Source organism: Pogona vitticeps, chromosome 2 (assembly GCF_051106095.1).
Source record: "Pogona vitticeps strain Pit_001003342236 chromosome 2, PviZW2.1, whole genome shotgun sequence".
Taxonomy (NCBI): domain Eukaryota; kingdom Metazoa; phylum Chordata; class Lepidosauria; order Squamata; family Agamidae; genus Pogona; species Pogona vitticeps.
This window is the reverse complement of record NC_135784.1, coordinates 181935446-182053670: the sequence shown is the minus strand read 5'-3', so window position 1 is coordinate 182053670 and position 118225 is coordinate 181935446. Positions and strand designations below refer to the sequence as shown.

The following is a 118225-nucleotide window of genomic DNA, read 5'->3' as shown; positions in this document are numbered from 1 at the left end:
GAGAGCATTTGTCATGATTACTTTCCTAACTTTCAGTCTTTCTGCTTAAAAGCCTGTTTGCTTGCTTGCTTGCTTGCTTGCTTGTGGTTGTTTTGTTTTGTTTTGTTTCATGATTTTCTGTCCACCACAAATTATCCTCCCAAGGTTATTTGTAATAGTTATAAAAAACAAACAAACAAAAAACAAAAACAAAACACACAGAAACATTAGCATTGAAATATTAGAACAATACAAGAAGGTCACGTAGAACAAAAATACAATAACATTACAAAAGCAGATAGATCAATAAACCAGATACTGTACGTAGATTAAAAGAACAACAAAATACAGAAGCTAAAACAACATCACAAATTGGACTAAAGACAACGGGAATTTAAAAGCCATGGAACCTGGCTGAAGGCTGATAGTGGGAGGGATGTATTTTCTTGAGGCAGGTCTTCTAAAGAGGCCAACACAGAAAACTTCCTGGTCTCAGTATAAAAGCTCTTTATCATATTCAGCAGGGCTATAGCAAAAGGAAAGGGGTGGATTCTTCCGGTTGTTGTGTGGCCCTGGATCACTGAATGGCTGACACGGGGGAAAAACTGAAGAGTGATGAGAGAAAACATTGCAATTCTGGCAAAACCTTTCCACCACAGTTGACACTGCCGGCTCTCCTGTGAATATAGCTCTAGGACCAGGAGAGACGGGCAATGCTTCCAGCTCCTTTGTATCCCAAAATCCAGAAGCCTAATTTTGTAGGATGGAACATGGTAGTGATCTCAGGGAGGAAAATATTCCTTACCTTCTTCACAGCCCTGATAATAGCGTAGGAAGAAAGTCCCCATTTTCAGGACCCTATGTGCCCTTCCCTCCAAAAAAAAAGAAAGAAAAGAAAAAAGAAAGAAAGAAAGAAAAAAGTAGGCTTAGCTTTGCCTTTCACCCTAACATGAGGTGTTGACCGCATTGGTCAAAATCATGTTGCTTAACAAGAGCCAGATCGGAATTTTTGGCCCCTTCCTCCCTGCTAAATGTGTGCCTGCCTTAAACCAGCATCATCCATGCCCACAAGAGTGGCAGTGGGGACAGTTTGTTTCCTGTTGAAGAAAGGGATGGAAATTACACTTCGATTTACCCTAAGCAAAAGAATTTCAGCGAGCGAGGGATAACATTGTCATAACTTGAAGGAAGGGGTTGAGGGAGGCTTTCATTCTCTTTCCCCCACCTGCCAAATGGTAATTGAGCCACAGGAGAGAGCTGACCAGAGATCTTGATAACCTTTGATGGAAAGGGGGTTGTGGTCCGAAATACTATGACGCCTGGGGTGATCAGGTGGTCCAGGTAGATGATCTTAGGAAGCAATGCTTCATCAAGTACTGACATCCCAAACTGTTTAGGGCCTTATAAGTTAATATTAGCACTTTTCATTGGGCACAGAAGGAGACAGGAAGCCTTTCTGACAGGAAGCATATCAGAATTGGGGAAATCTGGTCATATTATGGAGAAACTCCCAAAAATCAACCTGGCAGCCACATTTTGCACCTGCTGCAGCTTCTGTATGGCCTTCAAAGGCAGCCCCACGTACAGAGCATTCCAGTAATGGATCCTCGAGATTATCTGTGCTTGAACAAGCGTGGTCAGGGAGGGATTTCCTGCCATGGTCAGTCTCAACTGTTTACCCAAGATGGGAAAAAGTATCTCTTGCCCAAAGCCAGCCAACTTATTTTGGCATGTGAACTGGGAAGCCTTACTATTTTATTTATTTATTTATTTTATTTCTATCCCGCCTATCTGGTCATACTAGACCACTCTAGGCGGCTTACAATCAGAGCAACAATAAAATTATTAAAAACATTACAGATAAACAGAAATAGAAATCAAAAATACAAAAGAAAAATCTTCAGGGGTTATCTGTTGGGAAGGCCTGCCTATACATCAGTGTTTTTAATTGTTTCTTAAAAATGCCCAGCGAGGGAGCCACGCGAATCTCAGGAGGTAAGTTGTTCCCATCCCTAACCATTAAAAGAATAATAAAATAATTTAACCCATCCAAAAATTATACTCCAGATTTTCTAGAAAGTGCCCCTTTCATCCTAGCTAATGGCAGACAAGCCCTGGGAATGCCCAAATGGTTTATTGTGCTACAGTCCTGGGATTAGGGCTAGTAGAAAATACGTATTTACTATTCGTTTGTTATGTGACATCCCAACTTCCCTCCAATGAGTTCAAGACAGTGATCCTTATTCTGCCCCCTGCTATATTCTAACCACAATCCTATGAGGTAGGCCAGGCCAACAGAGTGTGACTGTCCTAGGATCACTTAGCGAGTTTCATGACTCAGTGGGGCTTCGAAACCTGGTCTTTTAAATTCCAGTCCAAACCTCAAGGCCATTACATCAGTCAGGATCTTTTATCAATGGGAAATGTATCTTGCAGTTGTCAGCCTTAGTCCCTTGGATGAGCGTTATGGACAGAAGACAACGACCAGGATCAAAGGTTTATGGTGGAAATTGTTGCCGAGCAGAACAATGTTAAACAGAAGTTAAATCTGATCATGCATTAAAATTTTTTATAGCTCAATCATACACTGGTCATACTTTGGGCACATCATGAGAACACAGGACTAGCTGGGTGAAATAGTAATGTTAAGGAAGGGTTGAAGGCAGTAGGAAAGGAGGAATGCCAAATAAGAGATGGACTGACTGCATAAAGGAAACCCTAGCCTCAACTTTGCAAGAGCTGAGCAGGACTGTTACTGATTGGATATTCTTGTGGTCACTTATTCATAAGGTGGTTGTGAGTCAAAAGCAACTTGAAATCCTATTGGTGCAGCTCAGTGTGCGCAAGGCTGATTATGGGATCGGCTGTGCCCTTTTATCACTAATTATACGTTTGTGATTTTTCTCCTTCCCCACCCCCGTCCCCCTCGCCAGGTTCCAAAGTTCCAAAGGGATTTCTTTCCTCCTGAGAGAGCCTTTGGGGGGGGGGGCTCAGGAATTGGAGGGCAGGGACAGACTTGCCTTTAATGCCCCAACATTGCCAACATGTGGCCCAGCCCCAGAATGAGGAACAGCAGCAGTGATTTTCAGATTTTAAATGACAACCCCCTGCCCCCCCCCCATCCTGAGGCCACAAAGATATTGCCAAGACAAAAGGGATCCATAGGGATCTTGGAACCTGGGGTGTCTGTGTGTGTGTGTGTGTGTGTGTGTGTGTGAGAGAGAGAGAGAGAGAGAGAATTTTAATTAGCAATAACAAGTGATGGCTGATGACATCATCAGCCTGCACATGCAGAGCAGTGCTGACCGGATTTCAGCCACTGACTTCAATAGGACTTCCTTCCAGTTCAATGTGGAAAGGATTGCAACTTTCATGCACTCAGCATTTTCTGTAAAATAAAGATTTAATGACATTTTTCTGAAGCCCATCATTGTAAAATGTCCACCAAGCAGTTTCTCAGCAGTTAAAAAAAACAACAACATATGCCACCTGCCCACGGATTCAGTGCCTTCCAGGGAAATTGGCGTGCATTCCCATCAGCCAACACAACAAAGGCAGGCCTATTCAATTGAACAAAATGGTTGCTATAAACGTTGCTCCCTCTCTGCCTTCATTGGTTGGCCCTTGCTGATGTGAATAGAGGAAAACACAGGCAGACCAAAACGGGAGGAGAGGCCATTAAAATGTGAGATTCCAAAGTGCTGTGAGAGAGATACAGTACAATGCTCAGACTGCAGCCTGACTTTATAGGAACTGTCCAATAATTGCTTATCATGACAAATATAAAACTTATTTCTGTACAACAATAGGCGACAGACTTGTCTTTTCAGCCTTCTGTTCTTCTGTGAGATAGCCATTTCAATGTCCCAACAGGGGGAAGAATCACATTTTTCCTTTAGCAGAGTGTCTTGCTTTGACAGAAGTACCGCCTTAAAGGAAAGCATATGGGTTCTACAGAACAGAGGTGTTTTTAATTTGTTATTTTTTACACTGTAAAACCAATAGCCTGGACTGGCCCGAAGAGGGACATTGATAGAGCCGCAAACTATTTTCTGTGCTGGGTGAAATATGGGTAGAAATTCCTCTTCAAAATCCTTTGTCTTCATCATTTTTTAAGTTTATCCCACCCTGACAAAAGTTGTTATGATGGGCCATTAGAAAACTACAGTGACAGCAGTTAGGATGTCAGAACCCAACCCTTTTTTTTTTTCAACCACAATGGCCAAGCTGATGTGCACAAAAAATTCCCTGCTTTAAAACTTACATGACCTGACATGAAAGGAAAGGGTGGTTGGGAGGGAGGAGAAAATAAGCAGACATCAGTGGTAACTAGAGATGGGCACAAACCTCAGATCAGAAGTTCATGCTGGTTCATACACACGGCACCACAGGTGGGAGGTTGGGAAAGGGAATGACACGAACCTCCAAACTGAGGTTTGTGCCCATCTCTAGTAGTAAGTATTTTTCTTTGGCAGGGGGAAGGAAACAAATTCTCCCAGCTGCTCCTTTCTTCTTGGGAGGCAATTGGAAAGAAATGCATGCCCTTTACTAGAAGGATTCACATTGACAAGTGATGGTAAGCCATTCACCTGTGATTTCCCCTTAAAAGGAGATTGTTGCCAGCTTTACCAGGGCTATTAAGGCAGTCTCTGGCTCCACTAACCTGGAGTACAATCTTCCATTCTTAATTTAGGTTTGAATTTTAAAAAACAGCTTGTGCACTTTCAGTGTGAACAATTCCTAGCTCTACCAGACAAGTGGCATTCTTTGTTCCTTAAGTAATTAAAGTTTTTAACTTATTTGCTTTGTGGCAAAATAAGGATAAAAACAAACAAACAAAGCAGGAAAGCATGAGAAAGTTACAAATAGGACATAATGTTATCTGGGTGGGACTCCTATAAAGTTCTGGGAATAAAACAGGACAACATTTCACAGGGAGGGAAGGGGATGAGAGATAAGGAAGCAAAAGGAGTGATGGTGGGAAATTCACACAGATCCTGGGCTTAGGGAGAAAGGTATGCTGTGTCGGTTGAGTGGGGGAACTTGGGTAAAAGAGCCATGGTAGCATTTATTATTATTATTATTATTATTATTATTATTATTATTATTATTATTATTATTATTATTATTATTATTATTATTATTATTATTATTATTATTATTATCATCATCATCATCATCATCATTATTATTATTATTATTATTATTATTATTATTATTATTATTATTATTATTATTATTATTATTATTATTATTATTATTATTATTATTATTAATTATAGAACACAGGTTCCAGGCCTGAGGAGCCGGCAATACAAAATTCAACACAAGAGAATCAACAGTGGCAGGAGAAGCTGCCTTCTCTCCCGTAGAACCTGCGAGAGTGTCTGACAACAATTTCCATCACCTCAGCTTGGATGGGGATGATGGGAGCTGCATTTCAGCACATCTGGAAAGCACCACATTGAGGAAGAGAACATCAGATGCCCCTTTATGCAGATGACTGAAGCCAACACCTTGGAACATATTCCCTTGCTCTTCTGACCTCTACTGATTTTTTACTGTTACCCTTTATTCCTTTTACTGTTCACAGTCGTTCTTCACAATACCACCACCCTCCCTTCTGTTTTGCTCTTGCCTCAAACATAAGCCCTAAAGGACGGCATGTGAGATGTAACCGCACACCCAAGATTCTTAAAGCCCATGAATGTTTTACTGGTGAATTCTGTGTTTCATTCTATATTTAATCCCACTGCCCATATGCCTGAAGAAATTGGCTTGATCCATCAAAGCTCACATTAAAATACTGTACTGTACACAGTAATGGTCTTTAAGGTGCCACATGTTCTTGTCCTCGTATTGTTTTCTTTCTTTGGATTTTTGCCTGATGTGACCTCTGCTGGTCATTCTCAGTATGACAAGCTTTGCAGACCTTCGTCAACAGCCAGTCCACCTCTCAACATACACCACAGAACTTAGATACCCCAAAACAAACATTTAATCCCATGAAGAAATGGGAAAATAAATTCAGATGTATGAGAAAGCCCACTAATATACTTTTCATTATTAAGAAATATTGAACACATTGAACAAAGTTAAAGCACCCAGTACCCCTTAACCGTTCTTCAGAAGCTGCTTACAAATCTTTACAACCTGGGCTATGAATTTCACAACTTATTATGTTTTTTTTTCTTGACGGCAGCTTCCAGAGGTGACCGTTCAGTCTGGGAGTGACTGCCAATGTTTTGAATCACGGCAGCTCTCAGCTTTCCTAGTTTGTTTTCTGCACCAAGCCTTTTAAGAGCTTGGAAAGAAAGGTTCCATTTTCAGGGGGGGATTATAAATTCTAGAAGCTGGCTGGATAGCTCAGTGATTTAGTTATCTGACGGCAATTCCAGAGACTGGGAGTTTGATACCCCACAGTGTCTCCTGTGAGTAGAACCAGCCTGTGTGGCCTTGGGCAAGCTGCACAGATCCAGGGCATCCCCAGAGGAAAGGAACAGTAAACTGCCTCTGAGTATTCTCTACCTGGAAAGCCCTGAAAAAGATCACCATAAGTCAGAATTTACTTGACGGCACGGCGGCACACGCAGACATATCCCAAACTCCTCCAGCCATCATAGCTGCTGGTCATCCTGGAAGATATTGCCCAAAACCTAACTTTCCCATGTTCCCCACCCTTTGCTGGTGGAATTGAGAGGGTTGCTTTCTGGTGGTTTGTCTTCGTAAAAGCATTTGTTCCCTCCCATATCTTAGTAAAGAATCGTCATCGTTGTTGCTTAGTCGTTTAGTCGTGTCCGACTCCTCATGACCCCATGGGCCAGAGCGCTCCAGCCCCTCCTGTCTTCCACTGCCTCCCGGAGTTGTGTCAAATTCATGTTGGTTGCTTTGATGACACTGTCCCAATAACTTGACTTTTTGTTGTTGTTTGAAGACTGTCCACAGTCTTCCTGTTGTTACTGAGTCATAGCACACCAAGCTATGTCAAATATTGTTTTCCCTTTGAGCATAAGCGGAGTGCCTTTTTGTCACCTCTAACTGAAGCCCCTCTTCTTTAATGAGATATGATCATTAAAAAATATTAGAAAGTACAGAAATGGATAGATTAACTAAGAGGCTAAAGGGACAAAAAGAATCATCTTTTTATCTAAGCTGGAATTTATTTTATAATTGGTGGAAAGTTAAAACTCTGTAATAAAGGAACAGAAAATGAATTTTAAAAGGGGATGTCATGAATAGGATCCCACCAGAAGAATTAATCAAATGTACAAGATTGCTTTTATGTTGAGCCTTAGTCCTTTTTCTTTTTTGTATTTAGATTATTTCTGTTTATAGTCCAATGATTAGGGATTTCTACACTTTATGATTATTGTTTAAAAGTGTATTGTTCTACATATCTATGTTTCTAAATCTTCTGTTGGAAAATTTTTAAAAAATAAAATTACTAACTGAAGCCAACCCTTGCAAACGAAGGCCTATATGTCTTCGCTTCTTTTCTGTGTATCACCCAAGTACGGAACAGTGGCCTTTTAACGAAAATGTCATATGGCTTGAGAAAGGCAGCTTCTCCCATTGTGGGAATTTTATGAACCGTATGTTCTTTTCATCCTTCCAGATTCTGGAGTTTTTATACCCTTCTAGAAGTAGCAAACAGGCTACTATACACCCACATCTTAGATTTAGATGGGGAGAGAAGCAAAACATGGAATGATATCATTAGCACAACCCACTGGATATTCCTGCAGAGGTCCTTTTTTTATTATAGTCACAATAGTACTGTGGTTAGATAAGGAAGAAAAAAACTTTGCATAATCTTAGAAGCACTGTTCTCTGAGCAACTACAGTAGGGTAAATGTCCCAGCTGATACAATGTAAAGGAGATAGATGATGTCTGTTCAAAATGCAGGTTCCAGAGATGGGTCCTGGGTTAGCTAAAGCTCATTTGTGGATTCTTTCCCACCCAAGACCAGGTTGGATGAGTAGAGTCAGGAGTAAGGGGAGGACAACAGACTGGTGGTGAAAGCATTTTAATATTTCCACTCCACATGAAAGTGTCCAACAGACTTTAAAAGTCTGTTGTCCTCCCCTCACTGATTTTCAGGCTGGTTTTCAGACCTGGATTCCTAGCTCCCTTTTCTACATCCAAGTATGCCACACTGAAGGCAACAAAACATGAAGTCAACAACGTTTTTGTAAGAACAATGCAAAAGTTAAGCAAATGGGAAAGTTAAACATTGCATTGTCATTTGGAAATATTGGAAAAGCCACTTTTTTGGAGTACAGTGCCCAGAAGTATGCAGCCAAACAGGCCACCGAGAATTCTGGGAATTGCTGTCCAGAAAAGTGACTCTTCAAACTCTGGGTTTGTTCTTTCACATTCTTTAGAGGATCGAACAGGTACCTTCTTTTGCTTGATTCATTCTGGCCAAACTCACAACCACTTTGTATATTTTTGTTTTGTGATACCGGAACAGCTGCCGCCGAAAGGTTAAGGCAGAGTCAACCTGACCTTCTTGGGGGAAAGCTGTTCCATGTTCTGCCTTTCATTTTGTTCCAGGTGGCCCTGGCCAACAGACAAGGTGTGGCCTCGCCCCGTTGGATGCACTTACGTGCCAGGTGCTGTGCTTCAGACACACTTGTTTTGGCTTCCTGGCTCAGGAGATACAAAGGACTGTCTGAAGAAGGGATTAATGGCTTTGGGCTTCTCATCCAGCAAACATCTTTGCATTTGAACAAAGAGTCAAGAGTTTAAACTAGGTGGGCATGCTAATTGAGCGCTTTGTTTCCTGTGCCTAATAAAGCAACCCTTATATTTCTGGATCTGTTAGGATAAAAAAGGTAAAGATTCCCCTTGACAATTTTTGTCCAGTCGTGTCCGACTCTGGGGGGCGGTGCTCATCCCCGTTTCCAAGCCACAGAGCCAGCGTTTTGTCCGAAGACAATCTTCCTTGGCCACATGGCCAGTGCGACTAGACACGGAACGCTGTTACCTTCCCACCGAGATGGTCCCTATTTATCTACTTGCATTTGCATGCTTTCGAACCGCTAGGTTGGCGGGAGCTGGGACAAGCGATGGCCGCTCACTCCGTCGCATGGATTCAATCTTATGACTGCTGGTCTTCTGACCCTGCAGCACAGGCTTCTGCGGTTTAGCCTGCAGCGCCACCACGTCCTGTTAGGATACTTTAATTGTATTTCAGGGTTTTCAGAGGCCACACCTGCTTGGAGATTTGTGAGGATGAGAGTAACCCCAGGGATACTCTCCAGGGTGTACCGTCCGACTCCCATACCAACAGAGCAGAAGAAGAGACAGAGATCATTGGAAAAGTGTTAAAGCAACTGAAAATAAGTACAGAAGCACTAGGGGGCACTAATTTGGTGGGAAAAGGGGAGGGTAGAAAGGAGGGGAAGAAGGAGGTGGGGAGCAGTCTGAAAAAGGAAGAGAGAGAGAGGTGTGTTAGGCTGAGGAGGATATTACAGAAAAAAAGAGAAGACTTAGTAGATTTGATACAAGAAGATCCTGGACAGGAGAATAGGTAGAGTTTTGAGTACCCAGAGAATATGCTGAGAAAGAATGAAGAAGACAAACCTATAGAAAGCCACCCTATTGGGGCGAGACGGAGGAAAGGAAAAGGAAGAAAGAATAGAAAGCTTGGCTAAAGAGGGAAGACCAAGCAAGAGAACAGAGGAGATTGTATGGCGCCAACTGGGAGATCCCATAGGCTCAGTCCTTTCAGACCCCCCCACTGAGTCAGAGCAGGGGGAAGAAAACCTGGGAGCCCCAGGCGGGCTGGGTACACCATCCACAGCCATAGCCCTGGCAGACAAGACGCCAGACACCTCGGACACTGGGCAGAAATGGACACCTAGAGTTAAGAGTTCATCTCCTCTTTGGTTGCAAGGAGAGTTACCTTGTTTGACGGACGTTAAGAAGTACGACTTGTTAAAAGCGGAACCGAATAATGTGAACATGTTTGAGACTGATAACTTGTCAGATAATAAACCTGTTTTGTGGGGAGATTTCAGGCTACCGTCGCCTCCTTTACAGACAAATGTATCGAAAGGAGTCAAGGACTTTAACCCTGATCACATGATTCTAGTCCAGAAAAATCTAGAATCATCCTTCCCCCCCAAAAAAAATCAGCTGGGGGATCCTAGTCCCTGACAGTCAAGTTTCTCAAGTTCTATAATAGACAGTGTACTTTCCTGCTCTTTGGTTAATCTCCAGGGGCTACCATATTCTCTCAACTCTCCTACACCTTGCACAAACGCCAGTTCATCTTCCCCAAGGCTCACAACTCCTTACGTACAAACCTTGCATACTGTATGTAATGCTTGCTAAAAGAGAGGTGTCCTTTGAGGGTTTTCTTTTTGGATTCGGAGAGCTGTAGTCCACAAACCCGCACATTCTGACACCGATCCTTTGCTCACCTGGAGCAAGGCCTCTCTTGGGCTGGAACACCAAGCCTTCCGCCTGGGTAATTGCTGGAGAATTCTGGGAGATGGAATATAAGATATAAATAAATCAGAATAGCTGATCCCTACTTGCTAAATCATGCCAACGCATATGGGCGAGACTGTTTCGAGAGCAATGTACCTGTCAGCCCTTACTAAGGAATTGCCACACTCTGCAGGGAACCCCATGCTAAGTGACACCAACAGGGCAGCTGGAGACCAGGAAATGCATCATGTTCTAAAATCTACTGCCTGAAGCAAAACCAGAGCTAGGCTGGGGTGCCTGACTGAAACAAAACAATCGCATTTTCTGGATCACCTGTTTGCAACTGATCGCATTCTTTTCTTCACAAAAACCAGCCAAGGTGTATGCTTTGGAAAAGGATGTGCGAGTCTTAGGGTTTCAAAGTTTCAAAGTTGTCACCTCAGTGGCACTTTCTCCGTTGAATACCTGTCCAGGATACAGTATTTGCTCTGATTTCATTTAGAAGCAAAGCAAATCATGTACGTTGTTTTCATTGGGGGAACCCACATGAGGAGAGATGAGTTAATGACCTCCATTGTGACCCAGCTCCAAATCAGGTCTCCTGGTAGATGCTGCTGGGAAACAGAGACATAGCCAGCTGCAAGCAAAGCTGTTAAAATATTCCTGAAATCACATTTGCTTTGGCTCCAAGGCAGGAATTCCAAGCTGGGATCCATCTTATAATGAAAACTTGCTTTGCACGTGTCGCAGAATGACTTCCTTGGTACTTCACTTGGTAAGTGAGGGAATCAGAGTCTCACAAACCTCCATAAATGAGTCCTCCATGAATATTTTCTGAATGCAGAAAATAACCCAAACAGGGAATGAGACAGTCTACAGCCTCTAGATGCCAGGTTACTCCACACATACCCCTTAGAAGGGATTTCAAGATAACATATGGAAATATAATAATAATGGCATCCTTACCGAATCAGAAATGGTGTCATCTATGTACTCCTATTTCCATTCTCTGCTGCTACAGATCAGCCCAATACATTAGGAAGTATTCTTCTACAAACCTTTTTAAAATGAACGGGAGCTATGAAGCCTTCCTATATCCAATTCTAAATGTTTTTTTAGGACTGTAAAATTGAAGCACATTGATCAAGCTGATGAACTGACAAGACAAAAAGGAATAAGTGAAGCTGTGAATTTACAGGACGTTAACTGTTTATTTCACAAGGTTTGATTTCATTCTGATATGTTAATGTAACGGGGGAAAACATTATGGTCTTTCTTTCCAATAATGGGTAGTTAACTTTTGTTTATTAAATAATTGTCATTTGTCTGAAAAAGTAATCCATAACAAAAGCTATAGCAACAAACAATTTTTATTTAAAATCAGTGACGTTATCAATTTAAAAAGTACATGATTAACCAATTAAAAAAGAAATCCTGCTAAATATTTTGATGCTAAGATTCCACAGTGGAACATATCAAATACTAATAAAGAAGAGAGAGTTCTCTGAATCATGTGCAAAGTGGTTTTCCTCCACTACATAGCATTTTCAGGAAGGATTGTCAGGCTTCCAGGCAAGTCTCATTGGGCTACAGAGATGAAGCGCTGGTCAAGCTGAGAAGGCAGTGAAAGGAGCAGTGAGGACATGAAAACTGTGATAACCAGATCTGTATCTTTCTTCCACCCCAGTTATTCATCCCCCCCCCCTTCTTGCCTACCTTTCCAGTGGGTTAGACTGTCTGTTACAGAGAGAGGTCAGAGCTTAGAAACTATACTCTTGATTTTGGGCCTTTTTCCCCAGATTGGCCAGGTTGGCTGAAGGGTTTTGAGAGGTTGTAATCCAAAAATATTATTCAGTCCTGGTTTTAACATTGGCAAGTATCTGCTCACTCACCTAATGCCTTTCAACCTAACAGAACGGGAAATTAAGTGAGGAAAGAGAGTTACAGGAACCAGAAGGATATGACCTTCTTCATTGACCAGTACAAGGAAGCTTGGGCTAGTTAAACTCAGTGGGAAGAGATGACTGAGCAGTACTGGCATCTCTCTCTCTCTCTCTTAAGCTGACATAGGTTGTTAGTTTTCCAAGAACTAGTCTGGGGATCCTTAGAAGCTTATCAGATCAGCGATGGCCAGGGCCAGCCCTCATGTTAGGCAAAATGGAGCAACTGCCTCAGATGGCAGGTTCTGGAGGCAGGGGAAAACAACAGCTGCCTCCAACTGTTCCCCACTGAAGGAGGCTAGGGCTGTATGTGTACTACATGACCCACCCTACACTCTACCCTGAGGTCTAGCATCCAGGTCAGTCCTATTCCTCTTTTACTGGCATTCCTATTCAGTGGAATGGAGGTTGGAGGCAGGCGCCCTCTTGTCCTTTGCCTCAGGCCACAAAACATCTTGGAGCGATGGCAGACTAGAGTGCCCACAACCCATCTTCCCCTACGAAGTGTTGGTAAGATTCAGGCCCATACAAACTAATTGTATGGCATAAATGCCTTGCCCCTACCTGCCCTCACTGCCCCCCAAAAAAACTCTGAAATGCACAGGGGTTTCTTTGACAGAGGAGTTCACACACATACACACACACACAAAAGGCGGGTCCCTGAAGGAAGAACATCTGAAAGCTACTGGGCCAGGGTCATTATGGTGACAGGTAGGGGTGCTAAAGGTGGGCAAACAGCACAAAAAGTGACCCTACAGAGTCAAATTTGCTACCAGTATAAACAAAGTGGGCTCTGACCACTGCAGGGGAAGAGAGAGAGGATAATAATCTCCATGATTGCCAGCCTCCTTTAGATTTTTCTTCCCCCGTTCTCTAGTTCAGTTCATCTTGATCAGGATCTGTTCAGAGAAAAGCTTTTTGAGCTGAGCCACTTCCGCAGAAAGAGAGGCAAGCTGGCTTCGCAGGGTGCTGTTTTCTGTCTGGTACGATGACCCTTGGGGGGCTGGCAGCTGGGCTCCGGGGGCCTCCATTTCACAGCAGCTCTCAAAGGCCATCACCCCCACAGAGGCTCCCATGTTCCTCTGCTCCTCCCGCACGGCCGGCCCTCTCCAGGGTCCTGTGGGTGAAGAGGGTAGATACGGTCCGGCTGGCTCCCTCACCATCTCCTCTGACCCACCAGCCATTTTGAAGCGCAGCTTGTGTGGGAGGCCTTTGATGTTCTCCCCAGAGTCGTAACAGCCAGCTCGGCCCACGTCGGCTCCGTCACTGGGGATGTCGGGCACCAAGCAGTGCCTGTCCTGAGCGATGCCCTCCTCCGCTCTGCTGTCGCGCTCCTCAAAAAAGACCGGGCTTCCCATATTGGAGCTTCCTGGGGTGGAGAACCCAGAATCCTCAGAGCTGGTGGCTGGCTCTGGCCTAAAGGGACAAGCGTAACGTGAAGGGTCAGGAGCCACCGGGTACTGCTGAGGTGTGCCGGTTGGACGGTGGAGTTCAGGAGCAGGGGCGAGAGCCACCACCGGCCGGGAAGACTCTGTGGGGTCCCGAATCAAGCCAAAGCGGAATTTGAGGGCCAGGAGCTCTGCCTTGAGGCGGGCGTTCTCCTCCAGCAGTGCCAGTACCCGCCCCTCCAAGGCCAGGTCGCTGACCCGCCGTTTCTCCCGCGAGCGCTTGGCGGCCTCGTTGTTCTTCTTCCTTTTGTCCCAGTAGCCGTCATCTTTCTTCTCATCTGGAGTGAACTCCCGCTTGCGTCGGGCCGTGGCCAAGGGTCCCCCTTGCTCCCTTTGGTGTGTTACTGGGCCGCTTCCCGTCCTGAGTACAGAATGACTCAACAGCCCATTGGCTGAGAGAAGCGAGACGGTTTCTTCAGCAAAACAAGACACCGCCGTGCGCAGCTCACAGACCTGTCCACAGGAAGGGGTGTGTGGCATCTCTGGGTGAGGCTGGGCTGGAGGGTCTTCCAGAGGCAAGTCCATTTCCCCAAAGCCTGTGAGGGCAGAAAGAAAAGACAGCACGTTACTACACACGAGGCAGGGGCCAAAATTTAGATGGTGCCAAAATCTATAGGGTGAATCTACCAACATCTCCTAGCCTATTCATGCAGCTTGCTTTTTATTTCAGGGTGCACCACATTCTGCTTCTCCTTGTTCTTGGTGAGGGCCTCTTAAGGGAAGAAGAGGCACGAAACAGTGCCATTTGTCTCAGATACCAAAATTTCTAGTTACTGCGCCAGTAAAAGCTGGTTCACAGATATACTGTAATGTGCTCATCTGTAGATGAGCTGCAAAGACAATGAAAAAGACATGTACACACATAGCCTGACACCTGGTGGCCAAGTGAAGGATTGCAGTCAGAGAACACAATAAGGTAAGGTACTGTACTTGTAGGCCAGGGGTGGGCAATTAATTTCTATAGGGGGGGCCACATGAAAAATCTGAACTGTGTTCGGGGGCCGAACCAACTTTACTTAAATATAAAATGAAACAGTGATGTTAAGATTGTTTTTATTTTAAACTTGTTAATCTTCACAAATACTAAAGAATTTTTTTGCGGTAATGTTGAAGATAAGCAACTGATCAACTTTAGACAAAAAGCTATAAATGGTTTTGACGTTCAAAACTGTCTGCGGGCCGGACAGGAGCCGTTCCTGGGCCGTACGGGCAAAGTGCCTCGGGCCGCACTTTGCCCAGGTCTGTTGTAGGCAGAACCTTTGCTGGCTCATTAACAAGCATCTTGCCAGGGCACAGCTAGAGTAGAAGCAGCCATATTTAGCAAAATCCATTATGTTTAGAAATGATTAGCATATCATCAGCTGTAGACATTCCTCTCTCTGGTTTGTCTCTTTCCCCACAGATGGGAAGAACTCAGCATTTTTGTTTAGTTTTTAGCTTCTCCAGTTTGCTGGGAGCAAAACAAACCCGAGAAGAAGAAACATTGCCTACATTCAGAAGACCCGCGGTGAAAATACATAGAGCAAAACTGCAGGCAGGAGCAACTGGGCAGGAGGTACCAAGAGCTTGGCTGTAACTGAGTAGCCAGGAGTTCCTGCGACACTCTGGTTTAGTATGTTATGTGGCTGAAGTCCATTAAGGGCCACTTCCGCTCTCTAGTACCAAAGCAGCTCATGTCCTTTTCCAGCCTTTGCAGGAGCTGGCACATTATTGAACCACCCCAGAGTGCTAGAGCACTCTCTGGCCATTTATAACATAACTGAGCAACGAACACTTTGCTGCCCCCCCCCCAGTGAGTTTTATCAGTCTCAGAAGGATGGAGGGCTTGGTCAGCCATGAGCCAGCTACGGTACCTGAACCTATTGAGATTGAACTCAGAACTCAGTAGAGGCTTGACTGCAGTACTGCAGTTTAATCACTGCGCCATGCGACTCATAAGACGAAGACATTATGAGAATTGTCAGATTCCCAGCTCTTTATGTGCAGGTACAGCTGGCTGGATAGCTCTGTGAGATGAGTACCTGGCTGCAGAACCAGAGGTTGGGAATTTGGCTTCCTACTGTGCCTTCTGGGAGAAAAGCCAGCCTTGTATGGCCTTTTGGGCAAAGCTGCACAGTCCCAGGACGCCCCCCAGAAGAAGAGAGTGAGAAACTACTTCTGAGTACTCCCTCCCTAGAAAACCTGGAAAGGGTTGCCATAAGTCAGAACTGACTTGACAGCACACTATAATACTAATTATTATTATAATTATAATTATAATTATGATGATGATGATGCACAAGTACAACCACACCACGCCACAGTATTCCAGGCCTTCTGCTGGTACCCTTGAATGCAAAAGGTATCATTGCTACAAAGCTGCCTTCCACAAACATGGCCACGCATGTACAAGACAGAACCAAAGAGGTTGCAGATGCTAACAGGTCTTGCTGTTGCTGTGTTCCATCAAGTCAAAACTGACCCAGAGCGACCCTGACAGGGCTTTCAAGGTAAGTGAGATATTTAAAGAGTCGTTTTTCCATTTCCACTCCCCCAGTGAACTTCCATGGCTGAATGGAAATTTGAACCCAGGTCTTCAGAGTCCTAGTTTGTCACTCTATCCATGACACCACACGGGGAATCCTAACATTTATAAGTCATCCCTAAAGCTGTTTTTAGCTGGTGATTCCAAACCCGTTCACCCTTATGATAGTTGTGTAATGAGACAGGTTGCTATTTATGAATCACTTCATAGACAGGCAGTGGAGAGCCTTGATAAGCAAAGATTTAAATGTGAATCTCCGTATGCAGGATAAATTAACCGGTAATTAGAGGGGTACAGATTTTGGAGCACAACTCTGGAAAAAGTCTGTGGGTTTGTGATCCAAAAACACAAATATGCACACCTCTGTTGGCAATATTTTACAGAGGCGGCTCCCTGATGGCAAGACTGAGCTACAAAATAGTTTGAGCCATGAGCCCAACCATCTGCATTAGGAGGAGAAAGAGATCAGTCTGGCTTATCATGATATTCTAAGAATATTGCAGCAATGACCTAAAACAGCTCTTAGTGAAAGAAGTGCCAAAGCAGGACTGCAGTTGAACACGAAGAAGACAAAAAACATAACTACAGAAGAACTACACAATTTTAATGTTGGTAATAAAGAAATTGAAAGATTTTGTATACTTTGGTTCAATCATGAAGCAATTTAAAAAGATCATCAGATGGAAGGATGTGTCATTGGAAATCAAGGCCAAGATAATCCACAGTATTGTACAGTATTCCCAATTGCTATGTATGAGAGTGAAAGCTGGACATTAAAGGAAGCTGACGGGGGGAAAAATTGATTAATTTGAAATACTGTGCTGGAGGAGAGCTTTTTAGCTACCCTGGACTGCCAGAAAGACAAATAAGTGGGTCCTAGAGCAAGTCAAGCCTGAATTATCTCTGGAGGCAAACATAATGAAACTGAGGCTGTCCTACTTTGGGGACCTTATGAGAAAATAAGATTCTCTGGAAAAGACAATAACGCTGAGAAAAGTGGAAGGCAGCAAGAAATGAGGAAGATCAAATATGAAATGGATTGACTCTCTAAAGCAGTGGTCCCCAACTGTGGGCCTCCAGATGTTCTTGGACTACAACTCCCAGAAGCCTTCACCACTGCCTTTGCTGCCCAGGATTTCTGGGAGTTGAAGTCCAAGAACATCTGGAGGCCCAAGGTTGGGGGACCACTGCTCTAAAGGAAGCCACAGGATTGAGTTTACAAGAGCTAAGCAGGCCTATTGAGGACAGGACATTTTGGAGATCACAAATTCATAGAGTTACCATATGTCAAAGGTGACTTGACAGCACATAACAACACTTTGGACATATTAAAAAGCTATAGGAATGCTGGGGCCGTCACAAGACATGGTAACGTCTAAAGACAGTACAGCAAACAGCTCCCACCACATCCCCGGTCAATGTACAAAATACCAAAGCCTAGTCAAGTATTTGGGCTCCTAAGCTAGTTATCAGGCGTTGAATTCCTCCTTAGAGGAGAGCTAGCCTGTGAGGCCTTGGGCCAACTGCACAGTGCCAGGGCACCAGCAGAAGAAGAAAGGAAGGGTAAACCATCTCTGAGCACTTTCTGCCTAGAAAACCCTGGGAAGGGTCAACTTAAGTCAGAATAGATTTGACAGCAACTAAGTATAGATGGCATACCCTAGAGCAGGGGTCATCAACCCCCGGTCCATGGCCCGGTGCCGGTCCGTGGGTTAGCTGGAACTGGGCCGCAGACACAGATCTCCACCCCCCCACACCGTGGGGCAGCCAGCCTGGGAAGCACCCCGATGCACGGCTTTGCTTCTTTGCTTGCTGGCTTGCTCGCTCCCCACCCTCCCTAACAAGCCAGCAAAGAGTCATGGAGCACACACACCCCAAACGGTCCGCGGACCAAAAAAGGTTGGGGACTGCTGCCCTAGAGCAGTGGTCCCCAACCTTGGGCCTCCAGATGTTCTTGGACTACAACTCCCAGAAGCCTACACCACCACCTCTTCTGGCCAGGATTTCTGGGATTTGAAGTCCAAAAACATCTGGAGGCCCAAGGTTGAGGACCACTGCCCTAGAGTGTCTCTACTCCGATCTGCAACTAAAAGCACACTAACAATCGATTAAATGACTCGGACTATGTTGATCTTTCACAGGACTGGCTCTGTCAACAGACAGAGTGAAGCTGTTGTCTCAGGAAGGGAGGAGCAATATTTAATACTTCTACTTTTAGGCATGAAAATGTTTCAGGCCAGCAATGACTGCGTACAACCTTCCCGAACCCTGAGGGGGGGGGTGTCCCTTGCTTGGCAGGGCAGCTTTGATGACCCTGCTATGAAAAGGTAGACTTTTAAAGCAGAGAGACAGACCCTGACAGACACACCCAAACATCTGAACCTGAAGAAAGGCACTGCGTTATTTCTTTATTTCTACAGCAACGCAAAGTGTCCTTGGCTGTGGTACAAAATTCGCCCTGAAGACTTGTTCTAAGCACAAACAGGTTTACATGAAAATTGGTACCCTCACGCCCTGTTCTTTACTCCACAGTCCCCTGAGTCGGTAGGTTGGACGCTCCCCCACGCCATCCCTGCACTTTGTCCAGGGATTGCCCCACCCACCCTCCCATTCTCTGAGGGAAGTAAACACCGAGAAAAATTAAATTTGCTTACATGCGTATGCTATTCAAAACCCTACCCCTCTGATAGCTTGGGAGCCCTGCTAGAGAAAAGCCAAAGATTAACTAATGCCGACTGATAGCAATACCAATTCCAATAATGTTTTGAAAGGAAATGGCACGAATTCACAGAAAAAACCTCAGCCTTGCAACACCCTGAAAAACAAACAGATCTATTATGGCCTAGGGTTTTCCAGGAACAGAGTACAATTTCATCAGACCCACAGTGTTATCTTCAAGCGGCAAAGGGTGGGTGTTTGTATATATTACTCTCTCGCAACAGACACAGAGAGTCAGATAATTATTAAACATAAAAGGTGCAATCTGTCACAGTTATGAGTAAAGATTAAATGTATATACTATAAAACGAGAACAGCATTGCTCCATTAAACAACACCTGCAAAAATCTCGGCAGGGGCTTTTCATTTGCTGGTTAGGAACGGACTGAAAGTTACGAATTTTCATAAGAGAAGCAGCAGGATTTCAGCCGATTAGACACTGCTCTGCACCTGGATACCTCATGAGAGGTGACTGGCCAGTTTTAAAATCTAACCAATTGATTACCGTCATAATTTGTTCTCCAACTTTTTTTTACTACCATATTTTATTTTATTTCTTACTCTTTGTATATGGGGGAGGGGTGGTACAAATGTAACATCAGTATGGGGTCAACTCCACCCCTGAAAGAATGGCTGCACAGCATGGGGGACTCCTGGATTATAAGGAGACCCAAACGGCTTTGATGGAGAGGCCTGCCTATGTCCAGTTTTGGCTGGTATACAAGCTGCAGATATTCTTGGATCACGACCCTCTTGCCCAGGTAGTTTGTCCTCTGTTACAGTAATTGCCCAGATAGACTACTGCAACACATATTACATGGGGCTCTCCTTGATAGTGATGCAACAGGGTGCATCTTCGACACTGGCCTGGGATCAGCATAACAGGATCATACTGCATGGATCCTGAAAACATCCTACTGGATGCTGATGATGAAAGAGGCCCCATTCAAAGTGCTGGTGTTAATTTATGAAACCTTACATGGTGTAGTAACGGAGTACTGTACTGTACTTCAAAGGTTGCCACCTTAAGTCCCAGCTGCCCAAGGATGACCTATACAAAATAGGCTCATGATGCCCCCGGGGTGGTGGAGCTAACATACACAGCAGGGCTGAGGGATTTGAAAAAGTGATTTTCTGATTTAATCTTACCTTTCCTCCATAATCATATCCCCTCCACCTTCTTTTCCCAACAAATTATGCTGAGGAAGAGAAAGGCTCAAGGTCATCCAAGGAGCTTCTTGACGAGGTCACTCCAATTCCAAACCCTATCCCAGTGGTTCCCAACCTTGGATCTCCAGATGTTCTCGGACTCAAACTCCCAGAACCCTTCTCCACCAGCTGTGCTGGGCCAAGATTTCTGCGAGCTGTCTGTCGTTCAAGAACACCTGGGGACCCCAGGCTGGGAACCACTGCCCCAGCCCCTTCGCATCAGAGCCCCTCTTCTGAGTATGGACCAGACACACTAGGGGGATCGATGTGGCAGACGTGCTACTAATTCCGTTGGTTTCAGGTTAGGATTATCGTAGATTTTCACAGGTCATAGTCCACCTCCAGCCTGACCCCAGTAGAGGCCTTAATCTCCTCCTGGCTCCCAAGTGTGAGCCAGTGAACTCGAGTCACTTCTTTCTCCCTTCTCTGTTCTAGGTACTGCTGTTAAGTAGGTCACTCCACCACCACCACTGTTCCCTCCTACCCCAAAGGCCTCCGGTTATGTTGCCTTGTTTGCCGGGAACATTCCAGACCAAGAACAGGACGGGATGTGCCGTCCTGCAGAAGGAGGCAGGCTGGAAGAAAAAACAAAACACTCTTTACTAAATCAAAGGTGGGCAGTGCTCAGCCATTTACACACACACACCCTCATGCTTAGTAAAAGTATAAGAAAGGTACCCGGGAGAGAAAAGAGACTAGCTTTCTGGCCAGAACAGAAGTTTCAGTTTTCCAAGATGCTCACCCATCTAACCCCATCCTCTCTAGGTTTTTGTGTGGACAGCTGAAAGATGTTTGATCCATAGCTTTCAACAGCTGAAAGCACGGCCAAGTCACCCAGATTTGTGTCATGCATATCAGCCTGTCAGGGTGGCACTGAGAGGAGGATTCTGTTTATGGTACAACGTGTCTGGCAGGAGAAAAAGAGAGCAAGAGAAAGAGAAGCAACAGCAAATGAAAAGAGAAGAAAATGTCTTCCTTTTCCAGCTAGCTTTTGCTGAAGCACTTGAGGGCATGGACTTGTTCATCTCCGCGCAGCACTCTAAAACAAACTTCAGATAAAACTCCCAAGAAACCCGTTCTGTAAACGTTCGTCCTGCCCTGAAAAAGCTTTTATCGCTCTGAGAAATAGGAAGCACAAAAACATTTCCACTGGACTGGGAACAGTGGGAAAGGCACACCCCGAGATTCTGATCTAAATCACATCCTACAAAAGGTGAGGCCAGGAATTTTAGAGCAAAGATGAAATACCAAATCCATGTTTTAGGTCTCTGATGTGGAAAGAGCAGAACATCTACACTGCTGCCAGTTTCCTACAAAGATCTGCATGTATTATTGTTTTAACTTCTCTGTGTGTGCGTGTGATGGGTCTTGCATTGTGCTGTGTACACACACACACACACACACACACACACACACACACACACACACACACACACAGAGAGAGAGAGAGAGAGAGAGAGAGAGAGAGAGAGAGCGAGCGCAATGCAAGACCCATGGCGGGGATTTTAGCTGCACACTGTACACAGGCGCACTTGTTGCACTGCATGTTGCTCCTACCACCGTGGTGTAATGGATAAAGGGTCAAACGAGGACTCAGGAGACCTGAGTTCAAATTCCTGCTGGAGCAAGGAAACTCACTTGGCGATACACGCTGCAAACCACTCCTAGAATAGCTCACATGCTTCAACATCTTTACAAAAGATTTGGTAGTGCAAAACAACATCAATAAGGTTGCTTGGGCAGTCACAAATAGATGTACAGTACTACAAAAATCAGAGCCAGGTAAATCCTTTTGTGAGGACCCTTCCACTATACACTCCACACACACGTGTATCTCGCACACCTCCATTACAAGTGGCCTCCTCAGCCCAAATGATTACCACAACATGCAACTCTAATCACACTATACTCTGGAACTGGCTGCTCAAAATTTCCAAGGGGAGGATGCTTTTTAAAAGCTCAGGTGGGTGGGAGGACACCAGGCATTACGTTTTGTGCCAGCAGCTCCACATTATAAGCAACAAGGGATAACCTGGGGGGGGGGGATAACTGCCTCCAGTAAACCTCGTCTTCAGCAAAATAATACTACAATTTTAAAAGACAACAATGACTAAAATGCACGATGTGTTAAAAAAGGAGACGCACCTGAACTTAATTCTGCAACAAAACCATCACATGTTCTGATTTGATCTGAGAAGCCCCACATCCCGGGGGAGGGGGGGGCAGCAAATTGTGGCTAGTCGCTCGGTGACCAGGAGGAAGGGCGCTCTGCACATGCTCAAAGGCCCCTTGCCTGCCGAAATCGGCAGCCACGGCGGGCACCGTGTCCCAAGCCTTGCGGAGAAAGACGTCCTCTACTATCCCACCCCTACGTTAACGTATCCAGAGTGGGGTGGGGGGGCAGAGTTAAGGAAGGGGGGCGCAGGGATCTTTCATGCCCCCCTCCCCGGGCTGCAACCAGGGCTTCCCACTCACCCCTCCCCATCTCACCTCGTCCCAACTGGGAGGGAGAACTAGGTAGCGCCCGTCGAGGCGAGCGACGCCGCTGGGCCTTCGCCCCGGTCCTCGCCTAGCCCTTTCGGTCGCCCGTCAGCTCCCAGCCTCGGTTGGCGGGAAAGTCCCGCTCCGGCCTCGCTCGCTCGCTCCCTCTCGCTCTCTCCGCGGCCGGCAGCAGCAGCGGCCCCCGAGAGGCGCCTCCTCCGACGGTGCGTCAGGACCGCCCTCGCCCGAACCCGGTTCAGCCGAGGACGCCGCCTTACCCGAGATCACCCCGGCGGGCCACGCCAGCCTGGCGAGAGAGAGAGAGAGAGAGAGAGGCGGGCAGGCGGGCGGGCGGGCGGCGGGAGGAAACAAGGGAGTCGGCGGTCTCGGTGTCAGGCCAGTCCAAGCAAGGCCGACGGTAGCCTGGCGTGAGTCTTCCGCGGGTAGGAAGCGCCAGCCGAAACTGGGGGTGCGCTCCCGAGAGCGGCTGGCGAAAGGGGGGAGGGTCTCTGCCCCGAAGCGCGTTCCCATGTGAAATTCAGCAGGAGCAGGAGCGTTGAGAATTATGTTATGTTTCTGGATGTAAGCAGAGTTAGGAAATATACAGTTGCAATGACACTGTAACACTGAGAGAGTAAAAATCAGCAGAGTCTATTTAGAAATATACAGAGAGCTTAGATTTCAGACATGAAACTGCCAGCATAACATGATGCAGAATAAATCATCTGATTTACAGCCGATAACTTGTCCCCCTAACACCTCTTTTATACATCTAGGGACCAATCACAATGTTCATTACATCATTGCACATTACAAAAGATTACATCATTTTCACCAGCCGCACAATAGTAAGTCTTCAACCTTGATACACACCTGAATCCACTTTGTACATGACTCAGATAATATCAGCCATTCTACATTCATTAGACGACACTATATTTAATACATTTATAGATTTAAAAATCTCAACAAGGACACCGAGGAACTTTGGCTTCCCACATGTAGCCTCAAAGTCCCGGCACCTGGCCATCGTTCCCAGGATTGTGGGGTTTGTAGTTCAAAAGATAAGCAGGGCCAAAATCGCTCTTCCCTGCTGGGAGTCAGAATTTTTTATCCCACTCCCCACTTCCTTATTGGAAGCGGTGTGTGGGGGGGAATTGAGGCAGGCTGGGGTCTCTGAGGCTGTCTAGGGAGCTCACAGCAGCAGAGATGAGATTTGAAGACACCTCAAACATTGGCATTTGCACTTGCTACTCTCCACCAGGAAAATTCCTTGCGGGGTGTGTGTGGCCATGGTAAACCACATATCTTGAACACCTTACAAGGGTTGCCAGAGGCCAGGAGCAAATTGACAGCACATAACAACAATGAGGTAGAACAATAAGGGGCCCTGGGAACTTTCCTTCTGACTTTTAGCCCTGGAGGGAACATATAACAAGCCAAGTACTCTTTTGTGCAAAGATGGACATGATAAAGGACAAAGATTATAGGGACCTAACAGAACTAGAAGACATCAAGAAAAGGTGACAAGAATACACAGAGGCATTATACCAGAAAGATCTGGATGTCCAAGACAACCCAGATAGTGTGATTGCTGACCTTGAGCCGGACATCCTGGAGAGTGAAGTCAAGTGGGCCTTCGAAAGTATGGCTAACAACAAGGCCAGTGGAGGTGATGGCATTCCAGTTGAACTATTTAAAATCTTTAAAAAATGATGCTGTTAAGGTGCTACAGTCAATATGCCAGCAAGTTTGGAAAACTCAGCACTGGCTGAGGATTGGAAAAGATCAGTCTACATCCCAATCCCAAAGAAGGGCAGTGCCAAAGAATGCTCCAACTACCGTACAGTTGCACTCATTTCCCACACTAGCAAGGTTATGCTCAAAATCCTACAAGGTAGGCTTCAGCAGTATGTGGACCGAGAACTCCCAGAAGTACAAGCTGGATTCCGAAGGGGCAGAGGAACCAGAGACCAAATTGCTAACATGCACTGGATTATAGAGAAAGCCAGAGAGTTCCAGAAAAAACATCTACTTCTGCTCATTGACTATGCAAAAGCTGTAGTATGGACAACAGCAAATGAAGGCAAGTTCTTAAAAAAATGGGAGTGCCTGACCACCTTATCTGTCTCCTGAGAAATCTATATGTGGGACAGGAAGCCACAGTTAGAACTGGATATGGAACAACTGATTGGTTCAAAATTGGGAAAGGAGTACAACAAGGCTGTATATTGTCCCCCTGCTTATTTAACTTATACGCAGAATACATCATGCAAAAGGCTGGACTGGAGGAATCCCAAACCGGAGTGGATTGCTGGAGGAAAGATCAACAACCTCTGATATGCAGATGATACCACTCTGATGGCAGAAAGTGAGGAGGAATTAAAGAATCTCTTAATGAGGGTGAAAAAGGCGAGCGCAAAAAATGGTCTGAAGCTCAACATCAAAAAAACTAAGATCATGGCCACTGGTCCCATCACCTCCTGGGAAATAGAAGGGGGAGATATGGAGGCAGTGACAGATTTTACCTCCTTGGGCTCCATGATCACTGCAGATGGTGAGAGCAGCCACTAAATTAAAAGACACCTGCTTCTTGGGAGGAAAGCAATGACAAACCTAGACAGCATCTTAAAAAGCAGAGAATCACCTTGCTGACAAAGCTCCAGTCAAAGCTATGGTTTTTCCAGTAGCGATGTATGGAAGTGAGAGCTGGACCATAAAGTAGGCTGATCAAAGAATTGATGCTTTTGAATTGTTGTGCTGGAGGAGACTCTTCAGAGTCCCCTGGATTGCAAGGAGAACAAACCTATCAATTCTGAAGGAAATCAACCCTGAGTGCTCACTGGAAGGACAGATCCTGAAGCTGAGGCTCCAGTACTTTGGCCATCTCATGAGAAGAGAAGACTCCTTGGAAAAAACCTTGATGTTGGGAAAGTGTGAAGGCAGGAGGAGAAGGGGACGACCGAGGATGAGATGGTTGGACAGTGTCATCGAAGCAACCAACATGAATTTGACCAAACTCCGGGAGGCAGTGGAGGACAGGGGGGCCTGGCGTGCTCTGGTCCATGGGGTCACGAAGAATCGGACAGGACTTAACGACTAAACAACAACAAGGTTTTATAGACATGCTTGAGCAGAAAGGGCAGCAAGCAAGAATGGCTCTGTCAGAAGTGCAGCATGTCCTAGTGGCCGTCAAAAGTGCTCTGACTACTCGCCAACAGCTTCCTGGATTTTTCCTGGTGATGTCGTGTGTTTGGGTGGACAGGAAAATTTTGCAGAGCTACTGTTTGGAGGGACATGTCTGGGGACATGGTGTGTTTTTGTTACGGTCCCAGCCATCCAGCCATTCTCCTTTTTCTTCAGGGCTCTAGCTTGGCATTTGCTTTATCTTTCATGTTCAAAAGCTCAGATTGTGAAACTCAGCATTGCACTTGTCACAGAAGCGGTGGCGTGTGCAGGAGAAAGCTAGTGGGGCGCAGCAGGGAGAGTGTTGGCCTCGAAGTTGGCCACACAGTGAGGGTGTCCTGCACTCTGTGAGTGGCGATGGGCAGTCAGTCACTCCCTGGTGTACCTCAGAAAGTTCAAAACTCTGCTCAGCCATGGATGCTTACTGGGATGTGGAACTGGTAAAACTACTCCTTAAACCTGGATGAAACAGATTACTATCTAGTTCAATTTTAATCCAGCTTCAGGCCTGTTTGTAGGGCAGAGATGACTCTGGTCACCTTGGTGAACAACCTACGCAAGGGGAATGTATACTTGTTGGTTTCTCTCAAGGTCCTGTTTTGTCTCCTATGCTATTAACATCTGCATGAAACCACTGGGAGACTGTTGTCTGGTCTGCAGATCACACCCAACTCTGTCTTTCTTTTCCAATTAAATCTGAGGAAGCTGTTTTAGATCAGTGTCTGACGCCAGTAATTAATGTACAATATTGGACACAATCGCATGATTGTATTATCTTCTGTGGGACGGTCCCAGTACCTCTTGTGGGATGGTATTCCACAGTTAGGGCACCAGGCAGGACAACTGAATTGTGGATCAAGACCAGCCTGACACCTCTTGCTGCCTCCCTCCTCTTTTTCCATATAATGACTAGTCTGGTATTTGAATACTGAGCATGGGATAGCATCCTTCAGCACACCTGAAAGGAGCAGGACATGGCATGTTGTACCCCCAGGACATTGCTCAGCAGAGGTATAGGAGGCACACAAATAACAGTCAGGTGTGCCCCTGCTGCCCCCTAGGGTCTTCATTGCTGTGCCTCTGTCCAATAAAGCAGTGGTCCCCCAACCTTGGGCCTCCAGATGTTCTTGGACTTCAACTCCCAGAAATCCTGCTCAGCAGAGGTGGTGGTGAAGGCTTCTGGTGGTTGCAATCCAAGAACATCTGGAGGCCCAAGGTTGGGGACCACTGCAATAAAGCATTGGTTCTCAACCTTGGGTAACCCAAGTGTTCTTGGACTGCAACTCCCAGAAACCTTCACCACAAGCTATGCTGGTCAAGGATTTTGGGAGCTGCAGTCCAAAAACACCTGGTTTACCCAAGGTTGGGAACCATTGTTCTAGAGTTTGGGGGCATAGTGTGAACCAAAATCTTGCACATGTTAGATGTTGTAGGTTTTACAGTTTGGTATATCAGAGTTCAGCTGATCTGAGAATTAGTTCACACCCATGAACAAGCTACATTTCTCACTCAAATTCATGAGGAATGGGGTGGGGGAGAAGAGTGCCCCTATCCTTTTGCAAGATGCTCTAAATTAGCATTTTTACAGAGTCCCTGCATTTATGACAACATAGTTTGAGCATTTTATGCCCATTATTTTGTGCCAAGCGTGGGCATTCTGTGTATCTCCAGGTGTTCTGAGCACTGTTCCTTCCTTTGCCAAGCTGCTTACAAAGCTCTTCAGGATTGTAATATAGGCAAGGGCTCAATTGTTGCAGACCTAGTTCATTTTATTGCTTTGACTAGGAATTCTTGCATTTGCCATTCTATGTGTATGGCTGTGCCTGTGTTCTTGTTCATTTTGCTGTCTGCTCTACTACAGCAATAAATATTGCTGTACCCTATTGTAGCAAAAAAAAAAAACAACAAAGAGGAGGAAAGGCATTTGTGGCACCTTTGAGGGACTAATTTATTTTAGCATGAGATTTTGTGGTTTACAACCCACTTCTTCATTCATCTGAAGTTACATCTACAGTGCAGTGATACAGATACCAGAAGAAACAACCTTCACAAACACAGTTGAGACTGAAATGGGCTATGCCTTGTCATATCATTTCTTTTTTGGAGATTTGGGGCCTATACGATTTGGTATTCCAGCCACAGCCATTCTGGCTCAACCTTGTGACAGAGATGTTCCCCTCCAGCCACTGATTCTTTTCCACGTCTGCAATGTTTTACCTCCGTTCACTCCCTTGGCTGTATTGTTCCTCTCCATCCTCCACTTGGCCAACTCTGGCTGGCTTCTAGTTGGGTAATCATTTACTCTGACCTTCTAGGAAAGTCTTGGGACAGAGGAGGTACAATGAGGAGCAAAGTGCAACGAGGGAGGCAAAACAAAATAAGGCAGGCTGAGGGCAGCGTTTACCGCACTTTACCTCAGGTGGCCCATTTTATGAGATGTGAGAATTGCACATAAGGCACTGCACCATGTCTAACAGTTCATAATACTAGAAACCTTCTGTCTTATCGCCTACCCACTACCTTGGAAATAAGACATTTTACAGTGTCTTTACAGCTTTACAATATTTGGTTTTATCATATGATTCATATGTATGGGCAGGCACAGCCCAGAACAGCCCATAATCACAATTACTGTGACAAACAATAGCATTCAACTGGAGGACAGCAGGTGCACACCTTTCCGTCTCCAAACCCACAGGATGTCCCATAGGCCCGAGTTGGCATTTTAATTTGACACTGTTGGTTTGAGAACCTGTGTTCCTCCGAATTACAAGCAAGAGTTTGGTTCCACCTCTTAAGTGCGTAAATAGTCCCTAAATCAGATGAGATAAAGACAAACTGGGATTTTGCCAGGAGGGAGGTAATGCGAAAAGGGATGGGCAAAAAGGCCATTGCCCGGTGTAGGTGTGTTTGATTTAAGCCACCTTTGCTTCCACACCCAGTCTTCCGTGCACATACGGCAGAGATTATACAAGCCACTCACTAATGTTATGTAAGGGACTGGCATCAAGCCAGGGGCATCTTGGTACTCAGCCCAGATCCCTTTACATCAGCCAGGCAGGATCAACAAACACAGCAGGGGTGGCTAAGTGGGAGGAACCAGACAGACTAGAGCCAATATATAAACGTGTATGTTATCTTTGTCCTGCTCTAATATTTCCAAAGGTATCGTGTCATCAGCCTATGGGGTTTCATGTGCTGCAGCTGAGGGATTTGCACTCATCGAACCCCAGGACTTCTCTTCTTCCTCCTGCCTCCTTATGACCGTGGTAACCCAAGCTCATTCCAGGAAATCCTAACAGATTCGCAGCTTTGAACTCCATGACCACTCTGCCCCCAGAAGAACCATGTGTGGACTTGAGATGCACTTGACACATGTCTGCAAGGCAGGGAGCGTAAGGGGCGGAGTGCATAACATTTTGGATACATAATTGGAGAGTGGAGACTTGGAAGATTTGCTATTGAACTATTATCTTCCAGAGTCCTCCTCCGATAGCCATGATGGCTAGGCATTCTGGAAAATGTAATTCAAATGAATGAACATTTCCAAGCTCTGGGGTGAAGTATAATTAAGGATGAAGTACTAATCTGGTCAATATAATCTCACCTCCTTCGAGCCTTTGTTGAATGGTGCAAGTGAATGGGCTGTTTTTTGGGTCCCTTGCTGGGAGAAATGTGGCATATAAATAAAACTAATAATAATAATGGGGGAAGCGGCCACAATTCACCAAGAGGTTAATACGCTAGTCCATCTCCTATGGAAGTGCACCAGAACTGTCCAGCAACATTTCCGCAGGATCACTTCCTGCTGGATTGTGCCCATATGAACTTTAGGACAAGCAGTGTTTTTATATATTAAAAATGTCTGAAGCCAGCCCTGGAAGAACAAGAGGGAAAGGCACTCAGAAACAGCAAAGAGAGAAGGAAGGAGAACAAGAAAGGAGGAGAACATAAACACGCTAGAGAAGGAAAGGAAAAGCAGGGAGGGTTGTATGTGTGGCCAGCTGGGGTCTCAGGAGTATATTGGTTGTGTAACATGCATCAGCACAGAACATGATCTTCTCAGATGGTTATTTATAGCCCTTGCTGATGTTCACTGCCTCCCCAACCCCACTCCTCCTGCACTGGGATTAGCTGCTCATGGCAGGCACAGCTGGGGAGGAGGGGACTGGGTTTATTTGGTTTCTAGCTGCACGTCTTGGAAATGTGGGCTGGATGGTGGGAGAGGGAATTAATGGTTTACTGTACTTGGTGTTGAGGATGTAGGCCTGCTGCAATTTTATCAGCATTGATTGAAGCAGCCTTTAACAGCTGGGCAACGTGTCAATCCACTCCTGGTGTTCTTATGGGCTGACGTTAATGGCTGCTTTATTGGCTGCATATTCGTTTCTTGAGTTATCACGCCCTGCTCAGAGAACTCGCTTTATCAGGTGGTCTAAAGGTATAATAAATTAAAAAGTAAATTAATTAAACTTTCCTCAGCACTACAGCTTCATGCAAATAAAAGCTTTATTTGTTTATGTTATATATTTCATCGATTTATACATGACTGTTTACATGCCACCAAGGTCTTCATCATAATAAAGGAGGTAACAACTGTAAAATCCGAGATAAACAATAACACCACAGCATCATCTAGATAAACAGAATATGTATTAAAACCTTCGAACAATGTCACACAGTGTTTTTGTTTTGTAGATGTTAAATACTGTAAGGGAAAGCAGCAGCTACCGAACTAAATAAACAACACCGCTTTCTGGAATCTGCCTGCCAGACAATAGTAAAGGGCTGAGAGCTCTCCAGATCTTTGGCACCATTTCCAGTCAACTCAGACAAGACAAGCAATGGTCCAGGATGGTGGGGAGATGTGTGCTAATGACAACAGGAGGTTCGAGATACCTCATCCTTGCAGTAATAGAATGATTCTCTTCCAGGAGTGGCCTCAGACATTTTCAGAGCATACCAGGGGTCATTGTAAACTTTGCATATTCCGGGGTGGGATATTTTCAAATAAGTATTTGTAAGTATTAATTGAAGCAGCTTTGTAAACATGTGTAAGATCGGAGGTGAGAGTAAAGTCCCTCTCACAGGAGTGCCGTCCCTCCCGCCTACTGCCGGCAAAGAAAAACAGACCCTGCCAATTCCCCCTCCCAGGAAGATAAAACTGTCTGGATCAGACCAGGGGAAGATGGAGGAGAAATTCAAAAGAGTTAATGGTCAAAGACAGTGGTTCTTAACCTTTTTGAAAGAAACGCCCCCTTGAGCCATTGAGGAAGTTATCATTGCCCCCCTCCCCGCAGTGATGATATATTTATTTATTTATTTATTTATTTATTTATTTATTTATTTGTTTGTTTGTTTGTTTGTTTGTTTGTTTGTTTGTTTAAGACACTTGAATCCAATGACCCCTGAAAACAAAATTAAATTCCAAGAAAATGAAATGCCCCCAAAAAAGTAACATTTTAATGATTTAGTTGCAAGTGAATTTTAGGACGCAAAAAGAAATATAAAAAGGGCATAAAAACAAATGCAGGAACTAAAAATTTCAAGACAAAAAGTCTGAAACTAAATTAAGATTGGAGGAAAATATATATTCATGCACACTGTAAAAAGGCTGCAGCCATGTTCACAGGTTTGGCTTGCTCCAGCACCCCCCTACCGCCCCCTTCTGCTCCAGCGCCCCCACACCGCCCCTTTTCGTTCCACTGCCCCCCTGAAAAATGAAATCGCCCCCTGGGGGGCATTATCACCCACGTTAAGAACCACTGGTCAAAGAGACTGGGACTGTTTTGGTGGGAACTGAGCAAAAGCCGGAGTTAGAAGTAGAGGGAGGAGAAGGGGAGTTACCGCCAGGCTGGGAATGGATATGGCTAGAAGATCCATGGACTGACAAGGTGGAGAAGCTACGGATCCCCAAAGAGGAGGCTGAAAAAGAGACTAAGGAGTGGAGAAGAAAATAAAGAGAGGAGAAGGAGAATGTTGAGAGGGAAAGGAGAGAAAGAAGAGAAAGGAAGGTGTGGGAGTTGCAGACAAAGGGGCGTTCGAAGAACCCTGGCAGGCGGGCTCCCCTTCCAGAGAACCGGTCTGGTTGGATGACCGGGATGAAGACACCGTCCCCTTACTGAAAGGGGAGCATGGACAGTTACTAGACCCAAATTTAGCCCTGGACTGGCCGGGACCCTGGAACGTTTCAGGGAGAAACCCCTTCAAGGTTGACAAATGGAAGCCTCAGTCTGACCTGTTGTCAGAGGGGACAAAAGGTTGGAACCCGTTTGCTGACACTGGTTTCCTGTTAAACAACGCAATAAATGTTACACCAATTTCTAAACCTCACAAGTCTAATGATTTATTTGAAGCAAAACTGGAGCCTGAACTCGAACCCTCACAGCATGAAAGTGCTCAGTTTTATGGGGCAGTGTATAAGTCAAAACAACAGCAGCAGCATCACATGGTCCCTGTATGCCCTTCACTCTCTCAAGGATTTGCAGCAGTTTCAAGGGTGAAGGAGAGGGTCTCCTGGGAAAATTCCACAGAGGTTAGAGTTAAACTCCCCTCTCCTCACAGTGGAGTTCCAAATATAAATTTATTCTGTCCTATAATTCTTGAAATATCATGGCAGATTCTATTCACAAAAGTCCCACCACATGTCTGACTTAGCTATTGTGGTGTGTCTTTCTACTTGACTCCATTTTTATAAGTGTTTTTATTGCATAATCTCAATTCTTTGTATAGCTGATGCAGGGGATGATTGCCACCGTCACCTCCCTGCCTCCCCATCCTCTGACACTGAGAAGTCCAGCAATTAGGTACTGAGAAGGTCTTGGAGGGCAATGTTATATAGCGATGCATTTTAGACGGCTACCCAAAGACCTCTGAAAGTTTCTTTTCAAAATGAATTTGTTACAAAGGCTCCCAAAAGTAGTTTACAGAAGCAATTTTAAAAGTCACTCCTTCTGTTCATAGGATTCATAAGTAACTAAGCCAGTTATATAACAAAAATGTAACAAAATACTGTAGAAAGTATTGTGGCATTTTAAAGGCTAACAAATTTGTTTCTCTGTGAGCTTTTGTGAACTACAATCTGCTTCCTTAGATCTGTGTGCAAGGAAATTGACTGTGAATCCACAAAAGTTCATAAAGAAATGCATCCGTTAATCTTTTAGGTGCCACAATATTTTTGTTTTCATTTTTCTTCTGTCTTTGCTATAAATGCTAAAACAGATTAACACACCTTCCTTTTGGAACATTATTCTTTGAGTTACATATTTAGTTTTGCTTGTTTTTGACCATCAGAATGGTGCTGGGAAAAAAACACATATGGAAATAGTGAAGCTAGACTCTCCTTGTGACTATGAAGAATTTCTTTAAAAAAACACAGCACTTCAAATGGTTACAGGTTGACTGCAGAAGGAATGTTAGTCCTTTTTATATTACAATTGTAACAGCAATGCCCCTCTTACTTCAGAAGAGAATGGATAGAAATAACTAATGATCTACTGTATAATGAACTACTCCCAAGCTTTAAGATAGCATGGACGTTTGTTCCCAACTTAACAATTTCCCCTTGAAACAGTGAGCCAGTTAATTCATTTATGTGTTTAAAGAACTGCACAAATTAGGAAATTTGCAGTGCTAGTGAAATACGTAATTTATTTTCTCTTTCTCCACGACATCATATCCACAGTTTCACCATCAGGATTCCACAGGATGATGTGCAACGAGTCTTTCACTTAAGGGTTCTTATGATACATAAACTTCCCTCTATCATTAATTTCCTCTATACAGATACAAACATTTATGCAATTGTTCTAGTGCTGTGCAGGGACATCCTCTAGAGGGCACACGGCACACACACACACACCACGGAAGTTGTTTTCCCAACACCGAAAGGAATCAGAAAGACCCAAATGTCTGGGGTGTCCATGTGGGCAGGACACATCTGTCTCCTCCAGAATCCTGAATTAATTTACTGATTTTAATGTTCACAAATGACTAGTCTAGAAGGATCTCTCGAGGTTGCTCTTATGTAAGCCGCCCAGAGACCTTTGGGTAGTGTGCGCAGCATATAAGTTAAATAAATAAATAAATAAATAAATAAATAAATAAATAAATAAATAAATAAATAAATAAATAAATAAATAAATAAATAAATAAATATCTTATGTACATTTCTACAAGGTTTGGATACCCTAGAAATACACTGAAAATACATGAGAGAGTGCAAGTTATTCCAACATTGTGAAGGAGCCCAGTTTTATTATACCCATTTTTGTTGTAAACATTGACAAAGATGCCATGGCAGTTCAATATTTTCTCTCTCTCTGTGCGTGCGCATGCGTGTGCACACATGTGTGTATATGTGTTTGGCAGGGAAATACAGGGTTGTATGAACTGAGGATGTTTGTTGCTAGTGGAAGGATTTATTCTAGACACTAGATCTATTTATTGGGAACTAACAGAGAAGTAAAGCTACCATGCATATATTGGAATACCTGATGCTTCTTGGTTTCTATTTTACGGCTGCCAAATATCACATTCTGAAAGTTTCTCTCCCACTGTTCATAAGCTTCTAAATGCCAATAAAGTCATGAGCATATGCACACAGGAGAGGCATGCATGTGTTATAGTGGCATGTACTGTGTGCATGCATTACATTCAGAAACCACTGTTGAACTGTGAGATAATGCTTGCATATGTCAAGAAGTTTGTGATTTGGCTTCCGCCTTAATTCTCTGGAATTTTAACCCACTGAGCTGTACACGGCTCCTGCTGTCTTCTACGGGCCAACAGAATGGGCTGCAGTTGGGAAAGCTTTTGAGATGGTAGCAAAACTTTCATTTTCATTCCAGTTATTGTGTTCACTGGAAAGGCTCTACTTAAACTAAGCTCCCAAATGTAGCACTTTACATTTTATCATAAAAGTGAATGGCTTCTATTGACTTCTTGGAGAGAAAGAAAATAATGGGGATGTAGTCAAGGAAACCACTGGAGCAAGACAAAACATCTGCTGAGCAAGAACAGCTGGGCCTGTACTGGCGGAGACTCCTAGAGAGTATATAGAAAGCAAAAGTAGCAGTTGGGCATAAGGGGAAAAATTCCAAATTATATAATATAATTATATAATACTGTAATACTCTTTTTTAGGGCAATTAAAAGGGTAGCAAAATATGGGCAAGCTTTTGAGAACTCCAAATCTTTTGCTCAAGAAGGATGTTTAAGAGAGCAGAGTGAAGGAGGTGAGGGGAGAAAGCTGACTTGACAACTTGTGTTATCCCTGATGTCTTGAATGGTATGAAGGAGATGCAGTTTGCAGACAAATGAGGCAAGCAACTTCACTAAAGCTTTGTGAGTTGGGGGGCAGTAATTTCTTTCTTTCTTTCTTTCTTTCTTTCTTTCTTTCTTTCTTTCTTTCAAACTCACTAGGGCTGAAGTTCACTTTTCAGATTTGCTGGCAGCCCAATAACCATGCTCACTAGTATGCATATCTTATTCAGTGATTATATGTGCCAACCCACAGAAGGAGAACACAGGCCATTCCATATCCTACTGGGAAGAATTTGCACAGCACTTTGCAGACAAAATTGCCCAAACCTGCTCTGACCTGGATGATGTAGTTGATGCAGGTCCTTCAAATGGAACTTTGGCCACCACTTGTCCTGTTTGAGTGGATGAGTTTTAGTTCTTCAGCCTGAAGACGTGAACAGAACACTTGAAGAGGTGAAGGCTGCCTCCTGTCTGCTGGACCCTTGCCCTTCCTGGCTTACAAAAACCAGAAGCAGGATCCTCCTATAGCAGAGCAGGATACCAGTGTGCTTAAAGGAGGTTATAGTAAGACCATTGCTGAAAAAGTCCTCCTTGAATCTCATGGTATCGGATCATTACAGGCCAGTCTCCAACTATTTGGTATGGGAGCAAAGTATTAGAAGATGTGGAGACTTCTCAGCTCCAAGAGTTCCAGGGTGAGTCAGATTACCTAGATCCATTTCGATCTGGCTTCAGGCCTGGTTATGAGAGACAGAGACTGTTTTGGTAACCTTTGTGGATAATGTACACCAGGAACAGGAGTAATGTTCTTCTGTTAGTTCTGCTCAGTTTTTTAGTGGCTTTCCATATCACTCACCATGGTATTCTTCTGCATCATCTATCTGGGAGGGACTTGGAGCCATCAGCCCTGGTTCTTCCTGGAGGGAAGAACTCAGAAGGTGGAGATGGAAGACTCCTGTTGAACTCCCTTGTTGTTGGTCTGTTTTGTTTTGTCCCCTATGCTACAGTATTTGACATATATAATACAAAACCTGAATCCACGGGATGAGTATCCCCGTTTTCACTTATTCACAGTTTGAAAATATTAAAAATATTAAAAGAAAAAAAAATCCCCCCAAAATATTTTCACATGTATTACCAGGACCGGCCGCTAGAAGGTGGCAGAGACCATATTATGAATAAAGTACTGTACAGTATAGTAGTTGTTAGTGAAGAATGGTCTCTGATACCCTCCAGTGGCCAGTTCAGATAATGCATGTAAAAATGTTTTTTGGGATTTTTTACTTTTTACTGGATTTTTTAGGTAGGTAGGTAGGTAGGTAGGTAGGTAGGTAGGTAGGTAGGCAGGCAGGCAGGCAGGCAGGCAGGCAGGCAGGCAGGCAGGTAGGTAGGTAGGTAGGTAGGTAGGTAGGTAGGTAGATGACAGACAGACAGACAGACAGACAGACAGACAGACAGACAGACAGACAGACAGACAGATAGATAGATAGATAGATAGATAGATAGATAGATAGATAGATAGATAGATAGATAGATAGATAGATAGATAGATAGATAGATAGATAGATAGATAGATAGATAGATAGATAAATAGATAGACAGATAGATAGATAGATAGATAGATAGATAGATAGATAGATTAATGTAATGTGTTGTTTGTGGGGCTGCCTTTGGAAAATGTTCAGAAACTTCAGTGGACCCAAAATGCCATAGCCAGATTGTTAATTGGGACTAGGAAAGTGTGATGGCAAGAGGAGAAGGGGACGACCGAGGATGAGATGGCTGGACAGTGTCTGCGAAGCAACCAACATGAATTTGACACAACTCCGGGAGGCAGTAGAAGATAGGAGGGCCTGGCGTGCTCTGGTCCATGGGGTCACGAAGAGTCAGACACGACTAAACGACTAAACGAACGAACGAACGAAGTTACAGGGATCACATAACCCCCTTGTTACAGCAACTCCACTGGCTGCCGGTCCATTTATAGGCATATTTCAAACTGCTGGCTTTGATTTATAAAGCCCTAAACAGCTTGGTCCAAGGCACTTGGAAGAACACATTGTCATTTAGGAGCCTGCTCAATTTTTGAAATAATCAAGGGAAGCCTTTCCCTCAGTCCCATCACCCTCTCAGGCACATAAGAAAAGACCTCTATGGTGGTCCCAAGCTATGGAAATCCCTCTCGTGGAAAGCCAGCCTGTCCTTCTGCAAGCAGGCAAAGACTTTTCAGTCTGGCTTTTTCTCAGTCACTGGCTGCCTAAGAGTTGGACTGCTGGTGTCTTGTTGTTTCTTCGTTTGATATTTTGTTTTGTTGTTAGTTTCTCCTCCCCTTCCAATTTTTATAGCTTGTTTTGTAAAGCACCTTGGGTCCTCTTGAGAAGAAAGTTGGGGCATAAATATTTTAAACAAGAATAGTAATATATACTGTAAAGGTTGCTACAATGGGGTTTGCTGAAAAATAGGTTTAATTTTTTTAAAAAATTCCAATTAAAAATTTTTTCATGTCTTCTACTGGCTACGTTTTTTCCCTTAATAATGTTTATTTGGAGAGGTTTTGGGGGCCTAGGAGTGTTGAAGGTTGTTTAAAAGACGGCAAAAATATCTCATGCCCCCTAGAGACAATCAGGTAGAGTGAGTAGAGTACACACTTTTAGGGAAAGATGCTCCAACAAGTGGCAAGGTTCCAAACCGCGGAGGGCTTTGTAGGTAGGAACCAACACCTTGAATCTGTGCTTGTACAACACAGGTTGCCAGTGCACATGAGCCAGGACCAGGGAAATGTAACTGAAGTTATTCACATTTGTCACTGGCCTGGCTGCCACATTCTACGCCCATTGAAGTTTCTGGGTCAGCTTCAAGAGAAGCCCCATATAGAGAGTCTTGCAGTAGCCAATCCTTGAGATTGGCAGTGCACGCACCAACATCTTCAGGTGACCCCTGTCCAGGTAAGGGCACAGTTGGGTGATCAGCCTCAACTGGTTAAAGGCAACCTGGTCACTGTGAAAACCTGAGATTCCCATGGAAGGGCTGGGTCCAGGAAAACACCCAGGTTACATACTCAATCCCAAGGGACCATTACCATCCCACATGGGGAGATGACCCTCTAACCTATATGTTCCCACCCTAGAATAAGGCTCTCCAGTTTATCCAGGTTGTGTTTCACCGTTTTAGCTGTTGTCCATTCCAGAACCAAGACCAGGCAGTTCTCAGGAACCTGGACAACATTCACTGCAGAAAATATAAAAGAGAATGTGTCATCAGCATACAGTACTGATGGGTCAATGGAGAGGATACACCAGAGATCCCAATCTGATCAGCTAAACTGACTGTGGAGTTCAGATCTTGCCAGACGGTCTCAATTTTAGATTTGAAAAAGATTACAAAGTGATCCCCAGTGAAGTTGCCAGGATTAAGCTGTTGTTGATCAGGGTTCATGAGGCTGCAAAACACCCAGAAAAGTTTCAGTTGTTGGTTCGTAGCCTCCCCAGTTATTTTAACATTAAAAGCCTCTCCTTCTCTCTTTCTCTTTCTCTCTCTCTCTCTCTCTCTCTTGCCAGTCCTAGGGCATTGGCATATCTGCTGGTCAAACTCCTAAATGCAGCTAAATTATTATTTGATGGAGCTTTCCTCCACCACCTCTCTAGCTGTCTCCTCGTTGACTTCATAGAATGCATCTCCTCTGTGAACCAGGGGAAGGGATGTAACAGTACTCAGGAGCAATCGTGTCAACTGCCTGGCCCTCCTCATTGAATCACCTGTTGACCTGAGCTTCAACAGCCTTGCCAACCAGATCAGTCAAATACCCTCTACAGGTATTTGCGAAGGCTTTCACGGCCGGGATCTAATGGTTGTTGTGGGTTTTTCGGGCTCTTTGGCCATGTCCTGAAGGTTGTTCTTCCTGGCCAGCCACAGAGACTGGTGAAACGTCAGGAAGAACAACCTTCAGAACACAGCCAAAGAGCCCGAAAAACCCACAACAACCCTCCAAAAGCTTCCTGAAACCTGTATGGATTGAGAAGTCTCTCAGCGTGGACCATTTTCATTGGTCCGATCTCCCTGCAGAGAGGGGTCACCACAGCCAGGTTAAGTCTTCTGGCACAGTCTTGTATTAGTAGAAAACATCTTCAAAGCATGTCACAAGATCACATGAAAGTAAGTGGTTTGTCTGGTTATCTTTCATTCCACAAATCTCTCCTGTACTTAATGCAAACCAGCTGTTAACCTTTCATCACACTCCAGTGCTGTATGCAACAGCAAGGATTAGTTATTGCTGCTCTGTACTACTTTTGAACTGAACTTATTAGCAGGCAGAACAGATGGGAACTGCTTACACAGTTAAGGTTTGCAAAATAATTATGTACTGTATATGTCAGAGGTTCATTAATAATATATAGAAAGGATATTGTGAGGAGGGCATTTCCACATTTTTGTGATATAGAAGTGTGAATATGAATAAATATCAATTATTTCTACATTGAAGTTAAAAGAGATGTGTTTGAGAAAAGAAAGAACAAGTATTAATGAAGGCAAACTGTTTAACAGCAAAACAGTGATAGGAAGTTGGAGTGCATGTTTTAAGTACTTGAAGGGAAGCCTGCTACATGGAAGGGATTACTATGTGAAGAGAATTTCTCTCCGATATGCAGATGATGCCACTCTGATAGCACAAAGTGAGGAGGAATTAAAGAACCTCTTAATGAGGGTGAAAAAGGAGAGCGCAAAAATTGTCTGAAGCTCAACATAAAAAAATAACTAAGATCATGGCCACTGGTCCAATCACCTCCTGGCAAATAGAAGGGGAAGATATGGAGGAAGTGACAGATTTTACTTCCTTGGGCTCCGTGATCACTGCAGATGTTGACAGCAGTCACAAAATTAAAAGACGCCTGCTTCTTGGGAGGAAAGCGATGACAAACCTAGACAGCATCTTAAAAAGCAGAGACATCACCTTGCCAACAAAGGTCCACATAGTCAAAGCTATGGTTTTTCCAGTAGTGATGTATGGAAGTGAGAACTGAACCATAAAGAAGGCTGGCCGCTGAAGAATTAATGCTTTTGAATTGTGGTGCTGGAGGAGACTCTTGAGAGTCCCCTGGACTGCAAGGAGAACAACCCTATCCATTTTGAAGTAAATCAACCCTGAGTGCTCACTGGAAGGACAGATCCTGAAGCTGAGGATCCAATACTTTGGCCATCTCATGAGAAGGGAAGACTCTCTGGAAAAGACCCTGATGTTGGGAAAGTGTGAGGGCAAGAGGAGAAGGGGACGACAAAGGATGAGATGGTTGAACAGTGTCATCGAAGCTACCAACATGATTTTGACCCAACTCCGGGAGGCAGTGGAAGACAGGAGGGCCTGGCGTGCTCTGGTTCATGGGGTCACGAAGAGTCGGACACAATTAAATAACTAAACAACAACAACAAAAGAGAGGTAGTTCTGGAGCCTAAAGGCAAATACTATTAACATATTCACAGTTTGTAACAATGCACATTTATATCCTGTGGACAATATGTGTGTGCACACCTTTGCGAGTCCTTGTCAAGAACTCCACTCTTTGTGTTTGTTTGTCTTTTCCTGTGCCATTTGAGTGTGAAGGCCAGGTTAGACATGATGTAGGAACATGATGCTCAGGCCTAATGGGACATTCTCTAGTGTGGTATCCATAGATGTCAAGTTGCACACCAAGGCCTCCAGTGCTAGTAACAATGATGATGATAGAACTGCAGAGCTGGACAGGACCCTGTGAATCATAGAGTCCAGCTCCTGTCAAGGAGGCACAATGGGGAATCAAACTCCCAGCCTCTGGCTCAGCAGCCAGATACCTAAACCACTGAACTATCCAGCAGTTCCATTCATTGGTTCGAACATTGTTTTGTATGATGGGTTGACAGCACACAACAACACAAAGGGCCTGGGTAATCATTAATCCTATTATACAGATGACAGCTTTCTATCTCTAGGTGTCTAATGAAGAAAAGAGTCAGTGTGGTGTGTGGTGGATCAAGTTACAGAGTAGGACTCAGGAGGCCTGGGTTCAAATCCCTTCTCAGTCCTGGAAAGTCACTGGGGGTGTGAAACTGGTAAAACCACTCTTTGAATATCTCACCTTGAAAGCCCTATAAGGGTCACTATAAGTCAGTTCTGACTTGACAATACATAGCAACACCAATATTTGAAGGGCTATCTGATCCAAGCCCATTAAAGATAAAGCATAGTAGCAAAGCAACCATGCTGAAGTTGTCCAGTAACAGTTAGCACATGGAGAGCCAACTTAGCAGGCACTAAGATCACTGGGCACAATTTTCCCCCACCCCTGTGGCGAAATGTGTTTCTATTTTATTTATACTGACCATTTCCCAATTTGTGCCTATACCATAAATTAGTGTGCACACAGTGTCCTCTTTTCTTAGTTGTGATGATGCAAGCAAATGTGAAGGACAGTGCCTGCAGAGCAAGTGGGCAAGGTGGGCAATTGGTGGTGAGGAAGAGAGTGGGCAGCAAGTAAAGGCATTAGTCACTGGGAATAGCGGGAGAGCAGTATAAGTTCCTTCCTTCCTTCCTTCCTTTCTTTGGTGGTGTTGGAGTGTGTATGTATTTCTTGCACATTTTAATGCATGTTTTGCCTGTGTAGGATTACCTGTGTGGGAGCATCACTGTGGGTATGTTGTTGTGCTTTGTACAGACAAATACCATTTGGGGCTTAAGATAGATTCATTCCCTTATATTCAATTACTTGGGCAGATTTATCTGACCTTTGTGACTGTGCGCTATAGCAGCCATTCTGTCACAAGAGGTATTTCACAACCACCTATGCCATAATAGCAGTTTCGGAATATTGTAGGCTGCGCCCAATGTGGCAATGGCATGTACCTCTGTGCCAAGAGCTTTTGTTAAAACAGTAAGAGGAGGATGACAGAATGTGTGCAAATCGAACTGTGTGATGGTGATGCTTATTATTTATGAGTTGTTTCCGGAGTCTATTCTGATTAATATGCAGAAAGCAATACTTTTATTAGAACATTTTTGAAAAGTAAAAAAAGCAGGTCAAATTATTTACTGGTCTAATAAAAGTATCTCTTTCCCCTGCATATATATTACGTAAGGGCCAATTCGGCTACGATTTATGATTTACTCCAGAATAAAAGGAGGAATTGTATACGTGGCACGTCAGCTTGTATCAGTGAAGCTGCCCTTCTCTTTGAGACGATGACGACCTGCTGAGTCACGTAAGTTGCGGTGTTACCACGGCAACACCACCCCGGAGGCCACGGAAAGGGGCCGTGGTGGCCTCTAAGCTGAACCATAAACATAGTAAGGCAAAAGACGACGCGGCTCATCTTCCGTTACAAAAGTAAAGGCATTGTTGTCCCCGACTGCGTTGTAACGGAGAGCTATATTGCCCCAGTGTTTAGTTTATCGACGGTGGACGTTTAGAATGGGGGAAACCGGGAATGAGGACATGGAATGAGGATTATGGCAGGCCCCTGTCAGGAGTTACTCCTCCACCCTCGTGTCTACCTCTTCGTTTTTATGGTTCCTCAGTACCATCACTTTACTAATCTCGGCTGACGCGAGAAGGGCCGCACAGCCACGTGACCTCAGGGGGCGGGGCGGGCCGTGCTCTGGCTCTGCCCACAACCTGGTTCAGCCCCTCAGGGAAGGGGGAGGGAGACAGAAAGGCAGACAGGGAGGGCGCGTGGGTGGCTGGCTGGCCTCCCTCAGCCGACCATGACGCCCAGCGGCAATCTGATGGGGACAGCCGAAGACCTTGCTGATCAGGTAACATGGTGACCACGAGCACCCAGTTCCCCCCCTTTCTAGCGTGGCGTGATTTGGCCCGGCGCGCTCGGTTGAATGAGGCGCGTGTTGGGACCGTACCATCCGGCGTGAGGCGAAGGGGGGGTTGGCGGGGAAGAGACGATCTCGCCTACTCTACCTCCCTCTGCCTCCCTCACACTCTCGCGCGCGGGAAGAGAGGCGGGCGGTTGAAAAGGGGGGGGGAAGCGAGTGGGTCGTGAAAGCTTTTCGTTTTAGGTCGGTGTGGCTTTTCTCTGCCTGGGTAGAGAGCGGAAGGAAGCTGCCACCCTTCCTTGTGGGTCTCTTGCCTGCTTTTTTTTTTTTTTGAAGGAACCCGAAGGCGCCTCCCCAAACGGCAACGAATTAATTTATCATCTGCCTTGAATACAATAAAAATAGGAATTGGGGCTTCTTTGAATTAACACGCGAGGAAGGAGAGGAGAGGAAGAGTTGGGGAAGGGCGAAATTAAACATATCGTTTTGGCATCACTGAGTGGTGCTTACCGTGTAATGTTGACTGATATTCGTGTATTGCATTTTTAATTTTTTAAAAACCTGTAATTTACTGTGTTTCTAGCGTCACTTGTTTCAACATTGTGAACTTCCTTGGCTCCCCTCACTAGGAGAAAGGAGGTCTAAAACAGGATAAATAAATATTGCAGCAGTGAGGAGCCTGGGGGCTCACCAGGTGTTTGTTGGACCTCAACTCCCATCAGTCCTAGACAGCATAGGCAGTTAGGGATTCATGGGACCATGGTCTCTCTAGTACAAGCCCCTAAAAGATATTTGTATGGCAGACCACTACTGTGTTACCATTCATTTTCCCCATATTTGAGGTGAGAACAGAGAGGATGGCTGAGAGAATAAATAGCTTGCCTAAGGTTACTCAATTGGTTGATGTCACAGGTGAGATTTGAACCTGAGGCTTCCGGGTTTATACCTCCTTCACTCTTCTAGCCACAATGGTGACATGTTGGGAGCTTTTGGAGGTCTAGCCTGATCATTTGTGGTAGAGAAATCAACTTCTCTTACTTTCTGGAGAAGAATTTCTGTGAGTGATGCAATATTCTCCTTCTCCTAAACATCCAGTTCCAGTGTTCAGTCAGTGTCACCAAACTTCCTTGCTTTATTTACACAGAGATAGTCACGTGTTAAGTTTGAAATAACTGCCATCCTCTGGTTCTGTAGCCAGTCAATTGGACAGGGGCATGTGGACTGGTGTGTTGGCTAGGGCTGATGTGAATTGCAGTCCCACAATATTTGATGGACCATACATTCTGTATCCTCAACTCAAAACCTTTAGTTCTTCTGAAGCACATGGAATACCATCTTTTAATTTTTGTTTACAGTCTCAGTTTGCTACTTTTTAAATGACCCTTGTGGTTAACGATCCCAGTGGTTGTGCTGCACCAGTAGTGTGAATCCTGGTTCCTTTAGTGGTACAGGATCCACCTGTATGGAATATTGCAGCACCACAGAGCAAAATGTGAGTTGGTTCCAATACTTGAAGCATAGTAGATAATTCCTTTTATCACATTATTCTCAATATTTGTCCAGAGGAAAAGTATCCATTGCATTTTCCCCCAGGTGCAATCACAGTGGGTTTAAGAGGATAAAGTAGGATAAAGAGGATAAAGTAGTGGATGTGAGTAGTGATTATGTTAGATGATGATAGTTCTTTCAGAATAATTTGGAATGAAAGGATGTGATTTTTATACATGCAGTCTTTCCATATAAGTGATTTATCAGATCTTTGCCACCAGGTATATGGGTTTTTAAAACTCATCACAGATCTTCTTTGTAGATGTATACATCATCATAAAATACTTTCACAGGAAGAGGTTTGTTCCCTTAATCTTTTTTTTTGTCAAAGATAGCTAATTGCATGATCTGGAAATCAGATCTGTTTAGTTGGCAAGATGAACAAAACATGATGCTTCTTCCTTTGGTTATCTTCTGGTTACTTCTGCTTTTCTTGTCTTTTGACAATCAGTACAATTAGGAAAAAAATGTAGTGCTGGTCTGGAAGAATCAACATTTGTGCAACACCTTTTGGGAGTCCCCAAACAAAATGTACTGAAAACGTTTTTCTTAGCCTTAGGAAATAGGAATATTTACCATTGGTGATGTGTACTTCCATTGTTGCAAGTTACTTGGGGAACAGGAGGCAAAACTGACTTGCATTTTCTGTTTCAATTGTATTAAGAATTTTTAAGCTGTACTGAAAATTGTGAGTGTAGAGCTTTAATTTCTGAATTATTGTGAGTGTAGAGCTTTAATTTCTGAATTAAAGAAATCTTTGTCAGTTTATTTATTTATTGGGCTTTTAGATTTATTTATTTATTTATTTAAAACCTCTCCTTAAAATGACCCAAGGCAGTTTACATCCTTGAAAGACAGTACAGTATTTAAAGCTGAAAACCCTGAGTTTACAATGGTGGTTTACATCAACAGTCCCCAACCTTTTTGGGACCGTGGACCAGTTGGGGGTGGGCGGGCTCCGTGCACGGTGGGGCGTGTCATGCTCATGCACATGTGCACGAGTGCAACACTCCCCTCTGCAAGCGCGACACGCCCACTGTGCGGGAGGGCGGAGATCCGTCTCCGTGGCCCAGTTCCAGGAAGCCCACGGACTGGCACTGGGCCGCAAACCAGGGGTTGGGGACCCCTGGTTTACATCATTAAAATAAAATATTTAAAGCTAAGAACAATGACTATAATCAGGCAGCTTGCATCATTAAAAGATACCATTAAAGCCAAAACAAGAAGTATGCACTGTCACTGCTGAGAAGAGGGCAAGGAAATAGGCCTATGTATCTTCCTGTAAGCATGCCTTCTCTTCCCATGTGAGTTTTCACAAATCTCAGTTGTAGTTATGTAAGACAGTGGTTCTTAACGTGGGCGATAATGCCCCCCAGGGGGCGATTTCATTTTTCAGGGGCGCGGTAGAACGAAAAGGGGCGGCATGGGGGCGCTGGAGCAGAAGGGGGGCGGTAGGGGGGCACTGGAGCGAGCCAAACCTGTGAAGATGGCTGCAGCCAGGGTGCTGGCAGTGGATCCGGTGGTGCCGCCGCCAGACGATCCCACTCTTTCTGCCTGCCACGTCTCGCCTTTCTCCCTTAGGGGAGCACTGAATGTGGATCAGGTGGAAGGAAAGGGTCTTTTGGGTCCCCGTCCTCGCCCAGTGAAGCTCTGCCTCGCACCCAGGTGGGGAGGGAGAGACGAGCCCCATTTGTATGTCTTGCCTTCCCACCCACCTTCCTGCCCGTTGCAAGGGAAGCGCGGAGAGAAACGGGACGGTTTGGGGTGGCGCAGCATCTCTTTGGGTGGGATCGCAAATGCACTGCAGTAAGTCAGCCGCTCCTCTTTCTCCCTGAATTTAAGGAACTGAATTCAATCATTGAATTTAAGTGTCTTACATAGATAGATAGATAGATAGATAGATAGATAGATAGATAGATAGATAGATAGATAGATAGATAGATAGATAGATAGATAGATAGATAGATAGATAGATAGATAGATAGATAGATAGATAAATAAATAAATAAATAAATAAATAAATAAATAAATAGGATATCATAGCCGCGGGGAGGGGGGCGATGATAACTTCCTCAATGGCTCAAGGGGGCGTTTCTTTAAAAAAGGTTAAGAACCACTGATGTAAGAGACCACGTTAATGAACCTTGGAAAAGAAGCAAGAGGGTAGGCAGGTGAGGAGTCGTAAAAATGTAAGCCCGGTAATAACCCAGGGATACACATAGACAAGATAAGAAATATTCCAGATGATCTTAACATACAGCGGGGTCTCTACTTAAGAACTTAATCCGTATTGGAAGGTGGTTCTCAAGTTGAAAAGTTCTTATGTTGAATCTGCATTTCCCATAGGAATGCATTGAAAACCATTTAATCCGTATCTGCTCTTTTCCGTCCATAGAAACTACAGTGGAACCTCTACTTAAGAACTTAATCCGTTTTGGAATGGTGTTCTTAAGTTGAAATGTTCTTAAGTTGAAGCAAAATTTCCCATAGGAATGGACTGAAAACCAATTAATCCGTTCTGGCTGGTTTTTTTGTTATGTAGAGGTGCGTTCGTACATTAACCAAAGCTGGTTAATACGTACTCTACCACTATGGGGAGAATTTTTTTTAACCTAAGATGACCTAAGGTTAAAAAAAAAGAGCAGGAAAGGTTTTTTTCCCTGTTCTTATCTTGGATTTCTGTTCTCAAGTAGAAGCAAAATTTAGCAAATGGAGCTGTTCTTAAGTTGGATTGTTCTTAAGTAGGGACGTTCTTAAGTAGAGACCCCACTGTACTGGAGAACTGGGCCAAAACAAGTAACATGAAAAAATGCTAAGTTCCATATTCAGGCAGGAAAATGGAATGCACAAATATAGGATGAGTGACAGCTGGCTTGACAATAGTCTGTGGGTCTTAGTAGACCGGAAACTATTAGATTCTGGTCTATTAAGAGGATCTATGGGTCTTAGTAGACCAGAAACTAAACATGAATCAGCAGGGTGATGGCGGGGGGAGTAGTGCAATAATAGGTTGCACCAACTGAAGTATAGTATCCAGATCAAGAGAAGTACAGTAGTAGCACCACAATAGTACCAATTAGTAGTTTTGTCAGATCTTATCTGAAATACTGTGTTCATTTTGGACACCATAGTTTAAGAATTGTTTGTTTGTTTGTTTATACCCTGCCTATCTGGTCAATATGACCACTCTAGGCGGCTTCCAAACAACAACATATATATACAGTGTGTGTGTGTGTGTGTGTGTGTGTGTGTGTGTGTGTGTGTGTGTGTGTGTGTGTGTGTGTGTATAGAGAGAGAGAGAGAGAATAAAAATATCAACAATATACAATAAACGATGTACAACAGACATAAACAATAAGCGGTTCTTCAAGATGGCAATATGGCAGAAATAGTTGAAGAAAAAAGGTTAAGTGTTATCTATAGTTGGAAGGTGACTAAAATGGTAAATGGTCTGGAAACCAAACCCATAACTGTTTTGAGGGAGTTGGGAATACTTAGTCTGGAAAAAGGGCGTGGTGGCACTGCAGAAGCCTGTGCTACAGGGTCAGAAGACCTGCAGTCGTAAGATTGAATCCAAGCGACAGAGTGAGCTCCTGTCGCTTTGTCCCAGCTCCTAGCCAACCTAGCAGTTTGAAAGCATGTAAAATGCGAGTAGATAAATAGGTACCCCCACGGTGGGAAGGTAAAACGGCGTTCCCTAGTCATACTGGCCACGTAACAACGGAAACTGTCTTCGGACAAGCGCTGGCTCTATGGCTTGAGAAATGGGATGAGCACCGCCCCCTAGAGTTGGACACGACTGGACTAAAAATGTCAAGGGGAACCTTTACCTTTACTTAGTCTGGGAAAAAGGGAATAAGAGGTGATATGATAGCTATCAAGCAAATATTTGAATAGCTGTCACATGGAGGAGAGAGGAAGCTTGTTTTCTGCAGTTTGAGAGAGCTAAGATCCAAAGTAAATGATTCAAACAACACAAATGAAGATTTCAACAAAATATTAGGAACATTTTCCTTACAGTATAAGATGTTCTACAATGGAGTGAATTACCTCAGAAAGTGGTAGACTATTCCTTCACTGGTTGTGTTTAAAGAGCATTTGGGTGAGCATTTTTCAGAGGTTCTTAAGCTTTCTTGCCTTGGCAGGGGGTTGGACTCGGTGACCTTTCCAACTCTGTAATTTCTATGGTTCCTCTCTGAATTAAGACTTCTCAAGGAAACCCTTGACTTATGGAACAAATAGTCTTGAAAGGTGATATATACTTTCCTTGTTTTGGATGTACTTTTAAGACAATCAACTTTACTGTAATCTAGTTGTTTTACTGGTTTGAGATGCTCATAGCAATATGCCAAAATAAATTTCTTAGAGTCAAAAAGTGATAGCAGCAACAAGGAAGGACAGCATTATAAAGGTGTGGATGTGCAATATAAGGGGCTTAGTGATAATATCGGGATATCGAATTAAACATAATATAATGAGAGGGAAGGGGCCCGATCTACTGCTTAAATATTGTTTTACACACAGACATCCTTTCTTCAGAAGCCAAGACAATAATTTAAAGTAGAACTGGTAAGAACAAGAAACAGAATATTCTCCTGTCCTACCCCCCCAGAAGGAGTTGTATGATTGGTAGGTTTCTGTTGGAAAAGTCCATTGTTTTTGCTAACACTTCTATTAGTACCACATGGCTAAATAAAGTTCTGTAATGTTGCACTACCATAACCATTGGCTTCATTTATCCTAAACATTCATGCACTGATTTAGCAAGTTGTGGGCCAGGCTATAAGATTCCAACCCTCATAACACCACGCACACTTCCAAGGTGATGTTTTACATATTTTTAAGGCTGAACATCCATAGAAAGAAAAATACAGTTGTTTTTTCCCCAGATCACACATAAATGCCTTCGGTTTTATAAACAATAAGATGATTTAAGCCAAGGAATGGAAAATGAATGGCCCTCTAGTTGTTGCTGAATAGAGATGTAAAATTTCTGAAAATTTTGAAGTCATATACAGTGGTGCCTCGCTTAACGGCGATAATCTGTTCCAGGAAAATTGCCGTTAAGTGAAAACATCGTAAAACGAAAATGAAAAGCCCATTGAAACGCATTGAAAACCTTTCAATGCATTCCAGTGCGCTTAAAACTCACCCTCCAGCGGAGATCCTCCATACGGCAGCCATTTTCGCTGCCTGTACAGCGAGGAATTTGTCCCTAAACACATCAGGGAGCCATTTTAGTTACCCGGTGGCCATTTTGAAACTGCTGATCAGCTGTTTAAAAATCATCGTTTTGCGAAGAATCGGTTCCCGAAGCAGGGAACTGATCATTGCAAAGCGAAATTCCCCATTTAGACCATCGTTTTGCGATCGCAATTGCGATTGCAAAAAGATCATTGTAAAGCGGATTCGTCGTAATGTGGGGCAATCATAAAGCGAGGCACCACTGTAAAATGGCGTTGAGGGGAAAAAACCTGTTTTCCCCCCAAATGTTTCTGTTTTTTTTCCAGGCCTTCCCATCTCTATTGCTGAATGATACTGTTTCTAACCTATGGCCATGCTGGCCTAATTTGATGGAATTTTGAGTCCAAAAATATCTGGGATGCCATTGATGTCCCAGCCTACATATAAGCCTGTCTTGCAAGAGATGTGCCTGAAACTGTAGGAGGCAAAACAACATCAGTTACCTCTATTTCTGCAGCATTCTCTAATTTGAAGTACAGTACTAGCAGCATACCGCAGTTTGGTGCCATCTGCACAGTCAATGAGTATCCACTCCACGCCCTCATTCAAGTTAATTATAAAGACGTTGAATGACACTGAGTCCAGGACAGAACCCAGCATTTATTTCCAAGATGATGAGGAACAGTGGGTAAGGCTGCCTTTGGGTATGGCATGTCGATCAGCTACACATTCCCCTAACAGTAACATTGTCTAGCCCACGTTTTACCAGCTTGGCACAAGAATGTAGTGAGAAACCTTGACAAAAGCCTTGCTGAATTCAAGACACATTATATATTCACAGCATCCCCCTCATCTAGCAAACATTTAGTTCTATAAAAAGAGGTAATGTTGGTCTGTTATGACTTCTCCCTTAGAAAACAATGCAAGGTCTTACTGTTAGCAATTTATTTATTTTATTTATTTATTTATTTGATTTATATCCCGCTCATCTGGTAAATCTATACCACTCTGAGCGGCTAACAGGAACATATATACAATTATAATAAAATAAATTAAAAATCAATTAACAGAAAATGACAAAAATCATAATTGCTGTGTTCTTTTCTAAATGCTTCTAAACCAACTTATGAAGGTCCGGTTGGCCTCCCTTCTGTAAGTCCAAATAAACGATGTGACGGTTTTAATTCAAAATCTGGACAATCCTTTATTTTCTTAACTGGTGAAAAAACATCTTTGAACGAGGTTTGCTTCAACTTCTCTTGCGATGCCAACGGGGCATGCAAGGGTGTCCATAACTCTGTTTCAAACGGGTTTAACGACTTCATGTCCCAAGGTCCCCCTGACACGGGCTCCTCATACTCCCCTTCCAAGTCCCCCATGTCCTCTTTCAGTAGCGGGGAGGTTTCATCGTCATCTGCCACTCTCCATATCGGATCTCTCTCTCTCCGACAAGTGTCTCCCAGGGTCTGGGTAACCCGCTTTCCTCTTCATCTCCTCTGCCCGCCATGCTCTTGTTTCCTCCGCTTCTCTGGCCACAGCCTCTCTTTCAGCTTTCAGATGTCTCCGCCATTCCTTGGCTTCAGATTCCCCCCAATAAGAAGAGCGTTGAGGAAGACCCTTCATCCTCCGATAATCTGCCTCTTCTTTACCTCTTTGGAGGCTCTACCCGAGGACGGCACTCCGATGAGTGCTTCTACCCTCTCGTCAGGTTTACCACACAACTACTGTATTGAGTTATCTATTCTAGAATCTTTCCTGGTATTGATGTCAAACTGACAGGTTGATAGCTTTCCACATTGTTTTGTCCTCCTTTCCGAAGACCAGGGCAGCATTCTTCCGCCGGCCTTCAGAAACCTCACTTGTTCTCCAGGAATTCTCAAAGGTGCTAAGTAGAGGCTCTGAGGTTCTATCTGCAGGTTACTTTAGTACCATTGGACACAATTCCTCTGGCCTTGTAATGTAAATTTGTTTGAAGTAGCTTCTTCTTTGCTTACCTTGGATAGCATCCCCCTCACTCCTTCCCTTAATCTGTTCACAGTATGTTGAGCACTGTTTTCTTTTATTTATTTATTATTTATTTGCAGTGGTGCCTCACATAGCGACTTTAATCGGTGCAGCAAAAATCGCTGCTAAGCGATTTCGTCGCTATGCAATTTTAAAAAGCCCATAGGAATGCATTGAAACCCCTTCAATGCGTTCCTATGGGCTTAAAGCTGACCTTTAAGCGAAGATCCTCCATACGGCGGCCATTTTCACTGCCCAGTAAGCGAGGAATCCGTCCCTAAACACAGCGGGTGGCCATTTTTTTAACCCGGCGGCCATTTTGGAACCGCCAATCAGCTGTTTTAAAATCGTCGCTTTGCGATGATTGGTAAGCGAAACAGGGAACTGATCATGGCAAAGCGAAAAAACCCCATTCAGACCATCGCAAAGCGATTGCAAAATCTTCATCGCTATGCGATTTCGTCGTTAAACGGGGCGCCCGTTAAGCGAGGCACCACTGTATTTAACTTATATGCCGCCCACACTACCCGAAGGTCTCTGGGCGGCTTACAGCATTTAAAGTACAATAAAAAGGCAAAATAAAAGGGCAAAATAATTAAATGCAATTAAAATATATATTCTAAAAATTGCCATCAGACCCACAGCTGATATTATTTCAGTTAAAAGCTTTCTGGAACAGGAAGGTTTTGACCTGGCGCCGAAATGTCAGCAGCGTCAGCGCCAGACGAATCTCAGTCGGGAGGTCATTCCATAGTTTGGGGGCAGCTGCCAAAAAGGCCCTTTCACTACAAGCCCTCCCCCTTATCTCCTTGAGGCTCTTTCAAAAGGGCCCTCTGGTTAGAACTTAACTGCCAGGTAGGTTCATATGGAAGGAGGTGGTTCTTCAGGTATCCAGGGCCCAAGCCGTTTAGGGCTTTATACATCAAAACAAGCACTTTGAATTGGGCTCGGGCAGCAACTGGTAACCAATGTAACTTAAACAGAATCAGCTTGATATGTTCCCTAGTGGCCCCACCACTCACCACCTGCACAACTCGATTCTGGACCAGCTGCAGTCGCCAGACCGTCTTCAAAGGCAGCCCCATGTAGAGCGTATGTGATATGCAGTATCTATGTGATATGTTACCAGTGCGTGTGTGCATGGCACTCCGCTCGTCCAAGTAGGGCCACAGCTGGTATAATTTCCGCAGGTGAAGGAAGGTGCCTCTGACCACCGAGTCCACCTGGGCTTCCAGTGTTAGACTGGGGTCCAGGAGCACCCCCAAGCTGTAGACCCTGTTCCTTAGGGGGAGTGTAGCCCCATTCAGGGCAGGGAAATGGCCCTCCAACCTGTCCGGTGAATCACCCACTAACAGCACTTCTATCTTGTCTGGATTGAGTTTCAATTTATTAACCCTCATCCAGTCCATTATCAGGTCCAGACACGGGTCCAGCACAGAAACCGCCTCACCTGGATTGGTGGAAAATGAGAGGTAGAGCTGAGTATCGTCAGCATATTGCTGACTTCTCAGCCCAAACCTCCTGATGACCTCTCCAAGCGGTTTCATGTAGATGTTAAACAGCATGGGGGACAGTATTGAGCCCTGAGGAACCCCATGACATAAACGCCATGGGGCAGAGCAACTGTCCCCCAGCACCACCCTCTGGACATGGTCAGCTAGGAAGGAGCGGAACCACTGTAAAACAGTGCCCCCAACTTCCAACCCAGCCAGCCTATCCAGAAGGACACCATGGTTGATGGTGTCAAAAGCCGCTGAGAGGTCCAGGAGTATCAACAGGGTCACACTCCCCCTGTCTCTCTCCCGGCAAAGGTCATCATACAGGGCGACCAAGGCAGTCTCTGTACCAAAACCCGGCCTGAAACCCGATTGAAATGGATCCAGAAAATCCGTTTCATCCAGCACTGCCTGGAGTTGCCCAGCCACAACCCAACACTTTGCCCAAATAAGGGAGGTTTGCTACTGGTCGGTAGTTAACCACTAGCCTAGGGTCCAGGTTAGGCTTTTTAATGAATGAACAAATTACCGCCTCTTTCAAGGTGGTAGAGACCACTCCATCTCTCAAAGAGGCATTCACGGCCTCATGGACCCAGGTGTGAACCCCCCCCCCCGGCAGATCTTCCAATTAGCCAAGATGGGCAAGGGTCGAGCGGAGTGGTGGTAGAATGGACAGATCAAAACACCCTGTCCACATCCTCAGGTCTCAACAATTGAAACTCATCCATTAATACTTGACCTAAGCACGGTACACTGGACACATCCTCTGATTCTGCAGTAACTGTGGAGTCAAACCCACTGGGAATCTGAGTGATTTTTCTCTCAAAATGGATGGCAAACTCATCACAGCAAGCTGATGAGCAGTCCGGGACCTCCACCGGATTTCCTGGTTGAAGAAGATCCTGGACCACCCGAAAGAGCTCTGCTGGACGACATTCTGAGGAAGCGATACGGCTGGAAAAATATTGCCGTTTCGCCAGCCGTATTGCCACAAAATAGGCCCAGTAATGGGCTCTAAGTCGTGTTCGATTGGACTCCCAGCGGGATTTCTTCCACCTGCGCTCCAGCCGTCTCCCCTCTCGTTTCATTGCCCGCAGTTCAGAAGTATACCAAGGGGCTGTCTGGGCTCTGCGTGCAGGGAGAGGGTGCTTAGGCGCAATCGTATCAACTACCCGGTCATCTCCCTATTACATAGGGTGACCTGAGCTTCAACAGGAGCGCCGACCATATCAGATGGTTAATCTCCCAGAGCACTCAGGAATCCATCTGGATCCATTAGTCTCTGAGGGCAGATCATCTTAATAGATCCCCAACCCTTGCAGAGGGGAGAAGAAGCTAATAGAATAAACTTGACCAGGAAGTGGTCTGACCATGCTGGACCGAGTACCCAGGCGGACACAGCTGGGTCTTTTAGAGAGAAGACAGAAGCAGTGCAGGAGTTTTGCTATTCTGCTGTCTCTTTTGTTTACTAGTGTTTCTCCATCCTCCACATGCAGTGAGCCCACTACTTCCTTGTTCTTTTCTTGCTCCAAGCACAGCTGAAAAACAATTCTAGCTATTTTTAATCTCGCTTGCTAGCCTGAGCTCATTCTGCAAGTTAGTCTCCTGACTTTCTTCCTACAAATATTGACTATTCAGTTATACTCTTTCTTGGTTTTTTGCCCCTCCTTCTGCTTCCAGTATATGCTCGTTATAAGTCTTAGCTTATCTAAAAGCTCCTTGTGCAGCCATCCTCTTTAGATGTCTCTTATTTTTCTTTCTAGTTGGAATTGTTTTTGGTTGTTCTTTCAATATCTCACTTTTAAGAAATCACCATACTTCCTTCTCTTTATTTCTGACGTGAGATCCTTGATCACTCAGTATTTCTTTGAACTTATTGAAATTGCTTTTCCTAAACTCCAGAATGTACATTATGTCAGTTTTAGCTTTCCTTTTGCTCAGAATCCCAAGAGGGCATGATCACTTTCACCCCAAGATGCCACAATTTCCACTTTTTTGGCCAGTTCTTCCTTGTTGGTAAGGTCCAGATGTAGAACAACTTTTCTTTTGTTCCATCTTCTGGAAGATGAGGTTCCTGGCTACCCACATGAAGAATTTGCTGGACCTTCCTTTTTTTTTTTTTTTTTTACTTTCCACAGATACCAAGGTTGTTGACCTCTCCCATTACTACCTACATATACCTGTCTTCTACAACTGTTTGATGATCTGATGTAGGAATGTGTCATTCAAAGTCTGTAGCAGACCCCTCCCCCCACAATGGTGTCGCCGTTGTTTTTTCCTTTGCTGGTGTGTAATTCAGTAGCTGGAGTGGAGAATGACAAGCTACTGGTTTCTGTGTCTTAAGAGGGACAGCTACCAGAGATCTTAATTTCTGTTAACCAAGGCATTTTGCATATATAGTTTACACTGTACAGTACTGTGATTATGCCGTAAAGAACATTGTACGTACTATGGTTTCATGTGTTATGAATAGCTGTTGAATAGCACTGAGATACGTAATGGTGAACATAAGAGGAGCTGTCTCAGATCCAAGCAAAGGGCTATCTGATCCAGCATTCTCTTCTCCAAGTGGTCTGCCAGGCCTGCGGGAAGCTCACAACAAGTATTGGGGAGTGCATTGATATTAGAAGTCATATACAGTTGGCTTGTGTGACTGGTAGCGCTTGATAACGTCTCTCCGTGAATGATGAAGGTACAATCCTTGGTATGAAAGGTGTCATCTCTGCAAAGCAGATAAAGACAGCATCCAGGCACATGTCTTTCTTCGTGTCCACAACAGTGTGGCTAGGGACAGTGAGCTTGGAAAATGTTGTGGATGGTTGAAATTAAGTGCAGTACCCTGTTCATTATCTAGGTAGCTATTCTGTCACCCCATCTTAAGGAACTGGCCTAGAGTGGGCATAAACCTTCTTAAGAGGCATTGGAGCAGGAGGAAAGAGGGTCGCTGGCAGGTTAATTTATGTCTTGCAACACAAAGGATTTAGCCTGCTTTTCATTGAAAAAGTAGCTTCTATACTACTGTTCTGTCTCCTATTATCACAAGGCAGTATAAGGAATCGTAACGACACGTAGGGTCCTAGTACCTTTTTAATTTTCATCTGAAGATCTAAGGCTGACCTATAGAACCATCCTGCTTCTGATTAGAACACCAGGTTATAACATCAAGCCTCTGATTTTTGCATCTATAAAATGGGTATCTATACATACCTGTCACTGCTGACCAAACCTGGCACTAAGGTTAGGCATATTTAGAGATGGTACAGTGGTTGAACTGTAGTATTGGACAAGCTTCTGCTTATGATCTGAGTTCGATCCTGAGGGGCTCAGGTTGAGTCAGCCTTCTGAGGTCTGTAAAGTCAGCACCCAGCTCGCAGGGGGGCAAAGTGTTCTTTGCTTAATCATGTTGTAAACCACCCAGAAAGTGCTCTAGCACTATGGGGTGTTATATAAGTCAAAACAACTACAAAAACATTTTGGCATCCATTTCTGGCACTGCCATCTAATGCGGTCCTCTTTTCTTTGCAGTTCTTGCGTGTGACAAAGCACTACCTACCTCATCTGGCTCACCTCTGTCTCATTAGCACATTCCTGGAGGATGGCATCAGGATGTGGTTCCAATGGAACGAACAACGGGACTACATCAACATCTCCTGGGGGAGCGGCGTACTCTTAGCAACTCTGTTCGTGTTAATCAACATGTGTGGGCAGCTGGGTAAGGGCTTTCCTTTTGGCGGTTGAGGAGAGGAGAACTAACAAGATACAGTGTCCTCCACAGGTCTTGCTGCAAAAGTTAGAGTGATACATGCTTTAGCCGTCTTTTTAGGACTAGCACAGAAAAACATGGCCTTGCCCTGGAGGGCATGTTGCAGAATGTGGGCTGGACTCTCCTCTCCTTTGTCAAGGGAGTTCTGGCAGCTGCCTGTGCAGAACCACCACTGCACAACTGAACTTTTCGCTAGTTTATCAAGCAGTAGCATCTCTAAGAAGAGAGCTTCTGTGATGGCCAGTTGAACTTAGACAGAGGAGTGCCTTTGCACTCAGATCTAAACTCCTAAGCATGGGATAATCTCAGCTGGAAAATACCTGTTCCCTAGATGGATTTACTCTCTTTTCAGGCTGAAACCTAAAGATTTGTTAATCCATTTCAGAAGACTGAAAATATTCACACACCTGCATTATAAAAGTATTTATTTAAAATATTTTTACCCTGCCTTTCTCCTTAAAACAACCCGAGGTGACTTACATAATTAGAATACAATATTTAAAGTTAAAAACAGTAAGTACCATATTTGCTGGCGTATAAGACGACTTTTTGGGCCCAAAAAACATGCCTCCAAATGGGGGGGGGTCGTCTTATACGCCGGGTGCACTTCAGTTGGGCCAGGAAGGAGCCGTCTCCGTTGAGTGAGTGACGTAGGGCCGCGCCGGTTGGGGAGGAAGGCAGGCAGGCGGTCAGTCCGGACGGAGGGAGGAAAGCAGAGCCGGCCATGCCTGAGCGGCCAGAGCCCGCCGCCAGAGAGCCGCTTCCCCTCCTCCTCCGCTGCCGCTGCCCGGCCAGCCACTTCCCCTCCTTCTCGCCCTTCTCGGGCCCGCCCGCCCGCTTCCCCTCCCTCTCGCCACTGAGCCAGCTGCCCACTCACCCGCCTGCCTCCTCTGCTGCTGCCACCTGCCCGGCCACTTCCCCTCCTCCTCGCCCTCCTCGGGCCTTGTCGCTGGCCATGAACTTCCAGGGCGGGCCCGGGCAGAGCCCCGGGCAGCCGCCACCGGCGCTGCAGCAGAGCCGTATGTAAGCAATCCCCCAACTCCAAGGAGATTAAGGGGAAGCCGGAGAAGGAGAGATTCCAGAAAATTAGTCAGTCCTTATGAGCTAAGACGAGCCCTAGATCTCAGCCAGGCCCTGCACTAATTTTCCTTCCTCAAGTCCATCCCCTTTGTTAAGTAAAAACAGGAAACACAGACAATCCATGAGTTTACACTCAGGCAAATCTGGGCTCTATATGGTAGCAAATACACATGGCCAATTAGATAGGTTAGTCTGTTCAAGAAACCAATGCATGCAATTCCAAAAACATTACTGCTTTATTAAGACATATGGTTCAGAAAAGAATTCAGATTATAGTAAAGCATTTCAGTTAGAAACATTTTCATATCAAGGCTGACAAATCACCCCCACTACTCCAGCTATAAAAATAAAACAAGAAATGCATTCTAAACTAGGATATGCATAAGCGTAGTCATTCTTACGTATCCTGAGACTTCACAGTCCATAGTCCAACAGGTAAGGTAAAATCCAGTTGTAATCCATTAGTCCATGTTGGCAAAAAGGCTCCATTCAAAAGTTATAATCCATTTTGGGAAAAAGCACATGTCTGTCCTTTCTCAATCAAACTCCATCTTTTTTTTCCCACTTCTCCCAACTTCCTTCTTCTTCCCAGGATGCCTCATAAGGAACACCCCCTCCTGGGTCTTGTTGTCCCGCCTAACTTTCTCATGGGAGCTTGAGTCGTTATCATGTTTTGTGGCAGATTTATTATGACTACCAGGAATGTAACTCTCTGGCTCTCCTTAGCAACTAGATAACCAGAGAACGAAGCTTCTCTGAAACAGCATGTAAAATTTTCCTACCACAGACACAGACATTAAATCAAGATGGATGCTATTGGGACAATCTTAGGACTACATATCCCATTCTAATACACATAAAAACACAAATCATCACACCGTACACTCTATATTTTTAGTGGAAATGTTGGGGGGGTCGTCTTATACGCCAGCAAATACGGTATTCAAATATTTAAAAGGATCAAACAAATACTGTACTACACTAAAAATGGTAAACAAAAGCAGCACCAAAACCACATTCAAATGGTAACACACAACCATTCATTTAACACACACACACACAAACACACACACATACACACACAGAGAGAGAGAGAGAGCAGCCAGTCACTCAGGAAAGTTTGCCTGAAGAGAAAGGTCTTTGCCTACTTGTAGAAGGACATTAAAGATGAGGCCACCCTAGTCTCCAGTGGAAGAGAGTTCCAAAGTCTGGAAGCAGCAACATTGAAGGCCCTCTCTCGTGTCCCCACCAAATGCATCTTCTATGATTTATTTGTTCAGTGTGTGTTAGTTTAGTGCTCAGTTTATTGTTGATAAAACATAATTTTTAAAAAAGTATCAAAGCAAGTGACAGCACTTTGTCAAAAGTAAGAATAGTTTTCAGTTTTGCAGCAAAGAGCATTAAATGTCATGCAACTTAGAACAGTTTACATCTTTGAAACTAGTATATCCCTCCAAATGTTTAATTTCTTCAAAGTCTAATAAAATGGAAACACTGCAAGGCAGGTTCTATGACTTCTCATTCTTGTAGTAACATATATATATGTGCATATACAGTGGTGCCTCGCTTAACGAGCGCACCGTATAACGACGAAATCGCATAGCGATCCGTTTTTTCGGATCGCTAATGCGATCGCTCAACGTTTTTTTAATAGGGCAAAATTCGCTTTGCGAAGACTGGTAAGCGTTTCGCTTACCGATCTTCGCAAAACGAAGCCCGACGATCAGCTGTTTGGCGGCCAAAATGGCTGCCGGAAGCCCGGAAATGGCCCAAAATCGCCGCGCGCAGCGTTTTTGCGCCCTCGTTAAGCGAGGCGAGGGCGCGAAAATGGCTGCCGGCCATTAAGAAGCATCGCTGAATGGTGAGTATTCGGCCCATTTGGAACGCATTAAACCATGTTTAATGCGTTCCAATGGAATTCCCTGCCCCGTTCAACGATGCTTCAGCATAGCGAAGGTTAATCCGGAACGGATTAACCTTGCTGTGCGAGGCACCACTGTATATGTAAGTAAATGTGTCAGCCAGTCTGGGACTAAAATTGTATTTTAAGTGAGGATCCAGGGAAAAAAGCGTTCAAGCTTATAGTAGCTGTAGACATGTGTATCATTGTGCTGGAAAATAGTCCTATACTTTGGTTTGTTTTTTGTTTTTTTCTGGTTTATCAGCCAATTTGCTAGCTTATCAATCACTTATCACCAATTCAAAATCAAAAGGCTTTATTGAAATGAAAAATTACTAAGGGTAAAATACAGGTACATGCAAGTAGAAGTCCAGAAGAAAGAGCTTTATCCAACTGTGTGAAAATGAGAGATGTGTGTTTTTGGTGTCATATGCAGCTACTGGAATATGAACATAAAATCTCAAAACAAACAAAACCTCCCACTGACTTAATGCATCCCAAGGAACAGTAATTGCAGTAGGAAGCTGTCTGTGCTCCAAAATCTCCGCTCCAGTTAAAGCGCTGGCCTTAGTAATTCATAGCTCTTAATAAATCTGTTGAATATTAACCGGCTTCTATATTTTTCCTGTTGCATTTGTTTGACCATTAAAGTGCCCTTTCCTCCTCTGTTTTAGCTGGCTGTGTCCTTGTCCTAGCCAGGAAATTTGTTCCTTACGCATGCTTTGGCCTTTTTGGAATCATTTTCATGCAGGTGAGTTGGAATGTTGAAGGAAGGTGCATACCTGTGTGCCGTCATGAGAAAGATAGGCTGAGACTCGTTCAGTAGGTCCTGGGATCGTGAGCAAGTGGTTCTGAAGTGTTCCTTCCATTTCTGGATAACTTGCTCAACATACCTTTTTGGGTGAAAAGAGAACTTTGGCATCAGAAAGGCTAGTAGATTTGTTGGAGCAGAGGCATTTATGGGTAAGAGCAGTCTTCCCAGTTTAGGAGTTCCTGGATGGGTAGCAGGACAATTCCCAACCTGCCCAGCTAGCATGTCGAGTAGAAAGACAAGAAGAGATCATTTTTTTCTTTTCTTGTACATATTTGAACTCAGCCTGAAATTGGGAAACTCCTTTTGCTGCATTTTACATGTTGTTCTTTGGCACCATTGTTCAGACTTGCCGAAATAAGAATAACTATCCCCTTGCCAAAGTGGGCTCTAGTCCAGGAAAGCTTCTACCATAATCAATCTCCAAGACTCTTTTGTTGTTCTTTCTGCAGCAGACTTAACACAGCATCTCCTCTGGAATTCATTATACACTAACAGTAATTTATTCTGCAATGATGTTGTGTTTACCCCAAAGTAAAGGGTGTAGAAGTATGTCAGAGAGTCTAATATGCAGAGAGAGAGAGAAAAAAAAATTGTCCTGGTTCAAAGGCGGTTCAAAGGTGTTCATAATGATTACCAAGAAAGTACCTTCTATCTCAGAAACACTGACGGTAGCAGAAGCCATAATCAATGACAGTTGTCTTCATTTCTTTTCTAGACAATTGCCTACAGTATTTTATGGGATCTGAAATTTTTAATGAGGTGAGTGAAACCTTTAAAACATGATGTATGTTAACTTGCGAAAAGGCATAGGGGCAGGATTTGAATATAAGTATTGTGGGAGAGGGCTATCCAAGTTGGAGAGCTTACTGGTGTGCACGAGAAGAGCCCATGTCTCAGGCTGATAGTGGTAAGATTACTCAGGATGGGAGACAGGGACCATGATCTCATGTAGGTCCAGCTTCAGGATTGTAGGTCAGTGACAACACACTTGGCAACCTGGCACACTCTGATAATGCCCTGGGCCTGTCTGCCTCAGAATCCCCCTCCCCCATTGCAGGCGATCCTCATTGTAGGCATCTGGTTATGCTACATCTCAGGGTCCTTTACTTTGGGCACAACCAGTTCCTGCAGAATGAAAAGAAAAAAAAATCCACTCGCAATTATTATATGAAGATGAAAAGCACATGAAGTTTGCAGGTTGTTTTCTTTTTCCTGCCTCTTCTTAGGCTTATGGGGGAGCAAGAGGCAGTGATAGATATAATATGCCTTCCTTTCTAGAAGTTGGAGGTGCGTCATATTCTCTAGTAATCCAAAATATACATTTTGTGTAAATATTTAAATCCAAAGGTAAATAATTTTAGATACTATATTTATTCTTAGTAAATTGAAATCCAAAACTTTTTGAAAGATAATTTAATGCTTCAGGCCTCCATAGAAATTTCCTAGTTGCATAGGTTACAGAGGCTCCAGAAGCAAAACATACATTTTTAATATTGTATCTGCGGCTTAGAGGCTGATACTTTAATCATTATTGTCCTCAAGCATAAACTGAGAGAACCAATTGAAGAATCTGGAGTCCTTTGCTTTTGGGTGGGAAAAAAAACCATCAGTGCCCTTATGATTTGGACAGTCTTACTGGCAATATCTTACTAGTTCTAGAGGCAGGGCTTTCAGAGAGCCTGTCATCTTCTTCAGTGATTCAAATAAGTGCTTACAAGATGTTAAGCAAGCAGTAGACATGGAAGGCAAAAAGACTGGGTACAGTCGCAGGTTTCTGTCTGCTATATTGTCTAAGCTCTTTATATACGCTTCCCCCCTTCCTTGTAGGAATTTGGCTCTTGGGGGTGGACTGCTTCTGCTCCTTGCAGAATCTCGTTCTGAGGGGAAGTCCATGTTTGCTGGAGTCCCAACAGTGGATTACACCTCACCTCGGCAATACATGCAGCTTGGTGGCCGGTTGCTCCTTGTTCTCATGTTCATGACACTGTTGCACTTTGAACTTGGCGCCTTCGCTGTGAGTGTCCTCTCCATTTATTGTCTGTCTAACAGTTTGTATGTTTTAACTGGAAAACAAGCATGTGCACCAACTTTGGCAAGCTCATGTTAAGCTTATCGCAGGATAGCAGTGATAATAAATAGGCCAATCCGTTGAAGTTTGACAAAGCTTCCTGTCCTGTAAAGCAGAGGTCATCCACCCCCGGTCCGCGACCCAGTGCCAGTCTGTGGTCTGATCCGGACCGCGCCGCAAACAGACCTCCTGCCTCCCCTGCACGCACCCCCCCACAGCTGTTTTGTGCACATGGGCGCTTGTCAGCGCCAGCGTGAGCACTCCCCCACCCCTTCGCACATGCACAGGGGCGCCTGCACACCCACCTGCGTGCTCCCCCACTGTTTTGTGCATGCACCCGCATGAAGGGGTGCGTGGGGGCAGGCGGCCCTGCACATGCGCGAAGGGGTGGGGGAGCATTCACACCGGCGCAGGCAGGCGGGTGCTCCCCCACCTCTGCGCATGCACCCAAGAGCACGTGCGCACCTGTGCACATCTGCGGGGGGCCTGCCTTTCTCAGAGGCTCAGCCGGTCTGCAGTCCCAAAAAGGTTGGGACTGCTGCTGTAAAGCAGAGATACTACTTCTCTCGGGTGTTAGTTCAGGCTCATGCAGCCGTGGTGCTTGAAAAAGTAGAAAATCTGCTCTACTGTACTTCGGGCTTCCCTCATTTCATTCCTATTTTGGAGTCTTCTGCTAGCTGTCCCTTTCATCTGTTCTCATGACCATTTATTCTTTCTTTCTGAGGGTCATATTGTAAAAGGAAATCAATTAAACAAACTAAAAAAAGGCAGTTGCACTTCAAAGCAGCTTTATTAGTGAAATCTGTCATCTGTGTTTGCACAAGGGGAAACCTTTTAATAAATTATAGATATAGTAGAACTCCCATATTTGCTGGTGATTGATTCCAGGGTTAAAAACCACAGTTAATAGCATACATAGCTATACATGGTAAAGGTAAAAAGAAAAAAAATTCACATGCATTATTAAAGGGCACCAGAGACCATGCTAGGTATTCTTTACTAGCAAGTATTCATAACACAATCTCCTTCTAGTGGCTGGTTCTGGTAATAGTGGCGAAAACATTTTTTTCCGGATTGTAAAATTATTTTCAGACCATTTAATATTTTAAATTTTTTCAAACATGGATAAGTGAATCAGTGGATACCGATCCCATGAATAAGGAGGTCCTATTGTAATTATTTTAATAATGTTTACCTATAATTTATTAATAGGTTTCCCCTTACAATGTGTATTCTGCAGAAATAACATGTAGACACACACTTTGGTATTGGAGCAGAATTCCACATTTTAGGATCCTTTTCATTATCAGAAAAGAAGGTTGCTAGTCCTTATGGCCATGAACATGGGCTGTAGGGCATCTGGGCAAAACCTTGTGAAATCTGAGAAGCCTCAGGCAAGAGTGAGCATGCTGTCAGAATGTTCAGAGACATTGTTGCCTATTCAAAGCAGTAGCAGCACACTGAAATAAGTCACGGCAGGTAAGTACCTGCACATTTCTGTGATACATAAAGGCAACTTCAGTGCAGGTCATATCTTGCATATTTAAGGTCTCTGGCTAATCTCATATGAATTTTAAGCATGGAGGAACTCCATTGCTGAGGAGAGAATTGCAGTGAATTGCTGTATCCATAGCCACAGAGGCTGATACTTTAATTTTCTTTTTTGCTCCCAGATCTTCCAGGACATCTTTGGCATGGTGCTCATCATTTTGGTAGCGATTGGCTTTAAAACCAAGCTTGCTGCTCTTACACTGGTCATCTGGCTTTTCATCATCAACCTGATCCAGAATGCCTTCTGGAGCATCCCCACCTACAGGCCCCTTCATGACTTCCTCAAATACGACTTTTTCCAGACCATGTCTGTCATAGGTGGCCTGCTGCTGGTCGTAGCTTTGGGACCTGGAGGGGTTTCCATGGATGAACACAAGAAGAAGTGGTGAAGATGGACTGTGAACAGGGCTTGGAGCAGGGCGGGAAAGGTGGGGTGGGGTGACGATAAATTACAGCTTTTACAAACCTGTGTAGAATTTTATTCTCTGAGTGATCCTCTTGAGATTTATCATGGTTCACGGTTGCCTTATCAGGGTGGGAGAGCCTTTGCTTCCTATCCTGTTTGAGACATGTAAATTAAAGTTGAATTATATATATATGTATGAATGTACATATGACTTAGTGAATTTTCACACCTATCTTTTGAGACTCTCTGGGATACTGGGAATTTTTATCTTCTCACACAAGGGGCCAGGACAGAAGCAATGGCACAATAAGAAGGATCTCTTAAGGACTGATCTTCCCATCAGAATGAGGCAGGCCAACTTGCATTCTTAATTCTTGTACTAAAGAGAAAATATCTTTCTGGAGGTGCTTTGCCTTGTGTCTAGGAACTGAGATTTGTTTCTCCCTTCTCTTTCTTCCCCGGCCTCCTGCCCCACAAAGTCCTTAGGGTATACAGGATATAGGAACTGATAAATGTTTTGAAGAGGGTTTGCTAAATTACAAGCAAGATAATAAATATGACATCAGAAGAATTGAAAAACAATAATAAAAGAGCTCGTGAAACAATCATCAAGAAATGACATGAAAATGAGAGAACTATTTTAAAAGCCTGATTTTTAAAGGTCTTTTAAAAAGGATTTTTAAAAATTTATTTTAAAAATGTTAAGGAGCTAATAACGTGTACCGTCAGATTATCTTTCATTCCTGTGCATATTGTTGCAGGATAAGGTGGGCCTTTAGGGGCCGTGATCCCAGATCATGTAAGACATTTATTAGTAACTCACTGCAGCATTTTACCATATGTGCCGGCGTACAAGACGACTTTTTGGCCCTGAAAAACATGCCTCCAAGTGGGGGGGGGGAGGCGTCTTGTACGCTGGGTGCATGTCCAGCAAACCCTCCCTCTCTCCCAGTGAAGTCACTTACCTGGTAGTAAGACCCAGTAGAGCCCAGCTCCTAGCCTGGGAACAGCCTGACTCTAGCGCCAAACAGCTGACTTGGGAACAGCAGAGAGGAGGCAGCCATTTTGAGATGTAACCACATGGCTGCTGCCTCTCAAAATGGCTGCCGCCTTTCTGCTGTTCCTTCTTCCAGCAAACCCTGGCTCTCTCCGAAAAGGAACCAAAAGGGGCAAAAGGAACTCTCCCCATGGTGCAGCCAAAGCAGAATCACACATGCGGAAGAGGGGGTAGTCTTATACAGCAAGTATATAACAAACTCTCTCATTCTGAGTGGGAATGTTGGGGGGTGGTCTTATACGCCCAGTCACCTTATACACCGGCAAATACGGTAATAGTGATCGGAAACCAAGTGGAAACTAGCAAGTTCTTTCACCACCACCACCCAGTGCTATGTCTATACAAATGACTGCTGCAGTCAGTAACACATGAAACCTTCAAGTCTTAACTGTTTTTATTTCACATAAGTTTTTGTGGACTGCAGCCCACTTCGTTGGACTCACATGAAGAGACCAGAAGTCACAGAAGCTGTCTGCCCTCAAAAATTAATTCTAACAAGGAAGAAACACATAGGGTCTTCTAATAGCACTGTGTTGAAGATGAGAACAGAAATATGAAATATGTCCTGTCACAGGGGTACATCTGCACCCAGAGATCTTCTCTGTCATGGTTTGACTGTTTCTCCAGCCTTCAAAACTCATCTGTTGCATTTGATGCCCTTTCCCCTCCACTTTGAGGAGGTCGGCAGGGGTGCCTTTGGCAGGCTGTCTAATCCACACCCCAAGTGGGTGATGTTCTCTGTTTATTAGGGAAGACTCTGTAAAACAAGCCCAGGCTACAAAATGCAGCAAAACAAATTGATGGTGTCCTTGACCATTTTAAGAATAAAGGCAACAAGAAACAGTTCTCTTTGTCCCCCTCACCCCTCCAGTGATTAAGGCAGCCACCCTACACAATTATGTTAGTGTTTCATTACTTTGCACTTAAGTTTCAAAACACCCACGTCTTTATCCTTTCCTTTACTTCACAGAAGAAAGCTGTGCTCTGCCCCCTGCCCCCCTCCATTTTTAACATTTCTTTTGTTTTATTGTGAACTGTGGTATGATCTTTCTCACATATTCTTTGCTGCTTGCAAAATCTGAAACTAGTCCTGATGTTCTGCCAATTTATACTGGGCTGTTCAGAGGCAGCTGCCACAGCTGCAACAGAAGAGAAATCCATCTTCAAGTCATTAGCCAGTTGTAGAGGGTTGAGAGCAGGCCCAATTCATAAAATGGTCTCTCAGAATTTTACACAGCATGTGTTGGAGGTGAGATGTTGGGGAGCCGGAAAGTGTTTTGCTTAAGATTCTGTGAGGTGAGGTGGAATTCTTCAGCAGTCAAGACTGGGGAGAAAGTAGCCTTTGGCTCAATTAATAGAAATTGGCAATGAAGTGTCTGTTAGATGTTATCACCTCAAAGTATGTAGTTCTTAAGAGATTTTTTAAAAGAAAACATGGCCCTTAATGTATTTTTGTCAAAAGGAGGAGTATAGAAGGAGTGGAAAAACATGGGAGGGCTACAAATGTAAGATGTTGCAAGTAACCCTTGTAAAACTTAATTTGTGAGGCAGGATGATTGCACAATGAGAGCCTCATCTGAGTTCCTGACTCAGGCCTGAACATATCTTCATAATGTCACATACTTCTGCCTCTTTGGGATTCTGTCAACATCATGACAGGCTGGTTTTTAATCTCCTAAAAAAAAGTGACTGCTTACCCAAGAACACAGTTAAGGACATATCCTTAATGGCTGCTGTACCTATTCTAACATTTGTTTGTCTGTGACGGGGTTGAAGTCGGAACTGATTCAAATGTTAAAAAAAACAACCCATGGGATAGTCGACATGGCATTTTGTCATTTCAAATTCTTAACGTCTTATGACTGCAGGAAGTCAATGAATGCATATAAGCGGTGGAAGTAAAGCATCCTCGTTAATTACTTACAGAGAACTGGAGCCTAAAGCAGGAGCTCTTTGAAAGCCGTTGTAAACATTGCACTTACAAGAGTTCTAAAGGGTGTTCATTCCCCGACATTTCTGTTTTGACATTATTTTATAACATTTGAAGCAATAAATGGTTTAAGCTATATTGCGTACTTCCTAATATGGAAAGTCTTCTACACAGCGAAAAACAGCACAGAGACATCTGCCTCTTAGATGTGCTAACTTCCATTAAGTTATTACACAGGAAAGAATATTCAAGTATTCATGCATGCACTACCTCACAGGATTGTTCTGTGTGTTTTTCTGAATATCTCAGTATGAAGGAAGTGTGTTGGGATTTTTATATCGATAATGGGAGATGAATTTGTTTTCGTTAACCTAATGAACTTCTCACACTCCTATCTAGTCCAGGGTTCATCCCAGCCAGGAATGCTGCTATTTCTTTGTTACATCATTATAATGGGATGATCCAAACTGTAACAGATTCTTTCCAATGCTACCTATGGTACATTTTTTTTAAAATTTCCAGTCTGAAATTTAATTATAAATTCCCACAAAGCCCCCCCCCCAAAAGGTAGTTTATTTTACATTTAACATTAGGAGCTTTCATAAGTGAAACATTAAAAACTAAAATAAATATTTTGGACAATGTTCAAAACAAATTGTGAAATCAAATCGACACAAAGCAGACTTCTACTGTCCACGGGACAAAGGGGGAAGGGAATCCTATCAATATATAGGAAACGATGACTTATTTATTTTTCTGAAATGTTCATTATATTTCTTCCATGCTGAATACAAAATAGCCAAAAGACGTTTACATGGCACTTTTGTTGATCGCTCAGTGAGTTAGGCACCTGGCTGAAGAGCCAGAGGTTGAAAGTTCAATCCTCCACTGTGCCTCTTGGGAGATGAGCGAACCTAAAATCATAATCAGCTTTGTGAATACGGAAGAAAAGTACAATACATTAAGGAGTTTGCACACCTAATTGCTTTGTACAAGAACTTTTGTAAATGCAAAGTGAAAGGAAAAAAGGCTTTGGTCCCCTGTACATAAACCAGAAACAGCTGATAATACTTTTATTGGACCACTAAAATATTAGAAACAGGCAAACTTTTGAGTTCAGCAGAGCCCTTCATCAAGCTAAGCACTGCAGAGCTTCATGGAGTAAAGGGAGAAGCATAATAGTCCAAACACTTATACTGACCAGATGTTGTCTCAAGATATCTAATAATGTAGAAAGGAAGTAAAAGGCAGGTCCATGAAATTAAGAATGGATCTTCATTATTTCATATGATTTTTAAAGGATCCATAAAAATCATGGATCCAAGGCACAGATCTTCATGATTTCATATGATTTGTATGTGAGATCCTCCCTAAATTACTGTCAGATCATAGATTCCATTTGCACTCTACAGATTACACCACAGAAATCATTGGTCCTTGAGTGCCTGGCTTTGGATTGGTGTAAAAATTTGGTTTTGAGGCACAGATCCTCATGGATCCACATATTCTTTCTGTAAGATCCTCTCCAAACCACTGTCCAATTATAGGCCTCATCTGCACCCACAGACTACAATACAAAAATCATGGGTCCTTCAGTGCATGGCTTTGCTGAGGTGTAAAAATGGCAATCCAAGCCATGGATCCTCATGGATTGACATGATTTGTATGTACCCTGTTTCCCCGAAATTAAGACCTAATCTGAAAATAAGTCCTACAATGATTCTTCAGGGTGCTCGTAATATAAGCCCTACCCCAAAAATAAGCCCCAGTTAAGGGAAACACCGCCCTCCACCCTTGTGCCCCAACCAGAAGATGACATGACTGTATTTGAATAAATGTAAATTATTGTACATGAAAAAAAAAAACATCCTCTGAAAATATGCCCTAATGTTTGGAGCAAAAATTAATATAAGACTCTCTCTTGCTTTCCGGGAATCAGGGTAGGCTGTGCCCCCAAACCACTGCCAAATAATGAGTCCCATTTGTACCCACAGACGACAACATAGAGGCCATGGGTCCTTCAGAGCCTGCCACTGCAGTGGCACTAAAACATCCTCATGGACCCACAGGATTATGATGTAAGATTATGCCCAAACCACTGTCCAATCATAGGCCCCATCTGCGCCCACAGATTACAACACAGAAATTATGGGTCCAGTGCACAGCTTTGGGGAGGGAGGAGAACATTAATCCGAGCCATGGATCCTCATGGATTCACATGATTTCTATGTGGCTTCTGCCCCAAACCAGATCCTGTTCCTCTGCATTGATCATGGGTATTGTGTGTTTTTTTGGCAATTATGTTTCTGTAGCACATCTCAGGCTGACCTAAAAAGTCTCACAAAGAACAAGATGGAGTTGCCTCCCATCCCATGTCCAAAGACTGACTGGAAAGACAGTTGCATCTTTCTTCAAGACTAGACCACAATGCAGGTGGGTCAGGCCTGATCAAGGCTGTTCAACACTGGCCACAGAAATTAGGGGGCTTCTTTTAAAAAACAAGTCACACTCCTTCCTATAATTAATATTGCCTAATGCATGGTATGTAATGTGGGAGATCCAGATATGAGATGCAGAAAAGGGGGGGGGGAGTTTCCACCCTTCACACAGAGAAAAGAGACCTGGGGTTCCTGGAGGCTGGTTGCCCAGGAGACCATCTCTGGCCTTTGGCTCTCATGGTGGAAAAAAGAAGGGGAGCCTCCCTCAACCCAGCCCAGCTATCCAGGATGGACCCCTGCTGACCAGGGAACCTTCGTTCTGCCAGATGCAGGGGGGGGGAATTAACTTCCCAGGTGGGCTAGTAGTGAATGGGAAAAAGGAGAGCAACATGGCCCAGGATGCTGAGAAGGGAAGCCAAGAGGAAGTGGTGTTTTGTGCTTGTGAGAAGTGAACATGATCCTTAGGCTGCCTCTAGGCACAGGAGCCGGGCCAGGAAAGCATTTGGCAGCCCGGCCTACATTGGCTCCACTGAGCCTTGTGAACACTTAGACTAGTTTTCATTCAAAAATGGGTGGTTGCTCTGCTGGATTCCGGAGCCTGCTGTGTTTACGTGGTTGCCGCAGCAACACAATTCCAAGCCAGCCCGAGGCCACTGGTCATTCCTGCTCTGGACCAGGTCAGGGACAGAAGCAGCTCCAGTGCTCTCCCACTTGATGGCTTTTGGTGGGGCAAGACTTTGGCTTCCACCAAGCTCTCCAGCATCATCAGCACATCCACCATGGGGCTGAGATCCATGTCCGGAGGGCTCAGAGTAAGTATAACCAGGAGGGTTTATGGGGCAGAGTGGAGAGCAAGGGGCCCCCTCTTTTTGCCCTCCAGCCAGCAGAGAGTAGGCTGACCAGAGGAGGAGGAGAGGGGACTCACGTTCCAGCCATTTCTGGTGTGGATTTGTCAGCTCTTCAGAGGTTTTAGGGGATCTGGTCCCCAACCTACATAGCATAAAAATCATTGCCACTGGAGTCCTTCAGAAGTGGGGAAAACATTTTTTAACCCACCCACCCCCGCGAAAGAGAAGGTAGACCAATGATGAAACTTGAGGAAAGAGAAGACAGAAACTAGTAAAAATAGAAAAGGGACAATAAGCATAATATATAAGATTTCAATACAGGCAGGGCATAAAACAACAGCTTCTTCGTGGCCTCTGTGAATGCACACTAATGGGTTAAATCTGCACTTGTGCAGAGGCCTCGGAATATTCTAGAGCTTAAAGTAATACTTTTGGCTCCGCCCCCCAGGACCTCATGGTCCGCCCGTCCTAACAGTTACCTCAGTTCCATTTTTTCCGCTGCTGCAGTTAGGTCTCCTGGCTAGAGCTCCGTGAAATTATTGGAAATTCTTGGAAAATATTTGGCTCCTGTTCGATTCTTCATTAAGGAAAGTACAAAGACTTTATTATTTAGGAGGGGAGGTGTGCGTTTTGGCCCTTTGCGAGGGTTTTCTCTCTTTCCCCCTCCCTTCCCCCCTTCCTCCCCCCCTTGGACTGTTCCCAGGCCTCCAAGGCTTCCTCATCTCCCAGGGTTACTTTTAAAAGCTGCATTGCCTTGGAGAGTCGCACAAAAATCTTTGTGTATGCATCGAAGCGGCCTCTGCGTCCGCAGAACCCGACCCTTTACCTCATATATAACCTAGGGAAAAGAGTAAAGCCTCTAAAACTAAGGCCAAACCCTTAGTTTTATAACCACCAACCCCTCATTCTTCGGCTATTCCTAGCCTGCCACCACAGGCTTCCCTGTCCTTGCCTGTCCTCACTCCTCAGTCTCCTGTTGAGTTTCTTTCCTAGGGCTCTTCGCCTCCATCTTCACCGCCGTCGTCGGTCCCGCTTCCTCCTACTCCGGAATTATCCCTGCAACATCCTCTCCGAAAAAAAGAAGGTGAAAGCGAAGCATTTGGCACCATCTTTAGAGATTCCCGGTCTCCGAGCCACTCGGGACCGAAGGTCTCACCCCACGGGGCTTGACATCTTCGCCCCAATAAAGCGAAGAAGCATGCGCCTAAAGAGGACTTGCGAAAAACAAGAAGGCGAAAACGAAGCATTTCGCGCCATCTTTTAGAGATTCCCGGTCTCCGAGCCACTCGGGACCGAAGGTCTCACCCCACGGGGCTCGACATCTTCGCCCCAATGAAGCTAAAGAGCATGCGCCTAAAGAGGACTTGCAACCGCTCAAGCTCTCTAAGAGCTATTTGAGACGTTGGAGGCAGCAAATGCAAAAGCTGTATTATCCGCGTCTGCTATACAGCCTTGCTGCGGAAACTTCATCCTCCGAGTCCTCCTCGTCCTCATCGGAATCCTCCAATGAGAGTTCGACATCGTCGGTACCATCCTTCCCTGATATCAGGAGGAAGAGGCATCAATCGGTACCGAGGGAACCTCCGTTACTGGAGATGCCCAAACATCGATGGACCTCCCAGGTCCCGATACTCCCGCGGGCTCCGGTACCGAAGAAAGAGATCGTCTCCTGATACCAAAAGACATAAGAAGAGATGGTACCATGAAGCCTCCCTGGTACAGGAGGTTAAAACATGCTGGTACCATGCCGTGGTACCAAGCGGAAGGCTAAAACATGCTGGTACCAGGGGATTAAAACATGCTGGTACCATGCCTTGGTACCAAGCGGAAGGTTAAAATAGGCTGGTACCAGGAGGTTAAAACATGCTGGTACCATGCCTTAGTACCAAGCGGAAGGCTAAAACTTGCTCGTACCAGGGGATTAAAACATGCTGGTGCCATGCCTTGGTACCAAGGGGAAGGTTAAAACATGCTGGTACCAGGAGGTCAAAACATGCTGGTACCATGCCTTGGTACCAAGCGGAAGGCTAAAACTTGCTGGTACCAGGGGATTAAAACATGCTGGTACCATGCCTTGGTACCAAGCGTAAGGCTAAAACTTGCTGGTACCAGGAGGTTAAAACATGCTGGTACCATGCCACGGTACCAAGCGGAAAAACATGCTGGTACCATGCCTTGGTACCAAGCGGAAGGCTAAAACATGCTGGTACCAGGGGATTAAAACATGCTGGTACCATGCCTTGGTACCAAGCGGAAGGTTAAAATAGGCTGGTACCAGGAGGTTAAAACATGTTGGTACCATGCCTTAGTACCAAGCGGAAGGCTAAAACTTGCTCGTACCAGGGGATTAAAACATGCTGGTGCCATGCCTTGGTACCAAGGGGAAGGTTAAAACATGCTGGTACCAGGAGGTCAAAACATGCTGGTACCATGCCTTGGTACCAAGCGGAAGGCTAAAACTTGCTGGTACCAGGGGATTAAAACATGCTGGTACCATGCCTTGGTACCAAGCGTAAGGCTAAAACTTGCTGGTACCAGGAGGTTAAAACATGCTGGTACCATGCCACGGTACCAAGCGGAAGACTAAAACAATATATGCCCATAAGAAATGCCTGGTACTGAGGAAGTATTCTTAAGGAAGATACTGAATACTGATGATATGAGGAAGGATACTGAAAAAGAAACCAGAAGTCCTTTTTCACTTCTGATGCTCCACTTTCTTCTACTTCCCATGACTCTGACTCTGAATCTTCCGACTCCATGGCACCAGACCACTCCTAACCTGACCCTGCCAGACTCTGATATTTGTGATGGCTTTCCTCCATCCCTCATTTCCGAATTTCATTCATGTTCTAACATGATACAGAGAATCGATAAGGCTCTTGATTTAACAGTACATCAACTTCAAACAGAGTCTGATAAGGTTTATGCAGATATTGATGAGGAATCAGTGCCTTCCCTGTGCTTGTCCCTTATCCCATCTTTATTCTGCTTGCTTCAGTAGACCTGGGAAAAGCCCTTCTCTGTCCCTAAAATGTCCAGGCTTGTAGAAAATCTGTACAAGACCTATGGTACCAATACAGATTTTTAACTAGACATCCTCCTCCTTATGTGGATGTGGACGCCACACAAGCCAGATCACGCTCGAGATCTACTACCACACCGAGCAGCGAGGAGGTTAGAAAGCTCATCTACATGGCAGCTATGGGCGCCTACCATATCAACCTCTCTAACTGTGCACTACCCTCTCTTCAGGCAACCCCAGCAGCATTTAATCTGAAAGGGCTTGCTCTCCATTAAGACGCCATGTCCCTCACTCAGCAAGAGAGTGTGATAGCGCATCACATTATTGAGGCCACCTCCAAACAACTCATGACTGGGGTAACCTTGCAAAGACACGATTGGCTAAGGTCAGCCAACATTTCTGATTATGTCAGATTTGGAATAGGGGACTTGCTCTTTGATGGCTCTAGGTTATTCGATCCCTAGATGGCCTTCAAAGAATGAGGAAAACAGCATGGTCGTACAACGTTCAGCCTTATAGATCTCAAAAATTCCCATTGATGCATCAGTACTCTTATAGTGTATACAGACCTTATACTTCTCAACGAAGATATCTCCCTCAACAGTTGGCTCAGTACCACAATCCAATCAACGCGACCTTCCCCACCATTCCTATAGGAAGTTGACAAAAAAATCCAACAGACACTGTGACTCCCTCCCGCTTACCACCGCTCGATTCTGCGTCACATGTTCAGTATGCTTGCTCCCTTCTTTCTGCATGGACCCACATCACCTCGGATGCCTGGGCTCTTTTCATTGTCACCTATGGGTACACCATAGAGTTTTGGGATACACCGGCTCAGCGGGTGATTTACACTCACTCTTCTACCACTCTATGAGACAAGGTAAAGATCCTTTTTGGAAAATCAGACATATCTCCTGCCACTCCAGGTGGGGGCAGATCACTACGCCCCATTTTAGACCTAAAGGACCTGATTTTTCTTCATCAGCCAGCGCCGTTTTTGCATGGTGACCTTGGAACATATCCTTCCACTAATTCGACAAGGAGACTGGTTTACTTTGATAGACTTGAGTGACGCCTGCTCCCACATCTCCATCAGAAGTGATCATTGCGAATACCTCCATTCTCTCTAGGAAGGCCCATTTTAGAGTTCAGCGCCTTGCCATTCAGCTCTCGACGGCGCCTCGAGTATTCACATAGGGGCCGTATTGGAATCTTGGCCGGCAAGAGCTTTTCCTTTCCCAGAATGGCATGGTCTAAATTTGTTCCCTGATATGTCGCTCCCCTCCGTTGTCTTCGATCACAGCCCATCAGGCCCAAAATCTTCGGGGACTCATGATTTCCACCACATCTGTCATAAAGCCCGCGAGGCTCAAGAGGCAGTCCCTACAGGCCTGGCATCTGCCCTGTTTAACCCCATGAAAAATACGCCCTACATATGCCTCCAGATTACTCATGAGCTTGCACACCAACCCTGCTGGTAATCAACCCAGAAGACTTGGCCCTGGAAAGACTGTTTGCTCCACTCCTACCTACCTCGAGAATCACGACAGACTCCAGTCTGGTCAGATGGGGACCCCACTGTACCAGTCTTCATATCTACGACACCTGGTCAGTGAAGTAAAACTTTCTCTTTTTAAAAAAATCTGGAATTGCTGGCCATCTTCAAAGCATTTCAGGCGCTCCTAACTCTCAACCTAGGCATGGCTGTCCAAGTTACTACGGATAATGCGACAGCAATGTACTACATCAACAAACAGGGAGGCACCCATTCTCTTCCTCTACTGTACCTGACTGTTCAGTTTTGGGAGTAGTGTCTAGAATTCCACATCTTTCTGTCTGCTGTGCACATCTCCGCCCAGGACTTCACATGGGCAGACCATCTGAGCAGGCGAACATACCAAATACACGAGTGATCTCTGGACCATTGCACATTCATCAGAATCTGCAAGAGATTTTTTTTTGTTCCTCCCTGCCATAGATGCCCTTGCAATTGAGGTGAACAGCTAGTGTGCCATCTATCTTTCACGGCCTGGACTAGGGGTAAACTCCCATGGTGCCCTGGAAGGGCTGCTTCATGTACATGTTCCCTCCAATACCTCTCCTACTGTGCATAATAGTGAAGGTATGACATGACAATGCCACCGTGATCCTCATAGCTCCATACTGACCCATACGGCTGTGGTTCACAACACTGCTGACAATGTCGTCAGGCTCCCTGAGACCCCCGTCTATTCCTCATCTTCTGACCCAGAATCAAGGGAAAACGTACCGTCCAGGTCTACAAGCTCTTCACCTCATGGCATGGAGAATTCCTCCTCAATAAACTCCATATTATCACACTCCAGGAAGCCCTCTACCAATCAATTCTATTTCTGCAATTGGCTGGCATTTACCAAAATTACTACTCGCTACCCTAAATGAAGAGGTTTTCCCGTGGTACGGCAAACCTTTACCCTCCACAGGGCCAGTCTATACCACAGTGGACTCTTCACACTGTCCTGAGTGCCTCTCGCATTCATCGTTTGAGCCACTGACCACAATTGCTGGACATTTGTTGACTTTCAAGGTTATTTCTTAGTTGCAGTTACTTCCAGTAGCACTTCAGGTGGATCATCCCTTCCTACTTTGCCACCTGGACAAAGTTATATTGTTCCCAGATGTCTCCTTCATACCTAAAGTTTCTACTGAGTTTCATATCAGTCTGCCCACTTTCTTTCCTAACTGCCTACAGATGTAGAGAGGTCTCTTCACCTGCTAGATGTTCGCAGAGCATTATCGTTCTATGTTTGCAGGACTGTTTTTCCCCCCGCAAGTCTAATCGCCTGCACCCGGTGAATGCTCACTTTACCGGAACTTTGGCTACTTCTACAGCTTTTCCTCAAGGGTGTCCTGCTGTCAGACACCTGCACAGGTGACATTTGGCCCACTCCGTCAGCCTTCATCTTTCACTATTGCCTGAATCTGCGGGCCAAGGAGGATGTCATTTTTGGACGCGCGGTCCTGTCTGCTGTTTTGCTGTGACGTCCCTCCTCCTATCAGAGGCAAGCTTGCTAATCACCCATTAGTGTACATTCACAGAGGCCACGAAGAAGAAAGAAAGGTTACTTACCTGTAACTCTGGTTCTTCGAGTGGTCCTCTGTGAATTCACACGGCCCGCCCATCCTCCCCACTTTCCGTCACGGCTGTCTCACCTTAGAGCAGCAGCGGAATTTGGGGAACTGAGGTAACTGTTAGGACGGGCGGACCATGAGGTCCTGGGGGGCGGAGCCAAAAGTGTTACTTTAAGCTCTAGAATATTCCGAGGCCTCTGCACAAGTGCAGATTTAACCCATTAGTGTGAATTCACAGAGGACCACTCGAAGAACCAGAGTTACAGGTAAGTAACCTTTCTTTTAAAAGAAATGTGGCAAGCAGATTTGGCTAAGGAAATTAAGGGAGAAGACTGGAATGAAATATGAAATAAAATAATAATGAAAAATATATCTGTAAGTGTTAAAGAAAATTGTTATAAAGTTGTATGGAGATGGTAACTCACACCAGTGAAACTAAATTTATTAAACGAAACTATATTGTTTATGCTGGGGATGCAAAAAAGAAAAGGGTATGTATTTACATATGTGGTGTACTTGTGAAATAAGGAAGAAAGAATGGTCAATGATCTTTAAAGAGATTACTGAAATAATGAGAATTAATGTACAAATGTCCCCAATGATAGCTTTGTTGAACATGAGTAATAATAATCAATTAAAGGGATAAGAAAAGGAACTTATTATTATGGTAACTGCAGCAAGGCTGATATTTGCAAATAACTGGAAAAATTAAAACCAATTTGATATGGAGGAATGGCACAAAGAAATGTGGAATATAGCCATTAATGACAAATTAACCTATGTGACAAAGATTATAAAAGAAATTTCAAATATTAATTATTTTAAAGAAATACGGAATTTATGGTTGGTATATGTGTTTGAGAAAGGGAAAGAGCATACCCCTGGAGATAAATCACTGTATTTCTAGAAAGAAATTGGGCGTTAACAGCTCTGCCTCTCACAATGTTCATTTTTTGCTCTTCTTTCTCTCTTCCAGCGTGTGAGGAGGGGGTGTCTGTGTTCCCGCCGTGTAGGCACCCCAACAGAGGAAGCCCCTGCTCCTGAACCGGCCAGGCAGGACCCCAAAAAGCCAATGCGCTGCTGCCACAGACATTTCCGACAGCCAAGCAAAACCCAGGTCCCTGCCCTCAAGAAGCCTCCAGTCTAAACCCACAGCATTTCCAATCTACAGAGAAAAGGGAGGGAGAGGACACAAGGGTAGGAAGTGACAAACGGAATGAAAAAGTGGGACCGTTCATACTTCCTTCGCCTTTCAGGGGATGCGGAGGACTTGGGGGTGATGAAGGAGAAGGTGGGGTGGGGGGAACTCCAGGCACACAGAGAACCCTAAGCAGATCCTATCTGGCCCTGCTGTCTTTAGGCTGTTGGGAGTTCTCTTCCCCCAAAGCAACTTCTCCCAGCTCTGAGAGTGACTCAAGATGGCTGGGCTGTTGTGGGTCTCCTCTCATCAGCTCTACAGAGACATGAACTGGTGCTCCTTTGGCACCCGAGTTCCAAGTAAGCCCTGAAGCTCTTCCAGATTGTGGCCAGTCCACTGTGGCTCATTCCAGCGAAGCATCTCTCCCCTGAAGAAGGAGGTTTTAGGACAGAAAATATGTTCAGGATCACCCGTGCTTTCTTGGGAAGCTCTCCAGTTGGCTGCCGGGTGACATGAGGAACTGAAGGGGGGCTGTGAACATTCACCTTTCGCTGTGTCTGTCTGGGGGTCGTGGTGGAGGACTTTAGTCTTGGATTGCCTACTTCAGATTGGCAGCAGTTCTCCAAAATGTCCCCTCTGCAATCTTTCAGAAATGGAGATCCCAGGTTCAGGAAATCTCTCCTTTATTCCTAAAGGTGATTGTGCCCTACCTATAGAGCTCATAAAAGTTACTTTTTTGGATTACAGTTCCCCAGCCTCATTGTCAGTCTGGTTTCGGAATGCTAGGAATCATTGTCCAAAAAAGAGAGTAACTTTTAGAAGCTGTAGGTATGTAGTGATCATTTCTGTCAGTTGATTCCTGGAGCTCAGTGCTTATGAATTGCTGGAGAGCAAAGAATGGGAGGTAGTGGTGGACTGCATGGCCTGCTTGAGGCTTTCATGGAGAACGTCTGGAAACAAGAGTCAGGGCTAGTTGGTGGAGCCCTGGTTTCATCCCGTGATGCTCTTATGCCTTCAGTTTCTGACCTGTTGTGTCTTCTCATCTCAGTCTCACTGAACAACAACAGGAGCACAAGCAGGAACAGCCGCCACGTGAGACCAGTCTGGTGAAGTCTGCAGCATGCTGGGTAAGGAAGGAAATTATGATTTCTCTACCCTTTTCCTCCCATTCCACAGTCTGCTGCAAGATGGCCAACGTGGTCAGTGAGGTGGCCTGAAATACAAGGCTAAGCTACACATTATATACACAACAAAGCAAGAATTCCTCCTCCTAGGAAGAAACTATTGGGAGCTAGAATATTGCCACAGAGGGGTATCAACTGCCCACTGCTTCTCCCTCTAAGTCTTGTTTCCATCCAACACTGCAGGATTCTGAAGCCTGTTTCAAGCACGAAACATGCATATGGAGGGAGAGAAACTGGATGGTGGGTGGCCTTCTGCTGGAAAATAGGATTCTTGAGGGAAGATGAAAGCATCTTTCCCTTGTTCTTGTGGCTTCTCCACCCCATTTGCCCCATCACCTTTACACTTACTCCAAGCAGTATTATACAGAATGTACTGGAAGAGTCTTCCCAGATAATTCTCTGGATGTCCCTTGTCTGAAGAGGCCACCCTTGTTTTAAAGGGAGAACCAATTTTATCCAGAAAGAAAACATGGCTGGGGACACCTTTACGATTGAACAGACATGATTTCTCTTTAATTTACACAGGAATCAATGAACATGGAAGCCCCAGAGAGCAGACGGAGCAGCTTTGAGGACTTGGTTTCTGACTAGAGATCGCCATGAACCAAACTACGAACTAAAAATAACCACGAACCAGGCTGGTTTGTGGCTCAGTTTGTGCAAGTCATTTTGCCAAAATAAATCACCACACTTTTTTCACTCGGCGCTTTATTTTGCTTCAACTAAATGGATTGCCCCACTCCCACCCCCTTCCCGTTGCTCCTGTTGCCCTCCTAGCTGGTCCTACTGCCGCCGCCTCTACAAACTTCAAAGACAATGGGCTGGCTTCCCTTCCAGGAACCAGGCCTGCTGTCTCTGTACATGTGCATGTCTATCAGCCGAGAGGTGTGCACATGCGCAAAAACAGCCGGCCTGATTCCCAGAAGGGAAGCCAAGCTGCTGTCTCTGAAGATGGTGGGAGTGAAGGAGGAAGAGGTGGGGGGCAGGACCAGGTAGGCAGGCAATGTGGGCAGCAGGAAAGGGGGGCTGGCAGCAGAGGGAGTGGAGGCATTAGGTTCCCCCCTCCCCAGGCACGAACCGGAACAATGAACTGCAAAATGGTTCATTTTTCTGAGGTTCATGGGCAGCCTCTAAGGATCCCAATCCATCATTTTTCTGGTTCATGGCCATCTCTATTTCTGACTCTCCATCTGCTTCAGAAAGGTGAATCAGCTGAGGGGTAGGAAGGGTGGCCATAGTTTGGCCCATATAGGTAAAGGTTCCCCTTGACATTTAGTCCAGTCATGTCCGACTCTAAGGCGCAGTGCTCATCCCTGTTTCCAAGCCATAGAGCCAGCGTTTGTCCAAAGAGTTTCTGTGGTCACGTGGCCAGCGCGACTAGACACTGAATGCTGTTAGCTTCCCACCGAAGTGGTACCTATTTATCTACTTGCATTTTTACATGCTTTCAAACTGCTAGGTTGGCAGGAGCTGGAACAAGCGACGGGAGCTCACTCTGTCGTGTGGATTCGATCTTACAACTGCTGGTCTTCTGACCCTGCCTCACAGAGGCTTCTGAGATTTAACCCGCAGCACCACCATGTCCCCTAACTTGGCCCATATACACCTCCAGATTTCCCCTCAACCTCAGAGCTGGGACAATGGCTGGGATTCTACAGCAAGTGCCCAATGACTTCTGCCCACCTTTCTAGCTCCATCACTAGAAAAATAGGAGGCACTTGGTCAACCTGATCACAGCTAGCATGGCAGATGTCACATTTCATGGATATAAGGCAGCTCCTATATTCAGTCTACCTTTGGAATGAGGAGAGGGAAAAGCTATTGCTTGGGACCTTCCCGAAGGGGCCAGTTTGGCCACTGCTGGCCTGCTGGGTTGGAGATAGTCCAATCTAGCAGGACTTGCCTTAAGATTTCATGTTCTAGCCTGTTGTGTGAGTTATTGCTCCTAGTCTCCTGGTGGCATCTCCTAATCGTACCAACATGAAGAGAGAAAATGATTCAAGCCTTTGGATGAGTTAGGTACTGTATGTATTTCTCCTATAAGAAAAGGCACGGCAGTTCCAACTTGTAAGATATGTTGTCCAAGCTGCAGCCGTTTCTTCACTGCAAAGTGGCACTTGGAAGGGGCCGTTGGATTCTGGTAAGTACCAAAGAGGAAGATGGATTTCACCCACCCCTGGCCGATGGGGGTTACTTGTAGCCCAGGACCATTTCCCCTCCTGCCATACAGGAGGATCAGAAGTGTGGGAACCTTCACCCAGGTAAGCCAGTGATGTATATGAATGGAGAAGAAACAGAGCAGCCCTCCCTCTGCCTCCTCTCCTGTACTCCTCTTCTGTTGCCCCTACCAGGATTATGTACAGCAGAAAAGACTGACGTCAGGTGGATTACCAGATCCTATTTCCATAAGAGGAACTGTTTCTTTTCAAACAACCCATCCTTAAGTTAAAATCCTATTAAAATCACAGCTTCCACACTGTCTAAACAGGGTTCCCACAGGGATGGTCATAGTGTGGAGATAGCTTTGCTTTGAAATAAATGAATGGATGCCTGATTTTGATTCCCAGGATTCCATGTAGATGCCATCATGGTCATTGCTGGAAATGCAGCATGAGGTTTACAGCCTCCATGCTGAAGTATGGGAACCATCACCCTTTAAATCCATTCCTAGGTGAAGAACAATTAGAAAATGGAAGGACTGCAGCTGAAGAAGGGTCGAAATAGCCCAGGTTTCTTTAGTTCAGAAGAAAGAAGGCTCTGGAGGGAGGACAGGAAGACTCCAGCATCAAACTCACATGCCACAACAAGCCAGAAATTCTAGGTTGCTGTGTGCAAGAGGGTGTTGGTGATAATGGTTGATCCCTCCTGCTTTCAGCAGGAACACTTAAACAAACCATGAAGCTCCTTGGTTGTGTTAGTGTGCTGTTTCCTCCCTCACTGGTTTAGCTGTGTGGCGGGTTTATTGCGTTGTCTGGCAGCAAAAGGGCACTTTCCCATCTCTGGGCTTTTTAACTCCTAAGAAATCAGAGAAAGGAGTCAGGAAGAAATCTTGGATTCTTGATCTTGCCCCTCAGGAGGGGGGGAAAATCTACAAAAAGGAAGCTGCCTGCTGCCAGGGAAGCAACTGGATAGAGAACATTTGCATGCTGCTGAACGTGACAAGCCAGGGTTGTTTCCAGGGATCCTTGGCTCATTGTGTCATGTGAATCCAACATACAGTATGTTTCCTCTCTTAAAACAACTGAACTGGAGGTCGTCACTCTGAAACTGGCTCTTAAAAAGCAGAAGAAAATATGGCTTTTGCAGTTGCCTGGTGCTGGGATTTGGGGCCTGATGGATACGTAGCTTAGTGGAGTAGGGCTCTCCTTCTAGTTTCACACATTGACTGTAGGTTCTTATTCTTACATGTTTCTTATACTGTAATGCTTGGAAGAGCCACCACTGGAGATGGCACTTGCAATGTGGATAACTCTTCTTCACTTTGGGTAAGGAAGGAAAGAAGGATTGCCCACTCAATGTAAGGGCAAGGAATGGAGGACCTAGGCCTCCTTTATGTCTCACAATCCTGCTGCCTTTTCTTAACATGCATCCTTTCTTTCAAATGGCCAATATTTCTTGTACATTCGGACTACATAGGCTCCTAAAAGTAAGGGTCCAAAATGGCCTCCAGCTTGAGTCCTGGTTCTCATTTAAGCAAATCACTCTATTTCGTGGGATTCGCTGGATGATGATGACACCCTGGATGTCATCTCCACCCTGGAAGATGGAGAGTGGGAGCCATCACTGTTTAAAATGCTTCTATTTGCAGCTTTTATTAAAGAGATGGGAGTCCCTTTCTTTATATACAGTGGTAACATACAATCATTCCTTTGGGGAGGAAGAAGGGATGATTAAAACTGCTCCCTTTCCCATTAAAGGAATTGTAGGGATCCCTGATTTTTTTTTCAATTGCATTTGTTTGCACCTGTATGCCCAGAAGGGAGAACAAGCAGCCTATTGGGTTCAGGGCATTCTGGGCCAGCGTCCATGAGGTCTAAAGCAGACTGCATGACTACGAGCCTCATGTGGATGCTTGGTTCTCAACATCGTGGCTCACCCAAGCACAAGACCATTACATTAGAAAAGACAAAAAGGTAGACTTAATGGGATAAATTTGGTCCCAGCTGGTGGTGTTGGTGTTTTAAGAACAAGGAATAGGATAAAAGGTACAGTATCACCTTTTCTAGCATGTCAGTTTTTGAAATCCAATCTCTTTGGATTTCGGCAGTCAATTTGCCTTCATTCATGGTGAGATCTGGCAAACAGCAGGCACATGGCAAGCTCTATTTATTAAAATAGTGTCAGCAACACAGAATGAGATTACTGTACTGCAATTTCTAGGAAAGAGAAACCTGGGGGAAAATATCCAAAGAACTTAGGAAGAAGAAAAAGAGAAAACAGTATGTTCCATTTTGGGCAGCAGATACAGAAAACCTTTAAAGAAGGATTTTATGTGGGCTATAGTAAAAATCTGGCAGTACTTAGGAAAGTTACTTTTTTGGACAACTACCAGACTGCTCCTGTCAACCTGACCAGTAGAGTTCTAGGACTTGTGTGCCAAACAGTAACTTTTCCATAATTCTAGTCACATTTGGGGGAGCATATACCCATTGTGGCTTAGTGGATAGAGTAATAAACCAGGACTCAGGAGACCAGGGTTCGATTCCCTGGCTCTCCCACAGAAGCTCAATGGGGGTGTGGAACTAGAAAAACAACACCTGAAGTGCCTCACTTACCTAGAAAACCCTGTCAGGGTCACTATAAGTTAGTTCTGACTTGTTGGCACATAACAACAGTAAGACCGGAGGTGAGAGCAAGGTGCCTCTCACGGGAGTGCCATCCCTCCCACCTACTGATGATAAAGAGAGCCAAACGATGCCAATTCCCCCACCCAAGAAGGCAAGACCACCTGGACCAGACCCAGGGAGGATAGAGGAGGATTTGAAAGAATTAACGGTCAAAGAGACCGGGACTGGTTTGGCGCAAACGGAACAAAAAGTGCAGGTAGTAGTGGAGGTGGGACCAGTGGATATAAAAGATGGCAAAAGAGGGCTCCCCCCAGGCTGGGAGTGGATGTAGGTAGAAGATCCATGAACTGGAAAGGTGGAGAAGCTAAGAGTTCCTAAAGAAGAGGCTGATGCCAGAAGGTGAGAGAACACCCCCAAAATGTCATACTGGGGTGAAAGGGAGACTATGGAGTGGAGGAGGAAATTGAGGGAAGAAAAGGAGAAGGCTGAGAAAGAAAGGAGAGAGAGATTAGAAAGGAGAATCTGGGAGATGCAGCAGATACAACAACAGGAGGGCCATGGCAGATGATCAATCCCACCCAAGAGCTTGCCTTGGTGGACAACCGAGACAAGGATACAATCCCCTTATTGGAGGGGTAGAGCGGACCGTTATTAAACATGGGTGCATCTCTGGACTGGCTGGGACCCTGGAACGTTCAGGAGGGTAACCCATTCAAAGTTCATGAGTGGAAACCCTTGTCAGACCCATTGTTTGACAGGGAGTAGGGTTGGAATGCGTTTGTGGACACTGGATTTTTGTTAAATAATGCAATGAATGTTACTCCCATTTCAAAACCACGCAGGTCTGGTGATTTATCTGGGGCAAGTCAGGAAGCGAACCCTCACAACAACAAATGTTTGCTATTTCCTACCTGGGATACTCATTTCTGCACCACCACAAAGCCATGTGCAGAAGGACCCACGATTTCTGTTATAATCTGTGCACACAGATGGAGGCTATAATTGGACAGTACTTTGGAGAGGATCCTATGGAGCAATCATGGGCCCATGAAAATTCATACCAATCCATGCTTTTTGGCCACTGCAATGCCATGCATTGAAAAATTCTGCACTGTAATTTGTGGGCACAAATGAGGCCTATAACTGGACAGTATTTTCGGCAATTAAAAAACACTTGGATCCATGGGGATCTGTGCATCAGATGTATGTTTTTGCACCACTGCCAAATTATGCACTGAAGAACCCATGATTTCTGTAATCAGTGGGCACAGATTGGATCGATGATCTGATGGTGGTTTAAATTTTAAAGGGTATCCCACCTAAACATTAGATTGTACTGTAATCTGTGGGCACAGATTGGATCTATGATCTGATGGTGGTTTAAATTTTAAAGGGTATCCCACCTAAACATCATACTGTATACATCCGTGACTCTGATCCATGTTTTTCCACCACAGCAAAGCCATGCACTAAAAAGGACCCATGATTTCCGTGGTGTACTCTGTCCGCATAGATCTATGATTTGACGCGGCTTGATGAGGATCCCACATAAAAATCATATGAAATCACAAGGATTCACTCTTGAGATCATGGATCCACCCTTTACCCAGATCCAATAACGTACCGTGCTTACTTCTACTATTTAAGGAGTGCTAAAAAAATAGTATTCCACAGCTTTGTTTGGACGTTTCGCCTCGAGTCTCCGACCAAATTAGTGCTTGCCGCTGCTCTGCGGGTCCCTGAGAAATAAACCCCTGCCCCTCCTCTGTCCCCTTCTGGACAAAAGCCCACCCCACCCCCGGCTCCGCCGCACCGATTCTCCACCGGCCGCCTTCCCCTCCCCTACTCTCTTCCCCGATAGCAGCCGGTCGGAAAGGTGACGCCCACGCTAAAACAAGACCCTCCCGACGGGCGTCATAAGAGAGCGCAAACTGCGGCGGGGGTTCCTGCCTTCCCTCCCCCGGCGCCGAGTGATGATCCAGTCCCGAGGAGGCGGGGCAAAGGAGCGAAGAGGAAAACAGCGGAGCCCGTGTGAGTGAGGTTAGTGAGCAGTGGCAGGTTGTAGCCCACCTGAGGTTTCTCCCCGTTGGAACGCCCCCCCCCTTCGGCCCTTTTTCGGTTGCCATGGGAATGGGTTATACAGTACATCTCCCACCCCCAGCCATTATCCTAACCCGGGGGAAATGGAGGAGCCACCGTTCCCTGGATGGGATGGCAGACTCATTTCTGGGGCTGAGCCTCTAGATATGGGGTGGATGATGGGGAGGTGGCATTGGGAAGCCCCCCTCCCCAAACCATGCTGCGTCAAGAGCGGGTGATGTGTATGTATACACACGCCTGTTGTCTCTGTACACACACAGTAACTGGAATCCTGTTGCTTAGAATGGTAAATTGCAACTAGAATGTGCCAACTGAATCAGTGGGGATTTGGTGAGTCTGTAAGGTCATTTGATTCAAATAGGCCTACTCTAGTTATGACTTACTGCACTAAGCAATAGGGTTTCAGCCAGTGTATAATATTAACATTTGCAGTATATAGCACCTTAAAATTCTTGGCGTTTTTCAAAGACATTCTGCTGTTACTCAAACTTGAAAGTAAGCCAGTAGTATCCCTTTATTGCCTTGTTATGGGGCAGGAAGTTAAAGATGCTTACCTTTTAGCACCTGGAGGCTTTGTAGCTATAGTGACTTAAGGTCTCACATTCTTGGGAACTAAACCTCACCGTTTCTTGGACGGCTGTTATCACTGCCTCCAAATCAGGTCACAAAGAAGGACTCCTGCAGTTTGTGTGATCATAATTGGCATGACTGGCAGACTATTTTGTGCTGAAGCTGTATCTTAGCGCTAGCCTGTAACTTGGAGGGTTAGCCCTTCAGGTGTTGTTAGACTTCCCTTTCCATAATCCTTTGCCATTGGCTGACTAGGACTGTTGAGACTTGTGAACCAACAGTATCTGGGTAAGCCACTAATATGAATCTGTGACCACATTTGAGATGTGTCTCTTGCCATGTGTTGCCAGGTGATTCCTGAGGCCATCTTCTAAAAGATGTGGGAATTCCTACCAAATAAGATTTTGCAAGTGATTATTGGGGATAAGGCCTTTATCAATAAGGGCACTCCAGTTATAGAATGCCCTCCCTAGAGCAACTTACATTACACCTCCTTTATATTCTTTTCAATGTTAGACAGAAATTGTATTTTTCCAGGTAGTTTAATAGGTTAATTTAAAAAATCTTTAAAACCTCTAGAAAATTGAGATTTCTGAATTTTAAGGTTCATTATAGTGTTGCTGTGAAATGTTTTTTGTTGTTTTATGTCTGTCTTAGTTTTTTTTTAAATTCACATATTGTAAGCTTGTTTCTAGCAATGATGGGAAGAGAATATTTAGATGAAACGTTGATCAGATCCATCTGGGTTTTTCTTATAGTCTTCTGACAAATCTTATAGCCTCTAACGCCCCTCCAAGTTTTAATTTTGAGGTAAAATAACTCTGGACTAACAGTTGACATCTTCTAAAATAAAAAGAGCTCAGCCTTCCCTCAGCGTATGTGGGCTGGATGTGGTTAATCAGCAGAGACAGGGAGCCACTTCAGATATACCTAGAGGTACAGTGCTACTTTCAACTATGCAGTTCTAGCATCAAAAGCAGATTCTGAATTTGAGATTGGTCTTCTTTTTGACAATGTTTGTTTTCTCCTCACCAAAGAAAACCAGAAATAATGTTCTGTTCTTTCTTTCTTATGCAGGACATTGCAGCTGCTCAGCTAGGCCTCTGTCACCATGGTAAGTGTACGGAGTATCTTGTAAGGCATGATCAGGAAGCTTAAACCTCAGTGTGACTAATGTGGTCCTTTTATATCTGTTTGGATTATGTATTTATCGGCTATCTTTATTTGGCCCCTTCTGGAAGCATTGGTTTGCACCCACTGTTCCTCTGAATGTGTGTGCCTTGACTGTAAATTCAGGAGCAGTCTCATGTGTTCCTGAGGCACTTGCATGTGAGCTTTCTCTCTAATGTGAATTGGTCCTGAAGCTGCAATAGTCACTTGTTGCTTGTATAGCTGTCCCTTCAATGGCCTTTTTGCCAAGGAAACAGAAGGCAGTGCCTTTGAGGGCAGTGCTTCATGTTTGTTGTCATTCTTTGGACTCTACAGATTTCTTGTGCTTCTAGGGATGCACCCTTTGCATGAACCAGGGGTTCCATATAATGGCTACATACAGGGACATCATGATGAGCACAGTTGAAACAACCTTTTGTGGCCTGCCACAACTGAGCAAATTGTAGCTGCTGTTTGTATAGTTCTCCTTCCCACCCAGGTGCTGACTTGCACATGTATCACACAAATGCACTTAGTGCATAGACATAGATTGATTTGGCCTGACCAGGTTACTTCATCAAATGGGAACTAACTTTACTTAGAAGCTGTTGCTTGAATAATGTGATCGCTTAGATAATGTCACAGGGATAGGAGAAAAGTTTGCTATCTGGAAGAACAGGTACTAACTGAGATAGCGAATGGAACTTCCATATTCATAACATAATCTCTGAATACTAAATGCTGGGAATGGGAGCAAATGTCTGAGGGGGCTTCAAAAGTACTTGTGCGTTTTCCAAAGGCATCAAGTCAATCACTGTGTGGAACTGATTTCCAAATGGTGACATTCTTGGTTTGACCAGGTTGGAGTTACCTTGTATTTCTACGCAGCGTAATGAGGTGGTGGTGGTTGGAGAATTTTCTGGCACTTTGGCACTTTCACCGACTGTGACTCCATTCTGATTTCTCCTTGCTCATTTGGATCTGCAGCACAAATATACGTATCTAATGGTATAGAGTGAGGCCAATGAATTAAGGACTGTTCTAGGGTCTGCGTCAAACCTTGCAAACTAAAAACTCTGCTTGCATTTGCTGCACATTAATGTACTTGAATTCCTTCAAGTAACGTTAAAGAACAGTAGCCTAAGGTTTTTTTGTTACTTTCAGGGTGAAAGAAAAGGAGTCAATAAGTATTACCCACCAGATTTTGATCCAGCCAAGGTAAGATGGGGGTGAGGATTCTCTTTTACAGGGCATTTCAAGACTTCTCTCTCTCTCTCTCTCTCTCTCTCTCTCTCTCTCTTTTTATTTTAATTTTTGTTCTGCATTGTGTTTTCTTTGCCAGGAAATAATGCTATGTACAGTTTATTGAGGACATGGATTTTAAAAAACAGTTTATGCTTTGTACTAGACACCTTCATAATGGATTGTTTACATAGCCATTACAGAATTTAAATTGCCTCATATAGTTTTTAAAGATTCAAATAAAGGCAGATATGGAGGCAAGGTTTTATTGATGATCCATCCATATCTGGGTTTGTTTAAACCAGGGGTGAGAACCTTTCACCCCACTTTAATATATGATATAACCTCCTAATTCTCTTCTGAGTAGGCTAAAATCATACTTGTATTTGAATTAGCTAACCAAGAAGAGTTTTCACTCTTTTCAGCAGACCTTAAAACAGCATGACTGATAGCAACCAGTATCTTCTCTGATGGTCCATGCACAGAACATAAATTGTAGAAGTAGCGTTTGCTACTTTGCGAGATGCCAGTTCCACAACCAGAATGTAGTGAATATAGAAAATATGTTATGGTTAGAAAATAAGACTATAAGAATGTCAAGTCTCCTGACTAGTGTTCACAGATCTCCAAGCAGTTTTGTCATATTGGTAGATTGTAAATTGGACAGTGGAACAGATCTTGAAGATACTTGTGGTTATCAGCCGTACGTACTGTATTTTAGTAACTGTCAGTAGCACTTTTATAGAAACTGCATGGGTCCTGCTTGAATTTGTGTGATTGTGAATGCCGGAGACAAAGTTTTCTTGAGTGCATTGAGGCAGAGGTAAGAGTCTGCATTAGGTCATGCAACCTGATGCTGGATTTACATGATCTATATCTAGAGAAGCCATTCTCCACAGGGTCATATGCCTTCCCACTGGAGGCCGCTGGCACCTTTGAATGGGGGGCACAGGCTAGAAACGGTTCATATACCACCTTGTAATGTTTGTTCTGTAGCTTATACAATCCTGCTTTGGCGTATATTTCTTACTGTATTTATGGCCGTGGCCAAAAAAAAAAAAAGGTTGAGTGGCTGATCTAGAGTGAACTTGCTAATGCTGGTGCTGAGCAGCATTGACTTTCTTGGATTATCCCAAGACACTCAAGCTAAGGAGACAATAGCCTTATATTTCTAATCTATTATTGGAGTAAGCTGTAAGACTTCAAGTTGCATTAGTTATTGAACAGAAACAATAAAAAGAATTATGTTTCCCTTTTAAAAGATCATGAGTAGAGATGGGGGTATTCATATTTGTCTACAAATATGAATATCCTCACACAGGTGGCGTTAACGAGGGTCCAGCCCCATGGGGCTGGACGGTCCACTCACCAATCTGACACAGACACGGATGGCCCAATTCTACCAATGGCTCCACAGCATGTGAGCCACTCGCCACTCTTCGACCTTGCAGCGAGGCTTGTCCTCCTGCCAGAAGTTGTGAGCGGATTGCATGCTGCGGAGCCACTGGTAGAATCACGCCGTCTGCATCCATGGCAGATTGGTTAACACCACCTGTTCAGGGATATTCGTATTCGTAGACAAATACGAATAACCCCATCTCTAATCATGAGGCACATGCCAATTTCCCTGCTAATGTAACTTGCAGCAAGGTTAGATAGGCAAGTGTTAATGCTGGTAGAAAATCTTTAGAGGTACAGGAGTAGTAGGATCTATGACTCTGAGCATGTGCTTAGCTCCCAGCTTGAAGTCAGGGAGAAGATACTGTTTTCCTGTGGGATGTTAACCATCCAGGAGGTTCAAAAGTGGTCATCAAAGGCAGGTAGGGAAAGACACTGAGTATAACTGATCTGTGTACAAGATGTTGATCACCTGTCATCTTTACCCTCTTGCAGCATGGCTCCCTTAATAAGTACCGCAACAGCCACCCACTGCGAGAAAGAGCTCGGAAGCTCTCCCAGGGCATACTCATCATCAGGTAAGGATACATAGATGCAGTTCTTTCCATGCCCCACACTTAAAACGGTGAATATTGGATTTCCTGGTGGTTACCACAAGGGGGTTCTAATCCTGTGCTCTTAGGAAGGCAACGTTGTCACTTCTGTGAGGCCTGCATATCAGTGCAGGATTTGCTCTGTGGTACTCAATTTGTGTTTGAGTGTTGCACAAGACTTGCATTCTAGCTGTCTGAAACTACAGGATGCTTCTGCTGCATGTAATAAATGTTCCTTGGTTTGACTTTTTCCTAGGTTTGAAATGCCCTATAACATCTGGTGTGATGGCTGTCAGAACCACATTGGCATGGGTAAGAGAGGAATGCTCCATCCAGACAAACTGCCAGTTTGAGAATCTATAAATTCAGCAGGATTTATAGAGATTGGAGAGAGGGAGCCTAATTTCATATAATAGTAGAGATGTGCAAGGACTGCCTGTTTGACTTCCATAAATGCCTCCCATTTCATCTGGTTTTTTCATGTTGTGTGTGATTGGTTGGGTAGAATATATAAAGAAGAAACCTTAGAAGGAAGGAAAGAGCATTGAAACCATTCAAGAGTCATAAGGCTGAAAGTGGCTACAGTAATCCATACCAAAGGAATAGGATTTAGGGTCTCTGAAGTCTCTTCTCAGTTCCAGGAAGGTTTTCACAGGGATGAGAGGCACTAGAAACCAGGAGTCTGAGGATCTTTGCATTTTCAATTGTTCTTGTACACTTTTGACAATTTTGATGAAATATTTTTGAACAGTGAAGGGCACATATTTACAATCAGTAAGATGACTTATTAGTGGTAGCTGCATGATTCCAGGTTAAAGTGTGTGATCAGGAAATCTGTTATGGTCTGTACAGCTAACCATGTGTCCTTCCTCCACTATCTCCTTCCTGCAGGAGTTCGTTACAATGCAGAAAAGAAGAAAGTCGGCAATTACTACACAACACCTATCTACAGGTGGGTGGTGTGAAGGCAGAGGAATTGTGCTGTCTTTACTGATACGTGTTGCAGTGACTGATTGGGGAGCAGGGTCATCAGTGAAGGCTCAGGGATCTGGGAGGAGGTGAAGAAGGCAGCTGGTTATATGTCATATTTTCCCAGATTTCCCACCCTCATTTCTAATGCTGGACTAGGAAAAGCAAAATTATTTGACAGGCTGACATTTGTAACTCTAAATGCATTTTACATGTGGCATGTAAAGTCAAACCTGCTGTAGGTTAGAGAAGGAGCACTGAGGCCCCATCCCTCAGTTACTGATAGACATCTTGCCCAGTCTCTTCTCATGTTCTGATGCTGGATGAAGCACTGCCCAACTGGCTTCTCAGACCCTCCCTGCAATAATAAGGATTAGAAGTGTACCAAAAGTGAAACTACACAATTGCTGAATGTACAATTGCATTCAAGACCAAATTCTCCGCTTGCACCTTTTATTTACACTTTGCATCCTTACTTATTAAACAGCCTTAGCAAGGGGCAGATGTGTTTACTTTTGACAGTAGTTCCTAAGTGTGGGACCCCAGATGTTCTTAGACTACAGCTGGCAAGAGCCCTGGCTGTGCTAGCTAGGGCTTTTGAGAGTTGTAGCCCAAAAACATCAGGGGACCCACCCAACTTTGCCAAAGAGTTAGTTAAGATAGTTATACCATGGGTTCGAACAGAATAGCAACAGGCATGGAAAAAAAACACACTACACATTTGGGAAAGGCTAGCATTCCTTCCTCTCTGAAAAGCTGCAGATCCAGAGCAGCTATGACTGAAGCCACAGATGTTTTTATATGAAGCAGGGAGCACCTAGCAGAATATGTGGCTGGTACTAGAAAAGACGGAGCAAAGTAGGCAAGAGGAAAGTAGGAGGCTTGGTATTTCTCTGAACTTGTTCTATCCATTGCCCTAACAGTGTTTCCTGTTCCGTACCCCTTTTCGCTGCAAAGCTGGTTGGATAGCTGAGTGGTTTGGGCATCTGGCTGCAGAGCCGGAGGTTGGGAGCTCGATTTCCAACTGTGCCTCCTTGACATGGGCTGGACTTGATGATCCATAGGGTCCCTTCCAGCTCTGAAGTTCAAAGATGATGATGATGATGGTGATGATTGTCTTACAGATTCCGAATGAAGTGTCACCTTTGCCCCAACCACATTGAGATGCAGACAGACCCTGCCAACTGTGACTATGTCATTGTGAGCGGTGCACGGCGGAAGGAAGAGCGCTGGGATATGGAAGCCAATGAGCAAATAATGACCACAGGTGAGCCTAGGGAAGAGGAGCCTGCTGTTTGAGCCCTTCATGGCTCATCTGGCCTAGTCAGCTGGTTTCATGCCTGTATTTCATTCTCAGCTCATGAAGAGAAGCAGAAGCTGGAAACAGATGCCATGTATCGGCTGGAGCATGGCTCAAATGATCAGAGCAAACTTCAGCGAGTTCTCCCTACCTTGCAAAATATCCAAGAGGCACAGAGTGCCTGGAAGGATGACTTTGCCCTTAACAGCCTTCTTCGTCGCAAATTCAGGGTAAGTGGATGGGAATTTTTACAATATTCTTTTCCAACCTCGGACAAGTCAGTGCATGATAAAGTGGCATACCTAATAGCCATTATTTATTTTTAAATTAGAACTGTCAAACAAATCAATCTCAGTTAAGAAATCATCTGCCCATAGCCTGATTAATTAACTAGATTTAAACAAAATAGGTACGTTAAACCTTCATCTAGGCCTTTTTCTTAGATTGTGGGTCTAGCAACCGTGATTGATGAGAAGTTCCCATGTTATCTCCCTTACATAAACAAAACACAGCTGTCTTCAATTTTTGCAACATTTATATTATAGCTTTTATTTGCTGATGTTGCAATTCTGTCTTTCAGACCTGTCACTTTCTGAAAGTCTTACTTGTGGCTTTGATCCAAATGGACAATGTAGAACGCCAATTATGGCATTAATATTGTGGTTTTCTATTCCCTGCACACTCATTCAGCGAGACTAGAATTTGATGGAATGCATCTAATCCTGGAATAGGTTTTTCAGGAAAAAAATGCTGAGTAGAATACCAACAACTTATGGGGGAAGATATGTGAGTAACACTTTATGGCAGGGGTCCCGAACCCCCAGGTCTTTGGCCTGGTGCCAGTCTGGGGCCTTGGCTTGACTGGGCCGCGGAGACAGATCTCCCCCCCTGCGTGCACTCCCCCCCCCACAGCCCCTTTGTGCATCCCCACAAGCGCCCCCACCCTTTCGCACATGCATGCAAGTATGTGTGCACCCCCCATGAGTGCCCCCTGGCCCTTCACGCACATGCACAAGTGTGCGTGCACTCCTGTGAGTGTCCCGCCCCTTCGTGCATGCGCGGAAGTGTGCATGCGTACCATGCAAGTGCCCCCACCCCTTTGCACATGCATGTGAGTGCCCCCGCAAACGAGTGCCGCCCCTTTGCGCATGCACGTGAGTCCACCCCCACCCCAACTAGTTCACAGTGTCAAAAAGATTGGGGACCACTGCTCTATGGTATGTAGGACTTGTATCTTTAAGAGACAAACTTAAGTTACAGTTCTGTCTTCACACACGGCTGTAGCTTCCTTTCAGGTATAAGTACAACTGGATGGAATAAACTGCTCTGTTTTATACAGTGAATTCAAGGTATGTTTCTATTGACTGTTTTGTTTGGCAACTTAAAAAAAATTATCTTACTTTAAGTGAAGCCAGAATCACTTTTCCCAGCAGTATTAGCTATGAGTTCCTATGTTTCAAGCAGCAGCAAAATTCTTAAGAGTCTTCAGCTTAAAGCCAATATATGGGTGAAGCAACCTCCAAAGTTAAAAAAAAAATCAGACCACAGAAAGTATCCAACTTTCTTAAAATGCAGGCACACTGCTCCGTTGTTCTTTTTGCTTCCCTTCCACCCCAGAAAATACCGTGGTGGAATTTCACTCCTTGATGCAAGAGAGATGAGTAACTTGTGCTCGCCAAGGACTGATACTAATGATTCAGTGAAACTTCCTTCCTCCCAAAATGGCTCCATAGGACTGGATTAGTAAAGATTATTAACTGCCGCCAGAACTGGTCTGCAGATATCCTGTTTTATAGATGCTACACTGCCTGTCTTTCATTTCAGTATTTCCCAGTGCATCATAAGTGTGAGATAGTGAATGCAGCTATGCTCCAGTGTTAATTTGGATTGGAAGTTGTGGTACCAAAGGTTGTATCAGAGTGCCCAAGATTGTGCAAAGAGGGCAGCTTGATAACATGGACTGATTTCTTTGGTTTTATTTTGGGAGGCATTACTTCAACACCTTTTCGCTTTAACCAGAGGGTTCCCCCCCCCTTCTGGAATTTAATAATGAAACATTGCCACTATTTAATAATCCTTTTCAAAAATTATTTTTCATTTCCCCTTACAATTACACAGAAGAAGTAAAAAAAAGCTATTAAAGATTAATAACTGTTGCTTAGTTATGCCTCTGGAAGGCAACTGTTTCTTACGAGTACCATTAACCAAAAAGTCCCTTCTTGCCCATGCATATGCTGAGAAATCCAAGTGGGGACTCATTGCCTGCAAGAAGCTGCTGTGAGTTAACACCATTTACCTCTCTTCCTGCCCCCACATCACCCCACATGACTTCACAGCAGGATCTGGCCAATAATAAGATGTATTGCTTAAAGACAACCAAGCACTCATCCAACTTCTCTCCATCCTCAAGGTGACAAGACAGGGTGCTATTTATTATTCTGAATTAATTATCGGGATTTCTATTTTATTTTTGGTTAAGCCCTAATAAGACACCCAGGCACCTCAGAGGTGATTGAGAGAGACATTGCTGTTCATGCTCGCTTGTAATGCTCTCGGGTTATTGATTCTTGGCCTGTATTTTATTTTGCCCTCTTTTAGTCTCTTCTGACTTAGTGGCACTACTGATGTGTACCTTTCTGTTTGTCTCTTTGTCACTCTTTCTTGTGCTGTAGGAGGAAAAGAAAGTCCTGCAAGAGGAAGAGAAGAAAGATCTTGCCTTGCAGACAAAAGCATGCCTGAGCATCCCGCTCGTACGAGAGTCTGATGAAGACCAGCATCTGGCAGCCCTACTCAAATATCAGAGTCTTGGTTGTATGTGAACACTTAATTGCTGGGCTTTTTTTGTGGGAGCAGAGGATGCAGATGAAAGATAGGGCTTTAGCAATCATATATGTGATATGTAGAGTCAAGTCTTACCCAGGAGTATCCATGGAAGATAACCCATCAGGTTGTAGTGGGCATGGCAAGAGACAAAAGGGGGGGCACCTCATTCTCCTGTCCCCTTTTTTCTTTCTCCGTCTTCTTTCCCACACAATGGGCTATCGGAAAAGGGATGGATTGCTCTTGGCGGAGACCTAAACTTCCAAAGAGCTGCTCTAGAAAGCTCCAAGTTGCCTACCCCTGGTCTAAAGCCTGTGTTAGTAGCAAATAGAAGCCTGGATTCAACATGGAAGAGTGCTGCCTTCACATTTCCTTTTAAGCTTTGTATGGCAAAAAGGAAAGCCCCTGACACTGCCCCCCTCCGGCTCCCAATCTCTTTGCTGATAAGCCTTTTGGAGCTTTAGGTCTTGCCTGGGGCGAGTCTCCCAAAGCAAAGCAAATCTTTGATTCCCTGCCAAAAGAAATAATCAATAAACAAAATAGGATATTCACACTCATTTTAATGAACTATGTAGAGGATTTTATTTAGATGTACTCCCAACTTTGAATTTATATGTTTGGCATATCTGTGGAGTTTGTGTCATCTCCCTCGCTGCACCCATCCTTTTTTTCAGAACTCTGTTTCCCTGAACAGTTCCCAAAACCATTGGGTGTGAACCCCAACCTATGTATATAATTGTTCATGCTGCAGAGGTGATGGGCTTCTGGGCTCGACCTGTACCAGGACCTTGTAAGCACCATAAAGTGATGTGGTACCCACTGCCCTTTACAATGTTTGCAGAGCCTGGTGGAGGAGAGCCTCGTGGTACAGTTGCCTGCTTTACATACAGAAGATCCCAAGTTCCATCCCCCTGAAAACCTTTTTTGAAACTCACTTGACAGTATATAGTCCTGGGTTAGCTGGGCAAATAATTAAACCTGATATAAAACTGCTTCCTGTGCGCCTGTCACACTGCCAGTGTAACAGAAGGACTGTCAGAGATAGGGTGGTTGTAGGGTTTAGATTTGGACTGGGGATTGGAAAGCCTCTGCTCAGTCATGAAACCCATTAGGGAGGCAACACCCCTTAACTATCTCTTAGCCTGAACTACCTCACAGGCTTGTTATAAGAATACAGTGGCAAGGAGAAGAGCCAGGTACATGGCCTTTGCTTACTGGAGAACAGGCGAAGGATCCCATGAATTTCACGCTGTCGTGTTCGCAGTGACATGCTCTCCTTTCTCCTTCTAGCCTATGAAGACAAACAGAAGCAAAAACGCAATGAAATCATTGACCGCCCGTGGTTCTCACCCACCCAGGCCGCAAACCCCAAAGCCAACGACAGTCTTAAAAAGCTGGCCTTCACTGGGAAATCCTCCGCTAGCAGGTCGCCGGCAGCTATGAGCCAACTGGGGGTTGTGCGTCGGAAATCCAAGGACAAGGAAAGGGCACCTGCCGAGGAGGAGAGTGAACGGCCAAGTCCCCCAGGCGAAGCTGACAGACGGCATCAGGAGAGGGCTTTAAATGGAGCATCGTGTGACTCTCCGTTGGTGACTAAGGTGGACTCTCAGAAGGCGGAAGGAAGCCCCCCATCCAGTTTGGCTGCCTCTCTGGTTGCAGATTATTCAGACTCTGCTTCTGATCCTGAAGCCGAACTATGAGCAAGATTTTGTGCCTCTGGGTAGGGGCATGGTTGGAGTGACTGTGCAAACAAAGAAGAGACTGGCCTGTACTCAGTTAATGCTCCAACCTCTCTGTATGAGAGAGGGAGAAGGGTTGGAGGAGGGGAAAGGGAAGGAATGAACGTGAATGTGTGTTTCACTTGGGAGTTTTGCTATCTTCTCTTGGACTATATGTTGCTCTGTTGCCAAGTATTTAAATACAACTTCTTCCTTGTTTTGTCCACTGAATAAACATACTGTATCCCAGACCTTAATTGTTTTTGTTATCTAACATGGCATCTGCACATATATGAAATGATCTACATGTCGAGGTTGCCAGCCTCAGTTTGCAGAGAGAGGAAAAACCTGAAATCGCAGATCTTTGGATAAATTCAACAACGTTTATTTATTTATTGGTTTTGTATCTGACCTTTCTCCCAAATGTGGGACTTAAAGCTGCTCACAGTGGCTGAAGTCCTGTCGGCATAACTTTGCACCATATAACTAGAATAACATCATCAGATGATTTTAATTTGATTTGAATGGAAAGCTTCTTATCCCCTCTTCAGGTTCTAGAGCTCCCTTTTCTCCTGGAGAAGCATTCTGGAGCCATAGAATGGGGGGAGGGGGAGCCTTTAATAGCCAAAAAATCACCATTGCATGATCCCACTGCAAGGATCAGGACCATCACTGCCGGTCCAGTGGCGATTTTTGGCTATTAAAGTTGCAGCATAAAGTTATGTTGATAGGGTATACACATCAGTGATGGGGGGGGGAGAGGAATACAATTAAAGGATGAAACAAATACTGTAATTAAATTTAGAGGCCAGTTTGAAGCACAATTAAAAATAACCAGGTTCATTCAAGATTCTAACTGGAGAAATTAAAGCCTGGAAGAGTTCAGAAAAATTCAGATGATTTTTTTCTGTACAGTATAAAAAGCAAGGAATATTTTTCAGTTTTTCCAGTTGAAAAATCAGAAATGTGGGGGTATGGGGGGAATCCAATAAAATATGTTCTCTTCTAGAATGAATGAAATACTTTTTATGGTGAGATTTTGTTCACTCAAAATACCAGAATGTGGACAGTACAGTATATAAATTTTATTTGTGAGGCAGTCTACACTACAGAAAAGGTGGACAACCTGCAAGCTACATAGAGCACTCCTGGGTCAGTGCACACCCACAAAATGTTAAAAAATCAGCTAATAAAGCCCTCTGATTCCTTCTAGGGAGTATGGAGTATGATTTTTGTCATATTGATGAGGGTTTAATTTCTTTTTGAAATGTGTGTTTTGGGCCAATGGAGGCACATGTGGGCTTTCTCAGTAAAAAAAAAAAAAGACCCAATTTTTGAAATAAAAAATATTCAGGGTGACTGTCTTAAGTCCAAAGATGCTTGTAACCTCTGAATGTTGCAACACTGGTGTACATGAACAACAGCAGTTCCTTGCATACTATAAACATGTACATCACTCAAATACAAGATGTATTTCTGCACTTAGTGGGTGCTGCTTTTCATGCATGACAGGACAATATTGGCTGGCATGGAGATTTTAATGCTTGTGGATTCTAATTTGCTTTCTTTTAATGACTTCTGCTCCAATTCTGGTGAGAAACCATCACAGTGAAGGCCAGGGTGTCCAAATAATACAGTTCATGTCTGTTACACAATTTCTCATTTCTGTTTCCATTTTCTCTCTGTTCCTCAGGTGGAAATTACAGAAAGTGTTACAGGAAGCCAGATTTCTGTTGAATATGAGGAAAAAATTTTTGTTAGAATAGTATGACAATGGAACCAATTACCTCAGGAGGTGGTGACCACCACAATGAGTCTAGTATAGAAAGTGTTCAACAAAAAATTAGCTATTTGTCATGATCACCATCCAGATTTCTGCACTGAGCAGGGGATTGGACTCAATGGCCTCATCAACACCTTTCAACTGCATTATTTTATGATTCTGTGTGTCAGTAGGTTGAAATCTACCCATACACAGAATCAGCCCTGCTTTAAGCTGCCACAATTCCTTCAGAACATGCTGTGTGAGAGAAACACTCTTTTCCTTCCGTGCACCCAACCAGTGACAGGGAAAAAATCAATTCATTCAAAATGCAATCTCAGTGAATACTAGAGGCAAATCAAGCATCAACTTCCTGCAGAAGTGGAAATGACTAAACTGACTTATCTTCCTCTTTAGGCATAACCATAAAACAACCAGATTTACTGGAAATAAAATAAAGCCAGGAAAAGCTAAAGGCAGTCGGAAAACAGGAAGCTGGACCCGCACAATAGGGCTTGTTGTGTAGTGACAGGATCTTGAATAATAAGTGTCACCAAGTCAATTCTCCTGCTATTCCAGGTAGAGAATACTCAGACGTACAGTATTTTCCTTTTGCTTTCTTCTAGGAGTTGCCCTGGGACCATGTAGGTTGCCCCCAAGGCTCCGCTGGATGGCTCTACTTGGAAGAGGCACAGTGGGGAATGGAACCCCCCCCGAAAAAAAAAACCTATCCCGCCACGACCTTTTTGTCGTTTAGTCGTGTCCGACTCTTTGTAACCCCATGGACCAGAGCATGCCAGGCCCTCCTATCCTCCACTGCCTCCCGTAGTTGTGTCAAATTCATGTTGGTAGCTTCAATGACACTGTCCAACCATCTCGTCCTCTGTCGTCCCCTTCTCCTGCCTTCACACTTTCTCAAAATCAGGGTCTTTTCCAGGGAGTCCTCTCTTCTCATGAGATGGCCAAAGTATTGGAGCCTCAGCTTCAGGATCTGTCCTTCCAGTGAGCACTCAGGGTTGATTTCCTTCAAAATGGATAGGGTTGTTCTCCTTGCAGTCCAGGGGACTCTCAAGAGCCTCCTCCAGCACCTCAGTTCAAAGGCATCAATTCTTCAGTGGTCAACCTTCTTTATGGTCCAGCTCTCACTTCCATACATCACTACAGGGAAAACCACAGCTTTGACTATTCTGACTTTTGTTGGCAAGGTGATGTCTCTGCTTTTTAAGATGCTGTCAAGGTTTGTCATCGCTTTCCTCCCAAGAAGCAGGCGTCTTTTAATTTCGTGACCTTTCAGGGGTCCCTAAATCATAAGCTCGCCTTAACGAAGCGATGCGCAGATGAACAAGGAAGACCCCCGCCCGTGCCCACGCACTGAAAACGCGAGTTGGCTGCCCGCTTCCCACGTGCCCCGTTCTCCACGCCGCCTCCTCATTGACGCAGAGTCCCGCGAAGGGGGCGCCTGTGTGTATGCGTGTACCCGCAGCCCTCTCTCCAAAGAGGACCGCCCCGCGGCCCTCCGCCTTCGGCCTCCCCGCCCCTTCTTCCCGCCTCGCCTCGGCCCTTTCCCTCCGTCGTTCAGTTCCGGCCCGGCCTTTTCTGTGCGTCACGCCGGGGCGAGCTCAGGGGGCGGCGGCGGAGGCAGGCCTGGGCCAGAGCAGAGAGAGCGCTTCCCAATGGCTCAGGGCAAGCGGAAATTCCAGGCCCGTAAGCCGGCCTCGGCGGGCAAGAAGGCGGCAGCTGCGAGCGCCGCCCGGGGGCCTCGGAAAGGAGGTGGGTATGGCCGAGGAAAGGTGGCCAGGCTTAAAAAACGCCGGGATCCGAAGGAATGGTGGTCTCAAACTTTTAAAGTTAACTCAGAATTGCGATTTTATTTGCCCCACTGTGTCTGCTTGAGAGGGGCTGGACTACATTGTGTCCCTTCCAGCTCTGCAGTTCTGAGATGATGATGATGATGAAATCTTGGACTTCCGTGTTTAAGTACAGCGTGAGAATTGCTTAGATACTGTAATCGAGGGCACCCTTACTGCGTTCGCCGTGTTACTGGCTGGGTGCCCCTGAATCACTCTCAGCGGGCTGCTCTTGAAAGGATTATTGTGGGATTACTTGGTGTCTTCGAGGAGAATCAATAGTAACATTGAGTTTCTGGGAAGAACGTTGTGTAAAGGAAATACAGTAAATAATTTTGAAGAGGCATCTGAGGTCGGAACTGAGACAAATGACTTTCCCACATATCAACAGCTGTTGACAGAGGGCTGAATGGGGAAGGGATTGAACCCGTTTTCGTGGGGCACAGCTCTACACAGTCATTTTGAAACAGCGTCATAAATTTCCACTGTGGAAATTAATTTCAAATTATAAAACCAGTTCTGGTTAATTTTTTATGAGTGTATCTATGTGATACTGGTTTATACACAACACTGGTTTAGTAGCACAACATTCTAGCTCATGTCTCTTTCTGGAGGGGGGGCGGTAGTGATACTATGGTACGTGATTTCTTATGTTTTATATGCCCATATCTCCTACATAACTACCTAATAGGAGATTTAGTTGGGCTGTGATTTATATGCCCCTATGGCCTGCATAACTATGGGAGATTTAGTGACATGAAGCAAAAGGGAGTGCATCTGTTTCATGCTGCGTTCCTCTTGCAGGCCGTGTAATTGCTCCCAAGAAGGCACGTGTGATCCAGCAGCAGAAACTGAAAAAGGTGAGCTGTCTCCTGATTCACCCTGCCAAAAGGTGCTCCTGAAGGATCAAGTGTAAAACCCCTTTTTGGAGCAGCTCATTTTTGTGCGATTAGAACACATGTTTTTTGGCCCAAGTGCCTATTATTCAGTGCTTCCAGTGAAACACAATGGAGAATTGTTGTTTTTTTGTCACTAGAAGGCAGTATCCCAACTCTGGCCTCTTACACGAGAGTAACCTAGTCTCTGTTAGAGTACTGCAGATTTTTCTGCGTAATACTGCTTTTGGAAATAACTCAGAAGCTGTATTTCAGAGGAATACTGAAACTTTGGCCCCCAGTTTCCAAAAACCCATAACCTTTGTTTATGATGGCTTGCTTTTGTGGCAGTTGAAGGCCAAGCATCTGGTTGGTCAAGGCTTCCCCATCCATATTGTAATTTCGGTGTGAGACTTTTACTGAGAATAGACATCGAAGGCATCTCATTAGTACTGAAAGAATTCTCTTGGCTGCCAGTTTTGTTTTGTTAAAAATGTTCATAGCACTGATATAGAAGGATAACAGATGGGCATAAACCCCAGTTCGGAGGTTCGTGGCCATTCGTACACATAGCCCCACAAGTGCCGCCATTCCCTTCCCCTGCCTCTCCCCTGGTCAGTGATCCACTCAGAAGTCGGAGCACACTCGTCTTCAGCTGTTCAACCAGTCCCTGGGAGGAACCTGGGTTTGCCTGTCCTGCCTCCCTGTCTGAGTGGGCAATCAGCCAAGAAGGCGGAGCAGGGAAGCCCATGCTCCTGCCAGAGACTGTCCAAACAGCTGAAGAGGAGGAGAGGAACACACACCAGCTGCTGAGTGGAGGATCCAGCTGGGTAGGCAGGGGAAGGGAATGCACGGCACTTGTGTTGCCGAATGTACGAATCTCCAGATTGAATCTCCAAATTGAATCTCCAATTTGTGCTCATCTAGATAGAAGGACCTCTATAACTTGAATCCTGCTTACCTACAGGAATACTTGTTCCCACATCCTCATGCCTGGATCACCACTGCTCTCCATCAGACATGAAATATGTGGTCTCTGAGCGAAAGACTTCTTCATTGTGGCACCTCATCTATAAAACCTCTTGCCTGTCCTCTTTTAGGTGGCAGCCACATTGAGAGGCATTCTCACTAGCCTGTTGTGCAGTTTAGAACTCAAGGGTGTTGTTTGGGTCATTGCATTGGAGTGCTGTTGCATTGTGTGAATTGTGTTTTATGTTATTGTACCATGCTCTGGAATTATATTTGATGAAGAATTGAACAGAAATAGCTTAGGTGAGGAACCCGCCCTGCCCATATGAGTTGGACTGCAACCTGGGACCTGTAGTCCCAACAGCAGCTAGAGGACCACACATCCCCCCCATGTTTGCCCTAAACCAGTCATTCTCAGTGGGGTCCATATGGCCCCCTGCCCCCCAGCACCTTTGAAGGGGGGCCACGGAACTGGGAACAATTCTTCACCCACCACCTTATAAGGTTTTATATGGAATTTATACAATCCAGATTCAGGCTGCATTTCTTTTCCTATTGTGTTTATGGCTGTGACAAAAAAAAGGTTGAGAATGGCTGCTCTAAACAAACACAATAAAGTGTGAAATCTACCCTCCCGAGGGATTTGTGTGGGACTTTTCATCTGAGCAGTCATGGCAGATTTGAAAATCAAGACACTTCGTTGTACGCATGATTAGTGATTGTCTTAACAGTGCTTTTACAAACCCAGACTCTCTCTCTCTCTCTCTCTCTCTACAGAATTTGGAGGTTGGCATCCGTAAGAAGATTGAGCACGAAGTCCTGATGAAGGCCAGCGCTAAACTACCCAAGAAGCTGAGTGTGCTGAAGGCCCCCAGACTGGAAAGTGCAAAAGAGTCAGGCCACTCCAGCCGGTCTTAGTCCAGTGGAGCGGGTGATGGCAAGTCACCGCATGCTCTCGGGGTGACGGTAGCCATGGGACCCACCTTACGAGGAACTGGATGGACCAGTTCAACGCCGCTCATGTATTGGCAGACAGAAACCATTTCCTTTCACACCAGGAACCTCGTGACCTATGAGGAGAACTTTAGTTTTAAGCCTTAGCTTACCTACTGTGGGTACAAATCCCACGAATGTATATGTATGTTCAGTATGAAATGCGCTGGAGCAAGTGCTGGAATAAATGTCTGCTGGGGTTTCAGCAAAACCAGGCTCATGAAGTCTGATCAGAAGTCATGATCTGTATGGAGTAGGGGAATCTGGGTGATGTTCCTGCCTGATGGCTGTATGTTGAACTTTATTTATGCCCAAGGGTCTAAAAAACAGAGAGTGACAAAGAGTGGCCCTTCCAAGTGTTCTTGGGCTGCATTTCCTAGGTTTTCTCACAATTGGCCTTGCTGGCCTGGGGCTGATGAAAGGTGCAGTCTGGCAGCATCAAGAGGGCTGCACTTTGTTCACCCCAGCTAATAAACACAGAATGCAAGGCACATCTGATGAGTACAGTGGTTTTTAGGATTATGATTATGTTTGTTGTTTAAGACCTCTTTGAAGTGACATTTACGCATATAGGCTTCTGTGCAAACAACGGACCAGGCACAGACTCTTCTGTGCTTAGGCTAGACCCATTAAAATCAATGGGACTTCAGTTAGTGATGAATAAAATGTCCCACTGACTTCAGTGGGTACACTGTAAACATGGCTAAATTTTTATCCTACCCACAAGACCTAGGCAACATTGATCCTAGTTCAGAACCAAAGGATGCCTCTGGACTGTCTGCTTCCTTCTGTTCAGCATGACACTGTGGTTACATCTTTACTGCTTATCTCTCTTATGAAGCTTCATTTTAAAAATATGTGCTGATTGCAGCTTGAACTTAGAAAATCCTGGTGGCTTAATTTCGGAGTCAGCTAAATCTTTCCATATACTTTGTCCACCAGCAGCAAGCTGGCAAATAATCTCAATTAGAGGTCTGTTTTCAGGTCAACACTTCCAAATCTAAACTTCTTTTTTTAAATTAAAAAAAATCCAGATTCTTTTAATATATAAATGGTGCCTTTGTGCTGCATTTAAATAAATATATCCTCCAGGAGATACATTCTTGATTAAGAACACATCTTTCAACAGTTCTGTTGGTTACAATCTCTATGTTAAACAAATGAAATATTTACTTTTAACAGTTTGGAATTACCCCGAAGTGGTCGCAAAGGTTCCTCCTTGTGGCCTTCCCAAAGTCATCCGGATGCTTACTCTGAGAAGCAGGAGGCTGGAATCTAGCACCACAAAGACCCCCCCCTCCTTCTTCTAAATGTGTCAAGTGTTCCACCCCTATGGACTTTTTCCAGCCGGCGGCCACCCATAGTCCAAAACAGTTGATTCCGTCCAGCCCCAGAAGGACGAGAGCTTTAGTCTCCATCCTCTGCAGAGGGGCTGCTTAAGAAAAGGCTATAACCATGGAACCAGAAAGAAGCCTGGGTATCATCTCTGATGCTCCATGGTGACCATGGCTCAGCACCAAGGCAGGAAGGCTCTCGCCTCCGGTGATGGCAGGAAAGGTGGAGGCTGGGGAGGAACTAGGAGTCCACCTGGAGGAAGGAGTGGTAGAAACCAGGGGGCACAAGACTGTCTTTTCCCCAGGTGCTGATGCAAAAAGGCGAGCAGCCACCGCCCTGGTCTGGACCTGCTCTGAGATCAGCCTTGCCATTTTAAAAGGGCCCCCACCTCCTGTGTCTCTTCCCGGGAAGCCCTGAATTAATTGAAAGGAAATCTCTGGGCTGCCAAAGTCTTTTTGTTTTCTTGACGGGGAGGGATAGTCCTGCTTGGGGTAGGCCATGGAGAACAGTTTGGGGAGGCCAATATAGCAGAGAATGGGAAGCGAGAGTCATCTAGGACTGAACAGCAAGGCAAAAGAAGATTGTGTTGGGAGCTCACATGGGTGAGAAAAGTTGAGATCCCCCTCAGAGTTGTGCAAGGAACGTCCGTGGGGTGGCCTTAGGTTGGGAACAGTTTGAAGGCACATCCCTTTTTTTAAAATTCAAGTGTTTGTTGGCTGAAAATGGAGAGATGTTTGTCAGCGATCACCAGGAGAGGTCACTGTTGGGAGACAGAATACTGCATTTGTTAGGAAGTTGTTCAGCTAATGGGAAGGCCAGCCACTCCTTTTTCAGTAGAAGGGGAAGAGGAGCTAAGCTGCAACTGTGGTGTGCATAGTCGTTTGCTACTTTTTTCTCTAAAGTGCAATCATATGGTCAAAGCGGGAGAACCAAGAGTGGAAGAAGCACCACTTTCTGAATCTTCCATGATTCTGGATAAAAAGCAAATGTGGGGTTTTCCCCTTCTCTATTTTTCTAAGAGCCGCCCTCCCACTGGCACTGACAGGAGAGAGGGTCCAGGAAGGAGAGAGTTTGGGATAATGTCAAGCCAGTGCCTCTTACATATCTACTCAGAAGTAAGTATCACTCAGTGCCAGGTCAGTGTGCATACATTTGCGACCGTCGTGTTCCTTTTATCCCAAATCAGGAAGCCCTTTCCAGTGGCCATCAAACTTGACCCAAGTATCGTGTCCAAATCAAGGATGTTGCAGCAATTTCCTGTTCAAGCAGTTGTTGTTTCCCTTTGTTTCCAATATGTTGAGAAGGAAGAAGCTTTTCATACAGAGCCCTTTCATGCAGGCCTAGTAACAGCTGGTAAGTTATGAAGGCTGGTCAACCTTTCCAGCCAGAGACAGAACAGTGAACACCACAGTCATGTAGGATGTGTTGGTGTCACCCTCAAGCAGATGTCGAAGAACTCCAGAAGGACCTAACTAAACTGCAAGGGGGAGGCAGGCAAAAAACAGCAAACACAAATTAAAAGTGAGCACCATGTGCTTGGCAAAGTATTCTGAGATGATGCCTAAAAACAAGACTAGCCTTCATAGCCAGCAGGTTATCAGACGTTCTTACTAAGAATGACAGAATTGCAGACAAATCTCTCAAAAGAACAATAATGCTTATTGCTCAGATATGTTTTAAGTTGCAGTCTTTATCAGAGTTTGGAAATTGTACCATTTAGACCACAATTCCCATAATCCATAGCCAACATAGCTATTGAAGATTCTGAAAGTTGTCATCTAATCCATTTGATGTCTTAATCCAAAGTTAGAAATAGTACCTTCAGAACTATGATTCCCATAATACCTAACCAGTCTGCCCAGTGAGGATTATGGGAGTTGTAACTGAAAGAAGTAACTTTTTCAAAATTCTGCTCTCAGTTTTGACAGTACTAGACCTTTGCCGGAAAAATCCTGTTTGGGCCAGGCTGGGCCAAAAGAAGCTACTGATTGTCCTAAAATGTCTGGAGGTCTTTGAGTGTATCTCTACCTTCCATCTCCAAGAACCTTTAATCAGATACTGGCTAATCAGTAATAATTCACAACAAAAGCAGGCCCATTGAATTAGTGGAGATTTGGTGGGTCAACTGTGCTGTAACTTTCTGTTATTCAATGGGCTTACTCTGTTTCAGCCAAAGAGCCTGAACTGTCTCCTGAGAACAGCAGTATAAAAATTACCAGGGTAGCTACACAAAGCAGTACCTGCTTGCAGAGAGAAAGAGAGAGAGAGGTAGAGAAGTTCCTCAGGGGTAAAATGACTTCTATGAAGGAAGACTTTCCATGTGAGAAGCTCTGACGTTGGAGTGCCTTTAATTAAGTGCAGCTGAGCCCTGGATGGAGAGCCATGAGCAAAAGTTTTTAAGTCTCAGCCTTATTGCAAGGTCATTTGCTAGAAGAGTGGTAGAAGTGTAGTAACTCCAGGTCTGGATCATCTGTTTTGTGGTCTCTTTCCTTGCTCTTCTGGTGCCTTAGACTGTGGGTTGTCTCTGGATGATGGTAGTGGAATTGCTCTTCCAATTGCTCTCACATGGGCACTTTTTTTTTTGCGGTCAAACCCTGCTAGCCTAGATGCTTAGATGACCTTTGACCCTGCTTCCAGAGCCCATCCAAGACAGAGAGGGAGAATCATCCAGCCTTGGGAGAGAAGAATGGGTCTCCTAGTCAGTACAGTGGTGCCTTGACTTACAAATGCCCCTACTTACGACCATTTCAAGTTACGACCAGCTCCGGCTGCAAAATTTTGCTTCGACTTGCGCCCGGAGCTTCGACTTCCGAAAAGGGCAGGGAGGAAAGGCGGTAAATTCAAACCATTGTTGGCGAAGAGGTTGCTTCTTTGTAGCTCTTTTGCCCCAACGGTTAGGAAAAGGGATTCAGCGGCGGGGGGGGAGCAGAGGCCCAGCACCAGGAGGCTGACCATCCTGTCCAGGCTCAGCCTCCCGGCACTGGGTCCCCACTGCCACCATCGCTGTCGGGAGGCGAGCGGCTGGATTTTTTTTTTTAAAATCTGGTCTCTGGATACAAAAACCTTGACCGTGATATTTTGCAGAAAGAGAAAAGTAAATTGTAGGTTTCGTTTGTTAAAATTAAGTTGCTGCATGTCCAGAACAGGAAAGGCCGTCTTTATAACTGCCTGTTTCATTCTATTCTAGAGTGGAATATGGAAATGTTCTTTGCTGGGACCAAAACTTTCACCCAGTTTGTACCCCTACTGTCTACTGGTAGCAATTGTTGGGGTAGAAAAATATGTTAACATTGTCAAGTCACTGTTATAGGTCCTGAAATCACAAGCTGGTGTAGTATCATGGGCATAGTCCAGTGAAGCTGAAGACTTCTAAATGGCAATTATTTCCACAAAATAAAAGTAATTGAGTCCTTACTTTTGCCTCTTAAAAAAACTTAAAAATTGATCATTAATTGCTATTTTGTTTTAGCTTTGAAAAGGATTCACTTAATTGTTTTTATGTTCTGTAAATCACTTTGGAAGTATGGTGACCTTCTAAATTAATGATCTCCAGAAGATCCTCTTATTAACATTCTGCTCTGGCCTTGCAAAGTAAAGGCTATGGCTTTAGTTAACTAGTTAATCCATCTAATGTGTAGTTTTCTTCTTTTCCTACTGCCTTCATCTTTTCCTAGCATTTTTTTTCCAGCTGCATCTTGTCTTCCAGAAGCTTTGCTGTAGTGTAACATATAAAACACAAACTGATTTTCTTTTGAAATTCCTGGCACCACTGGCCAATGTATATTTGGAATTAGATCTCTAGTGTCTGTAGATTTCTAGTGCCTGTTTTTTTCCCTCTTCAGTTTGAATACCAGGCATTTCTTGCTCCATATATATAGTTTATAAAAAAAACCTTATTTGCAAAATCTTCAGTTATCACTCTGCTTGTATGGGAGATTATATGATGGTCCTGTAGGTACTGCGATCCTTGCCATCTTTCTCAATTATTTATTGTTGCTATAGGTATGATAAAATACTGTAATGTGTAATTTGTCTGTTATATTTATATCCCCTTTCTTCCTAAAAGAGTTTAAAACAAATTTGCATGTTAGTCTGAATGAGATGACGGGCTGTAGCACTTCAGGAAGTGCTGAGTATCATATAAATTAGTTCCTGGAAGAGGGTTGCTACTTTTGACTGCAGCTTCCAGAATCCCCAAACAAGACTCTTGGAGTTATAGTGATGTAAAGGTGATGTTTCCAAACTCTGGTTTAAATGCTGCTTCTCTGTTATGTAAAATGCTCCCTGCTGTTTAATGAACTAGTATATCTTCTGAAGTTCACTGTTTGAGGACAAAGAGACTTGTGGCATATTCAAAAATAAAACATTTATGGAGGCATCTCTTTTGTGAACTAGAGATCCAGGCAATCTTTGCCACCCTAGTGCCCTCCAGATATGTAGAGCCGCAATTCTTATCATCCAGTTTTCATGGCCACCACATGGGCTGAGAATTAGGTGAGTTGTAGGGGGATAAATCACATCTAGACAGCATTATGATTCTACATTGGCTACTATCTCTGAACAGACATGCAGTGGGAATCTGGAGGGGGAGAGCAAGTTGTGAAGTGGAGGGAAGTGAACACAGACAGTGCCAATTGTGTTGTTTAAGTGTCAATGTATGTAAAAGAAGCACAACAGCCATTCACAAAGCAGTTCTGAAGGCAACACAAACATCCTGGCATTGCTAAGCTAATTTTCACCCATTGTGGGATATCAGGACAGGAGGGAAGCTCTTGATGTTTTGTCATTCAGCAGTTTCAACCTGGCCTCTTCCCCTTTTAGAACATCTTCTGCTCCAGCACAGCTACTTTAAAGTCTGTGACAGAGTTTTCTGGAAGGCTGAAACACCTTCCTCTTGTTTTTTAAATTATTTCAGTTTTGTGCGTCAGATCTCTGCATATTCCTTCTTTTCCACAGAGGTGACCCTGCATTGTCCTGTGTAAAATACAAGTCATTACTGGTTTATACAGTACCACATTGGAAAACAAGCACATGAATGCACCCCTTATGCAATGGTTCCCATTGGACTAAAACTCCCAGAAGCCTTCACCACTAGCTGTACTAGCTAGGATTTCTGGTAGTTTTAAGTCCAAGAACATCTGGGGACCCAAAGTTGGGAAGCATTAGTATATATGTTGCAATATAGTAGGTTGCCCTACTTTGGGAACATCATGAGAAGGCAGGGTTCTCTGGAGAAGACAATAATGCTGGGAAAGGTGGAAGGCAGCAGGAAAAGAGGAAGGCCAAATATGAAATGGATTGACTCAAGTCAAGGAACCACAAGTTTAAGTTTACAAGACCTGAGCAGGGCTATTGAGAACAGGACATTTTAGAGATCACTCATTCATAAGGTTGCCAGAAATCATAGGTGACTTGAGAACCCATAACAACAATCAATTCACTAACAGTGGTGCCCACGTTTGCGTGGCTTAGATATCACTGCTCTTTCCCCATCCCCAAATGCTTTAACTCCTTTCCTGCTGCTCATTCTCTTCTCAAATTGTTTTCCGTCTCACTGTCCAGCTTGTGCCGATTCAGCCTTTCCTTCTGCTCACTTTCTTCCACTACCTTTATCCAATCAGTAGGAATTTCTTTCTCCCTCCCTCTCTAATGTCTGGATTATTGACACTGCAATTCCAGGAGATGCCAGAGTTGAAAATAAAAAACTGGAAAAATCAACAAAATATAGAGACCTCACAATATAATAACGATAATGATAATAACTCCTCCATGGGCACAGGCCTTGTTGAGGCAGAGGGGCCTAAGTGCTTCAGTGAGAGCAATGCTGAAGAGTCTCCCAAGCCAGACAGGTCTCAGCTGAGAAACCAGACCAACTCCGTCCACCAACCATCAATTATGAGGATAGGAAATAGACAGAAATCCATACCAGATCAGTCATTGCCCGGGTCAACAAGGACCACGTCAGATGCCATAGCCCTGTGGCATTTGGTGACAAATGGGCTACAGGGCTCAGCAGACCCTATTGAGGAACTGGGACAGGCTGTGGCAAAGCTACAGGAACAATGTAAACGCAAAATTTGGACCCTCACCGAAAAGAAAGAAATTATTCAATGTTATTACAAGGCAAACCCAACATTCCATGGTTTTTCAAAAAAGAATGATAGAAATTTGGAAAAGGAAACGCCCAGCTAGTGACATCTGAACAACGATTAATGGACCAGAGAAGGTTTATTATCAGGGGTAAAGTGTTTTCAGAACTGGAATTGCAAGAACTAGAAAAGGTTGCAGAAGAAAAATCAACACAGAACAATGAACATAGTACGGAAGGCAAATGGAGGGTAGAGGCAGACACAGTAGTGGAAGAAAACATATCAGTTAAGGAACAATGTATGGAACAACCCAGAAATTATGAGTTGACAGAACGGCAAACATCACTGAGGGAAAAAATAATAAACCATATTAGTCAGAACACAGAAAGACAAAGGCTCCCCAATTTGTGCCAATTACAAAGTAAACCAGTAAAAAATCTACTGGATGATGCAAATGTAGTTATCAGAACAATCCCAATGAACACGCCAAAGGAAACAAACCAGCTCATGTATAGCACAGCTACCATAACCATAGAATTTGGTTGCAAGCTGCAAAATAGCCAGAAATCTCCTGACACTCCAAAATGGAAAAATCACCTGGAAGGAAAAATAAACAGATTACGTGCAGACATCAGCAACTTAAAACATTTGAAAGATTCAAAACTTAAAAACGAAAAGTAAAAGACAGATTATGTAAAATATATGACCTAGAAAGGAAAATAATACTGTAGTTGAAATGATGGAAGAACTAAAACAGCGGATAACAGCTGCAGCAAAGAAAAGAAAGATATGATGAACGCTTGAAACAATATAGAGAAAACATGGAATTTCGAAATAACCAATGATCATTCTATACATCACTAGAAGAAAATGCAGAACTAAAGAAATTAGGCCTGTGTAAAGATTATGCTCTAAAATTCTGGACAGAAATGTGAGAAAGCCCAACCAAACATAACAAAAATGCCTCATGGGTTAAAGACATTTGTAAAGAAAGTCAAGGAAAACAAATGGATGATATTGCAATAACAATTGAAATGAGTAAGGTTGTGAAAAATTGGAGTGCACCTGGTCCAGATGAGCTGCACAGATTTTGGTTAAAGCATCCAACAAGTCTCCATCAATGTATAGCAGTGCAATTTAATAACTGACTTCAAAATTCTACAACTGAAGATTGGATAACAACAGGCTGCACATTCCTGATAATAAAAATAATCAAAATGGTAATGAACCCAGTAATTATCAACCAATAACATGCATTCCAACAATGTTCAAGCTCCTCACAGGAGTACTTGCAAGATCAATATATAATTACTTAACTGAAAACTCCCTGTACCCAACTGAACTGAAAGGGAAATTTAAAAAGTCAAGGGGCACGAAAGACCAGCTGCTTATTGATAAAATTTTACTGAAGAATGCAAAAAGACAAAAAGCAAACCTTAGCATGGCCTGGATAGACTATAAAAAGGCATTTGACTGATTGCCACACAGCTGGATTAACACATGCCTAAATTTTTTTTGGATTAGTAAAAACATTCAGAAATTCCTGAAGAAAAACATGGAAAAATGGAAAACCGTCTTAATGGCCCATGGTGAAGAAACTGGGAGGTTAGTATCAAAAAAGGAATATTCCAAGGAGATTCATTGTCACCACTCCTGTTGAACATCTCACTAATTCCCATGTCAATAATATTAAATAAAACTGGATTGGACTACCATATTTCAGAACAAGCAGGAAAAAATCAATCCTCTGTTATACATGGATGACCTAAAACTATATGCAAAAAGTACCACAGAGATAGAATCACTGCTAAACACAGTGCAAATATTTAGTAAAGATATCCAAATGAAATTTAGAATTGACAGATGTGCAGCTTTGTCCTTACACCATGGCAAGATCCAAAAACTAGATGGAATAGAGTTTAAAATGGCAATATTATAAAATCACTCTCAAGTGATGAAATTATACATACCTTGGAATACTAGAAGCAGACAACATGGTGTACACATAAGTTAAAGAGCTGACAGAAATAGAATACATCAAAATACTGCAGAAAATCTTAGAATCAAAATTAAATGGGGAAAGTACAATCAAAGTCATAAACACATGTTCCATTCCAGTAATTAGAAACCCAGCTGGAATAACAGATTGGATGCAAAACGAATTAGAAGAATTGGATTGAGAAATATGGAAACTAATGAACATGCATCATGCACTACATCCAATAAGAGACATGGACAGATTATATTTACCACGAAAAATCAGAGGCCATGGATTACTGCAAATATAGCAGGTAGCATAGGAAGAAAAAAAGAGCCTAAATTATAATATCAGTACAAGCAGAACAAAAATTACTGAAAGCAGTGAAAATGGAGAATATTTTAAAAAACAACCAAAGCCTCAATATAAGAAACAACAATTTGAAAAGAAAATAAACATCTGGGAAAATAAACCAGTACATGGATAACACCTAAGAAATATTGAAGGAAAGCATGATCATAATTCAACATGAGCATGGCTAAAACTGGGGACACTTAAAGAAACTGAAGTCTTGATTTTTGCTGCATAAGAACAAGCACTCCAAACTAATGTGATGAAAGCTAAGATCCAAGGAATTAGTGCTAACAGCAAACGTCAACTCTGCCAAGAAAAAGATGAAACTCTGTCACACCTAATCTGTGAATGTCCAAAGATTGCACAAACAGATTACAAAGTTAGACATGATAGAGTGGCAAAGTTAGTGCACTGGTCATTATGCAAAAAATATAACTTTCCGACCTACAAAAACCCATGGGAACATCAGGTAGAGAAGGTGTAAGAAAATGAAGTCAAGATCTTGTGGGATTTCTGGATCCAAACAGATAGACACCTTGAACATAACACACCAGACATAGTAGTAATAGAATGAATAAAGGTCTGGATCATTGACATTGCAATTCCAGGGGATGCCAGAGTTGAAAATAAAGATTTGTAAAAACTAACAAAGTACAGAGACCTGGCAATCAAAACATCATGTCTCTAGAAAAAACACGCTTCAGTGGTCCCTGTACTCACTGGGGCTTTGGAACAATATCAATAAATTTCACCAAGTACTATAAGCAGTTGCAGATCTCAGAAATTTATACCATCAGTGCTACAAAAAAGGCAATATTAGGAGAAGCATATACACTGCACCAATATTTAACATATACTTAGGTTTTTGGTTAAAACTTGTACAGTATCTGTTATATACCATAATACCAGTCAATGCTTTTATAATTTTGACTGCGCCTGGTGTTTTGGAATACAAATACCAAATTTCATAGTCCTGGAGCTATGGTGAACATATGCACAGTCAATTACTTTTATTATTATAGATGTTTTTATTTTCTGCTATTAGACCTTGAATCCCAGAGCAGCATACAAAGTAAAAATGAAGAATACAATATATTGATGATGACAACAACAGTTAAAGATCCTACCTGAAATACAAGAGCAGTTCAAATGCCTGGGCAAATTAAAACATTTCCACTGAGTTACTGGTGTTGTGGCTTAAACATACCAGCATTTTGGACTGTGCTTTGAATCAAGACTGGTAGCCATAAGTAGTGTAATGATGCTCCATGTAGGTAATCCTAGTTGTCAGTAATATTACAGTACTGTACTTTCTACAAGCAGCAATTTCTGAGCAATCTTGCAGATTTGTGATTGTCTAGATAAGAGCTTGATAATCTAAACAGTGTTGCTCCCTACATGGAACACTGTAACCAGAACATCTGTAGCTAGGGGGTGGCAGCTAGCTTATCCCAGTCTGGGGGCAAAGAGCCAAACAAGATGCTTTTGCCTCTAATGGTAAGGCCAGATGTGACAGCACCTTAAACTGCACAGCTGATGTTTTGGAGAGTAACCCAGCTCCTGTCCAGATTTAGTTGGAATCTCCCAGTCAAGATGAAAAAGCCATCCACATGGTACTGTTGCTTTAATGCCACTGAGGTTTGGCTTCTTTGTTCCCATCTGACCTGTTAGCAATATAAACAATGATCTGGGACTTCCACAGCTTAACTTGGATTTGATTTTTGGAAAGAGATGGCTGTCATCTTTATACCGATGGCATGTCATCTTTATACCGATGGCATCATACTATAAATCTCTTCATGACCTAACTCAGGGGCTTCATGCAGATGTTAAAGGAAATAAACAAATATTGCTCTTTGCAACTGAGTATCCACATTGACTAAAAGGAATACTCATGATGCTCCAGAAATTGCAGTGTAGAATGATTGATGATGATAGTGATAATAAATAATTGTATTTCTCTGACTGCATTCCACACATTTTTTTCAACAAACAAATCAGAAGATATTTCATGGGATTAAAAACGACCTAAATGAAAAATCTTGAAAAACAAACCATAGCATTATATAAAACAATGTTCTTATGTTACCAAGTCAGAACCAACTTACAGCAACCTTAATAAGGTCTACCTTGAAAGTGAGAGGAGTTGCTTTTATCAGCCCCCAATGCATTTCCATGGCTGAAAAGGGATTTGAACCCCTCCTTCCAAGTCCTAGTTGGACACTCTATCCACTACACTGCACTGGGTATCTATATAAAGCAATACTAAATATTACAGTACATTGAATTCTCAAAAGGATGGCAGAATAAGCACATTTTTATCTGCCTTTGAAAATGAGTCAAGGAACTACCATAGGGAAGGATATGAAAATCTGTTGTTCTGGGTTTCATTGTGTTTCTCAGAATCCCAACATTTTCCTCCTATCAAATTTTCATATCAGGTTGTGAGATTTCTCCCCCCCCCCCCTTTTCCAGGTGGAAATGTGTGCATATTTTGTTAGAAGACAGAAGAGAACTGAAAACATACAAAACAAAGGGATGCCTGTCTCACAGCTGTTAGGAAGGCCTTAAAACATACAATAGACTGGAACACATTGAACTTCCTTACATCTCTAACACAACTTCAAGCGTCTTGAGCCAGTGGTCTTCACCTGTCTTGTTGGCATGTATTTCTGTAAAGTACGGTATGCATTTTGCATGCATGTTCTCCACCCACCAAAGTATGTTTCCATTCATTTTTCCAATGCCACTATTTTGTCATTGCTTTCTGAGGGGGTAGGCATGTCAGCCTGTAAAGAAAACAGCCATGAATCTTGGTAGCATCTTGACGACTACAATTTTGGGGGCATAACTCTTTGTGACCGTAGTCTAATTGAAAATAAGGATTACAGACCACAAAGCTCTGCCAAATTAAATGGGTTCGCCTTCAAGGTATCTTAGTAGTTTTTCTAACTTTTGTTTGTGAACATTTTGCCTTGGCCAAAACAGAACTGTAAATCTCAGGGACACGGGGATATCCGAGGCATGACTTGTTTATCCCATTGGCAGTCTTAGGGTATGAAATATGTATTCTCATATGAAAAAGCAAACCCAGTGAATTTATTTTGTACCCCAAGTACAGGCCATTACTACAGAGAATAGCCAGGACCTCCTAAGAGTTTAACCTTCTTTGCTTGCAGTGCTGCGCCCGCATATTTAGGAAAAGTCCCCTGCAATCGCAAGGGCTTCCGAAGCAAAACACCTATAAGATTATACCGTGTGAGAGAACAGCTGAGGCACCAGGATTTTGTTCTGTGCGGTTTTGTTTTTGTGCGTTTGTTACTCCTCGGGAGTAAGTGTAATAGAACTGACGGGGGGTTTACTTCGGAGAAGGCGCGTCTGAGTTTGCGATGCAGCATCGTGGTACCCCATAACGTTTTCCGCTCGTTTCGGCCGCAGCGACGGGATGCCGGGCACGCTCCAACGATCAAGCCCCCGGATTAAAAGTTCGTCCTTACGTTTAACATTTAAAATGCTGGGACGAAAACGGTTTAAAAATAGCTCAATTCCCACCTTTCTGTCAGATCTGCTGGAGACGGAAGAGGGAGACGACAGGGCGGGGAAGAACCCCCCCCCCCGGGAAGCGACGGCGGGGAGGTGTTGGGGGGGGCCGCCTGGGAAGGAGACAGCCTGAGCCGGAATGCGCCTCAACCCCCGGTTTGTTACATTGTTGCCATTCCCAGCCGGCTCCAGAATGTTGTGAATGGAAGGATCGCGGAGGAGGCCACGCCCACATAGAACCTCATCAGAAGGTCTTCGGTTTCCCTCCTCGCTTGATTGGCTGGAGGCCTCCCGACCTTTGATTGAC

General features: G+C 44.3%; 4 protein-coding genes and 2 long non-coding RNA genes across 9 annotated transcripts; 4 read left to right on the top strand and 2 right to left on the bottom strand.

Annotated features, from left to right (window-relative positions):
* Positions 1 to 11611: 11611 nt before the first annotated feature.
* Positions 11612 to 23015, bottom strand: LOC110081767 (uncharacterized). Of its 2 annotated transcripts, none has more exons than XM_020798757.3 (2): positions 22750 to 23015; positions 11612 to 14344 (listed from the first exon to the last, which is right to left on the bottom strand). In XM_020798757.3, the coding sequence occupies exon 2, from the start codon at positions 14331 to 14333 to the stop codon at positions 13239 to 13241; it is 1095 nt and encodes a 364-aa protein (XP_020654416.3). In that variant the 5' UTR covers positions 14334 to 14344; positions 22750 to 23015; the 3' UTR covers positions 11612 to 13238. The 2 variants fall into 2 exon arrangements, with proteins under 2 accessions (XP_020654416.3, XP_072847631.2); XM_072991530.2 differs by lacking the exon at positions 22750 to 23015 and adding an exon at positions 20200 to 20431.
* A 19788-nt stretch (positions 23016 to 42803) lies between these two features.
* Positions 42804 to 65000, top strand: LOC110081766 (surfeit locus protein 4). The gene is made up of 6 exons (XM_020798756.3): positions 42804 to 42970; positions 56740 to 56926; positions 60632 to 60708; positions 61487 to 61530; positions 62599 to 62785; positions 64513 to 65000. The coding sequence occupies exons 1-6, from the start codon at positions 42920 to 42922 to the stop codon at positions 64777 to 64779; spliced, it is 813 nt and encodes a 270-aa protein (XP_020654415.3). The 5' UTR covers positions 42804 to 42919; the 3' UTR covers positions 64780 to 65000.
* A 5735-nt stretch (positions 65001 to 70735) lies between these two features.
* On the top strand, positions 70736 to 80229 carry LOC110081745 (uncharacterized). 2 transcript variants are annotated; one of them, XR_012084120.2, is made up of 4 exons: positions 70736 to 71033; positions 78185 to 78405; positions 79395 to 79473; positions 80056 to 80229. It is a non-coding gene; the product is annotated as an uncharacterized LOC110081745 (long non-coding RNA). The 2 variants fall into 2 exon arrangements; XR_013542316.1 differs by lacking the exons at positions 70736 to 71033; positions 78185 to 78405 and having other exon boundaries at positions 78447 to 79473.
* LOC144587125 (uncharacterized) lies at positions 73693 to 77485 on the bottom strand. The gene is made up of 2 exons (XR_013542315.1): positions 75213 to 77485; positions 73693 to 74615 (listed from the first exon to the last, which is right to left on the bottom strand). It is a non-coding gene; the product is annotated as an uncharacterized LOC144587125 (long non-coding RNA).
* Positions 80230 to 86256: 6027 nt separating the features above from the next.
* On the top strand, positions 86257 to 98427 carry YJU2B (YJU2 splicing factor homolog B). Of its 2 annotated transcripts, none has more exons than XM_020798751.3 (10): positions 86257 to 86357; positions 88065 to 88101; positions 89301 to 89354; positions 91272 to 91354; positions 91626 to 91681; positions 92261 to 92321; positions 93463 to 93605; positions 93696 to 93868; positions 96311 to 96449; positions 97749 to 98427. In XM_020798751.3, the coding sequence occupies exons 2-10, from the start codon at positions 88099 to 88101 to the stop codon at positions 98156 to 98158; spliced, it is 1122 nt and encodes a 373-aa protein (XP_020654410.3). In that variant the 5' UTR covers positions 86257 to 86357; positions 88065 to 88098; the 3' UTR covers positions 98159 to 98427. The 2 variants fall into 2 exon arrangements, with proteins under 2 accessions (XP_020654410.3, XP_072847630.2); XM_072991529.2 differs by having other exon boundaries at positions 86303 to 86348.
* A 3051-nt stretch (positions 98428 to 101478) lies between these two features.
* Positions 101479 to 104838, top strand: C2H19orf53 (chromosome 2 C19orf53 homolog). The gene is made up of 3 exons (XM_020798754.3): positions 101479 to 101708; positions 102590 to 102645; positions 104407 to 104838. The coding sequence occupies exons 1-3, from the start codon at positions 101612 to 101614 to the stop codon at positions 104545 to 104547; spliced, it is 294 nt and encodes a 97-aa protein (XP_020654413.2). The 5' UTR covers positions 101479 to 101611; the 3' UTR covers positions 104548 to 104838.
* Positions 104839 to 118225: the final 13387 nt, after the last annotated feature.

Bases quoted from the DNA above. Each gene is read 5' to 3' on its own strand.
- C2H19orf53 (XM_020798754.3), top strand. From the start codon at position 101,612: ATGGCTCAGGGCAAGCGGAAATTCCAGGCCCGTAAGCCGGCCTCGGCG. The intron at 101,709-102,589 runs GTGGGTATGGCC...TTCCTCTTGCAG, and splicing joins CCGGGGGCCTCGGAAAGGAG to GCCGTGTAATTGCTCCCAAG. The intron at 102,646-104,406 runs GTGAGCTGTCTC...CTCTCTCTACAG, and splicing joins AGCAGCAGAAACTGAAAAAG to AATTTGGAGGTTGGCATCCG.
- LOC110081766 (XM_020798756.3), top strand. From the start codon at position 42,920: ATGACGCCCAGCGGCAATCTGATGGGGACAGCCGAAGACCTTGCTGAT. The intron at 56,927-60,631 runs GTAAGGGCTTTC...CCTCTGTTTTAG, and splicing joins CAACATGTGTGGGCAGCTGG to CTGGCTGTGTCCTTGTCCTA. The intron at 61,531-62,598 runs GTGAGTGAAACC...CCTTCCTTGTAG, and splicing joins GATCTGAAATTTTTAATGAG to GAATTTGGCTCTTGGGGGTG.
- YJU2B (XM_020798751.3), top strand. The intron at 91,355-91,625 runs GTAAGGATACAT...ACTTTTTCCTAG, and splicing joins CAGGGCATACTCATCATCAG to GTTTGAAATGCCCTATAACA. The intron at 93,606-93,695 runs GTGAGCCTAGGG...TTTCATTCTCAG, and splicing joins TGAGCAAATAATGACCACAG to CTCATGAAGAGAAGCAGAAG.
- LOC110081767 (XM_020798757.3), bottom strand. From the start codon at position 14,333: ATGGACTTGCCTCTGGAAGACCCTCCAGCCCAGCCTCACCCAGAGATG.